General features: G+C 41.3%; 2 protein-coding genes across 2 annotated transcripts; one reads left to right on the forward strand and one right to left on the reverse strand.

Moving 5' to 3' along the window:
- The first annotated feature begins 3,863 nt into the window (after positions 1-3,863).
- On the forward strand, positions 3,864-100,026 carry ncor2 (nuclear receptor corepressor 2). Its single transcript, XM_053325380.1, has 47 exons — positions 3,864-4,058; positions 26,634-26,829; positions 27,602-27,717; positions 34,254-34,428; positions 39,463-39,645; positions 43,963-44,076; positions 48,966-49,022; positions 49,569-49,621; positions 52,802-52,868; positions 53,978-54,150; positions 54,336-54,429; positions 60,946-61,124; positions 61,914-61,968; positions 62,092-62,190; positions 64,897-65,030; positions 66,763-66,923; positions 68,232-68,294; positions 73,796-73,938; positions 74,057-74,195; positions 74,861-75,278; positions 76,347-76,467; positions 77,007-77,280; positions 78,193-78,240; positions 78,577-78,741; positions 78,923-79,059; positions 79,275-79,374; positions 79,552-79,659; positions 80,680-80,780; positions 83,676-83,826; positions 84,097-84,216; positions 84,344-84,436; positions 85,221-85,435; positions 85,531-85,876; positions 86,180-86,383; positions 86,805-87,053; positions 89,024-89,176; positions 89,284-89,574; positions 89,708-89,891; positions 90,005-90,387; positions 92,852-92,982; positions 93,099-93,286; positions 93,468-93,602; positions 94,667-94,809; positions 94,940-94,993; positions 96,285-96,482; positions 96,794-96,973; positions 97,100-100,026. Exons 2-47 carry the CDS (start codon positions 26,725-26,727, stop codon positions 97,294-97,296), a joined length of 7,197 nt encoding a protein of 2,398 aa, XP_053181355.1. The 5' UTR covers positions 3,864-4,058; positions 26,634-26,724; the 3' UTR covers positions 97,297-100,026.
- A 1,932-nt stretch (positions 100,027-101,958) lies between these two features.
- rflna (refilin A) lies at positions 101,959-110,233 on the reverse strand. Its single transcript, XM_053325376.1, has 4 exons — positions 110,015-110,233; positions 109,527-109,889; positions 104,838-104,947; positions 101,959-104,700 (listed from the first exon to the last, which is right to left on the reverse strand). Exons 2-4 carry the CDS (start codon positions 109,743-109,745, stop codon positions 104,367-104,369), a joined length of 663 nt encoding a protein of 220 aa, XP_053181351.1. The 5' UTR covers positions 109,746-109,889; positions 110,015-110,233; the 3' UTR covers positions 101,959-104,366.
- Positions 110,234-144,179: the final 33,946 nt, after the last annotated feature.

Genomic DNA, 144,179 nt, shown 5'->3' on the forward strand with positions numbered 1-144,179 from the left:
TGCTGTCAAAATACACAGATATATGATGTAACAAAGACACAGAACATAATCCAACATTGTGTTACACGTGGGTGAGGCTGGAAAGACTCATATTATGTCTCAACAGTAAAATTTAGTCTACACATGATCTTGATAAAAGGAAGGAAAGGAAAAATGAGAGAAAAGCGCGTGCTGGCATCCGGCCAGGTGTGGACAGACTCAGGAAGTTAAGCCGGAATTCCAACAATGCAGGCAGTTGTTAGACTCTTCAGTGAGATGCTGCCATTTCTGCTCTCAGTGCTGTCTTTGTTGTGGCGAGGAGTCAGTTAGGTGAAGTCCTGTGGCTGTGAATAAATCTCAGCACCGAAGAACCTTGACTGATTTGTGAGTGAAATAAGAAAATAGTGTCATGATTAAGAAGATTTAAAAAAAAAAAAAAAAAGAAGAATAAGAAGGAGAACAGGCTCCACTCTCTCCAGCTGCCTCAGAGAAAGATAATTTTCCCAGGCTATTTGACTCGAGCCCAGTCGTGACAATAATAAATGCCTGTGATGGCAGAATGAATTATGTCTCAGCTAAAAATGTACATCATAGCCAAAGGAAGAACCTGGCATGTAATTATACCAGTGTTATAAATAGCAACACATGCCACATAATATCCATCACCTTCATCTAAAGATCACATTATACATGATGATACATGAACACATGATTTCACTTAGAGCTACTTCATGTTTATTACAATATGCATAGATTATATATTTCTGGTTTCATTGTGCTTAAATCCAATTAACATAACTGAACACGCCTCAAATGCTAACCCTGAAGACAAGTGCAAATTGAGAATAGCAGAGTATAATCATGTGTTTCTAATCAGCCACAGTTTTGGAATACGACGCTAGCAAAAGAGTATTTGAATTTGTAATCAAAGCTGATCATTCACAAAGGGGGAGCTCCATTAATCCGGTATACTCTGGATGGCAGCTCGTCTTTTAAGAATGTTGTTTTGATGAGGATTTTCTCTCCAACCTCCTCTCTGTTTCTGGAGGATTTTCTGTTGTTCATCTTTTATTTCAGAGCCATAATGACTGTCTGCAGTGCATCTATCAACTGACAACGTTTGAAATCTCTGAAGTCTGCTTAGCTGGTGCACTCACTCTCAGCGGTGCCTTTCATGTTGGCACTGGAACTATTGAAACATTCCTCTCTAGTCCTTTTTAATAACTTGTACAGCACCTGAAGTGGGTTGCAATTTTTTTATTTCTTTAAATCATGGAAAGGATCCGTCGTTCAGATATGGAGCATGTACTGATTGTGAGATTTTAGGATGCTGTGTGAGTTCATCTGTCTGCTTGGGCTTTGTCTGAAGCTCCATTTAACTCCATGGGGGTTCTTGGCTGCAGATGAAACACAGCTGTTGACATCAAAACTGGCGAGAGAGAAACATTTGTGCTTTATCAGTGAGCTGACAAATTGGGCATTGCAGAGATAGGGATAAATTATTCTGACATACGCCCGGACCCAGAAAAGCCCAACTGAAATAAACAGCTCACTTTCCTGCTCTGTGATGGCTGGATGAAGAGAGGGTGGTTATACTGATGGTTAGAGGGGGTCTCCCAAACCACAGAGCAGAAAGAAAAACACGGGGAAGAAAAACAATCCCATCTGACATCATAGGGGAAGCTGCAGCTGAAATTTAGGTCAAGATATAGCCTGCCTGAATTGTGCCAGATAGTTATATGGCATAGTCGGGTTGCCAAAAACTTGTCCAAGTGAAATTACATAATATATAATCAAAATTATACAATATAAAATTAAATGATACTAATTACCTTAAACTGTCAAAACCAGTATTACGCAGCAGCAGGTTTCTGTTTTTTTAATAAGTCTCACTGACTGATTTAAATACTTTTAAACAGAATATTTTCTGTGACCGAAATAACCGCAGCATGGGTGGTTTTTAGAAGCCGGTGTAGCTTGTGTGAAACAGACAGAGAGGTTTCAGACCATTTAGAGGGCACGGGCTTCAGCGGAGTCATCAACTATGTACACAGCATGGGATGTTGTGATCTCCCAAATACTATCCTTCAATGTTAAGTCACTGTATTCACAGCTTGTACTTCTCTGTGGGCATCAAGCAGCACAGATGTAAGCTTCCTGGTGTGTCAACGCTTGAAATGACCCCTTTTGGTACCTCAGAGTTCAGACTGTAGCGGGAGGGAGGGAGAGAAAATACAGAGGGTTTTGTCTTCATAGCTGTAGTAGTGAGTGAGAGACAACACAAGGTTGTTAATAACATTATACTTTGTGCTGATAATTTGAGTAGCAGGTGTGTCAATAATATGTTGAAGTAGCAGATGTAGTGATTCAGGAGACTGTGTTTTATAGATTGTATATATAGGCTGCCTACATACATTGTGATGGAGAAAAAAAGCAACATATACGTATATTTTTGTGTGTGTGTATATGAGTATTTGTACAGTGCATTTATTTTATATTATCAGATGATATATATACACTTAAAGAAATATATAATAAAACAAGTTTGTATGCTATGAGACGACATGAAGGCTACAGGTCATGTGCAGGAATGCAGATCAGACATGCTATGTAGAGGGTGGTGCATAGCCTATAAAAAGAGAAAATAGTACTTGGTTTTATATGTGTATATATATAAACATATATAATAATCATTTCATTTTTTATTTTAACACTACATTGCTATATCGCTGAATCTTAGCCTAGAGATAGATGACCTGAAAGTACTTGACTTTTTTTATTGAATATTTACATTTTTGTGAGAAATTTGAATGTTTTATTTTTGAAATATGATGATGGGTGATTTCTAATGCAATGTGTGCAAACCTGGCAACTTACTAGGGTGAGGTATACCAGCAGAGGCTATAAAAAAAAAGAAGTTTAGTTTCAAGAATTATGTTGTTGATGACAGCAGTAAGAGGAGAAGGGCAGTATGCAAGGTCTGCAGCTCAAAAATCAGTGACATGACCACCACATCCAACTTCATCCATCACTACAACACCCACAAGGAAAGGAACATGGATGTATCTTTTTAACATATTGGCTGGTCAATTTTATGTTATATATGTTTTTATATTCTCATTTTACACTCTATTCAGTTTTATTTACCTTTGTTAAAATACTGGGTGTGCACAGACACAGTTTACTATATGACATTGTTATATAAGAAGCACCATAGATGGATGTGTTAATAGGCCAAGGAGAAATGGTGTGACCATGCTGAAGTGGAGCCAGGGCCAGTAGGCTTAAAGTTAAAGTCATTTTTGTGTGTTGTATTTCTGTTTTTGCTTTAGAACCCTTTAGAGTTATAGGGCTATATCATAATTTCAGAGCCCAATTCTTCATTCATTGAGGAGGCTTGTTATTGATTGCCACCAAATGTCAAATATCAGTAGGCTTTATAAGATCGAAGCTGGCAGCCAGCTCAGCTTTTCATGATCACCGCATTTGAACTGATTTAAAATGTGGCAACTGGGGTAGATAACCAATATCGTGTGTGACTTACCTAGTTAGTTGCTTGACTAATCTCACAATTCTGATTTTAAACACAGAATTAACATTTTCACATATGGCCCTAATCCTCGTCCGTGCTGGATTTAGAGCAGGGGCTCGATTTGACTTGTTTAATTCTCACTAAGAGTGACTTGGGACTTGCTGGAGACTTACTTGAGACTTGCTTGTGACTTGCACATGTGTGACTCCCACCTCTGGCAGTCTTTAGTAAAGAGGAGGGGCGAGAGAGCATGCGGACCTATGGAGAGAGAGAGGCGGTTCATCCCCGCTATGGTCTCAGCAGCAGCAGCGGCTCAGGGAGTAGTACCAGACCACTGTGTTGTGTAGGAATAGGCACGGCATAGCTGAAAACCGCCAGCGGAACAAATGAAAACGAAAACTACTCTTTCATGTGGATTAATTCAGAGGCGAGACACCCACTCGAAGTGAGAAGCCCTTTAAGCGAAATTGAACCGACTGACGAGGATTGGGACATTTGCTACTGTACGATAACACCGCCGGATGGTCTCTCCTGCCCCGCCGCTAAGGTTAGTTAGCTTCCATTGCTTGCTGTCCGTCGGTTTTGCGGGGGTCTGTCTGTTCTGTTGTTGGACGACGGGGTCTGGCTATTCTTTGGAGGGGGAACACACAGAGCAGTGTTGACCTTTTCGAGGCTATACGTTAACGTTACAGGGACACACCTCATTAAACCTCTAGGGAAGGCTATATAGGAGAGCAACTAGCTGTTTCCTCAGCTTACCACAACACTCCTAGTTAGCTGGTTATCCTCAGCTAGTTAATTATTTTATAAATCAGGAACACGTGCTACATGGCTAAGCTAAGCTAGCTAATAGCTAACGGTGCTAGCTGACTAAGCTAGCTGTCAGAACTGCGGAATCGCTAACGCCAATTTAATAAGGCTGGATCAATCCCGCATTCGTGGTTTCTGTGTAAAAACACAATCCCACTCACAACACTATCAGAATCCACAATCTATAAATTATGTCAATTATACAATGTGTCAATACATAACGATATTTGGCTAACTTGGTTAGCATGCTAACTAACAGCTATTTGCTTTGGTTTGCGTTTGTAAACAGTGGTTAGATGAAGTTGAGTCGGGGCTGTCTGTCCATAGGTAATCTGGACGTGAGCCGGTAAATCTTTGCTTTGTTGTCGGATTGCTGATAAGAGATGATTCACTGACTGTAGTGTTAGTTGCCCAATAAGCTCGGTGTCAAGTCATAGACACCAGTTAATGTGAACGTCAGGTGAGAAAGTGTTAATGGTTTGTTGTCTCACATTGAGAAGTTCATTTTCTGACAAGTCTGTAGAGGCGTTTGAATTTGATTGTAGCTTTCAGTCGTACTTTATTTCAAACACTTGTCCTTCAATTTTAGGTGGACTAAGTTAAGAGTCAATACTATTGACACGTAGATACCCACCTGTAAGCAAGATTTTCTCTTAGAGGCTGTCTAACTGAGACTTTTTAAGGGCAAAAACATCTTAATTTACAAGTTGTTTATCTTAATGGAACAACCAAATCCTTGTGTACAAGGCTTTGTGCCAACACATTACCCAAAAGTAGGCGATCATTAACATACACAAAGTAACCAGGTAGTGGTGTGACAAAAAAAGGTTGTCTTTCCTTGTCAATTGCCCAATCTATACAACCACTTACATAAGCAGTCAGTCAGATTTTACTATATTTAAATGATTATTTTAACTTGAGAACACATGCATATCTTCTCAAATGCTCTGTTATCACTTCATTATCAATGTCTTAAAAAAATGAACCTTTGTTTTCAATGACGGTGATAATGGACTGGATTTAAATTGTGACACAGATAAAAGTGGTTGCCTTTTAATGACTACACACTTGCATGAAAAGTATACGTCTGCTCCAATATCCTAAGTTATTATTTAACCATTGTGCTCAAAAGTGGTTTGCGCAGTTCTTATCTTTAATTTGTGTGATGCTGTGAGCATTAAATCTGCTCCTAAAAAATGCTCTGGCCCATTATTCTTGGTCGCATAGCATTGGGGAGTACTTATTTATGTGTACCTCAGCTAATATAGCCAAGAGGCATGTTTTTTTTTAATGCTTCGACTAAGGTTTAGTCAGTGTACAGTTTTGCTGGCAAGGTCCGGTGTTTATAAGCTTAAACCAATTTGATTACATGTGAACTGACTGAATCAGCATTTGTCATTAGGAAATGTCTAAGTGTCTTACATAGATGCTGTGACACTGACAGAGCCGACTGCTGCTGCCCACCCAGCTGGACATCAAAGATGAGCTGGAGGAGGTAGGCTGACCCGGGTTAACGGTGCAGATCTCACCAATAACCTGGATAAACCTAGCCAGGCTGGTTACAGAGCAGCAGTTTTTTGACAACGTGGATAAAAATGGATGCAACATGTCGTTTTACCACCCTGCCGGCGGCTAGCAGCTTCTTAGCATGGCAAAAATCATTGTAACATAGTCGTACTGTGTTATATGTAGCTGTAGTTTTTTCCGGCTGTTAAACTGGAATCACCACGGCTACACACATCTTAGCACAAGAAGGAAAGTTGAATGGTTGTTGTGAGAAATGCGCAGTATGTGTCATTCAGTTGTCCTGACTGTGATGCTGCTGCACTCTTATTCGTTGGCTCTTATTGTGTTCCACATGGGAGTAGCGGAGTCACATAAATACCCTGGTGGTAAAATTTGGTATTACTGGGATTTGGTATAAAGGTGCAGTGTGTAGGATTTAGTGGCATCTGTTGGTGAGGTTGCAGAGGGCAACTAACTGACTGCCCTGCCCCACCCCTCCTGTAGGAACTACAGAATCTATGGTAAAACGTGAGAAGCCCTCTCTAGAGCCAGTGTTTCAATTGTCCGTTCTGGGCTACTGTAGGAACATGATGGGCTTTGTGGAACAGGACCTCCTCCCTACGTTGTTGTATATGTTTCACTAAATTCTGCACATTGCACCATGTCAAACTGGTTTCAATTTTTTTTTTTTTTTACATCTGCCCAACCCTAGCCACAACTAGGTTAATCTTAATATCAGGGGGTGGTTTAATAATATTAAATGCTTAAATGACTTCAACTTTTGATTTAGTTAAATGCTGTCACTTTTTTGTCCAATGGTTTGCTCAAATAACAAAAAACACATTTGTCAGTAACTACAGGTGGAATGTTACTATGCAGATAGTTTAAACAGTGTGGAGGAAAATTAGCTTGTGTCAAACATCTGAAAACTTGGTAAAATGAAAGAGAAGCTGTGTGTATGGCTGGATACCACGAGTATCAAGTGAAACGTTTTCTTTTGTAGCTGTCTTTTGAACTGTCCCTTTTGATTATACAACCCAGGGTTTCCCCCAGGAAACAGTTCAGCCAAGGTGGTAAGCCACCCAGATCTTCATGCATCTCATCTCGTGATCCACTAAGTAGTTGACGACCTATAAACTAACAGCCACACTCATTAAATATATTATAGCATTTGCCACTTGAAATAGTACCTCTGCTCTTTCCCCCTATGGGTTAATGCTATAAAATAAAACGCTGTGAGAACTTTGTTGCCACAACACTTCCTGTTGCTGCTTCACAATTAAAGCTTCCCACTGGTCAACCATCATAAGGCTTCTATTGTGAAACAGTTCCAAATTCCTGAAGCCTTAGTCAATGACTTTGGTGACTGCTGCTTCGTCAGACTGTGAAATGCATAAATATGGACATTTAGTTGCTTTTATGTCAAATGTATACATTATGAATAAAACTACTTGTATTTCTGATAATTGATGTTTACATACATAAAATGTCTTTCTTCCGTGAAAGCTAAGGTCCTGCTTTAGAAACTTGTGGTGATTTTCTGATAAAGATACAACGAAATAAGTGTGAAGAGCAGTTAGCTTAAGTTGCTTTAAGGCTTGGTACACATTTAATACATATAAATGTGTACAGACATTTACTGAAAATATTTTTCTATAAATATATTGTTTTAGATATTCCCCTCTCATGTATATGACTACTGTTCCTCCTTCTCTATATATAATTTGCAGACTGTTTTTGGTTAGAATTGAAGTTTTTTTAAATTATGTAATAAGCCACACAAATGCATCAGTGTTAATTGCTGTCTTGACACACACTGCATACAAGAACTTCACTTAAATAACTTACAACAAGATGTGAAATAATGATTTAAACAAGGAAGCATCTGACCAGAGAGTAAGTATAACAGATTACGAATCTGACCAAGCATTTAGCTTTGGTTACTGGACTGTTTGGGTAAATTGTGGTGTGGACACAATTTATTTGGCACTTAACCACATATTTTGGTTTTATTGCCAGACGTATTGGCTTCTTCTAAGACAGTCTAAGGAGCTCAAAGTCCGATGTTAATCCATAATGGGGTGACATTGCTTATGTCAGTGCAATCAGTACACTGTCAGTGTAACAGTTTGGATTGTAAAGAGTTAAACGAGAGTGAGGCGATATCTCCCCTTTATCCAAAAGGGTAATGGGGGCAAAGATAATCCCGTACTCAGTGTGGTGCCTCAGGGAGACCGTTTCACTGCTAGTTCAATTTCTGCTCGTATTATGAAACACAACACAGTTATGAAACTGGAAAGAGGAGAGCTTTTTGCTCATTTTTATTGTCTGTGAAAGATGAATCCTCACAGTGAATTCTTGTGGCAAGAAAACGCATGTTGCATCATCACAAATCACACCTTATTACCATTAAAATGCAAAAAAGTCTGCCCGTCAATGGCATAAATGTCACCTTTCAGTTGGGTCGCAGCTGTTATCGAAGAAGAAAGTATTCTACCAATTTTTCTATTGATTTATTCAGCAATAAGATAATAGAATTTTGAGTATTTTTTAAGGGCATGAGTAAATATGAAAATACTTGAATGAACAATGTACAAAACATTTTTAATGTATATAGTTTGTTTTTCTTATTTCTTTATTTTTATGATTACTATTATTAGTAGTATTGAATTGCAATAAATGACAAGTAAACAAGACACCATCATTGCTACATGACCTGCTCGAATGTGGCTCAAGCTTTCTTAAAGTGCTACAACGTATGTATGTTGTTGGAGTGGAACAGACCAGTAGATATTAGGTCATACCACTGTTGTTGTGTAGGCTTAACCATATGCCACTTAAATATAAACAGAAATGGCACTGCACTTTCTTCACTGACACATGCTAGTGTTGTGATACAGTCTTTCCATTCATTGAAGTTGGTAAATATGACCTTTTTAATGGGCATTTCCTATAGCTGCTCGTCTACCTAGGAAGTTGAAACATGCCTCTGTTACTTGTATTTTTTCGCCTTTAATCAATTTGATATGGTAGCCTAGCCTTAATACCATGAGTGGACTGGCTTGTTGGGGCTGATACACACTGCTATTCACTGGCCAGTTGGCTGCTGTCAGGCATACAGACGAATGAAAGATCCAACATGCTGAATTGGTTGAACAATGGATGATATGAGCTGATTGGATATGGTGTCTTGGTGTGTCAAGGCTTTAACCAACCAATTTTACACATGCAGTGTGTTTTCAGGTGTTTGTGAGGAGGGTTCGGTTGGCCAGTCCAGTGTATGAGTTTGATCTGGTTGATCTTATTCAAATGGACTGAACTGGTGCTTGTCATTATGGGACATCTAAGGGTCTCACTTGGAGGCTCTGACACTGACAGGGCTGGAAGCTGCTGACGAACTGGAGGAGGTAGGCTAACAGTTCAGATCTCACCGATAACCTGGATGAACATAGCCAGGTTACTCACAGCTTCCAGCAGTCCCAAAGCAGCTTGTGTTTTGAAAACAACCTGTGGGACAACCTGGATCATTTTACCAGCCGGTTTACCAGCTGTTAAACCAAAACACTATGAACACTGCATAACTAGCATAAGAAGAAAAGTTAAGTTGAGTGGTTGTTGTGGGAAATAAAAACACAAAACACGATGTGTCATTCAGTTGTCTTAACTGCGTTGCTGTCACACTCTCATTCATGTGTCAATCCGTGTGTCAACACCTAGGGATGAAATTTGGAATTACCAGGCTGGTATTTGGCTTAATATCAAACCCGTCTGAAAATGTTTTACAACAGCCCAGTCCCGTTGGGGAGTATTAATTCAGGTGTGTAAAAAGCAGGGGAATTACATTGTGCGTCATGTAGGTGTGACACGGTAGAAGAACGTGTGGAATAAGAAAGACAATATCTGTGGTTCTGCTTCAGAGCAGTCAGAGGAAATATGTTTTCAGGTTGTCTGTCTGTCTGTCTGTACATCGAATTCTCATGAAAGCAATATCTCAGGAACGCCTTGAGGGAATTTCTTCAAATTTGGCACAAATGTCCACTTGGACTCAAGGATGAACTGCTTAGAATTTGGTTGTATGTCAAAGTCACTGTGACCTCACAAAACACATTTTAGGCCATAAGTCAAGAATTAATACGGTACTTATGACAAAGTGTCATACAAACATCTGATAGGGAAAATGATGAAGTGAGGACGTTTTATATCAAACACTTTTCTGGCCACTATTCACCACTGTAACTCAGGAACAGAAGAGGAGATTGTGACTTTATTTCACATTTGGTTTGATATTGAATTGCTGACACTTATCTTGGGTGTCTATCTTGAAACTGTGATGATTGTAAAGATCTTTTTTGCAGCAACATCCATATCTGAAGCATCATCTGTTGTCATGGCTACAACTTTTGTGTTTTATCAAAATCGGCTTTATCAGCCAAACATGTGACCACATACAAGGTAAATACACGTAATACCCTTTTATTAAATTCCTTCACTACAAATATGAGTCTGGACAGACATTGACGTAAACTGCTACTACTGCTACTGTTAGGTGATGTTTTTATTTTCACTTGTGCATTGGGAGTCCCACAGTGTTATAAAAGTGCAATGCTAGATTGGTGGAGTGTTTTATCTTGTATCTGGTATAGCTTTTGTATCTGATATCTCAGCCTTCATTTTGTATGTTGATTATTCGGTTGGATTTGGCATTAAATCATATGTCAACATCTTATTGAAAGTTGTAATTTCCACAAACTGAAATGATCAGTATGAGTTTTCAATGATGTGTTTCTTTGATTTAGGCAAATCCTGTCATGATCCAATTCACATTTAATTGTTCCTCCTCTGAATGTTTCACACTTCATATTTAAGTGAAATGTATATTTACAGTAATTACAGTGCATGAAACAATGATTATAGGGAAATGACACAACTTTGGTATGTTGCGGTGCACTTTATGAACCCCTAAAGTTAACATGCAAAAACCAAAGAGGGAAATATGAAGCAGTCACCGTGAAACTGCCTTCCAGGCACACATCCCTCCCCCACCCAGTTTCCCTCTCACTGAATGAGTAACAGCAGCTGTCTAGCATTTCTTGCTCACTAGTGGACTGCACCTGGTAGGTTTCGTGTGTGGAGAATGTTATGCTTGACTCAGTGTGGTAGAATATTATGATCAAGCACAGCTGGTCTGTTGCACTGCCTCAAATTACTCGCAATCAAAGTGCCATTGAAGTGGACACGATGGCACCTCAGTCCCAGTGTCCGCAGTGGGGCTGAAGTAGAGAAGTTGTGTCGTCTTCTGGGATTGCCAAATGGAAAAACCGTGGTTGTGAAGTGCTGCTTGAGACAAGTGTTTTTCTCGTATTGCTGTGACAACTCAGCAGAGCGCTTAAAAAAACCCGCGCAGCTCATGCGAGTAGCTTACGGCCATGAAACGAGACTCATAATTTTGTCCTCATCGTAAATGCAGTTGTAAGATGTCAAAGAGGGGGGTGGGTGTACTGGGCCCGCTGGCCTAGGGGTTAATGGGGTCTGAAGGTCAGACTGATTCTGCCTCTGTCAGTCTGCAGAGCTCAAAAGGGGTCACAGGATTTATCAGCCCCTCCAAGAACTTCTGATACTGCTTACAATAATTAACACAAATTTAATGAATCCCTGCAATAATAGTGAGAGCTAGCAGTAGCTTGTCCCGGTCCAGTTTTTCTGCATAACAGTCATATTGGAGTCACACTGGCATTATTCTGTTGCCATATTTATATCTTGTCTTTTTATTGATGCAGGTATTATTATTATTATTATTATCATTATTATTATTATTAATAACATTAGAAAAGGTGCATTGACTTGAGTTGCACATTCTTACACGAGTAAGTATTTAAAGCACATTTCATTAATTGCACACATAAGCCAAACATAATCCCGTTTAACCTTTTTTTTTTTTTTTTTTTTTTTTTTACAAGCCTAGGTGAAACCAACATGTTTACAATTGTGTTACAGTGACAGGAATTTCCTGCTTAAGTTTTGTTTTCAGGCAGCAGAGCTTACTTCCCAACAAGTACTATCAGTTTATATCTCTTAAAACTAATATAATATTTGTTTCAATGTTATCACGTTATGACATGTGTTATCTGATAATTACAATCTGAACATTTATTATTTTACATATTGTTACGGTCATAGTTTTTTTTACAGTTCATTTTACCGTGTCATAAAATTGGGTCAAAAGCTAGTATCTGTCTGGAATGTGTGTGAATTTGACACATCAGATTCAGGAAGTGGCAACACCCAGCCGAGGTGACCAATGACTCATCACTCAGTCAGTGACCTGCTCGGCTGTGATAACAGAAGCACTGATTCCTCTGGAAGTTTTGGTTAGCTTTGGCACTTTTCTGCTAGGAAACCACCTGAAATTAGAGATAGGAAGATTTAACAAAACTAACTGACCCACACGACTGAAAAAGGTAAATGGGTCTCCTTGCTAGTTGTTGCGACACATGCAGAACCATTCATTTTACAACTATTGCCGTTAGCATTATGGTTAATAGACAGCTAGCTTCATGCATACACTTAAAATGTATATTTTAAAGGCTCATTATTATATGTTTTGTATTTCTCTGTAATGTAGCATAGTGTTAATGTTACTTAAGACTCTTTCTCAGCCCTGGAACTCAAACCATTTTACAATGCCCTAAAATATATATGTTTATCACAAACATGCATCAATGATGACAGTTACTTGAACTAACTACTGTATGTGTCGTATTCTGCTTATCTGACATTGTAAAACAATCACATTTTTTATTGTGGCTTTTCAATTACTTAATTTAGACTTTGCTATCTCTATGGATGACTTGGCTGGCCCTGGTGTTAAACTGCACTGACGGGTAGAGCTTAGTTTCTCACTTACTCACTGGCTCTTCTTTCTTATTAAGTAGACTGTAGTCTGTCAGAAGCATTAAACAAAATGTATAATTACACAAAGTCACAGACTGTATCATTTACGCGACATACTGCTTCAATAGAAAGTTGCTCACTTGACTTCAAATTTTAGGAACATAAAAAAAGACCCGCTGACCAACACACACTACAGCATTAAAAAATGACTCTGCACTCAGTCTGTTTCACCTAAAAAAACATGTGCCCACTCAGCATCTTGGACAACAATGTCTTTCCCCGGAGCTAACGGTGCAGCAGAGACAGGCTGCCCTCCACTGCTGGAGACATGATGTTAATAATAACACAGTGGAGCACTCCACCTTCCCCTCATTTTTGTTATTCTCATACAGGCTTTTAAATGAATTAATTTATCAATTAATGCAGTTTACTCAACTCAAACAAAAAAAAGAGGAAACCATTTCTCTTATCTGCACTTATGTTTCATATTGTATTTCAGTGTACTAAGTACACCAGTGAAATAGTGTCAGCCACCTGGGCTGGATGAGGATGAGCCTGTGTTTAATAAAAATAGGCCTTTCTCTGACAATGCTCCTTCAGTGGATTTCAACAATAATAACAGGCTGAATAAAATAAACTACAATTACAGATACTCCTCTCTTATTAAACAAAAACTCAACCTCGCAAATAAGAATGTAAACAGAACAAAAATAACAACAGGCCTGCTTGCTCTGACAAGTTTTTGACTGGGGTAGATAGTTTTTTACCAAATGATCTCTACCTATGTAGCCTTTACATCTGTAACAGGCCAGGCTGTGCCACAGACTGCATACTTAAGACAGGCAGAGGGTGTGAAGTCAAACAGTTCGGTAAAACACCTGTCTGTCTTTGACTTGGCCGCTGGTGTTGATGAGCAGACGGCAGACTCACGCTGCTTGGCAGCGTGGGCTAGTTAGCTACAAGCTAAAACCATAGTTTTTTCTGGTGATAGCCTCGCTCTAGGATAACTTGTGAGATAGTGGGGATGGGGTTACACAGAGAGTATGAGAGAGGAGAGATGCAAACAATGGCATGACTTTACGGAAGAAATGTATTTTAAGTAACGCAATTATATCGATACAAATGGTATTGTCTCATCCTATCTTTCAGGGGGGTGAAAGCAATGGTAGCAGAAACACTGCACTCTCAAGGTGTGGACATAAACTGTGTTTGCTGCAACACGCTCATTCTCTAACCTTTGCCACCTTTTGTTTGAATATAATCTAGGGAAAACTCTGAGCGCTGTTAGAAATGAATCAAATTCATAGTTAAAGTCGTTACACACAGGGCTTTCCATTTGGATTTTCCTGGCTATGAAATGGAGTTCCTATTAAAACGAGTCACCCATATTTAAACACACTAAAAGAGAGGCAGGCAGAGGATTAGCAGAGATTAGAAATGGCTCTGTGGTAAGTGATTCACTTGACTCTGTTATGCAACACAGATGACAGCATTTTATAGGACTTTACTCGTGTTTGTGTGACGGCTACAGCTGTGGGTAGCGTTGTATTTATCTCACTGACTGACTAGTCCAACTTTTCTGCTAGGAATGTCTACGACAGCATTGTTTGTTTTCCACATTCTGGAAAGTCTGCTCGTAAGGGCAGCCAAGGGCACACACCTCAGAGTTGATGATCTGGCAGTGGAGTGAAAGGTATGAAGGCCTACGTGCAGTGTAATTACAGGTTATGGTGTGCTTGTGTGGGAGGATAGAACGCCTGTCTTGACATGTACACTGGATCCATGACAGTGCAGTTGGAAACAAATTAGTTCACTGAATGCATCCAAACACAGAGCTGCTGGTGTGACGTGTAGTCTTGTGTTTTTGTTTGGGTTGTTTGCTTTTCCCTTACCAAATCTTTCTCTGTCCATAATTCAAAAAAATCCTCTATATCAAATCTAGGTGGTGTTTTGTGTGTGTACATAACACAGGCATGTATGGCCATTAGTGTTTGGCAGCGTGCGCACTCACACGCACACACTTGAACCCTCTCATGCATAAATGGAAGCTCTGTGAGGCTGCTGTCATGAGGGGCAAACAGAGGCGCTCGGGTTGCATGCTGCCATACAGAAGAACATTTCAAAGCTCTTGAATAATTAAGTAGCAGCGAGGAGGAAGTAGGTCAGCCCAGCAGACAAGTGCACTCCTCAGTTTTATTTCCTGCTCCTAAGGATGGAGAGCTGAATGTCAGGTGGGCTTTAAGAAGAGAGCCGCCAGAGAATAAAGAGGGTTTCATGAGTTGAGACATCAGAGCGATGCTGTCACATTGTGTCCCGCGGAGCTGAGGAGCGTTGGTGTAGTGCCCTCTAAAGGGATCAAGTTTAATTTGTGCATCAGTAATTAACAAAATATCATACATAGCGCTCAGTCACACTCAGTGTTTTATTAATAGTCACTCACATCAGTTCAAATTAACGATTTATCATTTAATCGATTATGAAAGCACCAGCTATTCAAAAGCTTCGCCTCGACTACATTGTAAACTAAGCAAATTGTTGTTTTAAGTGTTTAATCAACAGTTGAGAGATGTGAGACAGATATAATTCACGTTTTGAGGTCGAATACACACTCCTAATTAGTTTTTACCAGGTATCTGATGAGTCAAATGTGACTCACTGGAAAACATGGCCTGAATATTGTAGGGCGGTTTCTTGACTCAACTGAAGAATGTTAGTTTAGCATATCCAGACTACTTCTCACAGGCACATTGATTATTTCACAATATACGTTTTGTAAATATCCAAATGGTCTGACGTATGCCAGAGTATCAGCAGAGTATAGTGAATGTTTAATCACGGTGGGTCCATGGCGGAGTACTGGCTGTCATACCTCGTTAATGTGCCTGTTTATCACACACATTCCCATACTCAGTACTGTGAGCATGTAATAAGACCGTCCAAAACAAATTTGCAGTTGTCTGAAAATGACAGGCTAGCTCTTCGTGTCTCTCTAATGTCTAGCCTCGTTTGAATTTGGATTGCAAATACAAACTACTGACCAGTTATTTCCTCTCAGACACATCTCAACTGTGAGCTGGCCGTTGGCTGTAATCTTTGCAGTCCATTCAAGTCACACTTGTAACACAAGACGTGAGACGATGTTAAGCACTGGATCAGTTGGCCTTTGTTGGCATTAGACCTTTTTAAGTTTGGTGTGATGTTACAAGGCCTTAGACAGATTCATGGAGGTTAAAGAAAACCATCAGTCATGTCTATCAGGTTATTTATTATCTCACACACACACACACACACACACACACACACGTTTGTCTTTACACATTTGACATAATGCACTCTCTAGTCCCTTACCCTAACTTTAATAATCACAACTCAGTGTCTCTACCGTCTCGTCCTTCATTGTCCAGTGGCCTACTTTCAGCCAATGACGCTGTCAGCATCCAGCAGGAGAGATGCTCCATGCTGAGCTTGGATTTTATGACACCAAGATGCACACTTCTTAATTCTCTAACTGTGTGGAAATCTGATGTTTTCACATCACAATGATGAACAACAACATTAACACACCAGTCTTACTGTTGGTTAAGTGTGGGTCGGCTGCTTTAAAGGTGTACTTGTATTGATGCATCGGTGTGAAGTGTCGACTGTTTATATTTTTCTTCACATATCTATACAGCCGACTAATTATATGAATAGATAATCTACTGTTCTGTGGTCTCATTGTGGTCTGATGGTGTTTTGTATTAGAACAAATTCCTCATGAATCTCTTGTAGGTACCAACATGTTACTAATGTCTGGCTTTAGAGACTACATCTGACCACTCACATTTATGTTGGTGCACTATTATTGATTTTTACTCAGCTATTGATTGTAGTTCATTGTAATGAACTGATAAAAGTAATGATAAAAAATGTTTCTCCCATTGTTAATGTGTCTCTGTGAACAGAGAGAGTAGGTCTCAGATCCTCCAGTGTTTTTTTGGTGGAGTGCCTGTGCCTCCATGGTTACAGGGAGTCGTAGTTAGCGGAGACAGTGTGTGAAGGCCTCAGTTCTACACTGACCAGCAGTGAGGGGGAGGGGAGAGCCTTATGTAATTTCACACAGTGTCGCTGAGACAGCCGGCAGCAGGGGAACAGGCAGGAAATCCAATAGCTGCTCTGCTGTCCAGCATGGATACAGCTGGACAACCACATCTGGACGTACAGGTCAGCCAGTCCGTGATCCCGTTCATCTCTCAACTCCTCCTCTGTCGCCTCTCTTCTCCATCAGACACGCATTTTTGCAGTGTGTGTGTGTTGAAAAATTCAGGGCGTTAACATGCAGTCATGTTATGGAGGTAATCGGAGAACATGTTTACATGCACTGTAGAAACTCGGGTACTGTAAATACATGTATGCAGCAGATCAGTCACCAGATTTGTCCTCAACCTTATTTTAGAAGCGTCTCTTGCTTATTTAACCGGTATTGACAGAGGTTGCTACTTTTTTGTGTGTGTTGGAGCAGACTGTGCAGAGAGGGCAGGCAAACAGAGTTGAGCTCTTTCTCACACCACTAAAGTGTGTGAATTTAATAAAGTGTCAAATGTTCAGCAGTGGAAAGCAACTGATTTAGAGTATTGGAGGCTACTTTGTGTCTGTGTCAGCTTTAGTCAGATGGAATTATTTTATATATGAGGACACATCGCTCCTTGTAATTATCTCTCCTTTCACTGAGCTGCTCCACTGTTACGTTCCGGTGTGAAATCTTTTGCTATAATGCACATGCATCCTTTTTAAAGCTGATTATAAACCTGGTTACAAGTATACAAGAAATCTACCTGGAACACCAGATTTCTTTAATCCCCCATCCTGATTATTGAAAACCAAGTCTCTTGTTTTTAGATGAACAGCTTACTGGAGGGAGCCAAGTGAATCCTGGTTACTACAGTGCATGTAAAAATACAGACTACTAATGATGAATAACCAAACCAACGCTAGAACCACATTTCTGTCTGTCACTGAGTTGCTGACTGACTGAGTGATGAAGTTAAACCATTAGTTGACCAATAGCCCAGAATGCCTTTTGTTCCATCTGACAGCAATGGTGGAGATTAAGCTGTTGTAATTTTCACTGTAGGACTGTTATGATAATATGTCACTTTTATTAGGATTTAACATTTTTTCAGGTGGGAAAGGTGGTAAACCATTTAGATTCCCAACATGTGGTCAGTTTATCCAAATAATGCCTATTTGAGAAGAGATGGTCCACTATGTGACATTACCAGTGTGACTTCCTGTCAGTTTCTGCATGTGTTTCATGCAGGGTCCAGATATATACAAGGTTTTCACCTAGTCTTGTTTAATATCAATGATTTGTACCTCAGGTGACCCTTGGGTGATGCTGATGTAAATAAGCTGCTATTTAAAATGGTTTAAATTTTTTCTAAATTCTGTTTTTACAATTTAATCACATTTTGTCATCATCAAGAGTCTAATCATGTGGCGAATGAATAACATTTCAACAGCTCAGTAACAAATGTATTCCACATGTAATCATGCATCGAATGAAATGAATATCTATCGATGTTTTTGTAATGATGCAACACAACATTGCACTGTTTTTTAATTAAAGGATGTCCTTCAATAATCAGTACACTCACACATTCAAATGAAGAAGTGAAACAGACGTGTAAGCGCTCTGGCCTGAAGTAATCTGTCACATTTTTGTGAGTGATCGTACTCTTCCCCATAAAGATAATGATTACAAAATAACATTATTAAAACAGGCTGTTGCTGAACGGATTTGAAGTCAGGGTGAAGCCACTAACCAGCAGATGGGTATCATTTATCTCTATCTTAACCCCTATAAACCCAATAGTATCTCACTGGAAGCAAACCTAATATATGAATAAAACAATAATTTAGACCTCTGGCATCTAATTACTGACCAGTGAAGAACACAGATATCAGTCATTATCAGTCCTTCATTCAGTCCCCTGTCCTCCTCTTTCTGTTGTTGGTGGAGAGGAGGGTGCTCCTGTCTCAGCCAGTAGTTAAGTTTACAAGAATTTGCCACATTTTAAGATAGGAGGCAAACTAAGCTAAACTGTTATATACAGACAGCTTTTATTTTAGCTTGTTGATAACTAATTCCGTATGGACAAGTCTTTTCTACATGTTTGTGCTTGCTGAGAAGCTGTCAGGATGGAGCAGTGACAATTTATCGAACTACTGTTGAACACATGGAACATGAACTTATAATAATAATACAAGCTCAAAATGGACATTCATTGTATACAAGGATTGCGTCTCATAAGCTAAGTATTCTCGACCAGCACTACCTGCAGCTGTGATGATGCTCTGAATGTATAATATAGATAAAAATGATGTATACAATGAATAAACCACCATCAATATGGAAAAGTGTTGTTTTAATTTTTTGGCTGCAGGGCCAGTGAAAATATACAATAGGCCAGCAAAACTCTGATCATCTAGCCAAGTGGGCCACTGGGGAAAAGTGTTGCGTTGGACACTGAGTCACAGTGCTGAGCAGGGTTACACTAACAAGAGGCTAGAGGCTAATGCAGCAGAACAGGCCAAAGGTCTGTATTTTACCCTAGAAAGCCCTGTTAGCTGCTGAGCTAATCATATTCTGCATCCTTTTTTGTTTTGTTTGTCTTACTCTTATGAAACCGAGAAACTTTAGTATTAAATCTTTTCATGGAGGCCTTTCCAAATTGAGAAATATTTTAACTGACATCTGTGTTTTCTTTTTCTTCTTTTCCTTCATCTTTCACTACAATCTTTCACTAGTTCATGTTCACATCCTGTATCTACAGCCTGATATCTGATCAGCACAAAATGTTGACTGGCAAAAACCAAGCGGCCTAAATTCAAAAGTGGCATTGGATACATTTAATGACACTTTTACATTTGTTGTCCTCTACTGGCAACACTTGGACTTTAATGATGAGTTAAGTCAGATGACTTTAAACCTAAATATCATCTATATTGACACTGTATGCTGCATATAAACATGGTTAGTATCTAAATACAATCCATTTTCAGTTTCACAATCACTTGTGTTGTTATTCACTGCTGGCTTGTGGCTGCAGGTGTTTCTTTGGTGCTAATCATATTGTTGTTACTGTGAGGGGGAAGTGTCGTTCAGTTAGATTCAAAATAAAAAGGTGTGACAGGCTGTGGTTTATGGAGATGATTGTACCCGTTTCCCTCAGACAAAAAAACAACCATGTCAAAGTTGACTGTGGGTGTTCACACTTTTCTCACAGTGTCTTCAGTTGCTGACTGTGTGTTGTGACCGCAGACTTCCTGTCTGAAAGTCGAGCTAAGTAAGGCTAAATAAGCCGAGGGTGTCTGGATGCTTTTGGACTGTTTGGTAGTAATAGCAGCGTGTTAGCCACCTGCCTGCCAGGAGCTGCACTATATATCAAGCTGGCACACAGGCGATAATTACATCACCTGCTGCACTTCAGGGCCTCTCTCTGTCACCTAACATTTGATTTTACCTCCCTGTTAGTTACTCCTTCTTTTGCTTTCCTATAATAATGGTTGACAGTCCTTTTTATTGGTTTGGATTTAAAGATGTTTTACATTCCTCAGACACTATTAAATTATGTCTCACTGGCAAAGTGATAGGGTCAAATAGTTTAATGTGGTTAATACAGAAGAGAGCTCATCCTCGCTTACTCACCCTGTCTTTCCTCATTTTCATATATATATATATATATATATATATATATATATATATATATATATATATATATATATATATATATATATATATATATATATATATATATATATATATATATATATATATATATATATATATATATAGTATACCCTATGCTCTATACCTCATTAAGCAGATCACCTGATTAAAAAGAAACACATTTAAATACTAATAGTGATGTAACTGCAGAAAATAAAACAACTCTAGTCAGCCCGGTGGATGCGAGTGAATATTCTTAAGTAATGGTGGTAAATCATTATGTCTTATGGTGGTGACAAACCTGGGAACCACTTTGCCCATCTGGCAGTACTGTGGGCTTTGACCTCATAAAAGAGCAGCACCAAGAGACACTTCTGAAGAGGTGTACAAGATTTGTGCTAATGTAATCTGTGCAAAAATGAACAGACGGCTGATCTTCATAACCTTTTGCATGGGCATCATCCTGTTGATTTTGCAACATTTAAAGCAGGTAATAAATAAGTAATACATATTTGTTCTGTTATAGTAGACACTGGAATCTCTACTTGATGTAGTTTACTGTGTGGCATACACATTTGATCGGGGGCCGGCTGGACCAAATTGACGTATCTCTGTGTGTGTCGTAGTGTGTGTGTGTGTGTGTGTGTGTGTGTGGACCACCTTTTTAAACCAAGTAAAAGGTAGAGAGCTCAGTGGTGGATGCCTGTAAGCCATTTGTGATGGAACCAGCCCCAGTTAGAATGACAGTGTTTACCAGGATCTTCCTGGTAGTATAAAGGGTGTTGTACCAGGGTCTGGTATTATCTATGACAGTATTTTTTTCTTCTCTTGTCCAGCTGTTACTGTTGAAATGTTGTCACCTTCCCATTTTTTCACTAGGTGTTTCGCTGGGTGCTGCAACTTCCTCACTCACTCACTTCACTGTGATTTGATTAGTTCAGCTCTTGGCATGCTGTTGTCGAGACGTTAAAAAAGAAAAGAATGGACCATTAAGGCACAAAAGTGAAATTTTATCACATGGAAAGCAGTCAGGAAAAATATAATGGAGTCTCTTTAGAGAAATGGAAATGGTGGTAACCTTGGTAATGACTGTGTTATTGAGAACTCCATAAACAGTTTTGAAGCCTTAATTAATGACCAATGTGAGCGTGGGGGACAGTGGCTCCAGTGTATCCACGGATACAGTTTCATATCAATTTCATCACTTTAACATTATTTGAGAGTGAATTAGCTGCCTGTTTTTTGTTTTTTTTTCCCCTAACCACAATTGTTGAATGACAGGAAGTGAAGTTGGGACTCTGATTTACATACAACATGTGAGCTAATGGGAAATAAAGCAACATTTCATAGTTGAATAAACAGTTTTTTTTCCTTTGTGGATGACAGATGGTGATGAAATAAAGAAGATGCAAATTCCTCTCTCTCAATATGATTACACTGTGCTGCTGTAATCTTAATTTTATACATTACAGCATTAAGCGATATTAAACTGATATTTAAATTTTACTGTTGGACCGAGCTTTAATGTAAAAGTTTCTCGAGCGCTTATTCGGATATGAGACCAACATGTTAAATTTCCATCAGATAAAGGGAAACTCGATACACATCCAAAAGATATTAGAGTCCCAATACCTAGTCTGGCTCTTCTTGTGCGAACAGGGCCACCCATGCTGTAATGCAGTGTTTGCGTGCATGTATAGTGTTCGTGAGCCGTTCTGTGTTGAGGTTGAGGGTGACTGAGAGTGAGAGAGAGGGTAAAGTGAGCGAGAGCCTCCTTGTCCAAGGCCCTTCGGTAATGAGGCTCCAGGGAGATAAATCCTTATGAGACCTGACAGGGTGCCACATTCCTAGGCTGAGAGTCCTAGCAGCCCCCCTCCCCTAAGCTTCAAGCTCTCGAGGGCACTGCTTTATAGACTTCTGATGTTGTTCCCAGACCAAGCCTTATGCCGATTACGCTTCACTCATCCGCCTTTTTTTTTTTTTTTCCACAACAGCCCTTTTTTGAATTGAGCCATCATCTCTTTTGGCAAAACTTTGGCTGACTAATAATTGCAGAAGTCCTCGCTGACAGCTCAGAAACTTAATGTGTTTTTCTTTGTGTAAAAAATGGAGGCAAAATATTTTTATAGGTATATAATTAACGACGCAGTATAACTGTTTCTGCGATGGCTCGATCACAGCCTCAGCTCTTAACAAGGTCCCGAGCCACGCTATCAAGGCTTTTATCAAAAAATATGTTACAAGCTGTTGAATGCCTTGTACTTTTTATTTCTGAGCTCAACTGTCAAGCTACCAAGTCGGACCAGACAGATATTTGATTAACTGTTTATGTCAGTAGAATTAAACTGTTGTTTGAAGTCAGCCTCCTGCTCTCCTTGGCAGGCTAGAAGCAGTCTGTGTGCTCTGTGCTAGTATTTCCACAGCCATTCCTAAAATGGAGAGGGAGGGTGGGGAGGAGTGAGAAGGGGGAGCAGGGGGGGAAGGTGGGGGGGGGGTAACAGGATGAAATATTGGCCTGCGCCGCTGAAGGCTGAGGCCCACTCTGTGAAGAAGTCGAGAGCAAAAGAGGGGAGAAGGAAAGCACGCTAGAGTGAGAGAGTGAGGTGACTGAGTTCATTCGCAGTGTTGGCAGCGAGCCACCGACTTGCCTGTGGGTGTCTGTAGCAGTGCCAGTGCATGTGTTTTGCCTCTCGTCTGGAAGGCCCCATTCGCCTCAGAGTTTATGTCAAAGCTCTCTTATTGTGTTGGCCCTCTCATCTTGATTCAGGTTTTTTTGTCCTCTGCGGATCTTGTGACTGCCTTCAGACTTGTTTTCCTCCTTCTCAGGGGAATCTCTGCGGACTGGACGGTCATCAAAGAGAGGCTTCCGAGGAGAACGGCTTATCTCACCCCCTCTTTGTCTTGCTGGCCTCTTTTTTTTTTTTTTTTTTTTTCCGGCCCGTTGTTGAACATATTTGCATGCCGCGTCAATATCATGAGTTTTTTCCTCATCTAATATTTCAGCAGCAGTGAGGTCCACTCGAGGACTTTTAACACTTCCCTTTTGTGTGGTCTGTTTATTCAAGGCTGTCTGACCAAAAGATGAGCATTCACCAGTTTCTTGAAAATACTTGAAGCCACAGTTTAGACTGCCGGACACAAAGGCAGTCTATAGTTGGTGTGAGACTCTCAGCAGCGTTTTCCAATCTTGTGGTGTTTAAGAGCCTATGTTTACAGAGCCACTCTGTTCCTTAAAGCCAGAGACATGTCCAGTCTTTGGTAATACAGCTCTTTGCATAACTGAAATCAAGTGACACTTTGTGTTTGTGACAGTTGAACACCAAGGAAGAGTAGATAGTACCCCTCTTTGTACTGCAAAAAAGAGTCAACACTAGAGTCAGACAATGGAGACTGGCACACAGGCACTCTAACACAACTTATAATATCCCAATGTAAGGCTGGGCGATGTAGACAAAATCAAATATCCCAATAGTTTTGACCAAATACTTCTATCGATATTGCAACAATATTGTATGGATGACTATTGATAGGTAAAGAACAGTCTGGTAAGTTCAGAAAATAACATCACTTTACTGTAATGCAGCCTTTAAAGACACTATGACATATCACAATATTACAATATAAAAAATCGATGATATCTAGTCTCATATCACAATACTCATATAATATTGATACATTGCCCAGCCCTATGCCAATACTGTAGGCACCACATGTGGCATTACCTGCAGCAGGTTTGTCATGCTAAGAAAGTGCTTCATTTTTACTGATGACAGAAGACATTTCTCTAAGTCTGTCTGGTTTGGAGTATTTCATCGGTTGTAACAAAATAAATATAGAAAACAACCTTTCAGTGGTTCTAATTCATTCAGTAAACAACAAGATACAGGTATCAAGTAAAATGTCCAGTTTTTCCCATATTAAAGTAAAGAAAACCTTCACACCCTGTGTCTTATAATCTATTTGTCATTATATTCAGTATTATAGTGTATATCATTTTCAAGCATGTGGAGGTTGATTCAGTGCTGGTGGTTTTCCCACTCGGTTAACAAAATCGCAGTGTACACACAGCACTTAGCTATCTTGTCAAGATTTTGATCAGTGCCATGTTGATGGTCCATATTTCCGTCACCGTGGCTGCTGCTGTGTACCTCACACAGTGCTGAAACGTGAGCTATGAGAGAGAGTCGTCCTTAGTGGAGTAAGAAAAAGTGACATAAGCATAAATAAATGCATAATTGAATAAATAAATAGATTTTGGTAATGAAAAAATACACAATTAATGTCTTGAATTGGGGGAATTGGGGTATTTTTGTATATATGTGTCAGTATGTCAATTGAGTGGGTGGTCCCAATCTAGGTGCAACAGGTAGAACCCAACTGATATATCAGTCAACCGATCAACATAGACGTATGTGTTTTTCTTATGGTTCTATGTTTTTTTAATTACAGTTAAAACGATTATTGAAGTTCACTGTTTCAGTGCACTCATGTTATTTTGGACAAAATGACATGTCTTTGTCACAAGTGTTTGATAACCACATTTGAGAGGTCACTGCAAAAAACTTTCTGTATGTATTATTTATATATAAGATTATTAATCCATATCTATCTTTTTTAAAACTTTAATATTGGCATCAGCATCGGCCCCAAAATTCCAGTATCGGTCAGGTCTTTAACGCAGGATTGGTCAGCAAGGTTCAACCAGACAGAAGCAAACGATTTCTATCAAATGTACATGACACAGGCTAGCTACTGTATGCTAACCTTCTATTAACTACACACACACACACAGGCTATGTAGATGGACGAGTCATTTGCACTTCCTATCACTATGCAAATGAAAGCAAACAAAAAATGTAATAACAATCCATGATAACAAATCTACTGGCCTTGTATTACACTGGCTGTAATGTTAGCGCTGTACATTAAATTCAAACCATTCCTGCTTTAGTTGAAGTCAGGACCACCTACCCGATTTAACATACGGACACAAACATAGCAAATGCATAAAAGGGGGACATAGAGAAATACATAAATGAATAAATACAAGCAGAAATACTCTAAATAAAAGATTATTTATGGAAATGTCGAAAAGAAATCCAAAACATGAATTGAATTATGTCCTTTTTTCATTACACATTATCTTTTTTATGTATTTATGTAATTAATAATCCCTGTAGTTATTTGTATGTATGATATTTTTGGACTCATATTAGTAATTTCTCTGTTGGCAGGAGTTTGAGGGACACGCGTCACAAGCGCTAGTCCACCTACTCCTATCATCACAGGGCTTTTTACAGTTACAGTCTGGCAGGAGCTGAAGGTTGTCTCAACATACATTTATGTTAAACTACACCTTCAAAGTCCTCACATCCTTTTCCCACTGAGAGTTAGAAACTGTTTTCATATGTCCACCATGTTTTTTTTCTTCAGCCTTCTCTCCAATGTTAACAGTACAGTGGTGTTTGTCAGCGCGTGTTGTAATCTACACTGTACTAGGCTTTTCACTCTTTTACTCCTGTGCAGAATAAACATCTCTTAGCTTTACAGAGAAGGGTTAGTGTGGGTGTGTGCCGTGGCTTAGCGTGTCCCTGTTTTCACTTACATCATCACTCTTTGTCAATATATGACACACTCCTCGTAGATGAGGCCACTCCGGTTTGCAAAACATCATCTGGAGTCAAATTCTACCGCCCCGACTCTCAAGGACTACATCTCTATCTGTCGTTGAGTTATTTATGTTGCCTCTAAAGCCCCATTAAACTCCGGAGTATTTTTGGTTTACCGGCTAGACTGCTTGACTTGGCCGGTGCCTGTCTGTGAGTCCTCAGTGTGAGGACAGTGGGCCATTCAGTGAGCAACGAAGGAGGGGTTCAGTCTAGCAGGTGCAGGGCCTCTCACTTCTTTACTAGGAGCAATAGGGGAGGAGGGGGTGGGGGGTGGGGGGTTGCACTGTGGTAGGGAGGTGATGACATTCTGACATCCGGGGCAGACAGAGAGACACGCTTTCATCTCTAGCTACTCTGGAGGTGCTAGTCAGAAAACATCAAATTGTTTCCGAGTAACCGTTCCACAAATTGTATAATGTTTTATGCATTTTTGCTTGCAGGTATGAATGTGTCCAAAGCACTTTTTTTTGCTCAAATACAACAAATGTCCCAACGCTCATGTTCCCCCCCCCCCCCCCCTCTTTCTTCTCCACAGGTTGCTGGCTAAGAGGAACAGCCGATAATGCACGGCATCTGCTCTGCAGCCACACCCACTTCCTGCTTGTAGAGGAAGCGGCTGTGCCAGCATGTCCTCTCATCCCCAGTCTGTGCCGCCGGGCCGGAGGACTGTGGACACACGGCACCTGCCAAACCCTGCCACTCTACCACTGCAGCTGCAGCGGGCACACACGGTAAGGGGGCTCGGCACCACCTCCAGCGCTTCAACTTTTCTAGCTAAAAACCCTGTTAAGAAGTTTTACTGTAGCTGTAGACCAGCTCTGCCTACTCTGTGGATATTTAGTAAATGGGGAATTACTCCGACCAACTGGAGAGGGCCTGACCCCAGGGGCCCCCAGTTGGTATTTTTCCAACAGAAACATTCCTAGGTTACAATGTTGTGCACACAGGACCGCTTCCTCATTAGATGGTTGAGTTGAAAGTTCATGTTGTCATTGTGGAGTCATGTTAGGGCCTTTCCCATTATTTCCACCCACATCTCCTAATTATCAAGATTATGTTCTTCTATGTATCAGAGGCAAAGCTGTCTGTGCTTCAAAGAAGAGGCCTCAAGCTGTAGAAGTTCACTCAGTGACTCATGTATGGCTGGAGAATCCAAAGCTTACCCCCAGGAACCCCGCAGCTGCACCTGTAGTTAATCCCACCACTCCCTCTTGTCATCACATTCAAGAGGAGATATGGGTTGACACACTGTGTCCCCACAATCCCCGTTTGTAGAGGCACGGATTTTTACAGTAGCTGAACGGGTTACCCCACTTGTGTGAGAAACAATGAGAGCCAGAGAAAGAGATGGAGTGGATTTTACAGAGGAAACGAGTCACAAAACGCCAGAAAGTATTGCAATGTTTTAGTATTCCGGGGTCTTTGCTTCTATCTCAAGGACAAAGGATTCACGCAGTGATTTTTGGTTGCATACTGAAAATGTATTGTTGTTTTGTCTTTTAGGAAATGGGACTGGTTGACTACCACTCTCATCATGCCAGGGACTACAGCTCGCACCTGGCCCAGCCTCATCGCCGTCGGCCTTCCTTACTTTCAGAGTTCCAGCCTGGGAATGAAAGGTAGGCACACCATGCTCAAATAGAAGCTCCAGCCTCTCATGTAATTCTTATTGCTGTGTCTTTAGATTATGTTTTTTTTAAAGCATTTCATTACATTGCAGTTTTTACCCTGCTGTACTAGTTGCTGTTGGAATTGTTTATTTGTGCAGTATTATTTACAGTGCAAATATAGTATCAGTGTATGTGAAGGACTTGCTAAAAAGAGGTGCTATAACAATTTTCACTTTTACATTCTCAGGATTCTTATTAAATATATTCTTCTGCTGAGGATTTTTTTTTTAGACAAACTAAATTCATATGTTGGTTCTCACCGTCGGTATATAACAATCATATACCATTCACATGAAAATGGTTGTATTGCCCTTTTTAATGTGTTGACTGTGGGACAAAGCATGCTCAGTGGAAGCCTCATGCAGGCTGCATTTTTATGCAGTATTATTCTACCAAAGCCTCTGCCTGTTAACCCTCCCCCAGTGTAATCCTTATGTAATTGGCATCCGCAAGCCGTTCCTTTGTAATATTGTGTTAAATGGCTCTGTGGGGCCACAGAGCTTGCAGAGTTTTGCCATCTTCAATAGACCAACAGTAAGTCAGGCGAGGCATTGTATGCATCGTACTTTCTCTCTGGAGACTGCGGTCTTGTACCTACCAAAGTTGTTTATTATTTATATAGCCATGCTTTTTTTTTTTTTTTTGAGGATGAGTCTTGATGAGCGCTGAATAATTTATGTGCATGCGATGAATTTTGCATGATGCACAGAGGATAAGTCACAAAAATATATTTTTCTCAGCTGATTGTTGTGGCAGATTTTCTTACATATGTTAAAACATACAGGGGAGAGAGAGAATGTATTTTTCAAGAGGTTGATTTTACTAGAAATCAGCTGTCAGATATTTGTCAGATGTACAGTATGTCGGGTGTGTGGAGTGAGGGCTGTCTTTTGAAAACATAACAAATAATTAGCTTTGCCTCGAATGCAGCGGGGTTATAATGGCAGACAGCAGATGGTGGAATGGCTCTACAGCAGTGTGTGGCCGTTGCGTGTTGTGTCTGTGTCTTGAAGTATCAATCAGATGGGATTATGGTCTTCACAGTGCTATGTGCTGGCCCTGTTTCACGGTTAGCATAGCCTAGCCCACAATGTGGGAACAGTAGGTCATGGGTTGCAACAGAAATAAACACCACACTGTTCGACTGCTTACCCGCCAGCTCCCGATTTACTGACACCTTTCATTCAAGCACTGGAGCTTTGGCAGTCATTCTCCATATACACAACGCCTGTTTTTTTTTTTGCACCACAGATGTCTCGCACAACTTCTACAGCAGAATAGTGAAGTTGTTTTTCAGTAGATAAAAAAAAAAATAGCCATCATATCAAAAGGCAAGGACTAGCAGTTAGCCCACGTTTCTTTGTGGAGAAATAAACCGCTGGTCTTGCTGGCAGGCGTCTGTGGGTGGGGAGTCTTTCAGTTGAATATATCAGGCCTTCAGCATTCCTTTCAGAGGGTTAGAATCCAGTCTGAAGCCCTCACTCTACGTTCTCATTCAGAGTCTGAATGGCGTAATTCTGGCCTTGGCAATCCTTCAGTCTATTCTCCTCTCAGATGTGTGCTTGTCTTTTCATAAGTCACAGTAATTCTGCACACCACGTATCCATTTATAGTAAGCTTCCAGGGTTGATCACATCCTGACAGATTGTAAGCAGTAAAATGGCCTTAGAAACAAGCGCTTTCCTCATAAGAATAGCATTATCTGTTGCCAAGTATAAATGATCCTTTGTGTCTCGCATCTGCTCTTGAATCGTCTTGGACCGAGCGCGAGGTGAAAATGTCCTTATTTAGTTAATGCCTCAAATTTACCGTAATTACAGGTCAGAAAACCACAACAGTGTAATCATTGGTGAGCCACTGTGCCGTGTTTGTTTCATCCTCCACTTTACTCCAGGCAATATCTCAGTCACTCCGCCTCTTTCCCATCTGTCTGAGATCACCCAGGCTACTTGAGAAAGGGAGAGAATCCATTTTATAGCAAGCATAACAAGACGGAGAAACCACTTTAATAGGGCTTCTTCTCTAGCAAAACAGAATGTAGAGTGCAAACAGATTTTTGGTATGATGATGCAAAATGAGGTTTGTTTTATGGCTGCGATTTGAATGTAGTCAATGCATGTCAACATATCATCATTCTAATTAGATCTTGTTATGTGGATTAGTGCACAGTTATGTCATTGTTTCTAAATGTTTGCACAATTGGCCCTAAAGAGGAGTCCCCTGGTCTCAATTACAACGTCATGTCACTATGATTGTTGTGATTTTAGGAACCTTTTGTTAAATGAATAATTACAACGTCCCTCAATGGTATTGACTTACATTGCTTTGTTCATATGTAATTATTGTTTGAAAAAAAAAAACCCCAGCCTTTTAAATTATGATAAGGAGTTAAGAGCATCAGTGCTGAATCACACAAGAGTATAATAATGCATCTAAGAATTTATAGCTTTTCCCGCCCTTCTACATAAACCACAATCCCTTATGGGTCCTGAAGTTCACATTACAAGCCTCCATAACTTATCAAACAAATAGATTTTAGACAACAGTCTTCGTTCCAAAAATCCAGCGTTTAGCGGTTGTAAATAATCCAGTTGTCGTTGGCCGTTTGGAGCGCATACAGAAAAGTTGAGCTCTTGAGCAAATGTTGCATGACGTTTTTTGGACCCCACTCATCGTTCCTCCTCTTTTGCGCACTGTCTCGGTTTCATTCATCCCAGCTGTGGTGCAGTTAACGCGGCTTCTCTCTCTCTCTCTCTCTCTCTCTCTCTCTCTCTCTCTCTCTCTCTCTCTCTCTCTCTCTCTCTCTCTCTCTCTCTCTCTCTCTCTCTCTCTCTCTCTCTCTCTCTCTCTCTCTGTCTCTGTCTCTGTAAGCCATCACTGTGCCACGCACAGCTGCGGAGCCGCTCCTCTGGGGAGCAACCAAGAGATTGGCAGCCACACAAATACTGTAGTGCTTTCACAATAACAGGCTGCTATCAGCACACATGATCTCTGTTCTTGTCTTAATGGGGCCCAAGCCAGTGAGAATCTAATGGAGGTGTGTTGGTGTTTGTGTTGCGTGCCCCCCCCCCCCCCACTCCCTCCGCCCCCTCATTCCCTCTCCTCCGCACATGCTCCTCCCCCCACCTACACACACACACACATCTCTTTCTCTCATCCTCCAGACAAATCCTCCCCAGGGATCAGATTATTCTGCACGCTCACAAGAGGGACAGGGAGAAAGAAAGAGGGACAGAGAGAGGGGGGGGTGGGTGGGCTAAAGCTTGATGATGTGATTATGTAAGTGCCAACCCTCTATGGAGATGAGGAAGTGTGCAACTGAATGAATGAGAAAAATATGTTTCGGGGGGGAAGTAGTCACATGCAGGGTCTGAAATTAATACCTGCCAAGCGCCAAATGTGGGTAGATTTTCTGTTTGGCAAGAAAATCTCAGAAGGCTATCCGCCACACTGGTGGGTAAATGTTTGTACCAAAATAGTCTTGTAATAAAATATCTGGCATGATGGCTCAGAGGAAATTACTCATGTTTATCCCTACGCAGTGTAGACATGCGCACCATGTGTGTTTTTTAGTTTTTGTTTTTTTGTACGCATCATTTTCATCAATTGAATAATAATAATATCTTACTGTTGTTATTCCTTTTTGTGGAACTCTGACGTTTGATCTGTCGCTTGGAACTGTTTGCTAAAGTTAAGCGATGCTCTGTGTTTGGATATTCTGTGTCGGCCTGTGTCACGCTATTGATTTCCACAAACGAGGTAGAAAATGAATGGGAAGTTACTCATCTCTCTCTCTCTCTCTCTCTCTCCAGCTTTCCACCCAAATGACGGAAATCCATTGTAGCAATGGAGAGCTTTAATCCCTGTAGATGTTTGTTTTTGTTGGCTAACTTCCCTGATTCACCTTTAAGATATACAAAACTGTCTTGCATTTGGAGTTTTTTTTGGAACCGTACAGGATGGAAATGAATGTCTGGATCAGCAGATGTTGCTCATTTTAGAGTTATGAAATATTTTTGAATACCAGAACAAAAAATGTCTTTGTACAATATTGTGAGCCACATTGATTTTAAAATATGGGACTGTACTAACATGCCTTTGATGATGTATTTTTAATGGGTTATTTTATGGAAAGTTTGCTCTGGTCTCTTCATTTAGTTTGCATTCAACATAATAGCTTATTGTCTCAATTTTATTAGCATCACACATACAGTATAATATATGTATGTGTGATGCTTCAGTTGATTACGTTGGCCTGTAAAAACATGTTTGTCCAGTGTTTTCATCTAGTTAAGTTAATTTCAGACACTAATAACACGCCCAATTTATATAAAAAAAAAAAAAAAAAAATCAAGGTACTATTTAGACAATCACACAGAGAAAAATCAATTTCTTTCCTCAACCCCCATGACCACCTTTTACAGATGCAGACGTAACCCTGCACATTACATAAGTGACATGGCATCTCTCTCGTGTATTAATGTCTGGTGTAGTCGGGGGGGGATGGTCTCCATTCCAGCACCCTGCCAACACTCTACAGGACAGAGAGAGGCTCCATGCTCTTTGGCACATATCAAAACCACACACTAGGCCATTGTGGGCCTGGACCAGCAATTATGGTTGTGTTTTCCCTCTTCTCTTCAGAAGCCACTTCCATTTTGACACTGGCAGCAAAGTCACTGACATTCTGGCATCCGCCTCCAGGGCAGACTTGAGAAAACCATTCTCCCCTCAGAAAGAACAGAGAACCATTTACAAGTGGGCTAATAAAATTTCCCCCAGATCTAAGTAGCGAGTGCAGTTGACATTCAGAAGCTGTCATTTGACTGCACACCAAGAGTCTGCTTTACTGGTGCGCTGTCTACTGGCTGGATACCCCCCCCCCCCCCGCCCTCCTTCCCCTCCCCATGTACTAATGAGTGTAATGAATGTGATGAACTCATACAGAGCGCGGTTTGTACGAGCACCACGCATACAGCAGATCATGACCAGATCACATTACAGCGCTCCCCCCCCCCCTCCTCCAGTGGCTGTTAGTGTAATTGTTAGCATTCCAGGCCCTCCAAAATCAGGTCTAGTTTTGGGGGGTACAGTAAAGGGTCTGTGAAGGGAATGCCACAGTTTCTATCACAGGTCAAAACAAAGCACTTTTTTTTTTTTTCACATGCAGAGCCATTGACTACCTAGCAATGCCTACAAAAATCCCACACAAGAGCTGCTCCACCATATGCTGCTATATTTAAGACCATTACATTGTAGTGTTGCAGTGAGTCACCATTTCCAATTGTCTCCGCTTCCCTTTCTTTTTCCACTTTCCTCTACTGAGTGACCGATTGCATTTTCCCCATCCTACAGATGAAAACGGTCTTCAGTGATTACTTTATGAGGATTCTGATTGAACCAAATGAGGCCAGCTGGCATTTGTGTTTACCTTGAACACGGCAGTAAATATTTAGGTCAGTCTGATCTCAGGCTGTAACTGTCATGTTGGGTAAAAACGTGTCTTTGTTTGGTGAAACGTTAGCCTTGATTAAGCTGTTTTTAATGAAAACCAGCACCAAGCCTTGTCTATCACTCAGACAATCAGTTCAGTTCTCTTTTCTACTGATGTCTTCTCATCTTACATTGTTGTAACTCTGGGGTATCAGTCTCACTTGACGCATAGGATTAAATTTACTTTTTTTTTTTTCTTGTCTGATTTGAATTAATTGATTTTATGTTCCATTTTTTGGTTACTCTAGCTTTCGCTTTCATTATGGAAGTAAGAAATCAGAACGAGTATTTCAGGCAAATTCTAACAATCAGACTGTCAAGCTTCACACATGGTCCTTATCTTCTATCAGCCCAGCTTTGGGAATAGCTCCTCCCTCATACATTATCAGATTTGGCTCAACTTTCATCAGTCAGTCTGCACCTTGTCTGCATCTGCCTCAGCTGTCGTTGAGCTGAATGATGATGTATTCATTCATATGTTCACATGCTTACATTTAGCATTTACATCTCTTTAGCATTTAGCAGTGTGATGAAAGCGTACATAGGTGATAACAGGAACTTTGTTAATAGTTTTAAAGTTATATTAATATGAACTGAAGTGAAAATTGTGTCCAATGCTGGAAAAAGCCAACTCTTAAGGGTTCATTCTCTGACATCTATGAATATCTATTTTAAATGTCATTGAAATCTACTGTGGAGTCAGAGGATCATCCACTCTGCTAGTGTGGTTATAAACCTGACACAACCCAGCAATATTTTAAGGGAAATTCTGTTCTTCAATTGTTATTTCTACCTTGTGATTTGCTTTCTTCAGCTGTTACATGAGAAACTTGTGTAAGAGCAAATACAGCAAACCCTGTAACAGCTCATGTATATGAGAAAGTCATGTATCAGCACAAGCCCTTGAATAATTCACTTCTCCCTTTACTAGCATTCCACACTTTTCTCTAATCTTCTGCAATTGTGTGTTTTTGTGTGTGTATGTGTTCCAGAGGACAAGAGCAGCATATCCGCTATGAGCACATCTACCTACCAGACCCTAGCAGCCAATCGGAGGTGGAGTATGAGATGAAACGGCCTCGTTTAGACATGGGACCAGAGTCTCTGATGAGGCCCTCGTCTCATCGGGCTCAGCTGCCTATGGGAGGAGCTGAGGATATGGCAAAGGTCAGTAGAAACTATAAAAGTTAAAGTATGATTTTGACAGCTTGAAATATGATGCAGCAAGATGACTAATAAACAAGTGGCAAATAATCAGCGCTTGACTAAAAACTGCCTATCCATCAAAAGCAAATGAACACTTATTATGGTAAGCGAGGGCGGGGTGTCTTACAGTGTTCTTTTGAATTAATGTGCCAGTATTAGGAAATCACTGTTGACGCCTTCAGGAGTTACATATGCATAAGCTTTTTGAGAAATGATGACTCATAAATTGCATATAGTGACCACTCATCCCTCCAAAATGATTATGACTTAATTCTTCAAATTGCGTGTGCGTGTGTGTGTGTTTTAATACATTAATCTTGCCGCTCTCCTTCAGAACCACCACAGATGATATTATTAGACATACCACAGCAGGAATCATGAGGGAGATTCTGCATTGTAGCTAAGCTGTGATCAGCAGTGGGAAGACGAAGGGAGTTGTGAAACAGCAATTAATAAATAATAGAGCTGACCTAGATTTCAAAAGACTGAGGATGGAACTGTGTGAACTGCAGATCAAAACGACTGGCTCGCAGTGTTAGAGCTGATGGGGAGGTGTTCCTTACATTACACAGAGCGCTTGAAACTGCCAGGGGAGGCAGACAGCCAAGGAATGGTAAATAGATACACCAATAACAGAAGGTACAGGGGAAAAAAAAACATAGACTCTTAAGCTTGATGGAAAATATTCAGGAATGTCAGTAATTCCCCTCAGAGCTGGGAGAGCTGTAAACTCATTATATAAGTCATGTCAGAGGTGATCACAGCATGGAACAAGTGCACCGAATGATAGTGGGATAGAGACGGGGGTGGGGTGGGGGGGGGGATACTGGAAATGAGGCAAAGGGCATGTGTAAATAGGCACAGATAAAGGGGGGGAAAGGGAAAAGGAGTACTGAAAAACAAAGACCAACAGGAAAAGAGGGAGTCGACAAGTCGTGTCAGACAAAGCTGACGTCTGAATCATGACTCATGTGGGACTGTTGATCAGTCAAGCACTAAAGCCACAATTTGTTATTATACGCCAGTGTTTAGTCATCCTCATTCGATGGTTTTAAAAAGGTGTGAACACTGACACCAGTACATAGTTGGTCCACCAGTGAGCAATGACAGTTTTATGAACGCCATTTAAAGGATTAAACAAATGTTGATGTTGATGTGAAAAATCAATAAATAAAGGTATTAAGATAGAGAGAGGGGGAGAAATTGTGCTCCTGTGAGAAATTGAGAGACAGTCAGCATGCAAATAAAAAGAAAGTGAGTAGTCAAACTGAAACTCGAGTGTGGGGATTGTTTCTTGAGCAAGGGAACTCATAACATTAATAAAATATTCTAAACTGGAGGCATTCACTAGCTTTTTCCAGATCGAATGCCGCTGCCTTCTTCACCTTTTAAAAAAATGTAACTTTTATTTGCTACTTAATAATACATCGCAAACTGCATTTCTGTGGTTCAGCAGCGAACCGAACCACATTGCATACTGACATATATGCCAACATTGAAGTCTTGAGATTACCCCGTCACAGCTGTTACACATGAATGGGTTATATTCTATAAATATTTTGACTACTCAGGTTTAAGTGCCACTTTCATGCCCTCCTCCCACCAGCTCTTTGCCCTGTCACTCGGCGTGTCGAGCAAACACATTTCATGTTTGATATATTTCTAGTCATAATACCACCAGCTCTGGATCTGGACCGATGACCTTATTTGCACGAGGTGTTTCAACCATCAGAGACGACACGCGCCAGTCGTCGACACACGCCAACTCGAACAAGACCGTCTACATCCTCTTGACTTTGTACTACATTGTACATTTCTAAAAGAACTTAGTACAAAGTCAAGAGGTTGTGATATGCACGACAAGCTAGTGAAGCATGTTAAGATGTTATCTGTTGAGAGGTACAATCTTATCACCGCTGTTACACTTTGGAGCCGTTTCTGAACAAACTACAGTAATGACACTCTTAGGATGCGAGGGAACATTTCACCCAGTACCACAGTGTGTCACATTGACATGCCTATTAATAGGGAAGTCTCTACGACACACACACACACACACACACACACAACCAGTAGGATAGCTTCATAGTTGGTTTGGCTCTGCACATGAGATTTGTTGATGATGAGAAAGATATATAAATGGCCAGCTTTATCATTTAACGACTAATATTATGGTTTTTACCCATGTTCATAATAGAGCAGACATGTCATATGCCATCAAAACAACACTCAAATGAGTAAATTGATTTAGTCATTTACTTCAAAGCTGTCTGACCTCATTTGAAGTATTATCTTAACTGATGAGGTATAAAACTACTCATAGTTTCAGTCCTACATTAAAGCATACACCCACAAAGCAGCTATGGTTCACATTAAGAAACTTTCCAAGACACTGGCATAGAATTGACATTGTGTTCACTCAGTGTTTGGTTCTAGGAAAACATGAAAAATTAAAGCAGCAGCAGAAAATGTGTGCAAGAGTAGTTGACATTTTCAGTTGGTTGCGAGGCCGCCCACACGACTTACACCAGTAAACTGCACTTTGAAGGTTTTCATTCTTTCCTATAGCTTTAAACCTCAACCTTGATCAGACCAACCTTTTTTTCTATAGTTTATATTGTTTCCTTTCTTCAATGAGATTTGCTTTTGAAACCTTTAACTCAGTCATCTTCTATCAGCATCTTTGTGCACCTGCTGTAGAATACTCTGCATAAGAATAGGCTTCAAGTCTATACCAGAGAGACTGGCGTGAACTTAGATCTGTATTTTAGTGAAAAAACAGGATGTCTATAGCTTTATTCAACTATTATCTGCAATGCATGTACTTAAGACTATGTGACTTAGTCACGCGGGCTGGTGCTTACTAAACAGAACACTCTCACAGAGACACGCTACAACACCCAGAGGTAATAAAAAAACTGATGCATACACAGCCTGAGACATCATGTTGTGGAATGTTCTAAATGTGACTGGGGTTGTCGAGGGCATATAAGCTGTGAGCTGCACTGGGCCAAAGGCTTAGCTATTGGCCTGTAACCTTCTCATACTATGTCACAGGTGTAGTAGCTGTTGATATGCTGTTGTACTTTTGACATCAACAGAGGACAGTATAGGGCACAGTACTGGAGGGAAAACCTCCAAAAATCTTTTGCAACTTGATTAACAGTCTCATCAACATCTTGCACATACATAACTGTTCTTAAGTAACAGTAACAAGCCACACAGTTAGAGAATTTGTCTTTTTTTTCAAGATCATGTTCTAACTCTGATATTCATGTGACTGTGATGACTATGCACACATGTTGTGTAATGATACAGGCTTTTACATCAGCATGATTTAGTCCTCTGGCATGTTGAGCTGTCACAGGTCAAGAGGACAGCAGTATTATTTGCACTCAAGGATGTTTTAGACAAAGTCAATCCAACCTAGGAGCTATTTTTACTTTATTTTATGTATGGTGAATATTTGTGACTAACTGGCTTTGGCACCCTTGGGCTTCTTCATCTACGACAGCCCCTCAACATCCTCTGGCAGTGACATTTCAGTCACAGCAGGTCTACGGGGCTATAATGCAGCCTGCCTAGTCCAGATTAGCCCATTTACATAACCTTCATTTCAGATGTTTAAAAATAACACAGAACAAAACCCAAGCTGAGTAACACACAGGTTAGAAATCACATAAGCTTACATACACGCAGAAAAAAAGAACACATTTATCGCTGGTCAGAAAAAATATGAATCCAGCCCCTGCAGAAGTGGGCTCTCACTCTCCATTTGCATGTGGTGTTACATAAACAGGTGCATGTGACGACACTTCCATTTCCACACTTGCTTTTCATGTGAACAGATTACTGAGAGTTGGCATTTTTGGGGGTGTCAGGCTTTTCAAAGGCAGCACATTCAAAGGTGTGCGTGGAGTAGAACACAAGACGCCTCATCAAACTGTCTGCGAGACGTCAGGTGGCTTGACAGTCCGACAGGCTAAAGTTAAAATCACATTCATGTGTGGAGAACCTCAAAGCAGTTCTGGAGGAAAAATGAGCCTCAGCCTTTCCTGAATGGGGAATAATGGCAGATGATCATGCAGGATAACCCTCCTTTCCTCTGAGGCAGCAAGTCCCCTGTCAGCACCGCTGTCTGAACAGCCAGAGGTGGTCCAACACGTTACTGAAGAGGGGTTTACACTTTGCTGCTCATTAGGTGTTTACACGCAGAGTCTTCACTGACACAGAAGTACTGTGAAATCAGTGATTTGATGAGTCCCTTCCCTACACTCTCATAACTGATAAGCTGCACTGTGTATTGTTTGACTGACACACACCATTTCCATTTTGCAAGCAGAAACGGCTAATAATTACCTCCTGAAGTTGATCTACACACATGTTTGCACTACCCTTCAGACCCCCTCCCCAAACACACACACACATGCACACACACATGCACACACACATGCATGCACACACACGTGCTTGCACACACATCCCGAAAACAGAGCTTTTCGCATTGGAAACAAAGTCTCTTAAGTAGAGCCAGCTGCCAGTGCTCTCACACATAATCCTAGCTAGGGAGGCTTTGACCTTATATTCATTAGTGTGGTCTAGTGACACTGAGACACTACACTGGCTTTCATTACCCAGAGGACTTAATTACTGGCCTGTGTTACCTTCCCGAAGGATACACAGGGTATGCTCAGATGATTTCTTGTAGAGTACTGTAGTGTAGTGCTGGCAATCAGAGAAAAACAGGTATGCTTTCAACAAGACAGAGAAGAGATGGTAACGTGCTTTCAGCTTTGTTTTCAGATACCCAGCCATGTCTATTAATCAGTTCAATCTAAATATTATAACCTTACCATAATAAGCCTTTCTTTGGTCTCCCATATTCCTCAACATTGTAACATTAAACATACTTAGGACCATCATATCAGATATGTGTTTGGAGCATTTAGAACTATCTAACCATGTCACTTCTCTCTCTGCTGTGCTTTTTTTTAGGAGCGTGGGAGTTCCATGGGGAAGCTGGAGCCAATCTCCCCAGTGAGCCCAGTGCACATGGACCCCGAATTGGATCTGGTGCCGGCTCGCTTCTCCAAGGAGGAGCTGATTCAGAACATGGACCGGGTGGACAGGGAGATCACTATGGTGGAGCAGCAGATCTGCAAGCTTCGCAAGAAACAGGTCTGCACATTTATGGATGTGGTCTTAACTTTGTGGTCAGATTGGCTTTGCTTCCTGTTTAGAGATTGCTGATGCTATCTCGTTTCCAGCTTTATCTGTTTGATTTTAAGAACGATATATTATTCTCTGTAAAGGAGTTCTGGCAGTCGTGCCATAGATGCCTGCGGTGTTGGAACTGATTTATATTTCTGTCTAACACAGTATATACACACGCTGTGTAGCAAAAGCAGTATGTTGGCAGAGTAGCATCTTCAGTCCTCATACAGCAGATGTGTCCAGGTACAGTATTGACTGTAGTTCACCAGCAGAGGCAGAAGAAAATAGACTGAGTTGTAAAAAAATGCTTCTAGACTGTATATAACAGGAGTAAAACCTGATGAGGAAGTGTCAGTCTCTTACAAGGAGATTTCTAGAGCATGGGTGCTTCCTAGATTGCTAAATATAAATGTATATTCTGAGAAGCTAAGTCCTGCTTCACTTCTTCATTCTATTTTGTACACAATGTTTAAGTAGAAATGATACGTGACAGTGAGGAAAGTTAAGCAAAGACACCTTATTGTGATGTCTTTCATGTTCATTCTGCACATATTCATGAGGTACCTTGTTTTTAAGTCTATATTCGTCATGCTTGTAGATGTTGGAGGCTTTGCCAGCGCTGGCAGCTTTGTTGAATTTGCTTAGTGGCAGTGTTTAGCTTTTTTAAAATGTTCATGTGTGGTTTTCCAATGTGACTTTGGCTGCCAAGCTTCAGTTGGCTTCAGAGCAATTAAGTCTTAAGCAGACTTTTTTTTCTGTGTCGTAATCGCCGCATTCAATCACTGTATCTGGTTCGAGCTCACTGTGCCACGATTCCGTCCACGCACTCCCCCAGGCAGCTGCATTCCCTCTCCGACTTTTTATTTTGGAGAAAAGTAGGTTAAAAATATATAAAGCTATAAATAACAGTCTCCCTAGGGGGAGGAGGAGGATTATGGTGGAGGTTTTGTGACTGCTAAACCACTCATATCCCTGCCACACTGTCTCCCTGTTGGCCGCCTGCCATGTTTAGTAGAGAAACAGTATGGTCAGCCTCGCTATTTTCCACCCCAATAACTCCTCCACCATGCGTGCCGATAAATTAACATACTGTTCATTGTACTCATTTAAATAAAGAGATCATTAAAACTGAAGATCGGGTTCATTTATTGACGAAGGCTAAATGTGTTGTTCTAGTAAAATTAGCGGTTAGTGTTAATATATGACTTCTGACCTCCAAATGATACTGTTGACGTCTCTCCAGTCTCAGCTGTAGCAGCTAGATCTAATCCTGGTTTAATGAGCTGATCTGACAAACCGTTTCACAACTCGGATTCCTGAAAGTTCCTCTTGCGATATACCAAATGCGTAACTGATAAAACCTTACTAGTGAAAATGAAATGAAAATGTGAAGTCATAAGCTGGATTGCACAAGACTTGCCAATCAGCTGGTCCTTTTTCTTTTCTTTTTTTTTTGAATTGTGGGTAATTTTCCTCTAAGTAACCACAGCAAATGTTTACTTTTTCATTTTGTGCTTCGACCAACTAAACGTGAGACGTTTCATCAGATGAAATCAATGGTTGGCAGATGAAGAAGTCTTCTAGCCAAACACTCTTTGCCAATAAAGATTTGGTATTTTATGAATCTGGGTTTTTTTTTTTTTTTCTTTTTTTTTTTTTTTTTACAACATTGCAATAGGAAGTAAAATGGAAGTGACTATAAGATTCCAACATTGGGTTGAAACTTGGGAATGATTTGAAAGGCTACGCTCTGCTGCTTACAAGCATAAATCAAGATCCCACCCCTTCACCCTCCCTCAAAACACACACACACACACACACACACGCACACACCATGTCTTTATAAATGTCTTTTTACAGTCCGGCTCTCTTCAAGCATTAAAACATCTGGACTAATTAAGTGGCACGGTAAAACTTTATTTAAAGAGTTCTGGCAGAGTCAGTGGACGGGCGGGAATGAGGGCTTAGGTTACCGCCAGCCTGTGTCATGTCAGCCAAGCTCAGGATGGCTGGTTTATTTTATTTTACTCGCCGGTGGGTTTGGAGAGGGAAGGGAGGTCTCTCTGGGAATGTCTGTGTTTCCCTCACCAGATGCTTATCCAGGCCTATCATGGCACATGATGATCCATCTTGCTCCACTCTCATGCGGATCCTCCGGAGGCCGCATTTCCCCCTTTTGAAGCCCCCTGACAGGAGATGAGAAGGAGGAGGTGAAGGGGGGGAGTAAGGCGCTGACTTAACTGTAGATCAGCTAAACGCACTATACTGGATGACACTTGTAGATAGCTGGTTGCTGCTCAATATAATGAGTTGCTCTTTTCATTGTACACCCTACTCAACAATTACACTGTTTATACTTATTTTTATTTTCTCAGTAACTCAAGATGATCATTGTCAAAGTCACAGGTATAGTTATAGAGATTTACATGCATCAAAAAAACAGATGAGGATTCAGAACATCTTACTACATCTATTCAGAGGGGTGTGTGGAAAGTATATGTTTGCGATATAATGACATCAAAATATAGGTAGAGTCAGTCTGGGTGCTTTTGATGTCCTTTAGAAAACAAAGTTAATTGAAAATCCTGTAAGTGTTTGTCTGAAGAAAGGAAAATAAAGGCTCTTCTAATAAAACCTCTTTAACCAGAATGATAGGAAAGTGCTGCAGTGTCAAAGACCAAGGCCTCAGTTTGTTTTCATGCATCTCGCATCCAGATGAATCCCTGATGAGATTTAACACAAATTAATTGTTTTTTGTTTTCTGTGCCAGATAAACACACACTCCAGTCTAGAGGATTAGGATAGCTTAAAGTTAACTGGATAAAATGTGTTAAAACAAACACACACACGCACACACACACATTAATACATAGTCAGATGTTGCAGTGAGTACTAACACATCAACCAACTGCCTTTCTTGAACAACTTTGTGTCAGTTTTAGACTGAATGTGGATGGAATTGTTTTACATCACCCTGATAGTTACCACTCCTTTTAACCCGGCTCTGCTGTTACTTTCCCCATGTGACTTACCAGTATATATGGCCCCAGAAACTGGCATTCCCCGTCACAAATTCTACCTTGGTAAACCAGCTTTCTCTAATTCCCCAACTACAATAATCAGGTTTCTCTTTCTTATTGATGGAGCTGTTTACTGTTAAATGGATGTAAACACTCTGATTGACGAGTTGCATTGCTGAACTATTAGCAAGACATGACATATTATGACATATTACCACCCTGAGCTATCTTTATGATTATGTGTTGAAAAAGTTGATTTGTGAGTCACATTAGAAAATTAAATGTATAAATAGTTTAAACATAAAGCTCTGTGTTGAGTTACTTAAGTGAGAAAGGATTAATGATTCTCACTGGTCCATTTACACCTTTCAGCATCTGTTGAAAATGTGCAATTGGAAAGCAATCTGTCTCTAAAGCTTCTTGGTTGCATTTATTCTTGGCGTCTTCAGTTTGGGATAGTGATCCAAACTGTAAAAGATGCATGAAGTGTCTAAATCTAAGTGGGTAATAAGAACCAAACCCGGCTTTGCTTCCTTTATCATATTCAGCATATTCATTCATTTTTCTGACTGCAAGAGCAGGCTGTCTGCTTCTCATCAGTCTAGAGGAGATTGAGGGACAGGAAAACACTAACAGACCTTCAAATGATTGTCTGTGAAAAATACAGGTTGATGGTTGAGGCCCATCAACCTTTATTTTCACTGCCCTGTCAGATTCTCTCTTTTAAGTCCTCATACATTTTCCACCTCCAAAACCTTTCTGTCTCTGTGTTTTGTTTGCCGGTCACAGTAGACACTACGTCCTAAAATCCACTGTGTTTTAGAGTACAACCTCCACTGAATGGTTGGATTCATGCCAAAGTGACAAGCAAGTTACAGGAATGCTTTTTTCCAGTATTTCTCTAGTGTTCATTTCCCGGGTTTCTCTCCCTCTCTGCCTCGCTTTCTTTAATTTCTCTCTTTCTCTCTCTCTCACTCTCACTCTCTCACTCGATGTTCTAGCCACACAGCGGGCAATGGCTTTGTTTACAGGCTGTTGTGGTAACTCTTTGATTAACTAGGCCCTGGGGAGTTAATAGCTATTACAGCTAATACGACAGTTAGTCTCATCCCTGCTGGAGGGCTGGGGGAGGGACGGTTGATCTAACACATGCTCGCTAACCTCGCAACAGGAACTGGTGAGCCACCAGTCTTCCTGGAACATCAGGGCCCTTTTTTGAATTTGTCAAGTGTTAACCGTCATCTTTGTGTGTGTATTACAGCAACAGCTGGAGGAGGAGGCTGCAAAACCCCATGAGCCAGAGCGGCCCATTTCACCACCACCCAGTGAGGCCAAGCACCGCAGCCTGGTGCAGATCATCTACGATGAAAACAGGGTCAGTAGAATTACACACAAACACAAAAATACACACAGAAATACACACCAGATGCTCAATCTGTGTCTCACCACTGAAGCCCAGATTACTTTAGGTTTGAATTTGGTTTTACCTGACTACATACGTAAATTACATCGAGAGTGAAAGAGTTGGCTGGTGTGTGTGTGTGTGTGTGTGTGTGTGTGTGTGTGTGTGTGTGTGTGTGTGTGTATATATATATATATATTTTTACCACAAGCAGAGCCCCATGAAGCGTGCGCCTTTCATTATGTTTGTTCCACCAGTTCATAGAAAACACAGGCAAAATATGGATTACTCATGTACTGTGTGTCTGAAAAGACTGATGTCTGTCTATTTGCCTGTAGAGCTTTTTTTCTCTCTCTGAGAACTGTCATTTTCATTTACCCGCTTTGTTGTAATCCTCAAAAACCGCTGTCAACAAGAGCAGTGAGTGCCACAAAGTATTCATCTCCTACCTGAGCCTCCCACTCTCACTGTCAGGCAAGGCAGGATGCTTGCCTAACAGAATAAGCTACTAAAGGTCAACATATCAGGCATGATGAATCACATGTGTCTATACACACACACACACACACACACACACACACACACACACACACTCACCCACTTACACACACAGGCTGAAAAGTGGCATAAACAATGATCTTTGTCTTCAATCACCTGTGCTAGAATAGCAACTTAATCTTTCTTTCATCAGTAGACAAACAGAACAGCTGGGAGGTCATATAAAGAGTTTAGTTAGTGCAAGTCACAGCAATCATTGTGTGCATCAGAGCTCTGTGCAGAAGATTACCTTTATAATGAAGTTATTCTCAGTGCTCTCAGACCACCTAGTGGTGAAATGCATTAGTCTTTTTTTCCGTTGGCAAAGGCCTTTAAAGCAGGGAACTCCTCTCGCACTGTTTAAAAAACCCTAATTCCACCTCTTTGAACAAGCTCTCAATGGGGAAACTACGAGTAATATTAAAACTTAAACAGCATCTCCCACACATTCAATGCAAATAATTGTAATAGAAAGGCAAATTAGCGTAGTGTGTGGAGAGCATAAGCTGCAAACGGAGAACCAAATTGAAAACTCTTCATTCAACCTTTTGAAGTGTCATTGAGAAAGAGGCCAAATCCTTAACGGATCTTGTGCTTGTGACACTTCACTCCAACCTGCACAGATGTTCCCAGGTAATCATCAAAATGCTCAGAGAAGCAGTTTTCAAGTCACACCACAGTACAAGCACTGCCCTTCATGACTTTTGTCCTCAGTCATCACACACGGCTAAATCACTGCAAGTGTATGCAACAGCAGGACATTGCTGATTACTCAAGACCTGATCTGAAAGGCTGGAAGTTTAAGAATGACTCATGGCTTACTCCACAATGTAGCCTGACCCCTGTAACACTTTCCACTTTCCTCTGATTTACAGGATGTACTCTGGCCTACTGCCCTGTTGCTTTTTTTCCCCCATGTACATTTTACCAGCATCTTCAGCTTTTTTCTAGTTACACTCTCACTAATCTCACTATAGTGACACCATAGCAGTCATTCATTGACTTGCATTTAGTGACTATTTCATGCTATTTTTTATTTGTTTTTAATTATTTAATGTTACATTAGCCACATTACATGTTTTATTAGTGTCTCAAATCTGGATCCAGATAAGATTAATTACACTCTTTTATGATTTGATTGCAGTTTATGTCAGTTTGAGGCATTCCCAACCGTTGGTAACCCTTTAACAATGCTTAAGGAGTTACCAAACAACAGTAACAGTTCGGCTTACTAGCTAACAAATGTCCGGTAACCTAAACAAGTACATCAAGACAAAATGTTTGTCTTCATAGGTTATTGTTTTACATTTGTATGTTTTTTTATGTTGCCTAGCTGCAAAAAGAATTTCCTCTTGTGGCACATTAAAGATCTGAACTCACTTATGCGGTTCTCTTAACCACACAGATGATTCAGTAATTGCAATGATCAGGGATCTAACAAAAACCATGACAGTCAGTTATGTGTTTATCACTGGATCAGTTCAGTTTCCTATGTGAAAGGAAGAACAATGACTTCTTTCAGTGTCTCTTTAGTTGCTATGACAATAGGGGGCACACCTTGTAGCGGCTATGACCACTATTCACTTACCAACTTTGTTCCACTTTGGTGGAGTAAAGTAATGCATACGTAATGTCTGCGTCTTGGAGTAAGGGATGAACATTAATATTTACCTAGAATGCTTCTGAAGCCCAAATTCAATTTGTTTAAATGCATCTTGGATTCATTCACACTCCATCAGACAGCTATCCAATATGTTACATTAAAGTTTTAAGCCTTTGGTTTATGGGTGTGTGATTGTTTATATATATATATATATATATATATATATATATATATATATATATATATATATATATATATAAATAAATAAATAAAACAAACAAACACACACCCATAAACACCTGGCTAGAATTACTCAGCATGCCTTTCAAGCTGAGTGTCATCTTTCTCCTCTGCTCAGTGTCACCAGCTCCAGACAGGATTACAGTCACATTTCCACCCACAGCCCATTGTCAGACCCTGAGGATGGCTAAACTCAAGCTCACCCTTCTCATATTTGGGACACGGCTGTCCTGGACATGAACATGAGAGGACAGCCTCACTGAGACTGTGTTATCATAATTCTGTTGAGCTATACTGAATTCACATTGTCTGTGCTGTGTTAAGATGGCCTCAAAGTGTTGTTCTCTCTTCTTGTTTGGGTCTTTTGGTTTTCCCTGTTTGAAGAGTGAGCTATTAGTGGCAAAAACATCCCCAAAATTATCTTGACAGGTTTGTCAAAATTGCCTCATCTTCACAGTTTAATTTCAAAAGTAATATGAGCTGTGGGGGGGATTATGTTGACCGCAGCATGTGAAACAGTCCAGTTGCTAAACTGCATAGGTTATAATGCCACAGCCTGTGTAGCAGTTCCTGTGTGTTACCAGGAGGGGGCATGATTGAAGTAACTGAGCCAACAGCTTGTGTGTGTGTGTGTGTGTGTGTGTGTGTGTGTCTGTGTGTGTGTCTGTGTGTGTGTGTGTGTGTGTCTGTGTCTGTGTGTTTGTGTGTTTGTGTGTGTGTGTGTCTGTGTGTGTCTGTGTGTTTGTGTGTGTGTGTGTGTGTGTGGATTACCAGACCTGCAGCTTTCTGTGTAATTAGCCACACTAAGAGTGAAAAGGTAATGCTCTGTGCAGCTCCTTTTCTATCTCATCCCTCCTTTTTTATTTTCATGGCTAAATTGGTGATTTCTTGTATTAATCGTGAAGCAGTATTTCAAGAGTTTTGGGGTCACTGTTTGTGTGCTCTTGTTTTTCAAATTCACCGAAGAAGGAATCACAGCCAGAAAACAGAGAGAAACTGTTGAGCCTCTCTACTCCCTGAGGATGAAAGGCTGCTTTTAATAATTGCTGCTCATTAACTGCTCCTGTAGCCAGCGAGCTCTCTGAGGCAACACTCTGCAGCCTGTTACACCTACTCACTGACGAGGAAGCAAGAGGAAGGAGGAAAAAAAAAAGGGGATCAATGCAAAATGACTTGAAGAAGGATAGCGACATTGTGTATTTGTATTTGAATAACGCAGATTTGCAAATACTTTACATATCAGCGCTTCCTCGCGGCGACTTTTTAACTCATTTGGCTTCACTCACAGGTGACCCAGTTGGAAAAGCCTGTCTTGAGTAAAGTTAAGCTGTGTGTGTGCGTGAGCTACTCTAAGGTCTTACATCCAATTCTGTTAGCGTGAGTCTTGTATAAACTCCAGAGTAGATCGCCAAACACCTCCTGGGTACCTCTAACAGCGAAGACAGAGTGAAATGGACAGGGAAGCAGCATGACATGGTGGGAGGTGAAGAGTAAAGGTTGGCGTCCGCGTACACTAGCAGGTTTTGTCTGTGTTATCACCTCTAAAACTTCTCCCTCGGTGTGTTCCTGTCCATCCACCCCTCTCTATCTCTCTCTCTCTCTCTCTCTCTCACTTGCACTTCCATCTTGTCCGTGACTGTGTCTACCCTGCCAGTCTCACCCGTTCTTGGTCACTGAAGGAAATGAAGTGTGATGGAAGGCAACAGAGCATGCGGCTTGTCACCAAAGGAGGGTCTGTTTGATCGATGAAGCGGAGCGAGCGTACAGAGTGGAATGAGGAAAAAGAGAGGAGCGGGGTAGTCTGGGACGGCGCTCCCACATTTGTCTGGTGGAGCTAAATATAAATGTATAGAGGAGCAGAGCTGCAGAGAGGTCATTCAGAAACACAGATGGGAGTGTTTTTTTTTTTTCTTTGTTTTTTTTTCCACTGGCTGGATTCATGGCCCGACACCTCTCCCCTGTCGTGCTTTATGGTCCCTGCCAAGAATTTTTTGTTTTAAGAGGCTGATTGTTGTAGGTAGTGAGCTGGAGGTGTCTTTTCATCAGTTGTCTCTTATGAGATAAGCACCAAAGCCCTTTTAGCCCACCTCCCTTTCCCTGTTTTTTTTTTTTTTTTGTTTTTTTTTCCCTCTCCCTCTCCCACTCACTTTCTATTCCACTCCTGCTTGCTTTCTTGCCTGCCTGCTCTTTACCTCTCTCTGCTCAGGGGAGGTAAGTATTTTTGTTTTTTCTGGGAGAGGAGGAAGAGAGAGTGAGAGGGAGAGAGAGAGAGAGAGAGCTGAGGCAAGGAGCTGTGGCCCAGCTTGAGTTAAAAGCTCTAATAATAGTCAGTACATCCATCTCTCTCCCAGCCATCCATACATCCAGCCGTCCGTCCATCCTGGCGAGCAGCAGTGTGCGTTCTCACTGCGTTGCCGTGGTGACGGTAGAGGTGCAGGCAGCCAGCTAATGTACTACTTCTGTTTGTGTTTCCTCTTACCAGAAAAAAGCAGAGGAGGCTCACAGGATACTGGAGGGACTGGGACCCAGGGTAGAACTGGTGAGTGGGCTCTTTGATCTCATGTCATATTTCTCTTCCTGTTATGTTATGTTTTTGCATTAATGACGTGCGTAAATGGCATCGAATCATATGAATGTTCCCCCAGGTCCTTGGTACATGGCTGGAACTGTTGTGTAAAATAACGAAGTAGAAATACTGACTATACTCGAAGCTTCAGTTATAGATATGATGACAATACACTGAATAAGATGATTCACATCAGAGTGTAATGTGTGTGCTAGTAATCAAATCCACTGAGAATAGAAATGTTAACCTTTATACATAGTATAGTTAACTGTCATCTGTCCATCTGTTCAGTTCAGTCTCACACTCACAATTAATTTCATCATTTGGTTCTGTTAAATTACCTATTTTGATTTAGACTTTTTGAAATGTATTTGTGGCAAAGTCAGAATCATATTAAGAGATGTGGATTGAACTCACTTGGTCATCATGTATTTTGATGTTTACAGTATGCAGTTAAAAGTGAAAATAGAGTACAGTGAATATGAATCTTTGATCTGATTGTTCCTTCTGTCGTTCCAGCCTCTGTACAATCAGCCTTCTGATACCAAGCAGTACCATGACAACATCAAAATGTAAGTCTGTCACCACATATTTGGTTATTATATATGGTTAAAAAGTTATAAGTAAGTTAGTAGATAAGGAGCAAAAAAACAAAAACACTCTCCACTACAGTTGCCCAACTGTAGACAAAGTAATTGTAACAAGGCAAAAACACCCCAGTGAGACTAGTCAGTCAAGTATAAAAACCACAAGTATCAGACAAGGGCACAACAGTAAATAGCCCTCAATGAGCTGGGGCGGTAAGCTAAGCAGGTAAGTGAAAAGAAATGTGGCTACTTAGCTGGAAGTCTGATGCTTCATAGTCACGGTTTTGGCGAAACTCCCAGTGGGGTTGAGCACTGGCTATGTAGCCTCCAGCTCCAACTGAAGGAGTACCAGGTTACTGGCAGAGGCGGTGGACATTATTCCTAGCTAGTGCTTACAACATAAATGACCTGCATAGTTAAGCAAGAAGATGAAAAGGAGATGACTGCTGAGTGCCACCCGTTAGTCACGTTGCTTGTGTCACCCAGGTCACATTCGTGACTTTGTTGGTATTACGTCTCGACCTCCTGTGGATGAGCACAATGTATATCCAGGTATAAGAAAGAAATAGAACTTATTAATTTGTATATGTGGATATTGGATTTTGTGAAAAAAAAAGAAAGAGGAACAAAAGAATAATGATGATTTGAAGGTCTATTATAACAACCTGTGTTCTTATAGTTTCGGGCCAATCTTTGTATATTTAAACTTTGGAATTTCCACTTGATGATCTTAGCAAACTGTTGATTCCACTGGTGGTTTTATTTAACCTCCACTGAGACTTGTCTCTTTTTTCCAGCCCCTTCCCCCTTTGCAGACAGCAAAGATTGGCATTTCAGAGGAGGATGTGAAATTGTCATTATGTAAACTTAGCTATGAAACTGACTCCAACAATCATGTGTATAGCGGCAGCTACAGAGGGTAGAAAATAATGCAAAGGTCTCATGGAAAAGGAATTACACTGTTACCTGTTTTCTCCTTTTTAAGGTTAATATTGTTTTGATTGAAGTTTCCAAATGGGTCAAAGACATGTCGTCCAATTCTATCTTTACATGTCAGATGTTAAGTATATCACATCCAGCTGCTGTCTGCTATAGTTTAACAAATCAGCAGCTGCTTACTCTGACTTATCTACATTTACATATATAGACATAAAGGTTCAGTTGACGTATGTAAATTCCTGTTGAATCTTTATGCCGCTAACAGAGCTTCCAACCATCTGTGCTCAGAGTACATCAATTTAAATAAAACAAACATCCGTAGCTACTCCCTCTGAAAACCCGACTAAAACAGCTCCTGCTTTTATGTTTCGCCCCTGACGTGATGACATGGAATATTAACGGCAGGATGCTTTTCTCAGCTTCCAGGGTTACTTTAGGTGAAATAAATAAATCGTACCATATCATTTTTTTCAGTGGATATCTGCCAGAAGGAGAGCAAAGGATACACAACTTTGCATGTCCCTGCCATGTCTATCAATAAGACTTATGGTGCATCTGTAATCTTTTAAGGACTATAATTCTCTGAGGCATATCAAAGGGCTGTAGCAGGGTTATAATGGCTCGCCTCCACCATTGGCACAGTGGTGTAGGCACAGTGGCATACCACAAGATGTGTCTGACCTCTTAGTCACACACCGCTCTGTCTTCACTCCTTTTGATCCCTGCACCGTTTGATCAGTATTATTGCCTCAAAGCAATTAACTGAAAACTCTCCTCTCTGCCTCTGTGTGTGTGTGTGTGTGTGTGTGTTATTAAATACCACTGTGTTGCTTTTGAGCCAGCACAATTGACCTCTTTGTTTTGATAACCTTGGCATTCGTCCCTGCTGGAATAGATGACTACCAATATCTCTGTGGAGTCCCCATCCTCATTCATCTCCTGCACACACAAGAGAGCATCTGCGCAATTTGCCAAAATCTTTGCACATGAGCTGCTAAGAAAGAAATAACCAACATTTCAAGCGTTTGCTCAGTGAGATTGTATCACGTGAACGTCTGTCACAAGTGTGTGTGTGTGTGTGTATGTGTGTAAAGAATCTTTCAGCCATCATGTTTTGGGAGTATTATGCCAAATTACAGTGTTCTCTGATATCTCAGAAATGGTAGAGGCTTAGAGCAGGACAAAAGAAACCTTTCGTTGGGGTTCAGGGCTGCTAATCTTTCCCTTTGCCATCTGGTGTGCAGAGGACAATGCCATCTCTGTCTTTTTAAAAGGCTTTATCTATCAGTCTATTTTTTTGCCATACTGAGTTAGTTCTCACCAATTATATGCCACGATATGTGTGGACAACTGGACTTCCACAGCATCCAGCTACATTTAGATATTTATCTTATGCTGCAATGGCTTGGCTCAGTTATGTGTCTGTTTGTATGTGTGGTTGTGTGGGAGTGTTTGTCATTGTTTATGTAGGTTGGGGGTTAAGGCTGTTTAGATTTCACTCGGGTTTGTTATTTCAGATAACATGTTTGGGAAATGGAGAAAAGGTCTTCCTGTGCGTTTATCTCTTTAGACCCCTAATGTTATCACACTATCTCCCAATCTTCACAAAACTCATACGCCACCAGTAGCCCACTTTGTAGTCCTCTGTCCTTGCCTGTAACCTGAAGGACCCTGCGGCTCAGCTGAAGTGACTAATGTAGAATAAGATTACATTAATCAGCGGGGGAACGTGACCTTACAACTGACAGATTAAGTGTCAGGAATAAAACTCTGTCTTGCAGCAAAGAAAGAGACAAACTGAGAGGCTGCCTAAGGAGATTACTGGCCCTGACCTTTATTTGAAGCACTGTGGCTAGCTGTTCGCAGCCCCAGACAAATTTTTATAAGTTTGGCTCCCCTCGCCGTCCTTTCCAACCCCAGAACAAGTTTGAGTTTATTGAGCGGTGGCATACAAGGACAGGCACTGTTTGTGTTTGTGTGAGTGTGTGTGTGTTTTTTGTTTATTAGGTTAAAGAAGTGGGCAGAGAAAGTGTAAGAGGGTAGAATGTGTTCCTGCAGAGCTGGATAAAACGCACTTAGATTTATTGTGTTACAAATGTGATCAACCACTCTGACATGACATGTGTTTTGCTGTATTATCACCAGATCATTTGGATTCTACTAACTCACTCTGCCTCCTGCTTTCTTTCTGCGTCTGTTCTTTTTTTTTTTTTTAAACCCATCCAGAAACCAGGCGATGAGGAAGAAGCTCATCTTATACTTCAAGAGGAGAAATCATGCTCGTAAGCAGTGGGTAAGTAGAGAACTCAACATTTTTGACTAAGGCCATGACAAATGACTGGTGTTAAACTGGGCCAGCTGCTCCTTGAAGTGAGTGGCCATTTTAGGCAGACCAAAGAGGAGTAAAGCTCTGAGCGTGATCCTGTTGTCAGAAAACAAAAGAACAGAAGAACAAAAAAAGAAATTCTCTCGTACTATCACCTCAGATATAGACCTAGATCTGACAGCCAAACACTATAACAGGCATTGTGCTGGGTTAGTGACTGTGTTCTCATGCATGCCAGTGATTGAGCAAGACCGAGCTAAAGAGCATGACTATTAATAAAGCAGAGATCAATGGGGTGAGCTCTGTTGCTGGAGCCAAACGGACATCTTAAAATGAACTGGCTCGACAGAAAATCGTTATTGCCGTTTTTACTATTAAATTAGCATCTATCTACAAGTAGAAAATATAATGGGATAATAGCTTTTTAAAAAAAACTGCTTCCAACCACAAAGATGCTGCCAGCATTAACTATCTCACAGCTTTATCAATATTTATCGTGTATTTCAAGTTCATGTAAGGATAGAAAGAAACCGTTTTCCAATGCAGCACCTGCATCAAAGCCAGTGCAATGTTATGGACCACTGTCCAGTCTTCTCTGGAATTGTGTCCAAGTGGGGGAGGTAGCTCCTTGTGGGCAGAGTGTGGCGAGACATCACCTTGTGGTTTATGAGCCTACTGAGGGTCATGTCTCCACCAGGGTTAATGGTCTGCTTTACAGCCTGCCTACGAGGAAGCTGGGAAAACAGTGGGCTGTCGTCTGCCAGAGTCACGGCTTAAGGCCAGACTCCTCATAGAATACCAACATATCATTTTGCCCCCTCTGAACATGTGGAGGTACACCAGACAGAGACTGAGAGCTAAAGATTACTGAGAACAATTATTGAAAGAAAACTTTCAGTGAAAATATCACTCTACTTTTGGGGGAATGTGTCATTTTAGCAGTAAATGTTAGGTAATTGAGTAATTGTGATGTCACATTATGTGTCCTGAGATCAAAGGGGCAACATAGGTGATACTGTTGATTTAAGTACCTCTGCAGTGGATTGAGATCTTCCTCATGTCTGTGGCACTTTCAGGAACAGAAATTTTGCCAGCGCTATGACCAGCTGATGGAAGCCTGGGAGAAGAAGGTGGAGCGCATAGAGAACAACCCGCGGCGCCGAGCCAAGGAGAGCAAGGTGCGGGAATACTACGAAAAACAGTTCCCAGAGATCCGCAAGCAAAGAGAGATGCAGGAGCGCATGCAGAGGTAAGATCACAGGATTTTTTATTTTCCTACTTTTCTCAACTGAGTAGAAGACACAGTAAACTTTTGGAACTTTTTTTTGTTCCTGCTGTTCCCGTAAAGAATGAGGTTGGAGTTGTTATTCATGTGGTTCAGTTACAGTACTATGTGGGTGTGTGATGGGTCTTCTGTATTACTCCTTATTGTAGCCGTGTTGGGCAACGAGGAGGTGGGCTGACCTCATCTGCAGCTCGCAGTGAGCATGAGGTCTCTGAGATCATTGATGGGATATCAGAGCATGAGGTAAGCTCTTCTCTTAAAGCTGGTTTGTACTTTCATTACTGACTATTGTATTTATTTCAGGGTTCCAGCAGATCCTTAAAAAAATCTTTAAAAGTATTAGATTAGATTTTAAAAATACAAGATCATAGTATGTCTTAAGTGTTATTTGTACTCGTGAGAGATAGACTGAGACATGTCTGAATATTTTATCTAATCTTTCTATTTTACGGTTTCTCATTTGCGGTAATTTTTTTATTACTCAATTTTTTTGAAGATTTGTGTGATTTATGTGAGCAAGAACTTACACTCATTATAGTAAGTGCTCATTTGCATAGCTGTGTTTGCCCTGTTATGATGCATCTGTGAATAGGGTCTATTGAATTTGTATAAAGAATTGTACTAAACTGCCACCAAATAAACACAGTAGAACATGTGAAACGGGCCATTAGGGCCAGTACTTCCCGGGGGGAAAAGGGTTTAATTTGATAATGCCATCAAGAGGTGTGCAATTCATCTTCCAGCACAGTGATTTTCAAACTGGGAAGGCTGTAATGGCTGTAATACAGACTTTTCTTGCATAAGAACTGAATTTTTGGAAATTATTTGTTTCATTAAGTTTCCACTTATGCTGCCACTACAGAAGCTCCATCTTAAAGGTTTTTCCTTACTGTCTGGTAACCTTCTTGTTTCAATCTTCTTTCCACTAAAAAAAAAATATTATAGACTATCAACATTTGTAGGAGATGCTTAAACTAAAGCCCTGCCACTGAAATCTAATTCTAAGAATCTTTTCATCTAGACATAAAAGTGGATTAATTAAATCTCTACTACTGCTATATCATTAGTACTGATAAAATTCATGAATTCATTCTGAAGCTACCTTAAGTTATAGAGCGTTCCCAGGACAATGGAAGGGATAGGCTGATGTTATTCTTAGAGTAGCTAGCTTAGTTTAGCTTAGGTACAACATAGTCACTGACAAGTAGTAGACAATATGTTAAAATACAATTTTCGAATTCTGCTTTTCAAAATACCACTGCGTAGTCATTTTTCACCCATATTTTAAACATTTCACAGTGCCATCATTTTCATCTGTTGTTTAAACAGTTAGTCTAAAACGGTGGATTGCCAACATGGAGGGGAAAGTTTAAGGAAATTTGGCTTCAAGATGAAAAGTACCAGGAATGGTTTGCAGTTCGAAAAAACTATTTTAAGGTGACCTGCTTGATTTGCTCGAAAACTTTTAAACCTGGGACAATGGGAATTGAAGAAAAACACTGACACAACAAATACAATACCACAGTGATTTATAATGACTTCATTTTCTGGGACCCGTTAAGCTACTACATGTTTCATGTCGGTACTGTACAAAGATAAACCATCTCTTCTAATTAAAAGACAGTGTTTAAATACAAAACTGAATCAATGTTGAAACTCCTTCACTCCTCCTGAGGTGAGCGACACTCCTTCCACGTAGATAGATAGATAGATAGATTACTCAGTAATAAATGACTAAAAACAGATAAAAACACAGCAGTTATTGCACATAGTTATTGCCTGAAGGGAGGATGGAGAACAGGGAGTGTCCGGGGTGTGAGGTGTCCTGCTGGACTAAGGATGCAGCCCTGGGGGAGGCTGATGTATTCTGAGTGATGCTAGAGGAGGTGTGGTGGCTGATCCTGACGCACTGGGTTCTGTTGGTGAGGAAGTCCTTAATCCACCTGCAGAGAAGGTCTCCCAGACCCAGTGTTTGTAGTTTGTCAGCCAGTTTTCTGTGTAGTGGATCTATTGGGTCCTGTATGCAAATTGGTGTTGGTCGAGGTCAGGAGGGATGCATGCCTTTAATGTGGGGCAGTACCAGTCTCTCAAAGCATTTTCATAATCACCGACGAGGTTTTGGGTACAGGGATTATGGTGGCAGTTTTCAGACATCTGCCTCTCCAAGGGTCTCACAAACTCTCTACTCTGGTCCTCTGGAAACTCTGCAATAAAAGGTAGTATTTTGTTAGGTTTAAAAACAGATGTCTTAAAAATAATATATGGCCGAGGTTCATCTTTCCTCTTTATTTTGATGGTGTCAACTGTACATCCACAGATGAACAGTGCATTAATTGTTTAGTTTTTACTCACTAATTATAGGGATACATGATATTAATTACATTTTTAGAATATGTCTTTACTTTGCAGTCTGTGCATGCCCCAACACTGCTGGTAACATGCATTTGTGAACACAGACCACACTACAGTTTAATACATCAAAATTAATATGAAAACACCCCTAAGCCTTACTTAGGGATATGACTGAGCTGGGTCCAGTTAACTCACTTCTAGCAAAATTGTAGGCATCACACAGACTTAGATGAACAAATATTAAAATGACGTGCAAAACAGCTGATAATAACAAATGAGTAACGTTAACATAACGTTACAACAACAGCTGTTTAGGTACAACAGCTAGCAACTTTACCTGCAAACAAAATAGCATAGTTAACAGCTAACTACGTTGCTGGCAGGTCAACAAATTTAAACAGTGTTTGGTTGGAGACGTTTGCTGGATAAGGTCAACAAAAAAAGTTTGACTTACTTCATGACGACTGCAGCCAACACGCTTCAAAACGCACAACTTTTACTTTGAAGGCTTTTTCCGTCATTCGACTTCCTTTTTCAATTTTCATTGTACAAGTTGGACAAAGGAACAAGCGGACGCTCTGTGTACCCCCAAAAATGTGATGTTTCATTATATAATGTGAACATTGCAGATGAATTATACTTCGTGCACGGAGCGCTAGTATTTGAAAAAATATGGTTCCAGTGGAGTCTTGTGTTGCTGCTACAACTACATCATCAACTTCTGTTGGATCACAAACTGGCAACTTTGGATCTAACCATACATACCGCGGCCTTGTTCAACCAAGTATGTCGTTATATTATTTTGATCAGGTCCACTTATGTGGACTTGATTAAAATGAAGACGCTCCCCAAACCAGGATCAGCATCATTATGACAGTTCAGAGGCCTGAATGGATCTCCTACAGTTGCACTTCTTCATGGCAGTCTCAACAAATTTTCAGCCATAACTCATCAAGTACCAAACTGATGTTCCCCTTCCTCAGCAAAGACTTGGATAATCATGTCGGGTGATTATTTGTGATTTAAAAAAATATATGTTTTAAACCATACACTTTTTCACACCTTTCACACACTGGGTTCTGATTCTTAGGACATAATTAATATTACACACTCAGTCTTTTCTGAGTCTTCTCTGACACTTGGTGGAAAGCGTTCTCTGACGTATTTGATGTTTTCCTGTTAAATTTTGTCACACTGGATGTGACCAGTCCAAAAGCAGGTGGATGTTGAAATGGGAGCCACAGCTGCCTTGACACTAGGCCACTCACGTTTCTCATTTGTTAGAAATGCTTCTTTATTAATTAATTATCAGTACAATTTAGGTTGTTCATATATTTTTAAATGCTTAGTGGTTGAAAGCACATCAGTAGTGTGTGGTGTTCTTGTACAGAACACTTCCATTCTACTTTTGTCAGGGAGTCAAAGCAGAGTAGGCAAGCTTAGTCAGCTTCAGTTCATGAAAGTCAGCGGGATTGCTCTCTCAAACATCTGCAAGAACATTCTGGTTAAGTGTCCACTGAATTCCCCTATGGTCCGAAACATGACGTGTCTGGACCCAAATAGAACGTACTCTGAGCCAGATGTGTGCTTGTGGAGAATGAAGGGCCTCATCCAGAGGTTTGTGCTGGATAAACAGTTATCAAGCCTAACAGCTGTAAATAATTTATAGGAATAAGAAATGAGTTGACATTTTAAAGTATATTTTAACTCTCATAGGTTCTATTGTTTTAGCCTTATTAACAACAGTACATGTCTAAATGCTGGTAATTTACTACATTACCACATTCAAGTGCTTTTGAGTACATTCTCACTTTTACACTCTTAATATTTTTAACAGTGTTAGTATTTTGAGGTCCAATCTGTAAGCAAGAGCTAATATAGATTCATTTTTTTAAGTAAGGGTCATGTGATTACACATCAGTTAGAGACATTCCTCTTCAATGAGCCCAGAGCAGCAAGCTTTAAGAACTTGAGTCCCACAGGCCCAAACTCCAGTGTTGACGTGTGTCTCTTCCTCAGAGCTGTGGGGCTTTGTGAAGAAGCCGCTGATCCTCTACCATGACCAAGCCACGGTTGAATGTTGTTCAACAGAGAGGTTAAAACATTGAACATGGATGAAGACACAGTAGTCGCCCAAAGACGTATCTGTGACCATGTGAGAGTATAAAGAGCTGTGAACCAGTTACTGCTTACTAAAGAGTTGCTACACTGCTGTGCAACTATGCCAATAAGGTACAGAATGCACCTAGATGAGGAGAAAAGGATCAAGGATATGCAGATTATTAAAAGAAAAATGGCTGAAGTTGAACTTGAAGATCTATAGAAGAATGTCCCCTGTAATGTTGAAACCCAGCAGAATGAAAGAAATGGATTATTAAAATAATCAAGACAAAACAGTAAACTTGCATTTTTTCCAGAATGCGGGTTTGTTGTTTTTCCCTGTTACATTTGTGGCACTACATAATATAATCAATTCTTTGGGGTTTTTCGACTGTTGGTTAAAGTAGTTTGAAGACGTAACTTTGGTTTCTAGAAACTTTTTTGGAATTTGTCGTATTGTTTGAGATTTTATAAACAATAAGTAAGTTTCAGCCCTGGTCCTCTATACTGAGATGTGCGTTTGATTTTTGATCATTTGAATAAAAGAAGGAGTAAACATGCTTCGCCTGTGTTAATTTGTTCTGCTGTTGTTTAGGTCTAAAAAAGTTATTAAAGTCTTTACATTTTATTTTAAAAAGTGTGCAGCAAACTTGTATTATTTTGATGATCAATTGAGTACTTTGCAATATTTCTTTAAGAAAAACCTACATCTGGCTCGGCATGAGCGGCCCGCTGAAGAGAACAGAAAGAGCCCAGGTGTCTGTGGATAAAGAGGGGTGATCCGTGGGTTAATACTGCTGGGACGCAAGTCAGGACTTGATCACCCCGACTGGGTCGCCTGGGTGAGGGTGTATGATGTTGTCAGACCCGAAACACCCGATGACCCCAGGATACGTCACTGAAGATGCGTCCCAGCGCATCCGCTGGATGTATCGTTAATCAATCAGACAGATAAACTAGATCAGGTCTCTAAAAATGGGTCCTCTTGGCTTCCCTAGACAAAATATTGTATTCTAATAATATGTATGGATGTTGTTTAATATCACTTGAATTAAACAGTAGAAAATGTAATGATAACAGAATCAGAAAATGCAGCTAAAACAAAACTATGCTTCAGTGGCTTTAGTAAATATTGGCATATTCCAGCTGTTGTACTTCTAAATGACACTGTGTTCCACTGCACCCACTCAGAGGTGCCTCTCAGCTGGTATATCACTGGAATATTTGTGGTACGCTAGCAGGGCTAGCCAAAGCTAAACGCAAGTACAACAGTGGCAAACACAACTGAGCAAAACTGCTTTCATTGGAATGCTTCCAAAACATTTATATTTCAATTGTTTTGTACTGTTTTTTTTTTTTTTAAACAGTCCTCCCCTCATTTCTTCTTTCCATGCTTATAGTGTACATGGTCTACACAGCTTGTAGATGTAGCTGCTGTGGGAAGAGTTTCTGTATTGAATGTGTCACTCTTGTCTATTAAAGCTAAACAGTTGTTCAAGCCTTCTGATGCAAATGTGTAATTTTGAGTTATATAAATAAAATGAACTTGACTTCAGACATCCCAGCCAAGTTATTTTGGCTGACAAGGTTGCCGTAGTGACATTACAGAAATTAAAAAGCTGATGGTCCAATTGAAATTGTATTCATTTGTCTGATCCAGCTCATAGGCCTAAAATATTTTCAATCAAGTGTAAGGTATATATGTGTGAATATTCAGTCATGTTTTTACTGTAGTGAAGCTCTGAATAACCTCACCAGATAGAAGTCTTTCTTACCAAAGATGTAAAAGTCAGTGTATGCTGGATATGTCATATCTTAATGAAGATGTGTGGCCCTGCTGCACCAATAGGCTTGAGGTTGGAGGCGCTGCTCTCGGTGTCTTGTCACACATTACAGCAGACCTCCCTCCCCGCCCATTAAGCTGAGCAGTGTGTCCAGTTGGGTTGGGCCGTCTCATCTTTATAAATGCTGTCACAGTGCCTATTCTTGCCTCTCTTAATTTCAGTCTTCTTGCATTGTAAATGTTTTAGTGCAAATCTAAGAATGAGAGGAACAGTCATTGTTTTAGCTGGGTTCACATTAGACATGGAGCATGCTTTAGCCTGTGGAGCTGACAGGATAACATATGTTTTTTATATGTTCTGAACCCTGCCATACTTGAAAACGCAGTGTATTACCACATTTCATATACTGTGTGCCAATGTAAGCACTATGTTGTCAGATAGTTTATCTCTCTAGACCAACGCACTCACTCCAGTATGCTGGTTTCTGTTTGTGTCTTGTGTGTGGCATGTGTGTGTACGTCAGAACACAGAGAAGCAAATGCGACAGCTTGCGGTCATTCCTCCCATGCTGTTTGACGCTGAGCAGCAACGCATCAAGTTCATCAACATGAATGGATTGATGGATGACCCCATGAAGGTGTACAAGGACCGGCAGGTCATGAATATGTGGAGCGAACAGGAGAAGGACACTTTCAGAGAGAAGTAAGCTCGAAACTGGTGAAGTCAGAGTGGCAAGCATAACTTATGTTGGTTTGATGATCTCCCTTCCTCATTTCTTTAGCAGCTATATTTGGTTTTGTTGGCCGCAAATTCACCTGAGTAATAACCTTTGACAGTAACATTTTGTCATTTGGCTTTGGCATTTTGCACCAAGAATATGATTTATGAACAAATGTTCCTATTTTGTCAGATTTTTTTTTTTTACTCTATAAAATCCTATGTTAGCATCCAGCTCCAATCTTATTTTTAGTAGACAAAGTGCTTGGGAGCTTCTTCTTAAGCAACAAGAAGAAGTATGTGTATTTTACTCCATGTGAAATATGTGTGACTGATAAAGAGTCAGTAAGCTGTTGCTAAGGAAGTGAATCTTCCCCTTTCGTGAGAAATGAGAGGAGGCGTTTCAAGCCGCTGAATCAAATCAAACCAACACAACACAATCAGTAACTTTAAAGTCTGCCCACCTCTCGCTTCATTCAAAACATACCGTAAGATATTTTATCACTAGTGGCTATTTAATGGTTTATTAGATGCCCAGTTTGTGAATGCAACATTTGTGGATAAATGTAGTAGTAGTAATAATAATAATAGATGTACTATACCTCTTAGCTTGCTTTAAAAAAGTGCTAATTTTTAAATTGTCTTTATCTGCATCAGTGCTGACGTCAGCTCCCCAGTTATTCTCTTTATATTATTCTGTAATCCTTGAGTGCTTCGGCAAATGCAAATGATTTTTTAGCAGGCTGTAATGTTTTCTTTTTTCTGCTCTCATAGATTCATTCAACACCCAAAAAACTTTGGTCTGATTGCATCTTTTCTGGAGAGAAAGGTACGGATTCATTTTCCTTTTTTTTCTTTTTTTTTTTTTTGGTGTTCTCTGAGTAATCCTGGTTTCTCAGCAAATGATGGTTTAAGACAAACAACTTTTATTTATCTATTTTTTATGTTTCAGACGGTGGCAGAGTGTGTGCTGTTTTACTATCTGACCAAAAAGAATGAAAACTACAAGAACATAGTGCGGAGGAACTACAGACGCCGGGGAAGAAGCCAGGTAATCTCACATTTCAGGCTCAGAAAGATGCTCTACTATGCATCAAAGCCAAATCCAACATCAACACAGCTGTCAGTCACTTATGTGTAGCTTACTTATCTAATGACAATAAGTTTTAGCATTAGCTAGGTGAAGAAAGAGTTGTTTTGCATTTCGGTCTTTATGCTCAGGGTCTGACGCTGTTCTCCTTTGGTCGAACAAGTTTGGCAACAACCTATGCTACCTATCCTTGTGTGCAGTGCCTATAGAAGGACTGGACTTTGATTTAGTCCTTTAACACAGAATGACATTTTTCTACATAAAGTTCAACATATTACGTCATAGGAAGCAAACTTTATGAGGCATACTCACCCAGCTTAGCATGAGGCAGCTGGTGACTATCGCAGCACACGAGGAACACTGGGGTGGTCTGAGCCATATAACTCCCATGATAAAGACTTCAGAAAAAACCCAAAGGTCACATAGTTGTGCTGATCAAGTGACACTAATTTCTCAACCCTGTCATGTCAGCACTGTTTCCATACAGACTGGATTTTTTTTTTTTTTTTTAAATACAGGCCATATCTATTGCTAATGAGCGCCAACTTAGTCTCAGATCAGGTGCATGCTGTTAAACTTCATGGCAACAGGCGCTAATGAAATGGCACATTCATTTACGGGTGACCTTTTCCCGTGGATACAAGGTTGGCATCTCTTCATATCTCCTGAAGAAAGCGCCGCTCATTACCTGGCGGGTGCTCCACATCTCTTGAGTAGCAGCTAGCAGCTACACAGGAGGAACAGAAAGTGCTATATGTCAAAATGACTGCAAATGCTAATAGAGTTTGTTTGGAGAGACTTTGAGTATAATTAATAGCTTAATGCAAATGTTAATGTGTTTACGTTCGCATTTAGTTTCCCTCGGTACAACAGTGTCTGCTCTGTCTTCTTTTAGCGACAACTCTGATGTGCTGTCCGTGGATCAGCTTGGTGCGTGTTTTGATGCACATAGGGTTATTAGGCTGATGTGTCTTGGTAAAGGAAGAAGTGTTTGAGCAGGCAGTTTTGTATGGGGCTGAGGGAACATTAAGTCCTATTGTGTTGTGGCTTTTATTTGTTTATGTTTGTTTATGTTGATCTCAAAGGGGGGGAGAGGACATTAGTGTTATTGTGCAAACGGAGAAAAGAGTTTCTTCTGTGAGTTAAAGGTGCATTTTCATTTTACTCCTCTTCCTAACAAGCTAACTTGCTCTACTCGCTCTATATTTCATTTCCCCTTCCTCCCCTCTCTCCTTTTCTCCGCCTCAGTTGATGTCCTCTTTATGTTCCCTTGCCGGTAGCCAGATGTACTGTGTCGTTTGTATAGAGCAGATATATAGTCAAGAGATAAACAAATGTTTACATCCTTTGAATGAGCATTAGCGTAATGTCAGCAACTTCAAATGCACCAAATAGGGTAGTGGTTTGATCAGTATAAGTATGGTCAGACTGTGCGTGTCTGCACTGATCTAAACTCTAACCCTAAAAGCACAGACAGGCAGGAAATTGGTAAGGAAGTGGTGCGCTGCACTTAAAGACCAAAAGTTATACAACAGAAAAGTGCTGTTGTAATTTCGGAACTTTCGTATCCTGTTTTGTTTTGCCTATGCAAAAAATGGATTTGCAAAAGTGATTTTTTTTTTGTTAGTAAGTAGTATTCAATCTGCACTTTAAATAAGTGAAATGAAATCTTTAGAAGCGACATAAAGAGGAATCATTTTGTTTTGGTGCCTTGTCAGAAAGCCAGCCAGACATCATACCATCTGCAGCCGTCTGCCAAAAATACATTTACACCTGAGTAATGTCTCAGACATCAAATCTGCCACAGGATATACCAACTTACTCTGAGTAAGTTTACTAAATAATGTTTGAGGTTAAAAGCTTGTGGCTTGTAATTACCAAGAAATGTTGGAGGAATCTGCTGAATCAAACCGTCACTATAACTCAATGACACTGTGGTTAAACCTTGAGAGGAAAAGTGATCGATTGTGAAAAAGATTTGAATGTCATGCAAAATTATTTTCACTTACACTTCAATGGTAATTGACCGTTTATTAAACCCCTCCCCAAACAGTAATTGTCCAGTCAAAGCTTAGCAACCGTAACCAGGCACGGCAGGTCTGTCAAGTTTTTCTCCACATCCCGAGGCAGTGTGAAAATGGGCTGCAGTCGGAAAGACACTTAGCATTTATAGAGTTTGGAGCAGGCTGTCTTTTTCCATCCTTCCAAAACCAAAAAACATGAGCAAAAGTGTAAGAAATGGATTAAACTGTGTGTGTTTATCTACTTTAAGTTGACCTGCAGTCGTTAGCATGTCAAGATAACTAGCCTAGAACAGCAATGTTAAAGTAAGACCAGAGATTTCCTTGCTTGGTCCAACAATGAGGTGGAACTGTTACTGAAAGAAAGACAAGTATAAGGCTAGTATAAGTCCAAGTATATAAATCCCAGTGTACATGAATGCTCATTGTTAGTATGGATGGAGTTAATTTCTGAAATGCTGCTACAATGCTCATTTGGATGGAGATAATCTTAGTTTTAAAATGAACACTTGTGGCTGTGTGGATATAGTTTAAGGTATACAGGTTACACAGGAGGTCGGATGTTTGTTTGCAAGTCTGTGTATCCATTACCAAGGATTATGTTTTGTAATGGAGCGCCTTGTTGTTCCCGTGTCCCTCATCACAGCACGGCCAGCAGCAACAGCAGCAGCAACAAGTGAACCGGAGCAGCCAGGAAGACAAGGAGAAGGAGGAGAAAGAGAAGGAGGGAGAGAGGGATGAAGAAAAAAATGAAGCCGAAGACAAGGAAGATGGAATGAAGTGAGTCGCATTTTAATACTGACTAAACATACATTGGAGAATTATTCACATCATTTGTATCTTAACATCTTATGATTTTTTAATGCTTAAACACTGTGTGCTTTAGAAATGACTTGAAAGCCTTGGCAGATTTGTGTGCGAGTGAACCCGTACAGCTGCAGCAATCTTCAAATTCTCCCCTCTTTCTCCAACAGACAATTTTTAGAATTGTTCCACGTTAGGCTGCAGCAAATAAAGTAGGAGTAGGTTTTGGCTGGGGTGGGGGGGGATAGGGGGGTGGAGGTGGATATGGAAATCCAATCATTCTGTAACCCTTGAGCACTTACTCTCTCACCTCCAGCCAGACTTTTCCACCTACGGCAAATTCAAGCGTCCATTCGTTCACCCCATCGAAACAGCTGTTTTCCTGTTAATGCTTCTCCCCTTCCCAGTAGGGTGCCAAGTCTCATTTTTAAGATTGTCTGCTCATTTTGTAAGTCTGGGATTTTTTTTTAAATTTTTTTTTTATTATTATTGGGAGGGGGCAGTATGATTAACCTAGCTGTCAGTTTGAAAGGGGGTAGGTGTGTTGCGTGTATGTGTGGGTGGGCAGCTACGTGCAGCGGTGGACGGGGGTGTTTTCAGGCACAGCGCCAGCAAAGGATGCAAAACAACAGATGGAATATCACTGCTTTCCTTTTGGCTGAAAAATCAGTAGATGAATGCAACATCCACTTACTGTAATTATTCACTATATTATGATGTTAGCTGAGGTTGAACTGTACAGTAGTTTCAAATAACGGCATGTCGTATTTATTAGCATTGTTGTCGGGACCAGAAGATGAGGACGAAGCTCTGCCAACTGCCTCCCCGCTTTGCGGAAAGGCCAGGGGACTCCGTGACTCACAGCACACATTGCTGCCTGCCTGTCACCCCTGGCACAGCTGCCTCGCCTATATTTAGTGTGCCACCAGCAACCCTCAGCAAGATTAATAGAGCTCAGGGAAGATGAATGGAGGAGCAGTGGGTTCAAACTCGGTGGCTGTCTCCTGGCATGCCATTGTGCTGACACCCGATAAATTATCTTAGAGGGGGAAAAAAAAGAAAGAAGCAGCAGTGTCTGCATACACACATTTGGACTTGCAAGTTTGTGTTTCAGTCCGCAGCGTTCTACAGACTCTCGTCCTCACGTACATAAATATGTAGGTGTTCATGTTTGTTTCAATGAAGAGGCCAAACAGTTGCAGTGAGTTTGGGACAAGTTGATATACTGTATTGATATACTGTTTGGAATGATTTCATTAGTCTGATCATCCTTCACTTTATTTCTTTTTTATTAAACAATTACTAAACACTATATGGTCCCTCTTTATACAAGTTTGAAAGCAGCAACAGTTTTGTTGTGATTGAATTCATCACATATAAAATTAATTTAGGTTCTTTTGCAATCAGTGACAGCCTAAAGTCTATGATCCATAGATATTAGCAGACACTTTGTATCTTTCTTTTTTTCTGTTCTTTTTTCGCATGTTCCAGGGGCTTTTTGTCTTCAATAAGATCTTCAGAAAATGAAACATTTGGTCAGTCTGATTGAGAACAGTGTGTGTTCAACCATAAAAAACGAGTCCCTTTGCCAAGCAACACTATCCTGCAGTATTTATTTTTTTAAAATGTAAAAAAATTTAAAGAGGGATCTGAGCCTTGTGTTGGTGATTCTTCTCTTGCTGACGGTGTGGACGCTTCTCAAACGCAGGGATGACACCTCTGGAGAAGACGCAGAGGACAAAGAGCCTACAGTGGCTTCCAAGGGTCGACGCACAGCCAACAGCCAGGGGCGCCGCAAAGGCCGCATCACCCGCTCTATGACCAGTGAAGTGGAGGAGACCACCACACCACCTCTCAACAATGAGCTCGGTCAGTTTCAATTGCACAGCACCAAATCAGTGCCGGTCTGCTTCTCTGTCCAGTGTTATTTCAACATAAGAACAATTTAAGCAAGCTGCTAAAGGCACACTGCACACTGTAGTAAGAGCAGCTAAACATTATGAAATTTGTATTTATTCATTTAAATTACAATTGAACCATTATAATATATTTCTGATAAACACAGACACACACAGATAAAGAGGAAATCTTTAATTTGTAACTAAATAATAACTAGATAATTAAAATGTTAAAATAGCTGAAACCAATAATGTAGGACAGAATAATTTGGCTTTACAGAGAATGTTTACAGATTAGCATCAGGCTGCATTTTTTTTTTTTTTTTTTTTTTTGTACTTCAACTTCGTCACCTTTGATCTAGTTGTTGCCTCCTGTCCCACACCACAAGAGTGCACTGTTGTTCCTTTGGTCTCCATTCAGTTCTTCACTTTCAGTCTTGCACTCACTGGTTGACATTGAAATGCCACAATAAGAAATCAAAATGGTGACTGTAGGAGATATGTAGTTTAATTCCCATCTGTTTGCCAAAAGACAAAAGTATTAAGGACAAAATACTGAGTGTGTCAGCAGTGTCCCCCAGCTTGGCTCTTTGTTTCCTTACAGATGGTAAGTCAGCCGTGCACACAGTAATACTCTTGCTGTAGGCTATCAGGGATTTTTGATGTTTCAGCAGTTGTTTGGTGTGGTATGGTGTGGAGTGTGTGTGTGTGCGTGCGTGCCTGCGTGCGTGCCTGCTGCATTTGCTCTCACGGCACAGGTTTAGTCACAGGGAATCCCCAGGTGACTCGAGCTGTTGGGGTCTGATCAGCAGTCCCCATCCCCCACCACCACTATTTGTTCCCCTGCTGGGAGTATTGCTCCCTGGCACACTGTGCCCTTCACAGGTCCATATAGAGGACATGTAAGTGCAGGCTCCAGTTCCACTGTCTGCCAGTCAGGGCCAGGGTCGGCCTGGCTTATGGCCTGTACAGGGAAAGAAGCCAGTTGTTATGTCTATAATCATTAACTTACTTCTCTCCTTGGATTTCCTGCTTCCTCCATCTAAAACAAACAGTCCCTAGCGACCCATGCTGCAGTGCCTCACTGGCAAGCAGCACAACCTACCCTGCCCCCCACCCTCTTATTATTTTTTCTTCTCTCATTTCTCTCTCTCCTTCCTTTCCTCTTGTCAGTCACTCCCTAACTGACTTTGTGTCAACTGCCCACTCCCCCCCCCCTTCCTCCTCCCGCCTTCTGTAACTTGGTGGTTCTCTCTCTCTTTTTTTTTTTTTTAAACAGCCAATCTGGAGATGAATGAGAGCTCTCGCTGGACTGAAGAAGAGATGGAAACTGCCAAAAAAGGTAATGCAAAGTAAACCTTTCTTTTCCACCGTGAAGTGTAACCTGATTGCGGATAGTGTGCATAATAATAGAGATGTCACACTAACAGCGACTCAAGCTTTGAAAGTATAGACAAGTGATGAGACGTGACTTCCTGTTAGTGAGGCAGCAAGCGCCACGTGCTGCTAGGTTGTGTCTATGCGTGTATGTGTCAGTCTGCCTGGACTGGGTCTTGTTGCTCTTTGGAGCCTTTTCCCCGTCTCTCTGGGTCAAGGCAGCTTGTCTTTTTTTATCAAGCTGATTGTAAAGTCTGCCTCTTATCAGCTCGCCCCTGCATATGCAGCAGTCATTAACTTGGCCTGTTTATTGTCTCTGACTGAAGATTACCCAGCAGCCTATGGCTGATTCACAGAGGTCGCTGACATTCTGCCCGGTTCATTCACACCAGCGCTGTGTGTTAATGTGTTTGACAGTTCTTGTTGCAAGCAGTACATGAGTCCCCAGCTCAGTCGCTGATTGAATGAGTTCCTCACCCTTTGCTTTTTTAATACTTACTCCTCTTTGGATAGGGATTCCCTACAGATCTGCTGCACCAGATTGAAGGTCAGATCTGGTTTTCATCTGTTTGGGTATTTTAAAAAGACAGATTTACATGTTCCAAGAAAAGCTGATGGGCAGTGCAAGCAGTAGTGTTAATAGTAATAAATCCTTTCCTTTGAATCCTCGCATTTCCAAGAGTAAGCCCAAGCTGTGTGTTTGGATGTGTGCTTTTTAAACAGATGTCGTCTAAAAAACGTTATCTTAGGTGGTGAAGTACCATCTTTGTAATGTCAAGTCCTGCTTTCTGTGTACATGACTCAACACAATTTCACTGCAAGGCAGACGTTTTGTGGCAACTTCTGGATGGTGTGTCATCATGCTTGGTGTGACTCTCAGTTCTGCTTTTGAGTAAAAAAAATGTTTTAAGATCTTTTTTTTTTGCCTTTATTGGACAGTGGGCAGCAAAAAACGCAGACATGAAACAAGGAGAGAGAGAGATGGGTATGACATGCACAAAAGTCCCTGACAGAAATCGAACCAGAGACGTTGCGGTTATGTGATGTGCACATTAACCATTCAGCTACTATGGCTACTAGGGGCTCCTGCTTCTGACTAATTCAACCTGTCATTCTTTGTAATCAGCAGTAGATGAAGTGCCGCCTTCAAGTAGCTATCAGCAGCTTGAATACGAAATAGAAACCACATTCAGCCTACAGGAGCTATCGCATCCTATCAATATGGGGTTTGTGTTTGCACGCAGGTTTGTGTGTTAAGGGGTTATTTTGCGATAACTGGCGCTGGCCTGGCTTGAACACGGTCCTGTGTAGTAATCCTGGTTAATGTCTTCAGTTCCATTCTCCTGCAGTGGGATTAGTGGGGCGCTCCATCCCAGAGGATTAGCCTGGCAGCTCAGTAGGAGCAGAGCTTCTATGAAGGGCTTATGTAACCACAACCACAGAGCCCCAGCTACAGTACCAACGGCTGAAGAGGAGCTGGTCTCGCCATTTGTCATCAGTTCTAACAACCGCCCCTGCACCTGCCAAAAGGGATTCCCCACACTCCAAGACCGTAACCCCACCTCCCTCCCCATTTCCTCTCAGTACTGAACCAGCTTGACGAGGTGCTTTCCTCTCCAGGTGCTTGACATGTATATGTTTTAAAGAGGCTTAGGTGTCCTGATGCTAATGTGTTTATCCCCTCGAGCTAAACAGATCTGAATAATGGCATTTATAGTGCCTGGCAGGACATTTGCATTCCAGCATGGCGGTGCCAACCAGCGCTGCCTCCGAGGATGGCATGGGCCACACTCTGAGATGGATCATTCTTGTCTTTGCTGCTCATAAAGACTGGTACCTCCAAACAAGGGACAGCCAAGCTTTGTAAAGCCTCCCTCTTAAATCCACCAGCTCTGCCTTTGTGTGTATGTGTGTGTGTGCGCATAAGATATGTGTTGCAAAGGTTGTGTCTGTGCACTTGGTCCAAGCTCTGTGTGTTTGCATGTGCACCTTCTTGGCTGGCGTTTATGTAAGTGCACTAATCTGGCAGCTTTGCTTGGGTGCAGGCAGGCAGCTGGATAATGGCCCTTGCTCTGCTTGCTGGAAGAACCCATTTAAAGGAGCAGCAGGTAGAAAATGTTATATTATCTTTCTCTTTCTGCCCCCACCGTTGCTCTCATCTCTGCCTCTCGCTCTGTCCATCTCTCTCGGATGGGAGATGGCACCGGCCCAGATTGGCAAGAGCTGTGGAAGATTTGGCAAGCGACTCATTCCCCCACTCACTTTCTCTCTCCCTCACTCTGTGTTGTTATAGACTGGAGAGAGGTCACATTCAAGATGAAAAGCAGGTCAGTCAGGAAAAATGTGAAAGCCTTTATGCTTTCTCATGGTATCAACATCAACTCCCTCGCTCCCTCCCCCTCACGTCTCCCCCCACCACCCCCCCGCACCCCCCTTCACTCTTTGCTTACTCTCCACTTCTGTATCCTTCCTCTTTCTCCATTGTCTCTTTGGCTCAGTGGCTCTGCTCTCTCTCTATCTCTCCTCTCTCCGTCTATCTCTCTCTCTCTTTCGCTCTCTGCTCTCTGTTTACTCTTGGACTGCCTGAGTGTGTGTTTGCGTCTGTGTGCTAGAGTATTAACAAGAGAGACACAGAGAGAGAAAGAGACAGAGAGAGAGACAGAGAGAGAGAGAGAGAGAGAGAGAGAGAGAGCGGGTTCGAGTGAGTGTGTACTCACTCATGCGTTTGTGTGTGCCTTGGTTGGTGTGTGTGTGCGTGCCGCGGTGCCTGCTGGCAGAGTGAGGTAAGGGGAGGGACGGACCGAGAGAGAGAGAGAGAGAGAGCGAGAGAGAGGGAGGGAGGGAAAAAAAGAGAGATAGAGGAGAGATCAGATGAGGAGAGAGAGAGGCTGAGCACATAGCACCGCCCCACAGTCCCACTTTCCTGTGGAAGTCTTCCCAGACGACCGCCATTGGGGAGAGACACGGCAGAGAAGAACAGACCAGCAACTAACTGAAGCACGGGGAAGAGGAAAGGAGGGGAGAGGCCAGGAGCATGTGCTGTTTTGGAGCATGTCAACCTGACACCGGCTCAAGTATCAAGCCAGCTGGCAGGAAGAGCGCCGAGACTGAGCTGTTTTCATCTCCTCTGCTGTGGATAGGAAGGCCCAGCCCTGAAGAGCTTCCCGGCTGGCCCTACAGAGATCAGAGCGTCTGATAGCGTTACCCAGAGCAGAGCCATGAGACGACGGCTGGAGTGATAGGCATGTGACAGACAGGAACAACCACTTTCTGGCTGTACCAGGTGTTGATTGGACTTTCTCTGGGAGGAGTTAAAAGTCGAATACAGGATTCTGATTGGGTGTGAGGCTACCACCTGCTTCAGTATCGCGGCTGCTGATTGGATGTTTGTTCCATGTGTGTTGCTACAGCAACTCAGGCCCCGAGTCAACCAGAGCAGCTCAGGATTGTGCTTTGTGTGCGTGCATACAATGGAATAAACTGGATGTGGCTGGAGGTCATAACAAAGTGACCTTTGACTCTCAGTAAATGAATTGCATTGTTACTACTTCAGGTTCACTGAGTGCAGAGCAAGTGTTTGTCCTACTTGATATTATGCCACTGTTTGTGCACATGAGTGTTTGTGTGTATTCTGGCTGGTCGAAGTGTGTCTGACTTGTAGGGCAGTCTGCCCCCCTCTCTCCTCTTCTGAGACGGCTGTAAAAGGTTAATAGGTGTCAGTCATGTGTCCCTGTTCTCTTGGAGTGAGTCAGGCTGAGCGGTCTCTCTGTTCTTCTCTCTCTCACAGGGAAGCTTTCCTAGCATTGCCATCAGTGGCAGCAATGAATATTTCAGCTGAAATACCTCTTCCACTTTAACACTTGACAGGTTGTAGGTGTGCAGTAGCTTTTAGACACCATCAGCTCAGACATGAAGATCACTTTTACTTGTTATGGTAGCTCTTTTTATACTGGCACACTCTCAGTATGACATTGAAGATCATGTGTCTTCTCATTTTTTGCTGGATGATGCACAGCTTTTCTAGCCCCGTTTGGCAAAAGTTTTTACTTTATCAGTAGATGTATGTCAGAGGTGCTCTTTGAGTAATGTCAACATAATGATACATATGATAGATATAGCATTTCATGGGGTGAATAGAAGTTGAAGTGTTAGAATGCAGACACATTACTGGATTACAACATGTCATATTTTTTTATATGCATCGTCATATCTTATCCCTGCACACGTGAATATCCGCAATCTGGCCAATATGAGCAAAGATATTGAACTTGTAAACAACAATTAGATAAGCTTTTATTGCAGCTGTCACTTATTAATAGTATTATTCCATAAAGTGTTTATCAGAGTCAGTTTGATATGAGAATTGAAATGACAGGGCTGTAAACAGCTGTCCTTTACTCTCCTTTGGCTCAGAGTTCTGCTTGTTGTCCTACTGCCTCCATTAAGCGATGAGATGCAGAGACCTCTGAACCCTTGTCCAAGGTTATTCCAGGAGGTGTTGGCTCTGCGCCTGTTAATAACACCCCCCACAGCCCTCTGAGAGGCTGTCCTGCTGCCAGGACCTGTCAGACTGGCACAGGAAACAAGTGGGTGGTGTAAGCTAAGCCTCTTACAGCACACACTGTTAATGAGCTGCCTTTAGCTAACAGCAGACTCTGGAGGGGAAACACCGGAGCAAATTCTACGCTATCTGTCTTTCTCACTCACTTGCAGTTGTACACTGACTGCCCTCTACATCTCTTCTTTTAGCACACATAGTAGTTGTGTGTATGCAGGTGTGTGTGTGTGTTTGCGTGTGTGTGTGTGTGTGTGTGTGTGTGTGTGCGTGCGTGCGTGTGTGTGTGCGTTTCATGACAGGTTGATCTATCACAGCTCTGGCCCAGTGGGTGCCTGTAGACTCTTGTGTAAGGCACAATCATGTGGTTGACTGGGTAAAGGACTAGGGTTTCTTGGAACTGGGTCACATCAAAGTCAGTCAGAATATGACACAGAGTGACCCGAGTGGGGAGAGTTAATGATGTCATCGGTGTGATAGATGCAGTGTGATAGACAGTCGAGCTACCACACCACCACTCTCTCTGGCTTTCTCTATTTAGGAAGCGTATGGCATTGACCCATGCTGCTGCTATATTGCAATGTGAGCTAAACACCCAGGCTGCACTACAGATTTGACAGCTGTATAGACACAGATGTTTATGGCTATAGATTTATCAGAGACAGGCTCCCACACTATGGACTCGGAGAGATTGCGGTTGGTGATATTTGTACTAGTTCATAAACCAAAATAACCATCACAGTTAAAATCTTTACAACAAGCGCTCTTTGCACAGCTTGCATCATATTTTTACAACTTCGTTTGAGACAGAGAGGAGACATTGTTATTTTGCAAGGACACATGTCATCCATGTCTGTCGTTGTTCTTGTTCGGTATCCTAATCCCTCTGTCTGTCCATCTGTTAATTCTAGGCCTTCTCCAATATGGTAGGAATTGGTCTGCCATCGCGAAGATGGTGGGATCAAAAACAGTGTCTCAGTGCAAGAACTTCTACTTCAACTACAAGAAGAGGCAAAAACTGGATGAGATTCTGCAGCAGCATAAAATGAAATCGGTAAGGCAAAGGGAACATTTCTGAGACGCATGTGTGTCTCGTACTTGTTTGTAGACTTCTTCCAGGGGTCTCGGGTCTGCGGGCTATTTTTATTTAGTGTGTATTGGTTTTCACCCAGGAGAAGGAGCGAAAGGCCCGTCGTAGGGGGAAAGCCCTACAAAATGAGGAGGCCAGTGCCCCTTACACAGCAGAGGAGGAAGAGATGGAGGGTTCAGGGGCCAGTGGTAATGAAGAGGAGGCCGCTGAAGATGGAGAAGGTATATCTCTCACAAGAGCTGCATACATAACACTAGTTACCTTAACAAAACATTGTATACATCAAAGTGTTACCTGTGTTTGTCGATTTTAAGAATGATGCCTTCCATTTGAAATAAAATTGTGTCTATTCTTAGTGTTATTCAATTATTTGAGTGATTATAAGCGCTTCTCTAATTATGTAAAGCGAGTTTTAAAAAGTCATCTCTGTTGCTGTGGACGTGTATTCTTTCAAAAATATTGAGTAGGACAAAATAGTCTCAGCACTACTATACAATATATCCTGCACCTGATCCTTAAAGTAAAGGTGTAGCTCTTTGAGTAGCTCACTGTTAGCTTAAAGAATTATATTCCACAGTGACAAACATAATACAGTCCTGAAAATCCTGCTGTTTTCTGTTGATTGAGGTATACTGTACAGACTCTACTTCCACAGTAGAGCACCAAAGCCTCAGGGGATTTCATCCCAATTGGTTTTGTGTTCCTCCTTATTGTACAGTGAAACCTGATTAGGCAGAAGAGTGGCACTGTCAAAAATCTGGTTTAGCAAACAGAGATGGGGAAAAGATGGAAGAAAAAAGGACAAGGAGATATATATAACACAATTAACAATATCAGCCCAGTCCTGTCTTCTGATCTGTCTCCCTTTGTCCTCTGTCCATGCCAGGTGGAGCGAATAACAGCTCTGACACAGAGAGCTTGCCTTCACCACATTCATCAGAGGACAGCAAGACTAAGGAGGAGGGCTCGGGCAGGTCTAAGGCCAGCTCCAATGCCGGGGACAAGGAGGGAGACATGGGCCAGGCCGGGGATGAGAAACCCCCAGTCAAAGAAGATGCAGACACATCTATCAAACAGGAGATAAAGACTGAGATAGGGGAACCTAACAGGGAGCAGCTGCAGCCGCCACCCAGCGATGCCACTGACAAGAAACCTCCTATAGCAGAGACTGAGGAAGTCAAGAGCTCCACTAAGAGCTCCAAGAAGGACCATGGGACCAAAACAGGCTCCCATGGGGACAGTGACTCTAGTGCCACTTGCAGCGCTGATGAGGTGGAAGAGACAGACAATACAGATAAAAACAGGTAAGAACTTCATAGCAGGAAGTAAAATGGTGAATGAATTGCTTTTAAAATAACAAAAACAATCATTTCCCATTCATTTAAATGAAAAGTAAGGTTTCTCTATTGCTCCATTTTTATCAATGACATCACAGGGTTTGTTTGACGTTATTAGTGTGAAAGGGCTTCTGGTTTTTGAGCTCCGGTTTACTAGGTGTCCTACTTTTCTGGTCTACCACAGCAAACATCAGAAAATACAGCAGTGTGGAGTTTTTTTTAAGTGTTATTAGTTGCCTAGTTACACTGTACAGCAGTGAAGCCATATTTGGCAAACCACTTGCGTGTACACCACAGGTTGCTCTTTTCTATCAACAAAACACTTTATCTTCACACTTTGTATGAATGAGTATATATAAATATATCTATACCATATATGTGTGTCCGTGAATCAGGCCACAAGAAATGGGTGTCAAAGTGCGTGGGAGGAGCGATTAGTCTTGTTTGCACGGTATTTGTTCAATTTTTTCCATGACAGCAGACTGCATGTACTGGCAGAACCGAGGGAAACGCTGCCCTCTCTGCCAAAGCAAACAAAGAGAATGAGTGAGTGTGGGTGTGTGGGTGTGTGTGTGTGTGTCTGTGTGTGCATGCACGTAGTATGTGTGTGCACACTCCTGTGTTGTTGTGCTCCTCTTTGATACAGTGTATGTTGTGTGCTCTTGACAGTCATGCGAGACATGGTTATGGATTTAAATTGAATTTTTCATTGTCGGCCTCACACACATCCCACATACAACACACACACACACACACACACACACACACACACACACACACACACACTTCATTCAAATACTTAAATCGACTGATTAGTAAATTAGGATTTATGAGTGTGTCTGTCTCTTGGGGGAATGGGTAGGCAGATACGTGAGATGGGAACACAGTCCCAACCTCTGCTCTCCTTGTGCTGTTTTCTTCTTTTTTCTGGGTCTTACATTTTTTTTTTTTTTTTCTAATGCAATGTTGCATTTAGATTCAAGCGGGCAAAGCAAATAAAAGAGGGAACTGATCTCTGTCTCTGTGTGTGTGTAGAATGACTTCTCCACGGCCAAGCCTGCTGAACTACGCTCATGATGGGGTCATATCCTCCTCGCTGCAGAAGCCCATGGACCTCAAACAGCTCAAACAGAGGGCTGCTGCTATACCGCCTATTGTGAGTAACTTGTTAAACTTCATGATTGTGTACTCACTGTGTGTTTTTATCAGTCGTCTCACACATCTAAAAACAGTTAGTTCAGGAACATCATCTTTGGAAAGTGTCTTTGACCCAGGTAGTGTTTTGTAACAGAAGAGTGATTGGCCCAGCTCACACAAACACACACCCTTTTCGCACTCTTCCATTGCAGTGATGGCAACGGTATCCCTGTTTCTCTGCTTACAGAGATAAGAGTACAGCAGGTGGAATTGTAATGTCATATTTGTATAAGATAAGCCAGCCAGATGGAGGAAGATGGGATAGATTGATTTGGGGAAAAGAAACAGGACGCAGGGCATTAGGACATCTTCACCTTACCAAGAAATAAGAGATGTTTATTCGCTATCATGGTTATCAGACACTGTATGTGGCTAACCATATGTCAAATGCCAGGTAGGAGTGGGCCAGGTGTTATATATGTGTGTGTGTGTGTGCGTGTGTGTGCACTGCATGTGTGTATATATAACCTATTTCATTCCCTCTCATCCTGTGTGTAGATGCCAGAAGCGTCTGTACAGGGCAGTCAGCGGAGTGGGGGCAAGGGTGTGCTGCCCCCCCACGCCCTGGCACTGTACCAGCAACAGATCACCATGGCTCATGGGGAGTCCTCTCAGGAGGTCAAACAACAACTGCAGCTGCAGCAGCAGCAGCTTTCAGGCCAGTCGGGCAAACAGCAGCCTTACACCTCGCAGGCAGACAGAGACAGGGAGGCTCTTCACAGCAGCAGCCCTCGTGTCCGCCCACGCAGCCCCTCCGCCGGCGACAAGGATGGTACGCACACCTCCATTGTGACAGCACACTTATTTTAATAGCTTGAACTTCAACTTGCTGCAAAATCCTTCAGGTCTCAAGTCATATCAGTGCTTCACCAGTCAACTAGTATTTAGCGTAGAGATAGTTACAAATGAAGCACACTTGTCATAATTAACTGCTTTTTTCTCATTAATGTCCCTCTGTCTCTTTCCCAAGCCATAACTCCATCTCTGAATGATCTCTAGTATCACTCTTCTTCAGGGTGTATGTCTGTTTCTATGGTACATTGCTGGAGTTGTCACATCTCAGTAAAAAGTGCAGCATAAATGGATTCACCATCTTACATCTTGATGGGGAAACAAGATTTGCACTGCAAATGAGGAATAATGGAATTATATAAAAAGAAAATGGAGGTTAATGAAAGCGCTGCACATTATGCAGTTCTAGTAGTGTTTGATCTAGTTTTACTTAGTTGGTCCTTGCTACGTGCTCTAACCTTGAGTGTGTGTTCTTTCGTGTTTAGGGTATTTGAGTGTTTCTGGGACACTCGTGGAGAGGGAACTGATAAATGATCTGGTATTGCTATTGACCCAGAAGGGAATATAGTCTAGTTCAGTGCACTCACTGTGAGCTTGTGAGATGTGAATACCAGAGAGCACAATAAACAAGACTTTTAGCAACAGACAGGTCTTCTATAACCAACTGGGCTCAGCAGCTGTGAAAGTACAGAAGACACTTTTTTACTCTTTCATAATTTTCTAAGAAATAAAAAAAAAAAAAAGGGCGTAAAAAGCTTCTGCTTTTGGCTTGTGGCGCACATGAAATTCACACCCTGTGGCTATGGTAGTATAAAGTGTTTACATATTTGTGTGGGAGAGAGATCAGTTCTGTGAGGATGCGATGATCTGTGGTGTGTTTGTGTCCCTTCAGAGCTGGAAGGCAACGAGAGGTGGTTACTGACCCTCCTGCAGGGATTAAGTAGGTTCACCCGCTTGCCTTCTCCCCCTGTTCCTTTTTAATTACCACTTTACCACACTGCAGGGTGCTCACCTCCTCTGCTGGATTTTACTGTGTGTACTTTACAATGAATATTAGCAGTGGGTGGTTGTGTATGTTAGTATATTAATTCGGTGGTGTGTCACCCTGGCTGGGAAGTGGCATGAATGCCATGTGCTCATGGTCAACAATTACGATGGTGTCGATGTTGCACCAGTTCACTAACGTCCATATAGCAACGACAGCATCTTGGAATAATGGATGTCTAGTTGAGAGCTCTGGTTTGGTTCTGATTATGTTTGTGTGTTGCCATTACAGAAAAGTCCCGGTCCTTCTCTCCGCATGGTGACGCCAAGCGGCAGGCAATGGGCCCTGATGACCTGAGGACCTCTAACTTGGGTCGGCCAGTTCTATCCCCTTACCCCATGTCCCCACGAGACATGGTCAAGATCAGTCACGACCAGCACCTGCTCCAATTCAACTGTAAGACCTCCTCTCTGTCCTGTCAATATATTCTTAACAGACCTAATTTATGTTGTTTATTATATGCATTGTATACTGTTTTATAGGAACAAAACCCCCTCTTCTTGCTGCTACAATACCTTTTTAGAAACCCTCTGCCAAAAGCAAATACTCAAATCTCATAATCTCTCCTTCCTGTCAGCGTACCCACAAGCAGGCCACCCTGCACTCCCAAGTCTGCCACAGGATAGTGGCAGACTGGCGGCAGTGAGACCCCACACGATGCCGGAACCACCGCCTCTTATTTCCTCCACCAAGCCAGTGGGCTCCATCACACAGGTATAGTAGCACACAGATGAAAACCAGAGCTCATAAATGGTCGTAGCTGACCATCAGAAATCACTTTTGAGTAACAGTAGCACACTACATAACAATATCCACTGCTTTATGAAAATGAAAACGTTAAAAAACAAACAAACAAACAAAAAAACTGTTACGGCATAGACAACATTATAATGTTTATCACCCCTATGATCAAATGTGTGCTTCTTCAGGGCACCCCAGTGCAGTTGCACAGCCCAGCTCATGGGTTGGACCATGGGAAGATGCCTCCTACACAGATGGGCTTGCATTGGATGGATCAGAGGAAAGTTGGTGAGTAGAATTGGAAGCACTTCCAGTTTAGCTTGCTTTTTGCCAAGTCGCTATTCTACAACGGCCATCACAGCTGACAGTGAGGTCTGATCATCTGTTCCTTCACTATGGACATGCCTTTCTCACTACCTCTGTTCATTCCTTGTTTTTCCCGAATTGTCCCACATCATTCAGCAGGTCCGTTCCCCGTGATAAAGCAGGAACAGTTATCCCCTCGCAGCTCGTCGTCTCAAGCAGACAACTTGTCGACCCAGGGGACACCTCATGATAGCCCCGCTGGAAGAGGTGGATGTTCACATTTTCTTCTTTTTTTTACTGTGTGATTTCCATATAACCCGGTGTCGTAGTGTTGCTTGTGCATTTTTTTCTTTGTCTTATTTAACTCAGTTCAGTGTTTGCAGTCAACCATGATGCCATACTGTTTAGAGATGTTTGGACATGAACTACAAAACAAACAAACAAACAAAAAAAAATTAGTAGGACAGCACAAAGCAAGCCATTGTGTTCAACAAACAAGACTGCCAAAATAGAACTGTGTGAAAGCAGTTTTTCTTGGAAAGCATTTAAAATTCCAGCAGTAGACTCTGTCATCATTTAGAAAATGGGGGAAGTTTTTTATCAAGACGTCATGAATGCAGTCACATCGAACTCAGTATTTGGTTAAGAAAGTCATTGCCCAGTCAGGTGACTAAGAACCCAGTGGCCACATGAATGAGGAGTGCAGAAGAAAACCTGCAAGGACCACCACGTCTGCAGCCCCCCATCAATCAGGCCTTTTTTTGTAGGGTTTATGTATAGCCTTTTTATACATTTGCAGCACATACAGAGAGCTTCTTCACCAGAGTATACATGATCACTGACTGGGGCAAAGATTCACATTTTCTAGCATGGATGGCCTGAGGCACTGTGTGTGGACCACACTGGAGTGACTTTAGGACAAGTCTCTGAATGTACTTGAGGCTAAACTTGAATCTCAATTGAAAATCGGTGGGGAGTTCAGTTCGCTGAAGCTAATCTAATCTGACAGAGCTTGAGAGGATCTGAAGAATGCGCCAAACTGTCCAAATCCATGTGTGCAAAGCCTGGTAAACGCATACTCCAGAGAATTCAGAGGTGTAATTACTGCCAGTGGTGCCTCAATACTTTTTAAAGCTGAGAATTATAATTACATTTTAACACAAACAGTGATCTCAAAAACAATTTGCTTTGGTTGCAGTTGTGCTGTGTATATTATGCTCCACTTTGGCTGTTCTCACTACTGCTTTGTACTTGGCTTCTACTGACGCAAAACTTCTGTCTTTGCAGCTTCCATTCCAGCTGTTCAGGGAGGTAGTATCACTAAGGGCATCCCAGGGACCAGAATGCATGATTCCCCCATCTCCTACCGAGGGGGCTCCATCACTCAGGTAAGCTTAGCCAGCAATGTCATGTGAGTCGAGCTCCTTTGTCCTTCTAAATAGTGCAGTGCAGAAATTAAGAATGCGAGAAAGTTTTTTTCTTGACTCCAGTTTACATCTTTCTGCTATCTGAATGTGTGCTGATACCAGAGTTGATCCTTTATTTATTTTTGACATAATAAAGTTGCTCATTACACTCTTGACCTACAGTAAACCTAGTTTAAATTTAGTAATTTGTTCTAGTTAAGAGCTAAATTACTCAATATTCAGAACAGATCTGTTGCTATAGAAACAACATTTAAGGCAAAAAATACATAACTTTTAGTACGTTTTTAAGTTAGGGAGTGCTATAGAGTGCTATAACTGTAAAAGACTAGTTTGATGTAACTTGTCTGGTGTAATCCACAGATAAATACTCTGCTACTGTGTTTTTACTCTCATAGCAGCAGAAAGTTTAGTGCAGTTTGTTATCATTGGGTGTGGCAATCTTCATGTGAATGCGTTAAATATTTTGCTGACAGTGTTCAACTTTGAGTAGTACATTACGACAGAGAACTGACCAAAATTCCTCTTCCCCTTCACTTGGAGAACCTCTGAAATTCATTAAATTAGTCAGTTTAAAAATGGGCCACTCTAAATGAGCAAATATATATTACTACTAATATATGTTAAATCTATGTAAGATAATATTTGCTCAGTGTTTGGTCCCAGATTACTGTGAAGGAGTCGTGTGTTCATGGAAGTGTGATTTTCTTTACACGTAGGCTGATGTATGTAAATGGTGAAGTGAAACTAACACCGTTCAACTATGTGAAGGGTCATGATGTCAGCATTGTATATTAGTGCTACACTGACAACCCATGCTAATGATTTTGTAATTACTCCCACTCGGTCTACTGGTTACCACCAGTTCTGCCATATCGCTGCTGTCGGTTAGTGCTTGCTCATAATGTTTAAAGCCACTGGCGTCAGAGTAGCAGCCTTTGTGTTACTTGGCTATGGTTTGTGTGCTTATGATGAAAGAGAGCAGCAGAGCTGTTGAGAGGTCATGAGGCAGGCCAAGTGCTGTGGCTGCTGGATTTCCCTGCTGCTGTGACATAACCACAGCTCTGAGTGGCCCTAGTCACCCTAGCAACAGGTACACACTGTACCGCATCTGTTCCCTCTTTCATTTATCTGTTTGCTCTAGATGCTGGCTAAACCAGTCATTGATATGCTCACTGCAATATCACATCCAACTGCATACAAGAGCTTTGAGTGTTTAGGGGGTTGTTATCCACCATAATAGATTAGTAAAGAAAAGGTGAAAGAGATAACATATAATCAGTTTTGTTGTTGAGACACAGCTCATTTGTTTGTACAGCTTGCAGATTGATTGATGTATGTGAGAGCAGCCAGATATGTTAATCCTGCACTTGCTACTATGGCAAGGATAGTAAGAGTAGTTGAGGGGTTGGTCTGGGTCATCTGATCTTGTCATCAGAAGCCCTTCACTTCATAGATCCCCAGCCTTCAGTAGCATCTCCTTTTAAATTCCTGAAAGAGCCACAGTCAACAGAAGAAATGTGATCTCGAGTACACTATTGTGCCTCCTTAACCATCCACCCACACTTACTCTCATCCGTTCACGAAGCAGTGTAGAATATGACTCACAGTCGGAATACAAGTCATGTGACACAAGATTTTAATAAAGCTGCCTGTTGTCAACTACCATTGCCAAGTGGGAGCACCTTCTGGGAGAACTCTTCAGGGTTTCAAAGCTGCGGGGGAATAACTGTCTAGTTTGTCGTTAGAAATGAGGTTGTGTGAATTGTGACTGCTGGAAATGAGCGGGGTTCTGGCTGCAGGACCCCTCGGTGGAGATGCCTCATGATGCAGACTACCCTCTCAGGACTGCTCCACTGTCAGGACAAAAAATGACACTTTTTTCCCACCCTACATTCAAAAACCATCTAAGATGTGTTGTTTTCAAGAGCTATAATTGGCGGTGACAATGTTGAATAATTAAAGAAAGGCAATTCATATTTAGTAATTTAAATAGTAGATATATCAAAGCAATGCCACAAACGTAGTGTAATGTGTAATTTACATACAAATAGTTAGCCTCAGTGTATTCAGTTACTGTACTGCTTTAATGTTAGCATAGTTAGCTGTCGGCTAGGTGCCAATTAAGCATTGTGACTCTGACTCTCCAAAACATCAAACAGTCTAAATGTTTTACTGTTTAACTAGCTTATGTTATTGTATAAATCACTGTAACTATCTAGTCTTCTATTACACTAACAGTGGTGCTCATTAAGTCAATTTCATCCACAAAGCAAAATTTTTCATGTGTGCTATATTTAAAGCATGTTTTATAGATTTCTTATATCAGTAGATATATGCTCCAGTCTTTAAAGGTTGTAAATACAACCAGAAACAGTGTCAAATTTAATTCACCTGATTACAGTTGGACAGTCTGGCTGTCTGTAAAGAGAAATTCTGACAAAGACATTGCAAATAAAAGTAGGGCAGTGTATGGTTCTGTGTCTGTGAGAAGAGAAGAGAAGAGAAGAGAAGAGAAGAGAGGCCTCAATCAATAAGCAGTGTTTGTGAGTTATAGGTCATATTTGTTTATGAATCAATCAATAAATATCACCATATATATATCACTGACAAAACTACACTAAATAGCAACATGCATTTGCTGTGACAGCTGATAATTCTGTAGTCTTTTATTCCGGAGGAAGTATCCTCTTGGGCGTTTTGTTTTATTTTGGTGGTATTTCCTGTCCTGACTGTGGAGCTGCTCCGAGAGGGGAGCCTCTGCCAGAAGCGTCACCACAGAGGAGGCCTGCAGGCAGGTTGTCTCAACAAAAGTAATATGGCAAAGTGCAGCTCTCATTTCTCCTCTCCTCAACACAGGGGACACCGGCTGATGTGCTGTATAAGGGAACCATAACCCGTCTGATCAAAGAGGACAGTGCCACCCGAGCCGAGAGGGAGCGGGATGAAGCACTGTCCAAAGCCCACGTAGTCTACGAGGGCATAAGTGCGCACATCCTCACATATGACCGTGAGTACTTCAGCCAGGCTACAGCATACTTCATGTCATGTCCAGCAATTACTTTCATTCTGAGTATAAGCCAGCACAAGCCAACAATTGGAGTGGTTTTCCCCTGAATTTACCAGTCATGGGAAAGTACTGTATTTCACCCAAAGTCATTCATGCTACTTATGAGATATGTCACTGAGTATTATACCAAACATAAGGAGTTTATGTAATTATAGTAACATTCTGTCTATCCACTTTGTCATGACCTATTTACTCCTTTGTTATTTGTAGGCCCGCCTTCTCAGACCCCTAAAGATGAGGGGAGAGGCCCTGGGCAGCCAGGGGAAATTCTTGGCCTGAAGCGTCCATATGATGTTATGAGGGATTCACTGTCTGCTGCCAACTGTGAAGGTACCAGACTGTCACTCTCACAAAGTGCTCCTGGATCTTATCTCGTTTGACTCTTGTTCCACTCTCATTAATAATGAGAATCATATATACCACAGTCTTGAACTCACACCGCACCTCTCTACCTCAGGTTTGATGGTTCGAGCCATGCCTCACGATAGGGACAGTCCACACCACACACCTTACAAGGATGCTCACCATATCCGTGGTTCCATTTCACAAGGTAGGATGACCTGTTAATATTGTACACAATGTCAGTAACATTAATTTATAATGCTTTTCATCACTGTGTTGTGTTTGTGGTCCAAACCTGATAACAAAAAACGTCAGCCCTCTTTCTGCTAAATGTACATGTAAGAAGAATATGAATCTGCTGTGTGTTGTCAAGAAGATAAATATGCTAACATATTTTATTTATTTCATATTTATATATTCACTCTTACATCGTTACATTTTTGGCATGGCACACACAACATGACTAGATGTGAAAAGATGGTGCAGCAGATGAAATCTTTGAATTAAATATAAATGTATCTGCTCGCAAAATAACAGTCCTGAATATTATCTGAGGTCTTTGTTAGCCTTCTCTTTGTGCTTTTCCTGAAAGTACTCAGTCAGTGAGCACTCATTTCATCTGACTGTACTCTCAGTTCTTGCTCTGAAGAGCTACAGAGAAAGATGGTATTTTTCTTCTGCTTTTTTCCTTTCAAGAAAGAGATTGTGCCACCGTACCAGAACTCCCCCGCTGGCAGGAGTACTTTTATGTTGATATTTATATTTATCCAAATCTGATAGCAGTAATGTCAGATAACCAGTTTGTCTCATCTTGCCCAGAGATCTCAGAACCCCTGCTGGGTTAGATGAGCTGGCATAATCCCATCAGAACCTTTCTTTGTGTCTCTCATGTTTGTTTTTCGCTTTCTCAGTTCCCTTCTGTCTGAATTAGGAAAGGAACAAAAAAAAAGTGAAATGTGCTGCAGACTCTTCAAATATTCTTGTGATTTCAGGTATACCTCGTCATCTGGACCCTCAGGATGGCTATCTGAGGAGGGAGGCTAAGCAGAAGAGAGAGGGCTCTCCACCCCATGGACCTGGTTCACTTTCTGATCCAATGAAAGGCAGAGAGTCCATGGTGCCCACAGTGAAGGAGCCTGGGCGCTCCATCCACCTCATTCCCAGGGAGGAGCTCAGACAGCCTTCTAAGGAGGGCATCATAACACAGGTACACACAGGATGACCAACATACACAGATGCTATCCAACACTTCATTTTTTGGCCTTTTATACACATTACTGAGTAATTCTGCTTCACTTTCAGGGAACACCCATGAAGCAGGAAGCAGCTGGTTCAGGGAAACGTCATGATGTCCGCTCCATCATAGCCAGTTCACCACGTTCCTACCACAACACACCCCCACATCTGGAAATGCGTGCGGAGAGGGGGCGCTACGAAGAGGCACCCAAAGGGCGTCCCAGTGCAGTGGTCAGCACAGCTAGCTCGATAGCCCGCTCCTCCCCTCTGACACTGGGGTCCGAGCAGGGAGGCAAGGCCCATCACAGTCCAGTGGGCTATGATGACAAAAGCGCCTTAAGGAACCCTTACCCTGGACCCTCACATCGTGGCTCCCCACTTTCCAGGGAGGCAAGCCAAAGGCAGCATGATGGTGAGTGCATGTCATACAGTCAAGACAGCTTTTATTTAAAATAAAAGCTGAATATGTCCTCTATGAGGAATGATACACCAGTGAAAAAAAAAGGAATCTTCAATAATAAAATCATAATTTTTCTGCTTTCTCTTCTTGTTGTACTGTTGCCCAGCACTGAGTTGTTGACAGGGCCGTCCTGAAAGGAAACATGGCCCTATAATTACTGATGGCTTGTTTGACATGGCATGCTTGAACATCATACGTCATTCGTCACCCCCTGGAGACAGTTGATGAAATGTTTTCTTTCTGTTTTCACTCCAGGTTCCAGTAAGAATCAGCCTCAAGAACGTAAAGCCACACCAACCCCCAGGGAGATGAGCGCTACCAAATCACCAATCCCAGGTGTTCCTGATCAGCAGACCTATGAGCGTCTGCTACAGGGTCTGGGAGCTGCAGATGTTTACCGTCAGATCCCCTTGGCCTTCGATCCTGCAGCTCTGCCCCGTGGTATACCCATTGACCCAGGTATATCTACAGTCTAATGAAACTGAAGAAAAAAAGAAGATCAGAACACATTAGTCCTCTGAAGCTTTTATTTTAAGTTTGACGTTCTTGAAGGCCAAGCACACCCTCTTTGGTGTCTTCAGTCATTGTGACCTGATTTAGCCCTCTGCTAACTATGTGAGATCATAAGACCTAAATTGTCCACCAGTTTAGCCTCTTGCAGTGTTTTGCTGGGGGGGCCATTGCTCATCTGGACACATTTGGACATTTAAAACAAAACAGAGTGATGACGGTCTTAATAAAGCACAGTCTGAGCAGACCCACATCCCTGAGATGACACCTAATCAAGGAAAATGAGTGCAAACATTGTGTTGGCTTTAATCAATTTGATGTGTTATTTAGTCCAGTATGAATGACCAACATTTTCCCACTCTTCACACAGCCTACTACTTGCCTCGCCACCTAGCCCCCAACCCAGCATACCCTCATCCCTACCCCTACCTCATTCGTGGCTTTCCTGACACTGCAGCTCTGGAGAACCGCCAGACGCTGCTCAATGACTACATCACCTCCCAGCAGATGCACCAGTGGCCTGCAGCAGCTGCCATGGCTGCCCAGCGCTCAGATCTGCTGAGGGGCCTCACTCCACGAGACCAGCCCCTTCCTCTGCAGTATTCTGCAGCCCCTCGTGGTAAGACCAGTGCCACTACACACCCCCACTCATAACTGTCTTGGTTTTTGTTGTTTCTTTTTCCTGATGTCAGCAGACTGAAAAGCTTTTTTCAACAGAACAATTGTAAACTCAGCAGATGTCGAGTGTGCTATACTTACAGATGAAGATTGTCAAGCACGCTTACGGTTACTGAACAGCAGGCTTTATGTTTCCTTGATTTCATTCAGTACTAGAATAATCTTTCATCTGAAACATTAAAGGTGCACAAAAAGTAACATTAAGTATTACCCTGTCTGTGAAAACATTTCTATAATGTCTGCAGAGAGCTTTGTCAAGTCTGAGAAAATGACTCAAGTGGCTACAAACTTGTAACTAGAGATGTGAAGTTTTACCACTCAGGGAAAGTCTAATTGTTTTGAGTATGAACCATACTGGGGACTGCAAGTCAAGATATATTGGCCTTTGCTGATTGTTGGAATCTCTTGTTCGTCTAGCCCTCTTAGTAAAGGAAATATTCTGAATATTCTGACTGAGTTAAAGACCAAACGTTTCCCCCCCCACTGGCCCCCATTTTACACCTTATGTATTTATTAATTGTATACATGATACGCACATCAATGAAGGTCCCATTTAGATTTGGTTGTTTTCCTCTTGTTATGCATATGTAGTCTTGATGTATTACACACATATGTACAATTCATTGGATCAGTAAAAGGAGTTATTCACTGCTGCCAACAGTGTCCTTCTATAAAGGCAATAAAAAGGGAATTCATTTAGGATGGTTTTAGAAAATTAGTTTCAGCATATAACTGCATCAACAAGGCATTACATTTCAGTAATTGTGTCAAAACCGTAAAAAGCATTAAAAAACGGCAAAGACATTGTGTCTGAAATATTGATGAAAGAACCAAAAACACAGAGCTTGACATGAGTTAATTACTTAAGAGTGTTTTCAATCATCCCCACAGCTCGCTGTCTAATGGCAACACAGATACACAGTAATACGAAAAGGTTAAATCTAGCTGTGTATATGAGCTGGGACAAAACCTAACAGTTATTCAGAGCAGCAACAGAAACACAGAGCTGCACACAGCAATTAAAATTATGATTATGTGCATGGTACACTAGCTCTAAATCAGCCAGTTACACAACACGCAGCAGCACAAATAAGATCCAGCCACAGCTGAGTTTGATGTAATAATGCACTCATGTCCCACAGCAGCAGCATCATAGCTCCACTATCGTCGGTAACATTAAACACCACAACTGTATTTTCTGTTATCTTCCAAAGCTAGCAGGTTAAGGTCCAGCGGGACGAGGCTCAAGCCGCCCACAAGCACCTCTCTGTCCTCAAAACGTCTCTTCCAACGAGAGAGGAGAGCGACATGCTGCAATAACTGCTCTGTGGCTGGGTTACTCTGTTTTTTGGAGGGACTTACCCATGACTCTGATTGACTTGCCTAGCATAAACCTTTACTGGCCACGGACCGTCGGTTATGTTGTTTGTTCTGTGTAATGTAAAGTAACACACTGTATTTTTAGTTTAACAAAGGATCAATTCATCCAGAAAGCTCAAATGCATTTAATTTATGATGTTTTTCTCCTGTGAAGTCAATAAGGGAACAGGGAGAAGGTTCAGCTTTCAATATGATTGATGTAGTGAATTAAAAAAACGTCAGCAAACCACGGTTCCAAGTAGTTAACAGGAACGTGTCTTGCATCATCCATCAGTGACTTTTAATCACATCTAATCTGATCCGAGAGTATCTGAAAAGTCATTGTAGGGTGTTTGTTGAAGTCATTCTCTTCTCGTTTTGTCAACTATGTTCCTTAAACATTTTTTAGACAAAGACTTACCTTGTAGTTATGTTTATTTTAAGTAAATGTAATTCATATTTAAACATGTTTTCCTCACATTATAACACCAAAACACGTCTTTATCAGCTATTAGGTTTATTCTTTACCCTTGTCTTCTTTCTGTCTTCTAGGAATCATCGATCTATCTCAGGTGCCACACTTACCTGTCCTGGTCCCTCCCTCTGCAGGGACAGCCGGTTCACCAATGGATCGCATCACCTACATCCCGGGGGCAAGCACCACCTTCCCTGGCAGGCCTTACACCACCTCCCCCATCTCACCTGGTACAATTAAGTTCACACATGAAAACAATTTCAGAGAGAAAATATTTTACACGCTTACTGTTTTTCTAATATCTTTTTTTTTCCCCTCTTTGCTTTTTTTCTTACAGTTGGCTCCTCGCACATGAACAAGATGCAAGGCACGTCCTCGTCTTCAGAACGCGAGCGCGAAAGAGACCGCGAACGTGACAGAGAGCGCGAAAGGGACCGGGAGAAAGACAGAGAGCGGGAGAGAGAGAGGGAGCGCGAACGGGACCGGGAGAGAGATCGCGAAAGAGAACGGGAGAGAGACCGCGAAAGGGAAAGGGACCGGGACAGAGACAGGGAGAGAGACAGAGAGCGCGACAGAGAGAAAGGAGGGTCTCTCGGAAATGTGGAGCACGCCCCCATTTGGCGACCAGGTGCGGAACGGATAATTTTCCTTTCATTTTCCTCTCGAGGTTATAAATAAAGTCACATACTGGACGCATGAATGTAGGTTGAGGAAAGAGTGATGAATTTGTGAATCTAACTGAATCTGTTGGTGTCCCTCAGGTACAGAGCACAGCTTGGCAAGCAGCAGTAGCAGTGTGAGACCTTCCTCCCAGCCGTACAGCCACCAGCACTCCCCAGTGTCCCCTCGCACCCAGGAGAACGTGCAGCAGAGGCCGAGTGTGCTGCACAACACTGGGGGCAAGAGTCTTTCTGTTGGAGAACACTCCAGCTCATCTGTGTTAAGGTGAACTTCTGCGTAGCACACTGCAACCTTTTCCAAAACTAGCCCATTTTTCACAAGCAAGGATTACGTCCTGATTTCAATGTTGACAAAGTGTGTTTTGTTTGCCCTGCCAGGTCCATGGCCCCAGGGCCAGCCCGCTACCAAGGTTACCCTGGCCACCTCCAAAGGACAGGTGTGCCCCCTGAAGCCTACCCACCTGCCATGGACTCGAGCATAGCCAAAGAGCAGAGTCGCGACGCAGGCAAACACAGGGGAGGTCTACTCAAGCATGTACAGGACCAGCACGGGCCCTCCAGTAAATCTGACCCCAAGCTGTCCAGTCCCAGCCAAGGAGGAATGTACCCAGGCTCCTATACCTCGGCTTCGGGCCGGCCACAGCACCTGCTGCCTCCCCAGTCGGATAACCCTCCTGGCCGTGGTGAAAGCGGTACACCTAGTAGGGAAAAGACTCAAAACAAACAGATGTCCATTCAGGAACAAGAGCTCCGAGTACTCGGTAAGACCACCATGACTGCGGCCAACTTCATAAACGCGATTATTATGCGTCAAATTTCTTGTGAAACGGGGATGCCAGAGACGGGCTCGCTTGTTGCCAGCAGCGCCACTGATGGTAAGACGCTCTGGATCCCAGGGTCCCCCTCATCACCCAGACCCTCCCCCGTCAGTCTGTGGCCTATTGCACGCTGTGGTGGTTGGCATTATCAAATCAGCCCAATTCATTTACATTTTTTTTTTCTTTTAACGCTATACTTTTTTGCTGTTTTTCCCCCAGTTTTATTATTAGTTTTTTTTTTCTTTAAAGACTTAAAGACCACCAAGGGTGCCCTCCAAACATGTAAGCCCGTCCAAATTGGACCTGACTGGGCTGAGATTAAATGAGCAGAAGTAGTTTAAATGCTTGATAGAGGATTGATAAGATACTAACAGCTTAACATATTTAATTTTCAATGAAGAAGAGCTATATCCTAGGTGTCCTTTAAGGTATCATTTTAAGGTCGTGAAAGCTGGTGGGACAATAAGGCAGAACATCCTTTGCTGCTTATTTTCATTTTCTTTTTCGTAGAGGATGTGACTTGAATTTAACATGTGGCACCCCTCCTCCCTCCTGTTCGGCTGCTCGCTTTAAACAGAATATTTTACCACATACAAGTGGGCATGACAAGAATATTTTAGGCACTTGAAAAGGCATTTCACTGCAGGAGGCTTTTATATCCCATGTTAAATGAGACTGCCTGTAATTCAAACTCTCACTTTATACATGCATATACAGCGGCTCTACTTCACCGCTGCATGTCTTATGAGGCACTCTCTGCCTCATAGTTTTTACAGGTACTAATAGCCATATCTGAAACACTTTGCACTAGGGCACCACTTTGGACAATTAACACATGTAACCCAGGCGACTGAAGGGGGAATAGTGAATTGGTGCGATAACCCCTTTCATTAAAGATCATAATGAGTCACAAATTACCATCCGCTGAAAGTCTTACCAACCACCAAACTGACTCCCTGGGGTCCTAGAGAGCACTGGTGATGCAAAGGAGGAGGATGGGGAAAAGGGGGAGGGACATGGAAAAGACTGGGAAAACTTTCAGCCATCGAGGAGGGGAGGGAGGGTGGGGGGGGGGGGTACTACAGCTTCTGGCTCCCCCCAAATCTCTGCATGTTCCTATTTATGGCTCACTGTAATTTATGCTGATTATTTTTGTTTTTTGTTTTTTTTTTTTCCACACACCCCAAACGCTCAACACATCTCTCTCAATCAAGCCTCTGGGAGTTTGTCCGTCATTTGGAATGTGATTTTTGTTTTGTTGTTTACTGCTTGTAGAGCAATGTGTCAAAGCTATATTTATTACAAGCCTGTAGAGCAACAGATGACTGCATGCTGAGTTCAGATGAGTGTTGTGGGTTAATATACTACTGTATGTATAGTAGTCAACAGGAAGCATGCTTCTAAAAACAGATAAGACTGCCAGACACAGTGATTTAAAAGGACATCAGCACATCCTTGTTGGAATGCAAATGAAGTAAGCAGAGTAAGCAGTAGCAAGACAGAGCGAAATGTAGGCTATAGAAAGCCGTTGTTGAATTGAAGCCACATTGTGTTCTGTCATCGCTAACAACAAAAACCAAGACATCTTGTCTCTCTGCGGGACTCATCCTCTCTGGGAGTCTGTACAGTCAATCCTGCCCCCCCTCAAGCTCAACTTACATCATCCTCTCCTGAGATAAATACTGTAGTGGAAGAGTTGTGTAAGACATCAGATACATTACGCACAAAGAGGAAAAAAATGCTCATAATGCTCTTAAGAGCATGCAGGTGGAATGTTTTATTCCCACAATGTTATTATGTTCAAAAGGAATAATAATTTCATCTAATTATGTCTACCAATGATGGGCCTATTTTGAGTGCTTTAATGCTTGGTTATTTCTAGTATTCCCAGCCTGCTTGCATTTAAACATAAATATTTAATAAATACACAAACATAAAGTATATACATTTATATCCTCTTTGTTGCTGCTGTTGTTTTTTTGTTTTAATTTTTCCAGGAAAAGAGTTTTCAGTTATCAGAATTTATTGACTTCTTCATTTATGAGTCACTGATGCAAAACCAGTCATTTTTAGCATCGTTTCTGGTTAAAGCCAGGCTTGCTAGAACTGTATGCAAAGATGCACTATAAATAAGATCTGAAGCAGCTTGATACCCATATTGTAGTTTTATAGCAAAAAAGTTGCCCTTTGAGCTTTCATGTGTAGATGCTATTACATTAAATGACGACCATAAGTCTTGATGAATGGACAGACATGTCTGCATGTCGTCATTAGCACATTTAGAGGTCTTGGATTGTTTAAAATGGAAACTAATTTATACCTTTTGTGTGGATGTGATTTTTGCCTCTGTGTGTGTGTGTGTGTGCGTGGCAATGTGTGGTGTTTGTTCTTTGGGTTTGACTCTCAGGTCCACAGAAGATGGAGCAACATGTTTTGTACCGTCCTCCGTCTGAGGAGAGGCTGTCCCCTGGCCAGCAGCCCCCGTCCCCCTGTGTGAAAGGCAGCCAGAGGGTGGTCACCCTGGCCCAGCACATCAGTGTAAGTAGAATTGTAGCAGAAATTATTATCTTTATATGTAGAAAATATATACCTTTTGTGGTCAAGGGATCTTGGTATTTGATGTATGCGAGACAAATGTGTCTTTACGGTAACAGGAGGTGATAACTAAAGACTACACCAGGCAGAGCCAACAGCAGCAGCAGCAGCAGCAAAGCTACCACGGCTCTCCTGTCCTGGACTTGACCCGTCCACCCAGTGCCTCCCAGCCACCGCCCACTTCACAGGAGTCTGCCCAGGGGTCCCGCTATTCAGAGGGTCTTGGAGGAGAACGCAACAGAGATAGGTAGGACTCATCATCAAACTCCATCACACTAGGAATATCTGTTACATTAGAGGTAAATTGTCAAATAACTTGTGTCAATTGAACACAAGTTAAGGCACTATTTGGTTTTGATCATTGACATGATGACATAATAGTAAGACAACTGTGCGTTGATGTTTTACATGCTGTATGTTTTCTGCAGGTCTCCCCCTCAGCCCAAGACATCACCTATCAGTGTTTCTAATGATGGCATTGAACCAGTATCTCCTGCTGGAGCGAACTCTGAACCCGAAGTCCAAGGAGGGGCCTCCTACCCCAATGAGCAGGGAGAGCAAGGGTGAGACCTCACAGTGCCATCAGTAGATCTCTACAAATATATTGCTTATATTAATGTAAATGGGTGCAAAGCTTATCAAAACACATTGGCCATGTTCCTCTTGGGATGTTTTATGCCGTAGTCAAAAAGCCCAACAAGTAACAAGATGCCCTGAGCTTGGGGACAGTGCTCATGGACTTTCAGAGAGATGGGTGGTGGGACTAGCAGGTGGGCTTCAGTTGTCACTCTGCACAGCCAGCTTGTGCCAGGATGCTGGAAAGGAGACTGTAGCCTCTTTATCCCATCCTGGTTCTGGGTCCCTCAGGTTGTCCCATATGGTTTTGTGGTACATATTATGGTTGCTCGTGCCATTACTTTGACCCACTGAGTCATGAAACTAGAGTGAGGCCCGTGTTCACTTTCAATCAAGTATGTTATTTTGGGGGATTTGTTCAGCCAAAGGATGTACCCACTGTGTTTCTTGTAATGAGCACAGCCTCTAGACATGGCTGAGTGGAGTGTCCAGTTTGGTGATCACATGATTGCATCTCTGCTTCATTTCAAGAACATAGCCCTGTTGACTTCATCAGGATTTGACCTTCGGTATGCAATTACAAACCGTCCCTGGACGGGAGGGGATTTTCCGTCCTAAAGTCAAAAATTGTTTGAGAGTGAGGGTAAAATGGAGCATGAAGGTCGGGAGATGAATTGAAGCGGTCAGCTCGAGATGTATAACAGAGACAGGTGTAAACAGCAGTGTATCTCAGCTGTCCACTTGTGATCAGATTACCCAAGACGCATGTTAATATCAGGTGTAAACAGGGTCTGAGAGACAGGGTGATGAACTTGAATACCTAGAAAGAGTTAAAAGTAGCAGCGGTTCCTTCAGGATTCCTGGTAGAGCTCCTCCTCGTCGAGGTAATCTGGTTGCATCTAATTGGGATTCTGGGTAGAAGAGTTTATGGCTTTCTGAAATCCTACCACCATTATCACAACCCACAGCAAAGAAAAAATGTTCATGGATTTAAATAATTTATAAGACTCATTATGCGTGTATTGACCTGGCGCTCCTTTCCCTCATACAGAATGGGCTCCCGTTCCCCTCCCAACGCCTCCCAGCCTCCAGCTTTCTTCAGCAAGCTGACAGAGAACACCTCCGCTATCGTGAGGACAAAGAAACAGGAGATGATCAAGAAGATGACCGTGGTGGGAAATGACGACGATTTCAGTAAGTCTGACCTCAGCATTAAGCACGAATGCTCCTAGGCCCTGAGCACAATTTTGAGAATGAAAAAGCTCATGTGTGGTTTAATAAAAAAGTTGGCGCTGTTATAAACAAACCATGTTCACACTTGCAGATGCTGGTCAACCCGGAACAGAGATCTTTAATATGCCAGCGTCTACAATAGCAGGTAAACTGTTCCCACCTCATTCGTTATTAATAAACATTAAAGTGAGAGGAAAGCCTTTCGTGATGCACCTTTTTTGTTGTGCAAATGTTTCAGTAAAGCACTCTAGTGGATGTATGTATCGGATCAACATATGTATAACATCTATATACATTGTAATGTAGCAGCATGGTGACAGGATTGTAAAGCCAAACAAGAAACAACACATTTTTAACATGCAGACATTGATTATGTTTACATGTACAAAATATTCAGTTTTTCCCCCCTTGAAGACAATATTCCTAATAAGCTGTTTACTTGGCTAATGAAAATGAATATTCCAGTAATATTCTCGTTTACATGTAGACGGTTTTCCTCTACTCCACTGGGAACGGGAATCACAAGACCTCCACAGGCAGTTAAATAAACCTGTGAGGTGAAAAATACTAGTGAACTGCTGCCTGATATATGTAATAAGAGAGATATTATAATGTATAGTTACAGGCACATCCGGTACCTAGGTTGTCCTGTGATGTTTATTTTGGTCCATACATGTCAAAATGCTCCTAAAACCTGAGTAATATCACCATATCCTGTCTTCATTGAAAAATGTTGCATTTAAAAAAAGGCCTAATTCAGAATAACCTGTATCACATTAGGAATAATAGTGGAATATTAGCATGCATGTGAACATAGTCAGTGGTTTAAGGAACAGTAAATGAGAAAATGACTGAATGGAAAATCCCATTGCATTTGGCCCCAGTCCAGCTGGGTGATGGTGGATAACATGATATTCTACCTTCATGAATGATCCAAATTTGATTGGGATTTAAGGATACTCCTGTTTAATGTCCCAGCAGACTTCAGTCAGTTGTTAAGCATCAACTGCTTACTGGAGAAAACAGTGCTTTATTTTACAAAAGCCTCTTCTACTCATGAAATTTGCAACATTGCTACATTTTAGACCAAATGGCTTTCACATAACCACTAAAGTGCTCACTGTAACCTTTTGCAGTAATCTCTGCTGACTCGAGATGTTTGTTCTACTTTCCTTCTGTATATTCTTAGCTCTCATGCTGTTTGTCTTTGTTAGATTTTATTGCTTACTACTCTTCTGACAATACTGGATCATGAGGTTTTGTCATCAGAACACCTTCTGTGTACAATTCCCTGTTTTATTTGTGTCTTCATTGCTTGCTTATGTTCCCTCTGAAACCATTCAGTTCTCTGGTCCTGTGACAGTCATTACCTTCCCCTCACTTCTTTACCCGACATTGCCCTTCTAACTTGTTAAATGCTGCTCTTCCTGTCACAGGAACCGTGAGTGTCCGCAGCCACCCAGCTCCAGAGGCACCTGGTAACTCAATAGGCCTGGAGGCCATTATAAGAAAGGCCTTAATGGGCAAATACGATGAGTCTGAGGAGCGCTCCCCATCCAACGCTGCTAACCAGATGGGTTCCAGTGGACCTGCTGCTATGTCTGATGGACGTGCAGAGGACTGTTTCTCACAAGGTGTGACCTCCTCAAACACTTACATACTTACAGTTACATTGAGTAATGTGTTTTATCTGCTTTTCTACGAATCTCCATTTCATCATTTTTCCTGTATATTTAATCTTTCACTTCCCTTCTTAAATATTGTGTCATTTAAATATCTGTTAAATCATCAATGTAGCAGAAATAGAACTAGCCTTGTCAGCTAAAACTCACAATTCAACAAGTCCTTCAGTTCTGCAGTACAGCAGACTGTGCTGGGTCAGTGGATCTGGAGCTCATTATAGAGCTGGAGTGTTAAGCCTGAGCTCTGTTTTCTCTGTTCGTAGGTGGTGGGAAGTCCTCAAAGGGCAGTGGGCGCTCTAATGGGCGCAAAGCAAAGTCTCCAGGACCAGGCCTGTCAGGAGGGGAGAGACCGTCCTCTGTGTCCTCAGTCCACTCAGAGGGAGACTGCAACAGACGAACTCCCCTTACTACACGTGTCTGGGAGGACCGACCTTCATCTACAGGTATAAAACCAACCGACCCATCATTCATCACTTGTGATCAGATTACAACATATTAATGCATTAAGTGCTATCAGCTGCTGTATGGGATGCAGGGAAACTAACAACTGTCACTGCGCTTTTTTACAGGTTCAACTCAAACCCCCTTCCCGTGCAACCCGCTGATCATGCGTTTCCCCAGCGGGACGGTGTCTGCTCCCTCCCCATCCTCCGGCCAGCCAGGGGGCCAAGGCCCGGGATCAGTACCTGGACAGGGCCGCTCCTGGGAAGAGGAGCCCAAGCCTCTGCTCATGTCTCAGTACGAGACCCTGTCTGACAGCGAGTGACCCGAAATGCTAACGCACAACAGGACCCGCTAAACAGTCCACCACCTCCGTGCTGCTGCAGCCACACAGACACACACAGACACACACAGACACACACACACACACACACAAACACACAAACACACACATATATATATATATATACACACACATACACACACACTCTCACAGGGCGTACATCTACCGAGGCATCTGCAAACCTACCTGCACCATTCCACTCTGCATTTCCTCCATTGGTCGTCAAGCAAGGATCGCAGAGCACCGTCGAGCTGGAACACTGCTGCTCCGTGTGTGCGTGTGTGTATGTTTGTGCTTAACGTGTAATGCATTCACTCCAGGACTACTCTAAAGGACAAATCACTTATTTTATTTTTAACTTTACTACTTTTTCCTCACTGGCCTTATCAATACAGACACATTGACCTGCACCTCTCGGGGTGCACCGCACTAATGTGCTTACACGTGTGTGGACGGGGACTCGGAGGTCGTGTTGTTGGTCTGGTCAGGAGCCTGACGGCGGCTGCTCTAGTGACAGATTTCGACCACAGGTCTGCCCTGAGAGCAGCGGCCCACACAGCGAGGACCCTCGTACGTTTCTTCACAGTGAACTCCAGGTGCAGGCAGCCTGTGCACTGCTACCACTACAAGAATACGCTTGAGGGACGGGAGGAGAATCAACATCTGTTTTTTTTTTCTTGTTTCGGTTCTTTTTTTCTCCTTTTAACTTCAGTCAGTCCAGTCCTGTGTTTGGAAAGTGAGCTGAGACCTTTAGTACATTTTGATGGTGAACTTTTGATGGTTATATTTGTCGTCTCTTATCTGCAATGATGTATCTTTTTTGGGGTGGGGGCGGGAGGCAGAGATTGTTATGCGGGAGGGTCATATCATTGGTTTACAGGGTAAACATGCTGTTCATTGCTGATGTCATCATATATTCGGGGAGGGTCCTGAGGAACGGCAAAGGCCTGTTGACTTCAGGCATCCGTGTGGGGGGAGAGATGTGTTGCCAGATGGATGGCACTGAGACAAGTGACACTTTCTCACTGTTTTTATATTAACCATGTCTGTGTTTGTTGAAACAGTTTTTGGATATTAAGCACTTAGTTGTCAATCTGTTCACAATGGCATTTTTAAGAATCTGTGTTTCCTGGGGCACGTGAAAAATGGACTCAAGAACAGCATAGAAATCCCACTGTGGAGGTATCCTTTAACACCTATCTGTTTTATTTTGGTCTTGCCACTGATCATTTTTTCGAATGCTCCCGCACTCAAAGCGACAATCACATCCCAGTGAACGACGACTCCGCCGCTTCGAGCAGGTGCAGACCAACCGTAAAGCTGCTTAAAGGCAAACTCCTCAGCATCACATGGAGTTTGCTCGCATTAAAGAGGTGACACACACAAAAAAAAAGCCATCTTTCTATGACCCTTAGTCCATGGCGGCGGCGGCTTCAGCCGGCCCGCTAGAAACTCGTCTAGGAGCTGTTGTGACGGTCTGACCTCTGACCTTTTTACTGAGACTCAACTCCTTGTCCAGGCAGATTTTGTACAGTTATTTCCTAGTGTTAAGTGCCATTTATTTTACATACACAATACAGTACTGAAGTTACCAAGTGACGCACAATTTTTCTTTTGGCCCCCCATGCCAGGGTTTATATACTGTCCGCGCAGGGAAATCTGAAAACAAAAAAGCAAATGAAACGTCCTTTTTTAAAATTTTTGTGTGCATTTTTTTTCTCTCCCTCTTCCATCACAGCCTTAGCTTTTAACAGTTTCTCACTCATTAGATTCATCTTCTAAACAAGACAATGCTGTATCACAGGTGTGTTCTCCACTACGAGACCTATGACATTAACAAGTGTACTTCATCGCACCCTCTGTGTTTGTACGGGTTAGAGGAAGTCGAGGGGAAGGCATCAGAAAGCATTCTGGTTATTTTGTGTAACGTTAAGTTAACATATACTCAGATTTTACTGGCAGTATTTTTTAAAGGTCACCCTCTCTCTTGTGAATGATGCAGTGATGTGAAATGTTTCCGCTCCGTGACTTTGTGCAACCAGGGACGGATTCTGTCCTCTGGCTTGAACACTCTGGAGGGAACAGAGTGATCTTGTTTAAGTAGTTCAGAAGAGCGTCTCTCCCGTCTCTAGTTCATTTTGTCACAGTGGAGAATAACAGCACATACACACACACACACACACACACACACACACACACACACACACGACTGTTATAGGACTACCTCCTCTTCCTCCTTCAATCCTACCTGTTGATGGTGAAGCATCTAAGCGTGCCACACCTGCAAGAACGCTCATCTCAGCCATGTTTTAGGTCAGATTTTTCTATCAAGGTGAAGACTGATTGAGGGTTTGTAATTTCATCAGGCAAGGCAAAAAAAAACTACAAAAAAACAACCCCAAACAGCCAGGCTTTGTATATCGGTCTCTCCTCTTGTTTATCATTTATCCACTGATGAAATTTAAGAATGTGACGGTAAACAGACAAAGCCATATCCAGCTGTTCCCTAAACGGATGACGAAACTAATGCATTGTTTTTAAAAGTATACTGAAATGAATTTTAACACGCATCCAATTTTTTGTTTTTGTCCTTGTTGTCTTTATTCAATCCACAGCTGCTTTATTACCAATCAAAAAAAAAAAAATCATTCAAAACTTAAAAAGTCAAAGTTGATTGCTGATGTTTTTTCCCCCGGACTGTCCGAGGGGTGGGTGGGGGTTGGTGGGCGGGTTGGGAGGGATTGACATAAACAGTACATTGTTCAACCATTTTGTTCATAATGATTTTTTTTTTTATAACCCACTGTATAATAGCAAGGATTGTATATAAAACTGAAGAGATGTAAATATTTATGTGGCTTGCTTCAAGGTTGGTATTACAAAAAAAAAAAAAAAAAAAAAAATTCACATGGTTAAATTCTACATGCCCACCAGCAAGCTTTGTGGATAGCAGTGTAAAAATGAAAAACAAAAAAGACACTGCCTTAATGTTTAAATAAAAAGCTTATTGCCATTCATGGCCTCAGAGTCACTTTATTTATTGGGGTATGTATCAGATGATTGATGATTGTGTGGGGAAACTTGATAGGCCTGATGTAATGAAGGTTGAGAACCAGCAGGGGGCAGTATGGGCATATATTTAACAGTTAAATACAGAATGTGTTTGGCACTTTTGAAGGATATAGTTTAATACTACATGTAATAATATGGATATAGAAAACAGAAAACAGATAGATACAGAACTGACCCACTATCAGTTGAGTTATGAGTTATGGGTGTTGGTTAATCCCTCTCTTGGATACAAATGTGCCACTCAGCTGCTACTTGAGCTGCTGATCTGCTCCCCTGTGATCTGCTGTACTATCATTCAGCTCTCATGAAGGTCACATTTACATGCCTGTTATGAGCCCTGCTTACATAACTCCCATACAAGGTGACAGTGTCATGCAATTCAGTACTTAGTGTGAAACTGACAGTAATCAGTCTTCCTTTCTCCACTAATAACAGCACTTTGGCAACTATTGTAGGTATTCTGTTAAAACTGATCACATGTTTCAGTTGAAGCTTGTCCAGAAAGAGGTAGAGAGGAATTTTGGACAAGACTAAACATCTCTGATAACACCAGGTAAAATATTATTTATGTTGCAGAGCCTTTTAGGAAAATAGTTCTCATGAGGCTCCACAGTATTCTTCACTGAGCACTTTTGATTTACTAAGAAAGTTGATGTTCAGTCCTCATTTGCCTTATAACATTTGAAAGAATACTTTGTGCTTTGATGCATCAAGTTGAACTTTTTATAACTTGATGTAGTGATGAGTTTGTAGAACAGCTACTTAATCAGCTAATTTTCACGTAATTTTTTGTGAATTATAACTTTCATCACAGGAACCCAAACCCAAAAAGTTTTGATAAATGAGGCGTGCTTGCTGCCTCACCGCTGGGAGGCACCTCAGCCTTTTCCAACACTCCAGAGAGAGACAGATGAGGCTCTGAATGATGTGAGCTGCTGTGGAGACCCCGAGGCAGCGATCCAAAAGCCTCCGCCAACGCTGGCTGCTGTTATTTTAACAGCAGTGTGATATTTAAAGCCTGCAAAGAATATACATAGAGCAAGACTGACTCCCTTTTTAACCTTTGTTTACTTGAACATAGAGAACAGTACTAAAATTAGATTTTCTTATAGACCAGGACAGTCCAGTCTATACTTTTGGCCAATTGACGTCCCTCTTATAATTATAGAAACAGAAAGAGTAAATATAAAGAGCCAAACCTACTCAGCAAAGGATTAGAGACTGGTCTAAAAGGACTTTCAGTTTTGATATAAAAAAACACCTCACTTAACTGAACGAAATGTTTCTTTAAGAATAAGAAAAAGCTGCTTCTCTTTTCTAGAACTAGTTGTCTGTTGAACAGCTTGATTTTGGGAGGCTTTTATACTGATCAGCTGACTTAACTCTTGAAAAAACAGTATGCCTTCATCTAAATTTTTAGTGGCATTACCCTTAAATTCTGCTTTAACGTGTGACCTGACCTCCCTCTGTGTCTGGAGAACTTCCTCTTTCTCTAAGAGGGACAAAATGTACGCAGGAAAATATGACGTCATTTGCTCAAGATTGATCAAAAATACACTCAAAACAACAGAATTAGGTTTTGGGAATTACTTTTTTTTATTCAATTAGGATATACATCTTTTTAAATTATTTTCTTTGATCAAAACAGGAAGAATGATTGACGTACAAAAATATAAAGAGAATTATGAAGTGCCTCGATGCCACATATACAACAGGAAAATATTTTACAATAACAAAATCAAGTGTTAGGAAACACAAACATATCTCACATAAAACCACTGACGTCCACCAACGTTCCCTCACATCGTCTCTTGACATTTCAGACCATCAACACGTAACACATCTCTCCACCGTCTTGCCAGGAACTTTACTGCTTTGTATAAAACCACCTCCGGAGCAATTTCCTCATCTCACCAATAATTTTTCTTTTCCGAGAGCAGTTCTGACTTTTCCCCTCATCTTGCTCTTTGTATAGCTACTTACTGTTCCCTCAGTAAAACCCAGTACCCAACTTACAGTACTGATGCACCAACTCAGCTTCGTACCCTCCATGGACCTTCTACTCGACACTTACCTGGAGGGTATTTCAAACTATAAAAATAACACCAGCTCAAGACCTCAACTGAAAATCGGGAATACACATTTGCAATGAAATAAAACGGATACCTAAGATTATCTGAGGTAAAAATTGAAGTTTCAATATTTGCCGTATTCAATAATCTAAATATATATAAATATATAAGACAGTCACTAAAGGGGTCATGAAAACGCTCAATAAAATCCTATTTTACATCTTCAATATGGAAATATGAATCATTTCACTGCTCCGGGTGTAACATGTTACTGATAGAAAGTGTGTTGGGCTTCAGAGCGATCTCGGATCACAAACTGACACCATGATTGTCAGATTTGTCTGATTTTTGTAATGTCAATTGCTTATGGCGCCCAAAACTGCAAACAACACAGACTTCATTCAACTAGCAGTGGAAAACTGTTTGTTATGTCTCATGGAAAACTAGAAAGTTGCACTCCGCTGCATTGGTACAGATTGTTCAGTACTCTTTCCTTACGATTGTCCTTTTTTTTTTTTTTTGGCACTTCCTGCAAAGAAGCCCAACTTAACTGGCACTGGAGCAGGTTGAAAACAAACTAATACTTTGTTTCCAAAAAGGTCAACCATGCAAAGAGTGCCATCACTGTTAAAGATGAAACCAAATGTTCCAAATCTGCTTCTATGAGTGACAAAGTCCAACAGAAACACACAATTTTCTACTAAAGTTTTGACAGTTTTGGTTATTTCATATTAAATATTGCTACTGTTTTTTAAAGTGGGGGTCTAATTAGGAAAAAGGTGACATCACATCCTTAGATACACTAATCAGGATTGAGCAACACGTGAATCTAACTCTAAAGACAGTTGGTGGGTTGATTCTCACCTTATTTTTTTCTCTCTAATCATCAGCTTTCTCATTTTTGTCTGTCAGCACTTCTTAGGAGCCTGTTTACCAAAAACCAGTTTGACTCCTACATTATGGTTCTGATTCACTTTTAGTTTAACCTCTTCAAATCAAAGTATTCAAATTAAAATTAACAGGCGTCAAAACCAAAACAGCAGTGATCTAATATGAATATCTAATGTTTTAGAAAAATACTTCAGATTTCTATCCAAATGTTCTCTAAGCCAATCTCTTGTTAATGTGATGCCATTTTTCCTTTGATTAGACTTCAGTATTAATTCTGCTCTGGCTCTGGTCAATAAAAAGGACAACTTCCATTGTGCAGTTGAATAAAAATACCTGATCAACTTTTCAAATTACTGTTTCAATGTGAGCTGCTAAAAACGTTAAAAAAAAAACAAAAGCAAATGTTCAGTCTGAGCGTGTGAAGTTGTTGAAGTGAAATAAACTCTCACGCAGCCACTCCTCTTCAAACTATCTTTGGTCCAATTTTTTTTCACATGCAGTGCTGAAATCCCCCACCCCCTCCCCCCCTGCAATGCGAGTCCACTGAGAGGCCTGTGATATATACTGTACAAAACAAGTGCAATAAAGCCGCATTTAGAAAGCTTTGCATTGGTGTGACTGGGTTTGCACAGGCACGGCTAAAATCCACCTGCCATCTAATCTTTTCTCTACGCACACACATACATCTATAATCTGATTGTTACCTTCGCTGAGGTTACAATCCAACCTGAAGGAGAGCAAAGGCCACCAATTTGTCAGCTCTTGTATTAAATAAGACATTAACCATTGAAGTGCAGCTTTAAACTGCCAGAGGAGCAGTTCCCTTTTTTTAACTGCATCAGTAGAAAGTCTAAGTACACTTAAGGGTTCCCAAAGTTTCCTCCATGGCGAGTAAAGATGAACAGAGTGGGGTTTTTAGGGGCTCCAGTTTTTACTTGAAGTATTTCCCTTTGATAAGGGGCGTTCCTAAGTTCCTTGTCGTCCAAAAAAACCACCCCTCCCTTTGCAGTCTGGGGTCTACAGGTCCTCTGTGTAGATGATGCAGGGACTAGTATCCTCGCTTGACTCCAGTTGCACCGTGGAGACAAACCAGCGGCGGGAGCCCGTGGCGTTGTAGTTGAGCGTGGTGCGATAAGTGTTCTTGGCGTGTTTCGGGTAGATGATGGTGGTGCTCTGGTAGGTGATGGGCCTCTGCCGCGGCTCCAGGTACACCTGGGACTTGTAGCTCCTCCAAGTGCAGTCCCGCACCGCCACCACTGTCTCGCTGTAGGATGTGGGTGTAGGAACCGGGGCGCAATACACCCCGTCCCGGTAATGCTTGTCTGAGTCATACTTGACCGCTGAGTTGCACCTGGAGAAGAAAAGGTGACAATGCTTTAAGACTGATCACTAGGTGGCAGCGTTGAGAAGAGGAATTCGATTAAATGACGTGAATGAATCTGCATATTATAATCAATACTGTGTTGTTATACATCAAGGTTCACTCACTTTATTTCTTGCTCTGGTTTAGGGTTGACCTCGATGCTCTCTCCGAAGAACACGGGGTGCATGCGGGTCCTGGGGTCTGGTCCTGTGGCGTTCAGCAGCAGGTAGGGCAGCTGTGTAGAGGAAACACTGAGAGTCACAATCTCCAGGAAAAACATCCATTAACTGCTCGACTGTTTGTAACCAGCCTGCCAACGTGTCCATTCAGAAGAATTCCAGTAAAAACTCCCGGCATGGTTGGGGGTTTCAACAGAGCCAGTAACCCAAATTAAAAACACTGCAGTCCCCACCCTCTCCAGGAAAACACACACACATACACACACATACACACACACTTCTCGATCCTCCCTCATGAGAATTCGCCCACTGATGGCACAGCTATTAAAACAACAATCAGACGAGGGACACGACAGTCAGGGCAACACTTGCATTTTAACGCAGATAATTATACTGTGCGGGTCCAGCCAAATGAAGTGTTGGTGGTAAAATCTCTTTCTCACAAGCTTTCACTACAGTTCAGTCTGGTGACGAGCCCCCCAGATGCAGGCTGTGTGTGTCTGTGTGTGTGGACTGAAAATAGGCTTACAGATGTTGGGCCTACAGTAGTTTAAGGAATGGGAAATACAAAAATGAGCGTCTAGAACAGCTGGCGACCAGGCTCAGTGGAGATGAGGCTGTTATAAAATGAGAAGATGATAGACAAGGGGCCAGAGCAGCACCTTTACTGGCAAATATGGAGACTTAACCTAAAGTCATCTTAAGTCCGACAGCCTCTAATCACAGACACATGCCACACCTCTGTAATATCTGCCTCAGATTCATTTTACTGCTCCTTTCAGAGCTGCAGTCAGACAAGTTGTGATGGGTCAAATACTTTCAGAACCAAAAGAAACAGACTTCTCATTTCTTCCTTGACTGTAGTTTAGCTATAGGTTCCTATATGGTTATGTATATACTGTAGATATGGTCATGTTAAGATCCAGTAAAACAATACCACGAACACATACTTCAGGCCATAGAGGAATCCTACGATTATAACAGGAAGGTTTCCATGGAAACAATTCACAGCTTCTGTTGTAACCTTTAACCAAATGGGTGAAGTTTACCTCGTGAAGTCAGACAAGCTGCTGATGACACACTATACTGTATGTACACCATACGATGACAAATACTGCTATACACTGACAAGATAGGTTGCTGTGATTGACAGTTGTCTTTGCATGTGTGTCTCCAGACTGAATCAAATGGCACCCCAACCTCAACTCTGGCACCTCTCACATTACACAGGGAGTCACATGCTGTGGTTTGGACGCAGTCAAGCGCACATACCACTACAGGGGACGGGCAAGAACAGGCCAAGGGCACAGCAGATCGCTGTGTGAAGCTCGTCTTACCTACAACCCACGATCATCACCACGCTAACTGAACGGAGGAACTGAACTCTGCTTCACTTTCTGCACAGCTGCTGGTTTTGCCATGCAGTTCATCTGCAGGCTGTTCTTTTTCCGCTGTCAGTACCTCATAACCTGGAAACACTGGACGAGTGTGTGATTGTCTTTTCTGCACTGCTCCGGCACGGAGAGCATCCCAGGTATTTCTCCATGGTGTGTTCTGGCAACTTCTGCAAAGCAAACACTTGTGAATGGAGGCTAGGTCACCTCCAAGCAGTGGATCCCCCCAGTATGCACACAAAACCTAAACTCCCCCTCCCCACCCCCCACCCACTGGAAGCAGATTTCTGCCCAGGAAAAATAGTCTGCAGCTGAGCAACCCACACAATGTACAATGCACAATGCAGAGCTGCTGAGAGAAACGCCAACTCAAACACACATTTCCAACTGCTGGTTGTTTGGTGGACTGAAGCCTCGGACTTTACATCCTGTGATTGCAAGGACATCAATGTGAGAGCATCTGTATCAGCAGTGAAGCAGATTTAGAAAAAGTCACAGGAGACGTCTCCTGTTCGTCCTCCTGGCTAATCCACTGACAACTGAACTCCTTTACCCTTATAGTATAACTGTACACAACCTTATATGGTTCTGAAACGCTCTAGATTAAATGATCACACTCATATTTTTCATGCATCAGTCCCCTCTTATAAATCTATTTACACGTAAAGAGCTGCAACTGTAAAATTAATTATCCTGCATCCGCATAAATTTGAACCAGGTTTTGAAAACAGACAGGCTGTCTGAGCGTTAATCCATGTTTAATTTAGAAGTGAGAGGTCATGAAACACTTATGCAATGCCCTGTGGCTGCTCTAACAAGCCCCTGCACCTCAAAATAGAGCTTGAGGATTGTTCTTAGGTGGCATACAAAAACAACACGAAAATAGAATTGGAAAGAGAAAAAACACGAGCACATGCATGCCTCCCCCTAATGCAGCTCAGGAAACTCTGAAAGCTCTTTTTTCTGATGGAAAGGTTTGAATCTTTCCACACACACTGGCCCATGAGAGGGATTAGAAACACAAGCAGGAGCAGTCGCTATCAAGATTGATCTTTTAAAAAGGGAAACCACAAAGCAGAAGAGTCCTACTAATCTGAACCTCCGGAGGATTAGAGGATCTTTTTCTCTCTTTTTCTGTTTCAGGCTTCAGCAAAACCAATGTCACGCAACTCCCAGGATGCAGCGCTGCATTTCTGAGGCCTCCCTCCCTCTGACACTTTAAAAGCCACCCAGACCTGCACAGACTTGTTTGTTCAGACTTTTTGGAACTGGGAGTGACCTGGAAATGATTTTCAATCAAATCAGCCTCGTCATGTGACCCACAAATCACTGCAGGATGTGTCAATAAAGCGCATTTGTCTTGCTAGAGTAGAAAGTGGGACACAATTTCAGTAACCATAAATCTTTTTCTGTAGAATATTCTACCATGTCAGGTTTTATGCTATTTCTGCAGGACTGTCATCTGCTAAATCAGTACAAATCTTCCCTAAGGGGGAACTGACAATTTGACTAGTTCATTTAATGTGTATTTCCCATTAGACAAAGATTATTTTCTTATGCTGAGTGCTGCTAAAGATTTGCAGGAAATTTAAAAAAAAAAAAGAAAAGGTTTAAGAAAGAACCTGCGGAAAAACCTGTTAATGGTTGACTATTTCAATGCAACAGTGCAGCCTTATGTTTTCATTAATATTTCTTTTTTTAGGAGCTTACTGGTTTCCACAGTGAGATCTGAGCAGCTACCTGACAGTTTTATTACCATCATGGATACTGGCTCATCACTGAAGATGACTAAGGCTACAAAAAGAGAACCAACCAAACAAGATCTTGTTTCTCCTGTCTGCAGTGCTACCACATCCACAGACATGGTGAGGAATCCAGCAAGACACTGGCTTTCAGATGTGGGTGTATGTTAGTTTTAAGACTCAGATGATTGAATTTAACAATATTCTCTTCATTTCCCTGCAGCATCACCATTTTCAGTTTTTCATTCTAGTGACTGAAACCTGTTAATGTTCACAGATTGAGCAGGATATGTGAGGCCCATCGCGTGGGTGCACAAACTATATTAACAAAAGGGGATTATCACGTGACTTTTGAACTTTGGCACTTGGGTTATTTATTCAAAGCAGTCACAAATATGAAATGCAAATATTGACAATTCCATTCCCACAAGTAAGGTGACTACTCATCTAGTTTTATCACACACATACCTGCTACTGAGGTCTATTTTCCCACTGCACCCACTACTTTCATTGTTGATTAATGGGTAAACTGTTTTCTTGATGTTAGAAAGTAATGTTCATTACAATTTCCTTGAGTACAAAGTGACATAATAATCCAATTTATCATATAAAACCATAAAATCCTCACATTTGAGAAACTGGACCTTGGAGGTGGTTACAAATAGATAAGTTGATTATTTGATTGTCTCTAGTTTATTCATTTTCTGTTGATCAACCAATGATCTCAAAATGTGTTTAGTCCAAGGTTTTGTGCAATGTGTCTCTATGGTCCTATTGAATGCTCTAATTGAGATTCTTCAACCTTATAATCAACATGGCAGGCGTGACAGTCCTTGAAGAAGAAGCCTAACCCCCAAACTTGTTCATGTCTGCTCCTCAGTGACTAATCCATCATAGATCATTACACCTGTTTATTTATCTAAAGAACATCTGATAACATTTTACTGTCTGTTTGTCCTGTTGATGGAAAGAAAGAAATCTGATCACCACAGTCATCCTTATATCAACATATTGTAGAGTGCGTATGTTCTTATAAAACTTTGTCTAGTGTTGGAAGCCCCTGGAATCCTGCAGGGACCCCTGGGAGTCCCTGGACCCCCGTTTGGAAACCCAACTGGACCTAATTAACTTACTGACCTTTACAACACCGTGTAGTTAAACACAGCTGATGCACCACAGTGAAAAAGAAGAAGTTTTACTACTCTGGATTATTGAGGGCATCTTCAGCATGAGTGCAACAACAGAGAGAGCGAGAGAGCGAGAGAGAGAGAGAGAGAGAGAGCTTCCAGATGTTGTGTGAGTGGGACTCAAGTGAAATCTGTTTCTGGCCAAACACTAAAATGCTCTCAGCACCGTCATTAACTCTTTTTATCCTTTCATTCAGTGTGTCAGTGCAGTGGCTGCGTGGATACTGAACAGACCTGAGTCAGCTCTTTTTTTTTTTACATGACAAAAACTGTTTCAAAATCGTGAGGCAAATACTGCGATATGCTTCTTACCAGTTTGCCTTCTCTGCTTTCCTTTTTATAATATCCATGATGGCTTTCGACGGGCGTCGTGCAACTGCCGGAGCGCGACTCGATCAGACCCGGAGAGATTGAGCAGAAGGGCGGACTGGGGCTGGGGGGTAACCCCGAATCAGGACTGTCGAGCAGCCCCTCCCGGTTCTTTCCTTTCAGACTTTCATCCATCGCTTGTAAATGTAGGTGCCCCACCATTTCTGGGACGGCTCAATTAAAAAAAACAGTCCAGACGAAGTCACACTAGAAGTTGTTGTTTTTTTCTTCTTGAAGCGCTCAGAGCTGCTGCGCGCTCCTGCGTCGGAAAGAAACAATCCTGGGTGAACTTTTTCAAGATGACTCCTGCAAGAAAGAGGAGAGAGAGAGAGAAAGATAAGATTTCATTTAACCATTGGTCATATATTGTTGACAAATCTTAACAGAGTGATATCAAGTCAGCCTTCATTTCTCTTCAAACTTTACTGTACCTGCGCGTCGTGAAGTATCCACCCTTAATCCTCGCAGATATTCCAAACAGTCGTGATAAAGCAGGAGCAAACTACGAAAAACTTCAATTCTGACACCAAATTGAAGTATTACATAGTCTTCATGTAAAACTAAAACAACAAAAAGTCATTCAAGTCGCGCAGTAACTAAGAGTCGACCGTGCGTCTGGCACTGAACTGGATGAGAGCTCCTCTGCTCTGCTCGGCTCAGCTCTGACTGTGTGTGAGTGTGTTTGTGAGTGTGTGTATGTATGTATGTGTGTGTGCGCTCTCCAGTCCCTCCAGTGGAGAGCTCCCTTTTAGTGATTCTGCCAGGCTTTTTTTGCACCTGGATCCTGTCCAGTCCTCATGATCTGGATCACTTCCATGTACAACCGACAGGGGCGAGCACGTCCTCCTCGCCACTCCTGCACGTCGGTACAGTTTGGCTGAGTGTGTTTAAGATCAATTACTCTGCTGAAGTGCCAATGAGCAAGTAATTCAAACCCCAACCAGCTCCAGTAGGCAGGCCGGTGATATCACTCAATAATTCATTATTATGATGTATTTAATCATTTCTGCCAATTAAGATCATTGACTATTAGGAGTTAGTATTAACCACTTCTTAATTACTTAACAATTAATGATTTTTAATAAGAAATAAGACTTAGTAATAACATGTTTATAGTGTTATCACTATTACTACTAATAAAGAGTTACTCTTTCCTGCACTTTTTGTGGATCTTATTGTAAACTGTTATCTTATAATAAAGTTTATTTTGCCATGAAACTTTCTGACCACATTCATGCTCCCAAGATGATGGACTAGTTTTAATGTATTGACCACATGGCCCTTCCTATAGAGCCGCCAACTGCTTACTTATTTGTGTGTAGGTGAAGTGTCATTTACAATTTGTTTTGTTTTTTCAAAATTGGATGTAACCAGCTAAATCTCATTTGAGTTGGTGAGTCATACTGTACCTAGTCAAGATGGTAGCATAAAAAAGTCACAGACAAAACAATACAAATTAAATCAAGTGAATAAAACAATACCAAATTTCAACTAAGTTCATAATAATACCTAGTTACTACCAATAAAACCCATCTACACAAACAAATAAAGGAAGCACATACCATGTACTTTACAGTATTCTGCCACCAATGTCAGATTCATCAGTTTAAACTTACAGACTATTCCAAGTTTCTGGAGAGCAAAAATATCTGAGATTATGATTGCAAAAATAACTTCTATTTTGGACACATTTTCCTACAATGGCTTTATAAATAAAAAATATACCAACAATCATTGTATATTAACTTTATAGATATTGTATAATGTACTGTATGGACAGAGATGGGCAGCCAACTCTGGAATAGAAAGTTCACCGATGAGTGAGTCCAATGTGTGGAGACACTCTGCTGATTCATTCATGTACAACTAATCTCCATAATCTATAAAAAGAACCAGTAAAAAGGTGACAGCAGCGATCATCCGTCTCCTGGCTTCAAGAGTGGAAAAAGGACTTGTGTCCAGCTAAGTCTCAGTGTCCTCATAAGATTTTAAACATGCTGCTATGGAGAGAGACATTCATCAAGCCAAGTAACAACTTCCCCTGAGTTGTAATAATATCAGCAATGTCTATAAGCTTACATTAGAAAATAATACTTAACTAGATATTTTTATCAAGCTTGAGATAAGACAGCTGAGACTGCAGTATTGTTTATGTCGCGCATCTGAGAGAGACGTTAAAGCATTCATATACAGAACTGTATCATCTGCATAACAATGGGTATTTGAGATCCATTACTACCTTTATTATGTAAAGATAATGAAGCTAGTGCAGAATCATTAAGTTAGCTATCCACAAGTTATTCAGATAAATTAGCAAAGTTATTCAAGTGTAATCCTGTGAGAAAAAAAAGCCTGATGTTAGTCCATCTTTAGTTTCAGTCATCATCAGACAGCTGCTTTTGTTTAATTGTTTGTTGTGGTTCAGAAAGTTTGTCACTCAAAGGATTATATCATTATTTGTCATAAGGCCTGTGAGTATATGTGTGTGTTTCTGTAACCATCCTGCCTGGTGTATTTCAGGACTGGGTGTGGAGATGGGTGGGAACGCTGTGCATCCACCAGTTACTAAATGAGTCTATGTTGTGCATACATACACACACAGACACACACCCACACGTACACACCGAGCAGACAAAGCAGACCTGAGTGAACAAATGGAGCAGACAGCAGTCTTCACAGCAGACGAAAGAGAAAGAATTGAAGCCTTGTTGATGGTTCCCTCCACATAATGTCTGCATTCTCAGTTCATACGGTTACTCTTACAAACAGCAGCTCTGCCAAAAAGGAAATCAGAGCATAAATAAGAGCCAGTGGAGAGCTGCACAGAGCTGACTGTGGTTGATTGTATCTTTGATGGTCCACCAGCTCTCCATGGTGATTACCACAGATTGCCAGGAAATCATGCGTGATGTTTTCTCTTTTTTTTTTTAGTTCTCATAAAAACGTTGATAACTCTGTATTTACCTTTGTTGTCTGGAAGATATACTTAATGGCATGCCTGTTAAGCTTGTGCAGCTGTAATCGTGTTTTCCCTCCTCTGTGTTATTGTTTGGAAGCCTCAGCAGGAAGCCGTTGGAGCGGCGCTGAGAGTTTTACTGGCGTTCCCTGCGTCAGGTGTGTTTTTGTGTCATCATGTTCATCTTAAAGAGCCCATCATGTTGATCCTCGGGCATTCAAGGGATTAGTGTGGAGATCTGGTACAGATTAGCTATAAGACACTGGAACACGGATGATGAGTGTGTTTGTGGGTGTGGGCATGTCTGTGTTGCTCAATTGCAGCCGCATTAAGGGAGAACACAAAGGGCTCTGATCATGACTGTAGTGACCAGAATGTCATTTTATTTGGGTTTTTTGCACGCAGCGTGAGTTGTTTTGGCTTTTGTTTTCTATCTTTAGCTTGGACACATTACAGGGTCAGTTCACCCAAATTATTAAATAAATCTGGTGATCTCCATGCAGACACTCCATGCAGATGTCCCATTTATTACAGACCTCACTTTTAATGGTTTTAAGTGGAAGTACTGCAGAGGTAGCACTTTAGCTTTACAGGTCAACTCAAGATGTAATTTGTTACTAAACATAGAGAAGATTGAAATAATTGGTACACTCACGATTACTTAATTCAAATTGAATTGCTTGTGTAACCAGTAGAGCCTTTTATTGCACAGCAGGTCAGCTGAACATCCGAAAATGGGACATTTGTCTGCAGGCCGTGATACAATTTACCATGATGTCTGATATGGAAAGGATGGAAAACACATGAAACACAAAGTTAGCAATAATCCTTTAAAAATGAATTAAAATGTGTTATAGTTCAATCTTTATTAATATTAAATTGCTCAATTCTTTTGTAGATTTAGGGTCTGCAGTATTTGACAAAAGGATATCAGTGGTAAAAGTACTTTACCTGTTCTGTTGAGTGAAGAAATGATTACTATTAAACTGTTAACTGCAGTTTCAGTGGACTGTCCAAACTAACATGGACTGACTTGAGGAAAGGGATGTTTCTGTTGAATTTTTTCCAAACATGAACATTTTTCAAAACTGAGAGACCTGTTTTGGAATGGAAGCAGAAATCTCAAAGGTTGTTATCTCAAATTCTGGACACATAAAACACAAACTATCTGCTTGGCTAGATATCATTAGAGGTAAAGATTTTGTATTCAGGTTGAACAAGGTCACTAGAGCAATGTCATGTCTATTTTATGAGCAGTGTTAAACTTACAAAGACAGCCAAGCAGCTCTCTTGTCACTATGGAAACTCTACTATTGTTTATGAATGGACAAAGACTTTATTCAAAACTTTAACATTAAGTTTTAAGCATGTGCTGGACACATGTTGGTTTTAGTATGCAGATTCTTTTCCACGTTCCCATTTCCACTGATGTGACATGTGACAATATTTGGCTCACATGTGACAACTTCGCACGCAGAGACAACGTCAAAAAATTCTAATTTGGGAAATTCTTATGCCCATTTTGTTTGTTTTTTATGATGCATGTGTTTGCATGCACCCTCTTTGGTTCTACTCAATTAGCAATGTCAGTTTCAATCAGAAGTGAGTCAATTTAGCTTTAAGCTGGTCACAGTGTTTCACAAACAAACAAAAAAAAGTCATATTTTTTTTGAGCAGGCTCACGTAATGTTTTCTCCATGTGCTCTCATCCATCAAGGATTCAGGAAGATTAATTATTCCATGAAAAACTGGTCATTCATTTTGGCTTTGACTCTCTACATACCTGTTTTATCCTACTCATTCCTTCAGTCAAGTTCTTTGACACTGTATATCAAACCTATGACCTTTTCCATAATGGATGGTAGATCTGGGACATTATGGAACAGACACCTTTACCATTTGGCCAAGCGGACGCCCCCATTATGTGGGAGTTGATTGAGGAGTTCTGCAATCAGGATTCTGTTCCTGAGCGCTTTGAGGTCCCAGGAGGCTTTGAGACAGACACAGAGGGGGGAAGACAGCCAAGCCGTCTGCTGATGATTCATTTTTTAGTGCTCCATCATCCTTCCCCTTCATAGGGCAATCACTCACATCCCACACGCACGCACACACACACACACGCACACACACACACACACACACACACACACATGCACATACACACAAACACACACGCACACACACACACACATATGCACGTACACACAAACATGATTGTATGCATTGATGCAGAAACTCTCACTCTCAGATGTACAAATGAAATTGCAACACACACACACACACACACACACACACACACAGACACACACACACACACAGACACACACACACACACACATTCCTGATCTGCAAAACTCTGTAGCTCAGTCTCACTGCGTTCACATAACATTGCCAAGCCAGCTGTGTGAACTGGATCTGGAAAAGAGAAGGGGTAATACAGGTGTGTGTGTGTGTGTGTGTGTGTGTGTGTGTGTGTGTGTGTGTGTGTGTGTGTGTGTGTGTGCGTGTGCGTGCGTGCGTGCAAGAGCGTGGGCAAGATTGACAGTACACTCATTTCATCTCTAAAACAGATTTTTCAAGTCTGTGTTTTCAGTGTGAGATTAACGTATTTTCTTGAGGTGTGCAGTGTGTCGTGCACTTGGTTGTGCGCACATGCTGTCTGGGATCGCTCTCAATGTAAACAAACCACAGAGAGGCCGGTCCTGGCAGGGAGGTTGTTTTGAGCCGACGGGGACGTCACTGTGGTTTCCACACACAACGCTCTTCTTCAGACTCCCAGCCATGAATCTTCTCTCTCACAGATAGGTGACCATTCTTCAGTTTGCTTTTCACACAATGTACACATAAACACTAGCCGCTTGTTCAGTGTCAGCCTCTGCACGCTCACGTGACCGCACACCTCTGCTCTGTTCCCTTTGGCCTGTTTGAAGAGAAGTTATGAACATGTTTGGACATGATGATGGATGAGCCTGGCAGGTTCTAAATATGCCATCCAGACCTCAAAGTTCAATCCATAATGCACCTCGCTTCTCTGGAGCCCGGCGGCATCTGGTTTTAATGTGTGGAGAAGAAGACAGTTCTCATCCTGCAGCTCCCTGTAACCTGTGACCACGCACATCAGATAAATGTATTTACTTACCTCTTTACTGAAGGTCAAACCCAACATTGCTTCAGAAGTGAGGTGCAAAGGTTTGGTGCATTGATGTGTAGAATTTTGTTTATAAAATGTCAATTCTGTGAGCTCATGTAGTATTCAAATCTGTTCATTTAACATTGTTTCAACATAGTTGTTATGTTCACTCAGTCATAAGTGATATCCTCTGACATATTTAAAGAAAACCCAACATAAAGTGTGTTACTAAGGTGTCAGGCGACCATAGTCCACATGTCCAACAGTTTCAGTTCTGCTTTTCATAGACTGATGTTTCTCCACTCATCTCATCAGCTTTTCCAGATTATTTTTTTCTTTTAAGATTATCTGTTGGCATTCTGTTATTATTAGACATTAGAGAACAGAGAGGCAGACAGGAAATTAGGGCAGAGAGAGAGGAAAAACATGCAACAAAGGCTGGCTGGAGTCAAACTGGTGCAATTATGTGGCTAACCAAATGGATCAGGACCCTCCATTCCTTACATTTCTACCTGTCTGTAATCATTTGTTTTGCGTTTCAGGGAATTTATTGAAGAAGAACTGGTAAATAGTTTTAACCACAAAAGTCCTCTTGGCTGGACAAAGAAAAAAACCTTCAATATTTTAGGACTCTTAACAGGAGGCCTGGGGGAAATCATGTTTTCAGCTCTCACTTCGATAGTGCTATATTTCATAAATGTTATGAGTGTGTTAGGAAAAGATTTGGCACACTGAAGGATCTCAGTCACAGCTTTTTTGGTTGTGACCCACATCTTGGATTTTCCCATTAGATTATTTAATTCTTTTGAAATACTCCAATTTAAATGTTGCTTTAAAGTTTCAAATTCACCTCCTCTAGTTACCATTTACAGATATTTACACTCCACTGTGTTCCAGTTTATGTTGGACCAGTTTAAATCTTCTGTGCCACATGTACTAAATTGTACTGCAGTGCAAGAATGAAACTTCATAAAGTGACAAAAATTGTAGTTTTCCTTTTCCTTTTAACTTACAATAACTGATTTGTTGGGCCACCAAACACCTTTAAGCAGACATGGTGAATGTGTCTGTTTATATACACATTCACCAGACACAGAGTCACATTAACAGTCATTTGAGGTCAAATTTCTGGCCACCTGATAAATATGAGTTAGATATTTACTCTCCTTTGAGTTTGGGTTGTTTTTTGTCTCTACTAATTCCTGAGGGAAATGTCTGGCTCTTCATCTGCTAAATGCATTACATTAACCTTCTAGTTGTGGACTTCCTCTGCTGTTAGGAGCTGTGCAGGTAGTGTACTGTGGGGTTTTTTTTGCTGCAAATCAGTAAATGTGCAGGCTAGGAAACCAAAACAAGAAGCTAAAGTTCAGAAGGAGAGGAGCAGAGTCAGGTAATAATGCTTTGTGGGTTCATTCCTTTCACATTGTCTTGTGATAAGATATTGATTATCTTCTTGACTGAGCTAATCAGTTGTTGTGTTGCTTGCTTCAGTCTGCACACTCCTGTGACCTCTTTACTGACAATTCCCCTTAGGCTCCACAGCTGTTGGCCTTGCATGCTAGCAGCTCATCTACTCTCATCTATAATCAGTGATTCACCTGCATGTCGCTTCCTCTGACATTTTCACTTCCTAGCAGCTTTGTGCTAACAGTCAATAGGTAAACACAAGGATGGGATTTGTTTAATGTGGAACAATCAGATACCTGTTGGACTGTATTTGCTTGATACGCTCGGTTATACAGATGTAGTGTATGGAGCTTTCTCTGTATACATGTGGATCTATACTCCGCTTAGGTAAATATGTGGTGATGATTTACACGCATGAAATGGCATCAAAAAATCGACTTTGCTTGCAGACAGTCAATAGTCAGGCGCTGGTTTTGATTCAGTTGGTGCACATGAGTCAGATCTGTCAAACAAATACCACAAGTGTCAATAGTATCCACCCTTAGAAAAATGAGAGGTGGACACAGATACAATCTGAGCTTTGTGTCAGCGTGTCGATCCTTTGTGTTATTTATTGACTTGACAAGGTGTACAGTGGTCACACGGAGCGCCAGGCTCATTGGGGGAGCAAACACAACCATGTGAGCGAGCCGTGGAAGGGTAAAGAAGAAGAAGAAAAGGTCACCGCAGGGGTAGAGGACATAGAGATAAGAGCTGTTTATGTTTCTTGTACCATTCATCTCCATTCAGATGCATTCATCTCTACACTCAGAGAGAAAAGGCTCTGCCCTTTGCCCCGCTCTCTCTCGTAAACAAGCTCCACTCCTGGGACCTGACAACGGCCCTGCCTGTTTGCTCAGCTTGTTTGCTCAGGCCTGTGGTTTGGTTTGGAGTGTTAGCAGCGTATAGGTAGCTCAAGGCACAAAATCAGCTGCAACAATTTGAGATTGATGCCAGGGTGACAGGCAGCTCACCGCAGTAACACAATATTTATCACCCTGCGATTAGACTGAAGTGATTCAGTCCATGTCACAGGAAGAATAAACAAGCTGTGACTTCCTCCACAGTGACAGAGGGATTTATTTCACATAGAACTTCCACCTGGTACAAAGCTGCTTCTCTCTTGGGGTAGTTTAATCTCTTCACTTGTTGATACACCAAACTTCTCCATCTCTAACGTGTGCTTCACTGAGAGTTCATGACTTGCCTGCTGCCAGATTGACAGCACCTCTAGTGCTCTGCCATCAGGGTAGGTTGTGTTTCCCATGGTGCTTTGTGTTTACCTTCTTGCCTGCAGGGATATAATGACAAGTGTGGACCACCCATGTCTGCTTTGACCTGAATGTTATTAAAGGAATTTCCCCAGCTTCATTGTGGTTGTGTGTGTGTGTGTGTGTGTGTGTGTGTGTGTGTGTGTGTGTGTGTGTGTGTGTGTGTGTGTGTGTGTGTGTGTGTGTGTGTGTGTGTGTGTGTGTGTGTGTGTGTGTGTGTGTGTGTTTAAAACCATAAGCTCAAGTTTATGTTTGCATATTTTGTTGTTAAGCCGTTGTGTTAAACCATCATTTCTAAAGTTTGACATGAAGATTTAAAGTGATTACCTGGTAATAACTGATAATTGGTCATTTTCTTTTTCATTACACAAAACAAACATTTATTTAAAGCTGATGTGAATATTATCATGGTGTGACATGCAGTGACCGGTGGAAAACACCTTTTTCTAACCTCCACATTCATCTTTTATAAACAGTGCATAAACAATTAACAAATGTCAAGTATTTTCAGACCCAACCTTGGAAAGTTGGACTAGTCATGGCAGTAACAATCCCAATTCAAGGCCCACTCACTAGCTTTTTCCAGTGCTATAAACAGTCTTGATTTACTTCATTCATGTACCAAGCTGATACAACAACAGACCAGTCTCCATGACAACCAAGCTAGTAAGTGAACCTTGAGTTGTGATTGTTTTTTGATGGTTTATAACACACTATAAGGTAGCTTTAAGCTCATATAAGAGCATTTTTAACTGATTGATGGACATGGTGGAAGAAGTGTTTCAGTATTGATCATACATCTAACATTCACTAAAACAACACAATTAAAGCCCTTATTGGATGTCCTTCAAATATGTAGATATCATTTATACATGCTTAATTAAGTGTTTGAATTATTAATTAATATAAACAATTAATATATATATATTATATATATTTTACAATATGTGATAAAGCATTTATCAAGTGATTTTACATGATACAAAACTGTAAAAAATGTTTGTAATGTTTTGATATAGCTTCTTATTAACGTATTAATAACATTTCATAAGGCATGAATTAACTTGTAATACACCTGTACAAATCCTTCACTATTAGTTTTAAACCTATTTGTATTTAAAAGTTAAGATGTCATCATTATGTATGATTACAGTTATGTTATACTATTATCAAACATGAACTGTTTCATAAAATGATCTATAGTTGTTGACTAATACATTAATAAAGATGTTCTTATATCTGTTTATGACCACACTATAATATTAATAATTATGTGTTAATTGTTTCTATAAAACTAAAGAAAGAGGCGTAAAACACTCTCAGTGTATTTAATTTAATCATTTTATCATGCGCTCTCTCTCTCTCTCTCTCTCTCTCTCTCTCTCTCTCTCTCTCTCTCTCTCTCTCTCTCTCTCTCTCTCTGCACAATCTTGCAAGACAGAATAAGCACCAGTCACAGGAGGAAATGGGGCACTTCAGAGTTCAATTGGAGACTTTTCATGAGCTTGCTGTTCCCCGGAGGTCAGAGGATTTGCTGTGGAGGACAGTTTGCCGCACCCTAGAGAAGTACTGCCTCGGCTGGTTTCCAGGGGTACAAACTGCTGTCCAAGTGTTTATTTCTGCAGCGTTGACACCTTACATGTGTTTCCAACTTGTTGAGCATCCTGGGTGATTCAGTCTTGGCTTGCACTTACCATTTGTACAAGCAGTGAAGGAAGGACACAGATTATTCATAAGTATATTATTAGTGTACACATGTGGAAAAAAAGGAAAATCTGATTGGTCACCAGGTTTTTGGTTAGTCTCACTTTGATTAGGAAGGCACTTGTTATAAAATGTAAATAGACTTGTGGTGAACTATTGATTGAGATTTACAACTCCTGTTTTGATTAAAGCAGCAGTGAGTAGCATATGGATATCAATAAATCATGACAGAAGTGATTTAGAGGCATTAGTAAAATGATTATAAACAAATGGTACCATTTTCTAACAAGACTAAAAGCCTTTCTGAGCCTTCACACTGTTGTACTGGGTTCAATTCTACAAAGTAGGTGGTTGGAGTAACCTTCTGATCAAACAGGCAGGAAGCAACTGAGTTTACATTTAAACTCAGCTGCTTTAAATTTAATATTAATTGAACTGGTACACATAAACATTGCAACTACAGAAACATTTCAACAGCTGTATCATCATTGTGATTGATTTTCTTACACAAAAAGAGAGCAGAATTTAAGTTTCAGTTCATCGTTGAGTTGACACTGTCCTGTGTTCTCCTTCTTTCACTTCACATTCTTTCTCCATCATTCATAGTCACACAGTTTGACTCAGCCACTCATTCATTTACTCACTCGCTTTCTCTCTGTCTCTCTTCCCACCACCTCATCTTCTTTTTTTTCCATCTTCAGCCTGACATTACCTCTTCAATGAAGTGCTGACCTTTGAATTCTTGAAGACTGACCTCTCTCCAGTGATTGGCATTTCCTTTCTCACTCTCATCTTTCCTGACCCAGTCCTGTCATGTGAAGTGGCCATATTAGGTGCCAGGCAGGCTCACAAGTGAACTTCCGTATGTCCATTTGGAGTAGTTTGCAGCACATGTCAAATCTCATACCTCTTGTTTGTCATGTGACAGCTGAAGAACACAGACTGCTAGGAAAGAGACTGTTTCAAGCCCGACATTAGAATTTCATGTAGGACTGGAGGTGTCTGGAAAAGCCCTGCCAAGTAACAACATGAAAGGAAAGAAATTCCTCACATTTTCCCCATTACATTTTTAGCTCAAGGATCCACAGAGAAAACTACTTGTACCCAAGGAAGAATTCCCTGAGCCAAACAGTCACCATCCCCATCCAGAATCACTTATTGTGTTTCATGGAAATCTTTAGAAAAATCATAGACAGACTGTAAAGTTATTAAGAAACTAATCAGTGCTGATGGAAGTTGAAAGCACCTTGAGGCTCCTGTTGATGGTAGACTTGTGAATCAGACTTGTCTGCAGTGACACACACTGACAGGAGTTCTTGTTTCGTGCAGCCGCTGTCTGGCCTCGGGCCTCAGGGAAGATATTCTCTGCGACAGACTCACTAATGCACACGCACATCTCTGAACTGTTGCTCAACACAGCTGAGGGTAAACAGGCTGTGTTTAGATGCCCTTGTCTCAACCTGTACACGGACACACACAAACACACACACACACACACACACACACACACACACACACACACACACACACACACACAAATAAGCACACATATATAGGAAGGCAACAAACCAAGACACACACAGTGGGCGTATTTGAAGTGCCACACCAAACATTCTTGCCACAACTTGTTTGACTGAATGAAATTGCACTCTTACACACATATATAATATAAAAACATGCATTGCATCTGGTCAACACAGAGCTCAGAGACATATAGCTGAGCATTAGTATGGAAGGTAAATGACCGTTTGCTGCTTTGCATGAATAAAATCCATTCAGTAATACTCATTTAGTTGCTAAAGAAAGAGAGAAATTAACATTGAGCTGCTGCAGAGAGTCCCTCCCTCATTACTGGGTCACTGTCTCATATTGTGTTTGTTGAAGAAAGAGCAAGCAATATTAAATACTAAGTACACACATCAGAATTCAAGTATATATTAGAAATGCATATTTAATCATTTTGATCTTATTTAACCTATTTCTACCTGGTTTACCCCTAATAATTAATTATAGTATTACAGTTCAGCACACATTAACTACATAAACATACCACACCCAGGGGAGTCAAGCATACATGCACACACACACGCACGCACACACAAATACCCACGCCTACATTTCAAAAATGCATTGTGATGCTGATTGTTTTGCCCCAACTTTCTGTTGGGAGGCAGAAATACCGCATGTGCACTAGTATAAAAGAAACAGTCTGCTTCTGGTTGCTTACGTGCAGCCTTGAGACAGTTCAATTAGATGATTATCTTTTCGTCTGTGTTGTCAGAGACTGAAAGTAATAATAAGAAAGACAGAAAAAAGGAAATAGTATAAGAGCTCAGAATTTACAGATTATACAATGGAGGAGGGAATTTATAATATTGTGCTAATGTCACAATTTGTCACCCAAAACAGATGTAAGACAGTACACAGTAAGGCTTTATAACACACCTGAAATCTAGGTTATAATATATCATAATTTCTAATAGATGACAGCATGTGAAGATGAAAAGACTGAATCAAAAAGCAGGAAATAATTATTTAATAATGTATAATAATTACATCCATACTGTAGGACAATTGCTTGCAGAGTTACACTTTTTAAAGGGGTAGTATTTCAGCTGAAGTTGGGGGACTGGAGAGACAAAAAATATTAAAAAAAAAAGAAAAGGTCAAAATCAAAATAAGCTATATCTTTATGAACATCAACATTTAAATGTACCTGAACCTGAACAGAAAGCAGAACATCTGGACTAAAAAGAGGTTACAACTGTCTCATTTTAATGATGCCCCTGCATTGATTTTGAATTGGTATTACAATATAATGATGATTAGTTATCCTATCAATCAACATCAAGTCTACTCTCTAATTTAAATGTGGCTGAGTTGTATCATGAAATACTGTGATCTGGTGAAACGTGTATAGCAGTTAGTCGGCGTGTCGGCTGCATTCCAGGATGTAATTTCCTAAAAGCAGGTCCATCTGTGCAGCCAGTCACGACTCCTGCGTAAAGCCCAAACAGTCTGACTCACTGGGGAAACAAGTTATTTGTTTTCTTATTATTTACTTCTTATTATTATCAGTCAGGTGGAGTTAATTCACCCAGTACCGAGACTTGAGTCACTGACAAGTATGCTCAATAGATTTTCAAATCCTTTTATGTGATTGTCGGCTCTTTCTGGCACTTCACACAGTACACATGCACAGCAGCGAGCCATCTGGTACACCAACTTAAAAAAAGCTTGAGATATTCTGGAAATATTATTTAACCAGGTTGTAACATGATCCTCTGATGTCCAGTCTAGACAAACCACTGTAATTTAGTTTCCTAGGATTCATCCAGCAGTGATTTAGAGAGCGGGAGATGCTACTGTGGCTACATTTTTACACAGGATGTGAGGGTTCAAAACTTGAGCTTTCAGCCTGGTGTTGGCAGCAAGTCCCTTCAGCTGTGTGGGGCTGGACTGAGGTCACGTCCTAACCACTGTCCCACCAGTCCACATTGACCGTGACTGACCTGGCTTTAACAGGCAGCCAACAGCAGCAGAGCTTACAGCTGCTGCCTCTCTAGGCCTCCGTACTCTGTCTGACAAGAGCAGCAGGCAGGTATAGCAGGTCAGACAATAGTTAAAAAGTGGGATTCTTGTCAGCCCTTTATGTGTCACCTCCCTCCTCAAAATGATAATATTTTCACATTGACCGTGTCCATTAGCCCTTGAGCATCCAAAAAGGAAAGTCATAATAAGATCCGTGCATATGTAAGCTATAAAGAGCCTTGAATGTTGTGGCAAGTGCAACTCTGCAGTTAAACTGGGGGCCCTATTTGAGTTGGAGAGGAGGGATTTGGAACGACATGTTTCTATTCGCTGCACTGTACTCTGAGCCAACTGGTCCATTCCCCCCCCCCCCCCCCCCCCCACCCCACCCGATCCATTTTCACAGGCAGCTTTTATCCCTCTCAAAGCCAAAATACTGCAAAAGAAAATGGGACGGGGCGGAGTTCAAACGACAGCTCGAGTTTTATGTTCAATGGAATTAGAAATGACTTTTTTAATGCCACTTTGTACGCGCTACCCTACTGTAAGAACTCCGTTAATGAATTTAATGTGCAGTTTTTGGCTCGGGATGTTCATTTTTCTTCTTTGACTGATTTTAAAGTAGGAGTGATTAATAACAGCAGTGGGAGTCCGGGTTTGTTTTGTCATGTGGGCGTCCAATGATGATTTTAGTTCCCCTCATCTGCGTCATCACTGTAATAAACCCTATTTACCATTCTGTTGTATGTGTTGTGCTGCTGGTGAAATATTGCATTTAGGTTGTAACTTGAAGATACCAGAACTCCACCGCGCCGGGTTGCTGACTGACAGGCCGAGAGTTATCATGGCACTTGAGGTTTAAGATGAGAGGTTTATGTAGTCAGCAGCACATTCCCTCCATCGTTCATTCCCATGTGACTACTCAGCATTTTTCTTCTCGAGAAATATTCTTCTTTTTTTCCATATTAACCCTTTGAGGAATTCCTATGTCAGTCAATTGTATGCTATGCTATGGGGAGTTAGAGTAAAACAGGAAAAAGTGAAATATACTGTACATGTTAAGAGGCCAGATTCACAGGATAGAGAGGTGCAGGCTAACAATGAAAGTACAGGTAGTCTCACACCCATAGCCATGATGCAAAAACAGTTAAATTACCATGTTTTCGACATGACAGTCTTCTTCAGGGTACTTTACATCTTGTCCCTTTGAATTAACTGCTGGGAATTCTCAACCTGACTGCTACATTACATATAATCATACAGAATAGATACTTTTCTCAACAGGTAGTTGTGTAATATGCTTTGATAGCTACATTGAGGCATATTGCACAGTGTTTAGACTGCCTGCTGCTTGAACACGAGAGTTTTGGAGTGCTTCACATGCATCCTCTGTGTAATTTGAAGTCCTTATAAATGTTTTTATGAACAGGAAGTGGTGGCACTTATCTCCAGTGGTGGTCCCACCTCAACTCCAGAGCTTCGTGTGTTATAAGTTTAATGAAAAAATTGTGTTATAGCATGTTATGTGACACATATACAGCATTAATACTAATAATGAATAAGAAGACTATAGTTTATAATACTGAATTTACAATTGTAATAAGTATTGCATAAAGTTATGATCATTTTACATAATTTTTAAGGCATTTACTTCATAGTCATGGCAACAAGGCACTAAAACAGTGTATAGTTTTGTTTTGTTTTTACATTGTTGCAGCATATTTCTTCTGAAATAGGTCTGCAATAACTGTCTTTGAATTTGGTGAGAAGATTGATACCACTCTCACTGAAGCTACAGCCAGGGCACCGTTAGCTTAGCTTAGCTTAACGACTGGAAACAGGGGGAAGCTGCTACCCTGACTCAGTACAAACTTAGCCTACCAGCACCTCTAAAGCTTACAAATGAACATATTATATCTTATTTCTTTAATCTGTACAAAAAACAAAGTGTGAGAACATGTAGTTGTGGTTTTACACAGGCTTATGTGCAGTGCTCGTCCAGCTTCTTATTGGACATGCAGCCATCAGGGAGGTATAAAAAACCCCAAATAAGTGTATTTCAAAAATGTCAAACTCTTCCTTTAACAAGTTTTTACTTATCCCACTACCAAGACTGACACATTTCTGTCATGTTTCCCCAGAGATTAAATCATGCTGCACAGTGTAGACATGGAGATGCATGTTTGTTTGCACTGGAGGCAGAAGGACAGAAATCCATCATTGAGCCAAAATGCACTCATATATATTTCCCTACCTGCATTCTTAATGTTTTACTACTTAAAGTTTGGTGTTTGCATTTAAATGTGTTACTATTTGCATTCACAGGCTCAACTGAGGGAAATGTTTGTATTTCAGTGGGCAGTCCTGCACTTAAAGAAACTGGTGAGTCAAGGGATTTTTAGGAAGACACATTCTTGCCCCTCTGCTTCGCTCAGCACTGGGAGGCCATAAATATGATGAAGATTTACAACTGATGGTGCTGATGGATATATTTAAATCCATCACTCTTCTACTGCCAAGTCACTGAAATCTCCTCCTTAGGGTACAGTTGAGTGAGCAGATGGCTATATGTTATAAACAGTGATTTATCTGAAATGAGTTGACAATGTGATAATTGATAAGATGCCTATAGAGAGCATGGAGATTATCCTGTACTTGCAAAGACTCTATTATACTCTATTTACAGTGCAATATGTCTGACCTGTATGTCTTCTCAATCAATATTTATTTATACAGCATCAAATCACAACAAAAGTCATCTTAAGGAGATTACACCTAGGGCTTCACAAGTTCACCCAAAATAATAACCACCACTATTATTCTCAGTCTGATTGTACATTGAAATAGGCACTGAAATTAACCTTGCACACTAAACAACATGTCACTAATACACATAGTCTAATTTTAGAGGGTGTGTGTGTTTATTGTTGAGTGACTATAGAAGCATATCCAATATTATGCTGTATTAACAGTGTGAGGAGTGCAAACCTGTATTGAGTGAAGCAGCAGGAAGGCTGACAAAGCAAAAATCAGTCAAGGCCTTCTTAAGACAGGATCTCAGGCCAGCAGGGGCTCATGTGATAACAGGAAGGCCCTTGTATCTTTGAGCTTCCTGTTCTGAGTCATAAATGTTTTGTGCTTTTGTGTTTTACCCATCACTGATCCTTGACTCTGTTTTTAGAATAGGGATAGACTATTCTGCTTTTATCACGATAAGTACACTCAAAAGTTTAAAAACTCACTTCTTAAAGTTGTTGGGCTGTTTCCAGTGTTTGACATAAGCCAGACTAATGACATCTGAACCTAGGTCTTTACTGGCTTTTCTTAATTTCATGGGTAAAACAGTTATAGTGATACTTCTTTTACTCTTGTTAAAGGATAAGGCTGGCGATCTTCTATATTTTTCTTATAGTCAACAAATCTTATGTGCAGAGCCAAACCAACAATGAACTCTAAGTATTGTGCCTGTATCCAAAGCCTGATATATCTTATTCCTCTGTGTGGTAGACCTCTGTTGCCAGAAAACTATTAGAAACACAACAATGAACCACATTGCTGGACTGGGTGACATGTTTCTTTGTTCCAGGAGACAGCGGCTACTGTAACTTGTACAGAAATGGTTCCAAAGAGTAAAAATAGCGATAAATAGCAAAACAAGGATATTTCCTAAAATGTTGCCATTACTTTGAAGGAATATTTTGACATTCTGGGAAAAACATTTATTCACTTTCTTGCCAAGAGTTAGGTAAGAAGATCAATGCTGTTACCCTCTGTCAGTCTTTATGCTAAGCTAAGTTAACCATCACCTGGCTCCAGTTTCATACTGAAGAGAAAAGCATGAGGAGAAAGTGATTCAGCATATCTCTCAATCTAGTCCTTTGCCCTTTTCTACTGATCCTTAATCAAATTGTACAGATTAAGTCGAAGGGTTCACTGAAAAAAATCAAAGATAAATTCAATCTGGGATATAGGTCTGTTTAGAAAGAAAACAATAACCTGAGGAATGCAATTTATTTCGCACCGACAAGCAAGTTGCAACTTATGCAATAGGGGGCAAGTCATCTCTGTGTGGTTGCATTGTTTCTAACTGCTTTGCAAAAAATTTGGTGCGTATGAGTTGTGTGCACTTAAACATGTTAGCACAGGTGTGTAGGGAGTGTGTCGGCTGAGCAGGTCTAACGTTTTTGGTGGGTGCTCGAAACACCCATCCCCGGAGCCACTTGGTTAGGGTGGCTGCAGACTGTGACTCACACAGCAAACGTGACACTTGCACCGTCCAGGCTGACACATGTCACTGAGGCACACCCTGCTTGCGTAAAAACTCTGCTTCTGACGTAAACACACCGAAATGAAACATGCCTGTCAATGACACAGAGAGACCTTTTATGCTAATGATGATTTTATGACTCTATTAAACAACTGCAGAAGTGATGCCTGCATTTCCACTGATTCATTTATCGATTTCCTCAGTCGTGTCCAACTAAATAGGTCCAACATTTTCAAGACCAAATATTTCTTCCACATGTGTAGAATTCTATTGATAGCATGTGGCTGTGCAAGGGACCCAGTTCTCAATTCAGCCTGTGTACCAAGTCCAAAGAAGGGACACACACACACACACACACACACACAGTATATAGCCTACCTGTTCAAGCAATTAGACACGCCTGTTCTCCATATTGGAATAATAAATATAGACCAAGGGGTCCTGCAGAACTGTACCCAGTTTATGCGTCTCTTTCAGCCCTCTGTGCCTTATTAGAATAAACAGAGGTGGTTTGCAGGTTTGGGAAAGTTGACGAGTGGCAAACAGACGTACCAGTTCAAGCAGTATTCACATATATTTCTTGTGATTTGTTTAAGCTGAACACAGCGCCAGTTTAAACAAGTTTGTCGTATAGTGCAATGCAATCAGTGTAAGAACGTTTAGACAGTAACTCAGAGGTATATTTTAAAGTTAATGTTGTGTGCTCTGCATGCAATTGACCAAACTGTATTTTAAGTGTCCTGATACAATAAACGCCTCTCGTGTGTCTCTCAGAGGATGGGAAAACAAATGCTTATTTGAACTACTGTTTGACCCAGCTCTGGTGGTGGATATCATTTATTTTTGACACTCAATAGTGTGGAAGGCCCATACAGAGACTCCCTCCATGGTAAACAGTCATAAAAAGCCCAGGATTCAGTTGCACAAACACAAATAGCTGACTATTCATAGCACTAATGAGAGCTGCCAGGGACACCAACAGGCCTTGAAAAGCACTGTCGCCACTCACAAAATTATGGCACGACTCAGGGTGGAAACCATGGCTGGGTGAGGGGCTTGAGGTGTAAAGGCATTCCCATATAACCCCCCACCACCACCACCACCACCACCCCTTTCCCTCGTGTTTTCTTTTTTGTCTTAGTCCCTCACTCAGTTCTTTTACAAAGAGGAGAGGTCGGGGTTTTTTCTCTTTCAGTTGTCTCCCTGTAATTTCCCCTGAAACAAACCATTTTTCTTTCCATCTGTTCAAACTCATGATAGAGACATTTTCATTGTGGCAGAGACATTTTCCAGCAGTGCATTTGTATATCATGTATATATTAATTTAGCTTGTGCTTGTTTTTAAACACAATGATATGCCCTCACATAACCTTGTCTTGTGAACCATGCAGATTGGATTAGGGAGGTGTCAAGTCTCTCCCTTATGGTCAAAAGCCATTTCTGAGTAAGACATTAACTTGCCATTACCCCCCACAAACCACATTGAAAGAGTGTGTAATTTTGCAGTGTACTGATTGATTGGTTTGTTTATTTCTTCGTTTTGCCTGACAGGAATTTCAGACTCCAACTTTCAAATTCCTTGCAGATGGCTAGCCACCCCTTTGAAGCCCCACTGTAATTAACCTTTGGAGGAGAATAACAAACCGGTACACAGGGGCACTGTGGCCTGGCTCAGCTGCTTTGATGTGGTTCCTGTGTTTGCTCTGCCGTGTGCTGGATGGGAGGTGAACTCTGCTGACATGTCCGGGGTTGCTGAGGGGCACGTCATACCCAGGGGGTCTGCCTGCAGCCATCGCAACGCCAGCATGGAAAGAACTGTTATCGCCTTTCTGAAACACTGACTACATTTACTCACACAGAGGAGCTTGGCCATCAGCCACAGTTTTAGTAGCACATATATACCTTCAGTCTACCCTGTTGCAAATGAACTGATGAACATATTTCTTTTCAGCGTACAACCCTTCTACTGACTGAGTGATGAACCTGCAAAAAAGTAAGATTAACTATAGTCAGTGGACTCTACCAACACCTGAGAAAAATATCAATCTATCTCTGCCAAATGCTTCATTATATTCACCAGCTAGATGCTGATTTTGCTGTTTAGTGGTGGGCAGAGCTGAAAATAGGTATCTGCTACACCTTGAGAGGCTTGACAGTAAAAAAAACAATACTAAAATGTTGTGTAAAGTGGTAACCCCTGGATTTATCACTATGAGCAAAAACCTTTCCTATTACATGTATTCATTCAGTCATTGTTAATATAAAACAATATTTATTAGAACAATTTTAAGTATTAAAAGTAACGTATTATGCAAAATGACCCAGTTTCCAGTTCAACTTAACTTGTTTCAATAACTATAAAATTGAGTGTTAATAAAGAAAAAAACACACTCTGAGAATGGTACTTTACATCATGTATACTTTACATTTTGCTGACCATTTTCAAAATGGTCATATTCCTGTTCAATGTTCAATTTTCATGTGAACTTTTACTGCCATTCCAGACTTTTTCCCCCAATATGGCAAGAAATTCAAACCGCAAATGGAAATGACCATGCAACAGTAATGTATCAAGGATGAAAATGCATACAGACATGATGTTTATTGTTAAGGATTAGACAACTCAGTCAAGTTTCAAGAAAATTTCATCTCATGAGGAAATGAATGGAACTCAACAGATGCCTGAAATGTTAAAAATAACACATCTGAAAATCTACTGCAACTTTGCAAAAAGTAGTCAAGAAAAACAGTGTAAAGCATATTTGTAGTAAATCCACAAACATAAAAATCACAGGTATGGTCCTTTAACCCGTTCTTTAGTTGAACTGTCTCCACTGATATGGATGATACTTGCAAACGAAAAATAAATCAGTTCATACCTGTGACATCCTGTCAGCATTTGTCAGCAACTCTTACATGCTATACTTTACAGAGGCTTTCATTCATACTGAGAGACAAACATTTTCTTCTGGCAAAGCACACCCTACATTTGACTGAAAACTCCAGAAGGCAGCCATGTTTGAGTCCATCAAACAGTTGGAGCTGGAGGCTATTTTGGCTCTACATGTAACTCTGTGGTGGCTTTTAATTAGCTGGGGCTTCAGTTGGAGCTCCATCATCCCTAGAGCGTGTCAAACACATTGCTGTTTCTCTGCTCATTAGACCTGAAGTGCAGCTTTCCGCAGGAGGCTATGAGGTCTTTATCGTTCACTTGACTGTGTAGGGTGTCGTTAACTGACTGAATTCACATATTGCTGCTGTGGTGTGGGACCACTCAGTCATTTCTGTTCCCCCAGAAAATATGTAACAAATTCTTGAGCAGTTAATGCTAAACAGACCATTGATATCTGGCTTTGGATTCTTTCCCTTGGGCTGTTTTGCTTCTTGCACAACTCTGCATGTTAAGTTGAGTAATATGTCAAGTCCTTTGAGCTGTTCACTTTGTGCTTTTGTATTATCAAGTATTTATTTGACTTGCCTCCTACTGCGTAACTTTTTTTTTTTATCACTTTGACTTGTGATTCAATACTTTGCTTTGTGAGTTTTTATTGTAAGATAATCCAAATATTTGATATGCTGATTGAAATAATTCTTCACTAATTCCCCCCCCCCCCCCCCAAAAAAAAGCCACTGTGGTATTTCACACCAATATTAAACCTCACAAATAATAGGCACAGATTTTGTTCACCCACTTCTAAAGATCTTGTTTGCCTGCAGCCTGTATTCTCACCCACAGTGCTACAGTAGGGTTTTCCCCCCCTCAACAACGTCTCCATGTGCATTTTAACAGGCCGGAGGAACAATGTTGGCCTTGTGAAGGCTTTCCATGCGTTTTTTGTTAAGGACGTGGCATTTCAGAAAAACAGATTCCTTTGAATGCTTCACAATGGAAGTGGATATTGTGTGTCAAAGTGTGGGCAAAGTGCGCTCGAGTTCATTTTCAAAGTTCATGTTGTGGAGAAAAACCATACTTTGATTAAAATGTGCTTGTAGACTTGATGTTGTTTACATGCTTTTAAGTGCTTCCTTCCACTTCCAGAAGTGTTTGTATGCATTCTATGTGTGCAGTGTGAAGGTTTCCACTGGCCCTGAAGTGTTGGTGGGTGGGAAGCGGTTGAGAGCAGTGTAGCGGCTGTAAGCTGTGGACAGATCAGTGCTCAGTTCTATCTGCTCTGTATAGCTGACATTCTGGCTCAATGGGCCATTTCAACACCTCGACACTCTATCCACACGGGACTGCAGGCAGAGCTGCAGAGCTTGCTCCCTCTTGCTCGCTCTGTCATCCCATCCCTTTCTACCTCTTTTTCTCTGTCTAGACAGACAAATGTGCTTTTTGTTTCCCTTTTTTATGCACATTCTTTTATATTTTGAAGTACAGCTGGTTTGTCTTTGCCCCTGTTTGATAAAACCCCAGTCAGGGAATTTTTCTTGGCTCAACAGGAGAAAGTCATGTCTTTTTACATTCAATATATCAACCAATTTATATTATGTGAAGGATTCAGACAAAAAATAGCATGACTGGATTTTCTTAGTAGACATTTACATGAAAACCTGGCCAAATAATTGATTGAATGATAATAATAATCTACAATATAAACTCATACTACGGTCAAAGTCATGTAAAAGAGTTCAAATTAAAATCATTTATAAAGCACAGTAAAATATTCAGAGAAGTTTTCTAATTAGGTTACTACTAATTTTATTGATATTTAGTTAATTATATATGAATGTTTATTCATTCTTAATAAAAGTCAATTATTTAGTAGCTCATTATACAGTCTTATCCAATATGAGGCTGTCAAAGAGCAAACAGAGAGAGGAGAACAAAGACAAGGATAGAGATGAAAGTGGTGTGATAGTATGTACGTTTTACTCCAATACATTTATTTGACAGCTTTGGTTACTTACAGATGAAGATTTGATACAATGGTAACATAACAAGCTTTTAAAATACAACACATTGTTAAAGATGAAAACAGTGATTCCAACCTTTTTTTTTTGGCTTTTGACATCTTACAAAAAAGCAGTGTGTAGTGGGACTCGCATTTCAGATGTCTATGGGTTGTTAACAGCTCCACCAAAGAGTGATTTTTCCCTCTAAACTTCTTGTATTGTTTCATTTCAATAAATATTCAAGGCTTTCACCCCATGGCGCTTCAAAGTATGGATTTACCAGCATGGTATACTACCAAGAATCCTCTGGCCACTGCTTCTGTTTGAGTTTCCTATCTCCACTGTTGCTGAACTAGAGAAGACTGTCAGCCAGTTCTTCAAAGATGGCTGGGGTTACCTAGAAACATCAGCAGCATCACTCTCTATGGAAACAGTTGAAAACTGAGGCTCCCCCTTAAATCCATTCAGGAGGAGCTCAAAGTTATGTGTGGAACAGAAGTGCTGCAGTAACAGGAAGCTTCAGATGGAAAGATTGCCAGAGCAAGGGTGGCAGTGAGAAGTGGAAGAAAGTGGAGAGCAGAGGCTGCAGTAGAATAAGCTGAGATGTGATTGCAACATAATGTACATATGGGCATAGTCACCAAGGGAAGAGCTGGCCTTGGAGGGCCTTAAGTCCCACATCCGATGAGAGGACCAACAGAGCTGTGGCAATGAAACAGCAAGGTGCCTGGACCAAATGTGAGCAGGTGATGGAGTAGAACATTACATGGAATGGTCTCTGGAAGGTGGATCCCTACTACATCAAGTTCCTAATCCAGGCTGTTTATGATGTCCTTGTTGTTTGATGCACTGCTGGAGCCTCGCAGAAACACCAGCTTGCTCCTCCTGTGAGAGGACCTCCTTGAGCACATCCTGAGCTGCTGCCTTAAAACTCTGGCAGATGGTCATAATCAGTGGCAGGGTGACCAGGTCCTCTGTACAATTGCAGACACCATCTGCAGCATCTTCAACATCTGACGGAACAGGGCTGGTCATCCACTTTATCAAAGCAGGAGAAAGACCAACAACACAACATCAGTAAGCAATCAGGTTACTCTTCACTGCACAGCACTTGAAGCTTAATGTAGACCTGGGAAAGCAGCTGCAGTTTCCTGCCCACATCACAGTGAAGACTGCGGCTGTGGTCTGACACATCAAAACATATTCTAATGCTTGAGCTCACAGTGCCATGGGAAGAACGAATGCAGGAGGTCTACCTTCAGAAAAGAGCAGTGAATGAGGAGCTGAAAAACAACTGCCAAAAGGAGGCTGGAGACCCAAGTATTGACCCATGGAGGTTGGGGCTTTGCAGGCCAGTTTGCTTTGGAAAGCATATACAGCACTCAGAATCCTGGGAGAGGGTGAAAAAAGAGCCATTTCTACTATGACAGACAAAGCATGGAGATGGCTCTGGCTAAAGAGGGCAGGTCAAGGTCTGATGAATCCCACTCGGGTTGTCTAGGCAAGGGTGTATGATGAAACACCTGATGACTTCAGGCAACATCACTGATGGTGTGCCCCAGCGTTGATTTTTCATGCAGGATGTTGATGTATTGGTGCCTTTATTTAAGTAAAGTAACTGAGTACTTCTTTCACCACTGTGCAAGCGTAAGTGTTAATAGCTCTTTCTATCAGACTCAAGTGTGGGGGAGAATACTGTATGTGAATATGATTAAGAGCTGATGGAGGCCAGGAGAGACTCAGAGGCAAAGAAATGGAGAGGGAGTGCCCTTTTGCTCGCACTCCACTCTTTTTATAACTCTCCGCGGGTTCAGGGAGGCTGGCTCCTGCATGGCTGCCCACGGCGTTCAGTTACCAAGAAGAATTTAATGTGTGCAAGCTTACATCAGGGGCCACTGGCTGTGAGTGTATGACTGAGTGCCATCTGATGTTGTGACAGCATGTGTCACCTTTACTGGCAGCCGGGTCACAGAGGGCGCCGTTTTGGGGAGCATGCATAAAAGCAGTTATGTCGGCTACTGAAATGAGGATTGAATTACTGTCGGCTCTGTAAATGTATTTTTTCTTGATTATCGGTTGCCTGTGTGAGATTTGAGTGTTAGGAGAGTAAGGAGTGCAGGTTTACAGTATCCTGTACAGCTGGATAAATTTGACACTGTCTACACTGTTTGCTATTTTAAACCTGCATTAATTGACATCTTAGACCACTAATTGATATCTTAGACCTGTTGGGTGCAGTACAAGCTGTAAACACAACATTGACATACAGTACATACTGTATATAAAGTTGATATGGCAAACATGTTAGCAAACAGCTACTTATTTACACATCAAGTATAACCACAGCAATGTGACATTCATCTGGAGTCATGTCTCTGGCCAAATAATCAATGTAAGTCCAATATTTAGTGTAATTTTAGGTCTGTTGCTCTCCACCAACTGCTGAGTGAAATATCTTGTTCTTTAGCTGCTAAATGTTCCATATTATCATCAGCCAGTCACTAACTATGGTGGTCTGCTGTTTGATGCTGGACAGGTAGTGTAGAGTGAGTTTTCCAGAGCCTTATAGCTGAAAAAAAAACCCAGCTTGCTGTGTCTGCAGATGAGACCAGTGAGAGTGAAATAATCCATAAAACAAAAACAGTGAGCTGAAAGACGATAAATTGCTCCATAGAATTGAGGAGAACTGCAGTTGGGCCAAAAATGTTATTACACATTGCACAAACTCATTTTGTCCATCGTTGATATAAAAATATGATTTTTTTGTGTCTTTAAGCTTGTGTGGCCTCTAGAATATCAAAGTTTAAACTGACGATTTAAGTAACAATAATAATAAAAACTCTATCCCATCATGGATCTTTTTTTCTCTTGCTGTATTGGCTGTGTTCCCTTGGCACACAGTATTCCAGTGCAATGAGGCATTATTTCTGGATTCAGGTGCACACAGCTGCAGTTTTACCTCCAGATTAAATGGTTTCGATAATATCAATAAACTGCTGGTTTGTTAATCTGATTGATTATGATTCTTGCCCAGTGAGCTCAATATTATCTTAAACAAAATAACTGAAGGACAGAACTATGACTATCATTTGTAACCACCAGTAATTTTCCTTCAAGTATTGAGCATTTGTAAGACAAGGGGTGGAGGACCAGGTTTGAGCTGCTCATGTAACCATCTGCAAAGGTATAACTCTGTTAAGGGCTACCATTTTGACAGGCTGAGGCCAGTGTGGGTGGTCTAAGTACGTCTCAGGTTCTGTAACACCAATGTTCGCCTGCAATGTCAGCAAACACACAAACACCACTTTGACAATCAATCCTGTCATCTGAGGCACCGACAACCAGGAAAAGGATCAGCTGACCTGGTCCTGTGCTCTCTTCACTGCCACCTCATCCCTCCATCTGTGGCTTTTTACATCTTCTTTTCCAGACTCACTCATGCCTTCATTGCAACCATTCCTTTTCTCCCACTCACTGCTTTTCTAATTTGCCCCTGTGTGTATTACTGGAATCTACTGCATGGCTCCACTGAAACTGAATCCTCAGAATGGGAGTGGGAGAGTGAGCAAAGTGCATGGAAGAGGTCACCCAGGTTTATGGAAGGTCACAGTGGAGCCCACCTAACAATCTGGCTCCAGCAGTGATCAAACAGATGGAGATGTGCTTTGATCATGTGTCTCGAGGTGCTGCCCAATCCAGTGCCCTCCAACAAGTTCTGAGGTTACGTAACCACCACAGGAGGGGGTCCAGCTCCTGGCCTGGCGCAACACCCCCGCCTTCGATCCTGACCTCCTGTCCCACCTCAGTCTTATGACTGCAGGGCACGGGGATGGTGGTGGGCATTTGAGTCATGCCTGGAAGGTGACTCCTGGTGCCAGTGTTGGATTTCAAACTCGACCTACAAAGTGAGAAGCAGAGGCCATGCAACAGTACTGTCAGGGCGGCAAGTGAGCTGTAGAAAGATAGTGACAGAGAGGGCTTAAAGAGAGAAAGACAGAGAAACGCCAGCTTCATAAACACCAACGCCACTGCTATGCATGCTGGGCATGAATGTGTTTCACCAGAGAGCTTGAGACCTCACCACTACTGACAGCCCACAAACCCAAACACTGAGGGACCGCTTCATTTTTGGAACCATGATGGTTTCTGGCACTAAATCGTGAGATTTTATTTATTTCATTTTGGTACATAACTTGTTATTAAATATTGGCTCAGAGCAAACATTTTTACCGCACAAGCTTGGGTTGGGCTGCTGTAAGGATAACATCTCAGTGATTTGCACTTGGTTATACAATTGGCACCATTATCACCAGCAATTACACCCTGCCACTTAAGTGAAATGAAATTATTTCACTTTTTAATTACAACACACTTGATATATGATCAGCTCTGCAGTAATCAATCAAACACAAATAAAAAATTTTTTTTCCCCCTTCATTCCAGATTTATGGTGTACTTTACTGCAAAGCTACAAGACCTGCTCTGAGTCATTAGAGATAAAACAGGTTTATTGAAACACTTGAGGTGAATCCACTCCCAGCCGCCATGCAGGAATGATAGGAATGAACTTCTAACCCACATTGTCTTCCTGGGAAGCCGGCAGAAGAGTGGTTTGTTTGAAGCAAAGGAAACATGTATCAAATCCCCTCTGCAAGAACTCTGTTCCACTCGAAGCATGTTCAAAATCTTTGCTGTTGAATTTAAAGTGTTTTGATTCAGGCATTATTTGTATGTTTAGGAAAGTCGGGATGTTCTTGGGTTTTTTGGGGTCATGAGCAGGCAGGGTGAAATCTAACCAGGGATCTGTGGAGGAAAACTCCACAGATCCCTGACTTTCACACAACAGCCTAGAAATGAATATATGTACTTTATGCATTCACTGATGTATGCATATACCATCTAAACCATCTTTATGCTATATGCTCCATTGCTCATAATGTGAACATTTTTTAATTGCGTTTGCACTAAAGCAGCACTGGTGTCCACTTACAGACATACGAAATACTGCCTTTGCGCTGTCTAGACAGTGTACAGCAGTGGATATTAGTAACATGTACCATTTATAAACAGCAAAGAGACAGAGACTTGATAGCGTGATACAGCGTTATTGCGCTGTTGATGACAGATTATATGACAATGCCATTCCTCTGTCTCCCCCTCCCTTCATCCACCTCTATACGTTTGTTACTGGGCCTCGTATTCTCCCCAGTAGTTGCCAGCTCAAGTGGGCTAAACTTAACTCACAGCCTACCATGAATTTTGGACATTTATTACCACACCCTATTTCTTGTCAGTGCTGCTGCCTTCTTCTCAAACACATGTGTTTCTGTGTCTGCAGTCAAGCCAAAAAGGCAGCTGGTAGAGAAGCTGACTGCTGGTGCAGGATAAGAAATATAGAAAATAAGAATGGAACATGCTCATCAAATACACAACACAAACAAAATGCTAAAAGGGAGTCCATCTAAAAATACCCTGCAACTACACCAACTATAGGACCAGTGGCACCATCCAAAAATACTGTATTGTTATGGGACCAGCTGTGTGTGGCTTGGTGTTTGGGTGGGTGTGAATGTGGATATAGAGCATGGTTTCTTATAATCTCTGAAAACAAGTTCAGCACAGGTACCTGACTACCAAAGTGCTATCTGTTGGAACATATGGAAATCTTCTGCTTATACAAAAGACAAATCACACTTGATTGATTTTCCACAACTTCCTGAAATATGAAAAACTGTGTTATTATATGTCTCTGTTTTTCCCAGTGTGTGTGAAAAAGACAAAGGTGAGAGTGGGAGCGAGAGCATGTTTACATATCCCAGAGTTCTTATCAACAGTCTCGGCTGAGAGAGAAACCTAATCTCACCCTGACCTTGACCCTGCGTGGGACAACCCTGTTAAAAAGAGCCCCTACCCAACTCACACATACACTCACACAACCTCCCTCAAAACAGATTTGGCACATTTTAAATAAACATTTCGTATCTTTGTCATTAACATCCCATCCCACAAACTGAGGAAGAAGACGTAAATGCGTAAACTGTGTTTTTATGTTTTTAAGATGAGGAGAACCCTATACTCTGTCTGTTTGCACCCCATTTTTATCAGATCATTCTTGATGGTCCCAGATTACTCCCATTCTTCAAGGTTGAGGTGGGGGTTGACAAGATGTGCAATTCAAAAGTATCTTTAAAAACTGACTTAAAACCACCATCAGGTTTGTTAATATCTACATTTTGTATTTTTGTTGGTTTTTATGTCATTTGAAATTACATTTGCACCATTTTTTACCAAAAGTAAGTCATTATGCTCCTGAAAATGTCAAATGGTGCAACCACAATAGAATGATAAATATTTTAATATTTTATCCACCTACAGTATATTTAAGTGTACTTATACAAATAATTACTTCGTTTAAAAAATGGAAATGGTTCCTGATCTCCATGATTCCCCAGATTAAATGTAAAATTTAGAACAATTGTATTACATTAACTTTATTTAATATGAAACAATTATAATGTAAGATCATGCCAAACTAGTTGATATGATGTTTTATTGAGAATTTAACATTTTAAGCAAGTATTTGGTACAAAGTTTTTATGGTTACACCACTTAGACATTTTTGCCATACTCCTCTAATATATTGTCTCAAAATGGATTAAAAGCAGAAATTTTATGCTGGGTCCACAAAAAAGAATGTGTGCAACGTATTCATATGTTTATTTTCAAATTTGAATCCCTTTAAATTTGACTAAACCACATGGACACAATAAAACATCATTGACCCATGCAATGTTTTGATTTTGACATGCCTTTTGCATCAACCAGGCAAGATGTTGTGACCAATCTTGCAGCCATATGACTTAATTAGAAGGAGTTTGTGGGAGTTTACTTCAAATTTCAATACAAAGGTTCTCTTTCATGCAGGAACTGGCGTGTTTTACATTTCTGGTCACAGCCACAACAGTGTGTTTGAAGTAAGTAAAAGAACAAGTAGATAAAGAAACACATGGCACAGAAACTCCAACTACACAGAAAATAAAAGTGACAGCAGCACTGTGAGGCTGTGTTGAGGTAACAGTTCCAGCATTCTTTACCTGTTTCACAGGTATAATGACTGCTTTCTTAGTTAAGCGTGTTAGCCTGCTAACATTAGCTAAATACTACAAAACCCAGGGCTGCTGGCTCTGTCATTAGTTTGGGCATAAAGTATTGGGGAAAAATGTAATTGGACCAGATGATTGCACTATGAAAAGTTGATGAAAAGTTTAGATCATCAAATTGATAAAAATTCATCCTGAGGGGAAATTAATGTCTGAAATTTTTTTGTTCCAATTTATTCTGCATATGTGGATATATTTCCCTGGATAAGTGACCTGCTTTTAGCACCAGATAAAAAGGCCTGGGGATCTTTAAAGTTGTTAGAAAATTAACCTCCAAAGACCATGAATGTTTCTACAGAATCTCATGGTAATCCATCCAATACTTATATTTCAGTCTGTACCTGGTGGACTAGGTCAACCTACACTGCCATAGCTGCAGCCCTGCTACTTGTGTGGCTTAGAGTGCAAATGCATCACAGCCCACACTGAATGATGGAGCAGTGATGTCTGGGAAATGCAGGACAAAATCACCACAGTAATTAGTGCTTAGCACAAAATCCCATTTTAATTAATGCCCTATTGTGGTTATCCTGACCATAATAGCTCCTAGTCACTGTAAACAAACTGGACACACTGAAGGTTCAGGCTTAGAAAGACAGAGAGCTGTTATTGTTTTAAATAACCTCAAATATGTTTCTATGATGGCAGTGAAGAGCAAGAGGAACCACACACTCTGAGCTGCTGTTGATCATAGTGCATCCGATCAACAAGTTGAAGCCTCCTCTAAGGCCATTACAACACAATCTCCTCCCAATGAACCAGCAGACAGATACTTTTGAGCGTAGGTGGCTCGTTTAGGCTCAATATTTCCTATTTTATTCTTTAATTAATACTGGAGACACTGTTGTATCTGCCACTCTCTACAGTGTGATGCTTAAAAACATGACTGTCAGAATCGGGCAATAGTACTGTCAGCAGCCACACACAGTTTTAACTTAGACTGATGTATTGCCTGAGCTAGTGGGCGGTAAGAAATCAAGTGCTGATGACAGTCATGTACTCAACCAAGACATAGTGCTTTTCTGGGAATCTGAGCCCTTTATTAGATTTTGAAAAAACACGACTGTGCTTCCAGTGAAGACGTCCTCATATTTCTCTGTCAACACCGGCTTGTCCGGTCCAACCGTGAGAGCGGACATCCGGTGGGCCGATCGGGCCGTGGTTATTCTGGGGCTCCATTACTTGTCTTCTACCACTGAGTAGAAGCTATGGTTCCTGGGGGCTTCTGTAGTGTTATTCTCTTGTAGTGGGAGGGTAAGAAATTATTTGGAATATGGAGAAAGATTGAGAAAGCAGGCAGCTGTGCAAACATGGATTTCAGCAGGTCTGGAGCAGATGGGGTGAGAGTTTTCGAAGTTTTGCATGGCGGGAGAGGTGTTGACGAAGGAAAGAGGCTTTATCTTTGCTACCTGATGCTCTCTGCTCTGCTAATGTGTTCTTCCGGACTGCAAATGCTGATTTAATCTAGACGATCTAGTATGGAAAAGGAAGACATTTTCTTGCAACGGTCTGAGGTGGTTGATGATTGTCTCAACAGGAAATCTCCAGATATTTTTTTCCATATAGCTGAGGCTCCTTATGCAAGTCTGTCTCATTCCACACAAGAAAAGTTGGTTGTATCCACTGACCCTAGTTGGATCTGATTATTGAACTATGAAGCAGAGGTAAGAAAAGTTCACAGTTCAAGTTAACATTTTGATTTATGAAAACGATCAAGTTTTGGTGCATGTTTCAATATTGATCCAGGTTAGTCCAGGTGCAGGAAAAATATCAAGAAAAAAACTTTCTCCCCAGCATCTTTTTCCTCCTGCTGATTGCCAGATTAACTGTGACCACCACAGTGCACATTTTTCCTTTAATCATTTCCATGCATCTCACAAGGATTGAGAAAATTGCTGTCATAAATGGTACACAGACATGTGCTGTTCCCTCCATGTTAAAGTAAACACAGAGGAAACTTGCCCTCTTTTTGTTTACCCTGCTTTTCCAGTCACCAAATACAGCAAATTGGTCTTAATCAAAACATTGTGAAAGTGCAAATGATTTTTGAACGCAACTTTCTTTTCTTGTGTAACTTGAGCATTTGAACACATGTGACAGTAGTGTATGGCATCTCTGTGTCCTCTAATTCTCTTACCCACATAAACGTTTCTCTTTCTCTATTTCCCTTTTTCTCTTTCTGCCTCTCATCTGTGCAGGCTCTCATTTCCCGCTGGCCATGGCCATTAATTAGCACTCGTTTATAAGAAACAGATGACTTTTAATGAATTAGGGAGATGTTTTGAATTGCTTTAATACTTCCATTCCAGTTCCTAAGTGGCAACATGAAAGCATTCCTCTGCCGGTTCAACCCCACGGCCAAAATTCACAGAGATTTTGAGAGTGGCAGGACAGCTGGGGTAAGAGTTGTGGACACACATACTCAAACACACACACATAGACACACACACACAGGCACAGGTCCTGAGTTATCCTTTGGGCCACCACAGCTTGCCATTTTTTTCCTTCTTCCCAGGCACAGTACTGTGTTTTGATAGCCAGACAGGCGGATTCATCAGACACTAGAGCCTACATTTACAATAATCAGCGTCTCTATCTAGGGCAGCTCCTCATAACAGTTTCAGCACTCAAGATTAAGCCCAGACACAGTTGCCATATCTTACCTTAGCTTAGCGTTCCCCCAGAGTCAACTTCTTCCAGACATTTTGTGGTTTCATCTCAAGTTCTCCACTTCAGGGAGATTTTCCTGATTAGTGTCACAGAGCTCGGTGGATGAAATGGCAGAACCCCCCACCTTCCCCCCACAGTATTCAGAGTGCCAGGCCTTCAGCCCCTGTACAGCTTAACCCTTATGGCCTTCCATCATTTACATCTATAGGATTTGTCATGCATGGCTGGCCTAGCTCTGGTCCTAACCACAGGCAAAGTAACTGCAACTCTAATCCTCCTTAAACAAGTCCTTTCCAATGTCACACTGTGTCCACTCACTTTCATAAAGTTTCATTAAACTAGAGTTATCTACCTCCCCCTTAATTTTTTTTTCTCTTGGCAAATTCAGAGTCACAAGCGTGAAACTCTGTGTAACACAAAGTTGGATGACTTCAATCTCCACTGAAGGATTTATGTGCATAGATGTTTCATTCGAGGCTAAACAAAGGAAAGCAAACACAAACTAGTTATTGTAAGAGTGACCTCCAAACCACTGATTTGTATTTTTAATGCACCTCATAAATCCATGTTATCCTCTTCTCATTTTCCACCTTGTTTCAGACACTTTTGGCAAATCAATTATAGTAACAAGTGACTCGTTACCCCATTTATTTTATTTATAATCCACTTAATTTTAGCAGGTAAAATTGCTGCATTAATGTCCAACTCTCTTTTTGGCCACTCACAGCGTAACTAATCTGGATATGGCTGGAGTTCTGCTTCTGCACTCTGTCGCTTTTTCTCCTTTTGTGTTTTTTTTTACAGGTTGAAAAATGGCTTTTCAATTCAGAAGAGAGAAGTAAAGCACCAGGGCAGCTCAGTCCTCTCAGTTTGCCCCGCAAGTCTTTACTGTACTTGCTCACTAACAACACTGACTGAAACACTTTTCTAATGAGACAGATAATTTCTTGGCTCACGCTGAATGTGGGCACTCTTTACTTACTGGCCACCTTTGCCTTTCTGCTTTTGGCATTTTATAATACCACAAACCATGGGAATTAACTTTAACTGCATAAGCCACTGACATTTGACTTGGTTTACAAAGGATTATAGAAAATTCTCTGTTTCTTTACTTCTCTGTGCTGTGCAAATCGAAAGCCCCTCCGCAAGACGACCTTTCCACATGTTTTTGATTGAGGTAATTGAAGGGAAAGCTGTGTATTTAACACTAATTAAAGGTTTATATTAATTATCTCACCTCCTCTACAGTGCAATTACACCAGCCAGAGGACATGATTGCTGCCTGTGGCTGCATAACTTGGCTGTTTTTGATGGTGGTGTCTCATTATGTCACCTTCAAGTGACAGAATGGCATCATGGTTACAGAAAAGTCACAAGTTATTAAACTATTAAACTGTCTAATTGTAAAATTAGTTTTTATGCAGATGATACTGTTTTATATTGTGTTGCTGATTCTGTCAATTGCTTTCTATACGATGAAGCTGATTGGCCTTTCCTGTATGAGAGATGGTACTTACTTATCTACAAAGCCCTTGTTGGTCCCTCCCGCTACTGCTGCACCACCAAGG

This window comes from Scomber japonicus, chromosome 9 (genome assembly GCF_027409825.1).
Source record: "Scomber japonicus isolate fScoJap1 chromosome 9, fScoJap1.pri, whole genome shotgun sequence".
Lineage (NCBI taxonomy): Eukaryota > Metazoa > Chordata > Actinopteri > Scombriformes > Scombridae > Scomber > Scomber japonicus.

Excerpts from the sequence above, each read along its gene's own strand:
- ncor2 (XM_053325380.1), top strand. The coding sequence starts at position 26,725 with ATGTCCTCTCATCCCCAGTCTGTGCCGCCGGGCCGGAGGACTGTGGAC. Across the intron at positions 54,151-54,335 it reads ATGCAGGAGCGCATGCAGAG|CCGTGTTGGGCAACGAGGAG; the intron begins GTAAGATCACAG and ends TCCTTATTGTAG. Across the intron at positions 74,196-74,860 it reads GGCCGCTGAAGATGGAGAAG|GTGGAGCGAATAACAGCTCT; the intron begins GTATATCTCTCA and ends TGTCCATGCCAG.
- rflna (XM_053325376.1), bottom strand. The coding sequence starts at position 109,745 with ATGGTGGGGCACCTACATTTACAAGCGATGGATGAAAGTCTGAAAGGA. Across the intron at positions 104,948-109,526 it reads AAAGCAGAGAAGGCAAACTG|CTGCCCTACCTGCTGCTGAA; the intron begins GTAAGAAGCATA and ends TCCTCTACACAG. Across the intron at positions 104,701-104,837 it reads AAACCAGAGCAAGAAATAAA|GTGCAACTCAGCGGTCAAGT; the intron begins GTGAGTGAACCT and ends TTTCTTCTCCAG.